At 36.7% G+C, this 144,179-nt stretch overlaps 4 protein-coding genes across 9 annotated transcripts in view; 2 read left to right on the forward strand and 2 right to left on the reverse strand.

Annotated features, from left to right (window-relative positions):
- Window positions 1-13,128: 13,128 nt before the first annotated feature.
- On the forward strand, window positions 13,129-30,164 carry RSPH4A (radial spoke head component 4A). Of its 2 annotated transcripts, XM_025383461.1 has the most exons (6): window positions 13,129-13,965; window positions 19,464-19,698; window positions 24,658-25,398; window positions 26,597-26,741; window positions 27,461-27,578; window positions 29,392-30,164. In XM_025383461.1, exons 1-6 carry the CDS (start codon window positions 13,280-13,282, stop codon window positions 29,624-29,626), a joined length of 2,160 nt encoding a protein of 719 aa, XP_025239246.1. In that variant the 5' UTR covers window positions 13,129-13,279; the 3' UTR covers window positions 29,627-30,164. The 2 variants fall into 2 exon arrangements, with proteins under 2 accessions (XP_025239246.1, XP_025239247.1); XM_025383462.1 differs by lacking the exon at window positions 26,597-26,741.
- A 2,640-nt stretch (window positions 30,165-32,804) lies between these two features.
- Window positions 32,805-59,614, reverse strand: ZUP1 (zinc finger containing ubiquitin peptidase 1). Of its 4 annotated transcripts, none has more exons than XM_025384313.1 (10): window positions 59,361-59,614; window positions 57,525-58,085; window positions 51,666-51,776; window positions 49,725-49,846; window positions 47,672-47,840; window positions 43,442-43,630; window positions 43,007-43,172; window positions 38,627-38,778; window positions 36,914-37,134; window positions 32,805-33,054 (listed from the first exon to the last, which is right to left on the reverse strand). In XM_025384313.1, exons 2-10 carry the CDS (start codon window positions 58,069-58,071, stop codon window positions 33,007-33,009), a joined length of 1,725 nt encoding a protein of 574 aa, XP_025240098.1. In that variant the 5' UTR covers window positions 58,072-58,085; window positions 59,361-59,614; the 3' UTR covers window positions 32,805-33,006. The 4 variants fall into 4 exon arrangements, with proteins under 4 accessions (XP_025240098.1, XP_025240100.1, XP_025240099.1 ...); XM_025384315.1 differs by having other exon boundaries at window positions 57,525-57,791; window positions 59,361-59,606; XM_025384314.1 differs by having other exon boundaries at window positions 58,939-59,606.
- An 11,791-nt stretch (window positions 59,615-71,405) lies between these two features.
- Window positions 71,406-124,797, forward strand: KPNA5 (karyopherin subunit alpha 5). Of its 2 annotated transcripts, XM_025382271.1 has the most exons (15): window positions 71,406-71,651; window positions 71,805-71,864; window positions 79,467-79,600; window positions 82,173-82,274; window positions 82,411-82,510; window positions 86,867-86,961; window positions 90,206-90,337; window positions 93,263-93,351; window positions 105,467-105,566; window positions 111,307-111,470; window positions 113,494-113,572; window positions 114,953-115,078; window positions 115,733-115,860; window positions 118,798-118,976; window positions 121,334-124,797. In XM_025382271.1, the coding sequence occupies exons 1-15, from the start codon at window positions 71,648-71,650 to the stop codon at window positions 121,519-121,521; spliced, it is 1,680 nt and encodes a 559-aa protein (XP_025238056.1). In that variant the 5' UTR covers window positions 71,406-71,647; the 3' UTR covers window positions 121,522-124,797. The 2 variants fall into 2 exon arrangements, with proteins under 2 accessions (XP_025238056.1, XP_025238057.1); XM_025382272.1 differs by lacking the exon at window positions 71,805-71,864 and having other exon boundaries at window positions 71,469-71,651.
- A 13,652-nt stretch (window positions 124,798-138,449) lies between these two features.
- Window positions 138,450-144,179, reverse strand: part of FAM162B (family with sequence similarity 162 member B) — a 13,893-nt gene continuing 8,163 nt past the window's right edge. The window contains exon 5 of the mRNA XM_025382378.1: window positions 138,450-138,948. Coding sequence (XP_025238163.1) covers window positions 138,850-138,948 — 99 coding nt within the window. The 3' untranslated portion in view covers window positions 138,450-138,849. The remainder of the gene's footprint in view (window positions 138,949-144,179) is intronic.

Genomic DNA, 144,179 nt, shown 5'->3' on the forward strand with positions numbered 1-144,179 from the left:
GCAAAGAAAAGTTACTTGACCGAATCAAAACTCAATTTTGATATAAAATTCTCAGCAAATTAAGATAGAAAGGTACTTTATAAACCTGATAAAGAAGATCTACAAGAAACTTACAGATAACATCACACATAATGGAGAAAGACTAAATGCTTTCCTCTCAAAGTAGGGAGCAAGGTAAGGATCATTCCTATCATTTTTATTTAACATTGGGTTTTACCCAGTGCAATAAATAAAATAAATAGAAAATAAAGGCAGCCAGTTTAGAAAGGAAGGAATAAAACTCTCTTTATTCTCAAAAACTTAATATTGTATTCTCAAGATGTTTACAAAAACAGTTCTAGAAATAATTCTTAGTAAGTTCATGAGGTACAAGAATATTATATTTCTATATAATGATAAAAACAAATTAAGATAAAATGCAATTTGCACTTAGCACCAAAAAATAAAACATATAAGAATAAACTTAACAAAACAAATGCAAAATCTTTACACAACAAAATGTAAAACATTAGTGAGAGAATTTAGAGGATCAAAATAAATAGGAAGATTCATCAAGACCAGGTGTATTAGTCTATTCTCATGATGTTGGTAAAGACATACCCAAGAAGGGGAAATTTACAAAAGAAAGAGGTTTAATGAACTTACAGTGTCATGTGGCTGGGGAAGCCTCACGATCATGGTGGAAGTCAAGGAGGAGCAAGTCACGTCTTACATGCATGGCAGCAGGCAAAGAGAGCTTGTGCAGGGAAACTCCTATTTTTAAAATCATCAGATCTCATTAGACAAATTTACTATCATGAGAACAGCATGGGAAAGTCCCACCCCCATTATTCAATTACCCCCAACCAGGTTCCTCCCACAACATATAGGAATTGTGGGAGTTACAATTCAAGATGAAGTATGGGTGGGAACACAGCCAAACCGTATCATTCTGCCCCAGCCCCTCCCAAATCTCATGCCCTCACATTTCAAACTCAATCATGCCTTCCTAACAGTCCTCCAAAGTCTTAACTCATTTCAACATTAACTCAAAAGTCTGTAGTCCAAAGTCTCACCTGAGACAAGGCAAGTCCTTTCCACCTATGAGCCTGTAAAATCAACAGGAAGTTAGTTACTTCCTACATACAACGGAGGTATAGGAATTGGGTAAATATAGCCATTCCAAATGGGAGACATTGGCCAAAACAAAGGGGCTATAGGCCCCATGCAGGTTCAAAATCCAGTGGGGCAGTCAAATCTTAAAGCTCCGAGATGATCTCTTTTGACTCCATATACAAATGGCCAACAATCATATGAAAAAAATCCTCAACATCACTAATTATCAGGGAAATGCAAATGAAAACCATAATGAGATACCACCTTACTCCCGCAAGAATGGCCATAATCAAAAAATCAAAAAATAATAGATGTTGGTGTGGATGTGTTGCAAAAAGGAAAACTTTTACACTGCTGGTGGAAATGTAAACTAGTACAACCACCATGGAAAACAATGTGGAGATTCCTTAAATAACTAAAAGTAGAACTACCATTTGATCCAGCAATCCCACTACTGAGTATCTACTCAGAGGAAAAGAAGTCATTATACGAAAAAGATACTTGCACACTCATGTTTATAGCAGCACAATTTGCAATTGCAAAATGTGGAACCAGCCCAAATGCCCATCAATCAATGAGTGGATAAAGAAACTGTTTTATATATATATATGTACACACACACACACACACACACTAGAATACTACTCAGCCATAAAAAGGAATGAATTAATGGCATTCACAGCAACCTGTATGTAATTGGAGACTATTATTCTAAGTGATGTAACTCAGGAACAGAAAACCAAACATCATATGATCTCACTCATAAGTGGGAGCTAAGCTCTGAGGATGCAAAGGCATAAGAATGATAAAATAGACTCTGGGGACTCAGGGGAAAGGGTGGGAAGGGGGTGAGGGATAAAAGACTACAAACTGGGTTCAGTGTATACTGCTTGGGTGGTAGTACTCCAAAATCTCACAAATCACCACTAAAGAACTTACTCATTAACCAATTACCACCTGTGCCCCAAAAGCCTATGAAAATAAATTTAAAAAGCAATTGGGGTAAACAGAAAAGATCATATTTAACAGCCATCTACTGGGCTAAAAAACTGCAGATTGCAGGTGTCATAGAAGTTGCACACCCGTGATACCACTGCCCTTTCTGGGGATCCCCCATGCTTGAGCCACTGTGTTACTGGAAAGCAGTCCCGATCCAGACCCCAAGAGAAGGTTCTTGAACCTTCCACAAGAAAGAATTCAGGGTGAGTCCATAGAGCAAAGTGAAAGATAGTTAATAAAGAAAATAAGAGAATAAAAGAATGGGTACTTCATAGGCAGAGCAGTGGCATGGGCTGCTCAACTGAATATATTTCTAGTTATTTCTTGATTATATGCTAAACAAGGGGTGGATTATTCATGAGTTTTCTGGGAAAGGAGCAGCGATTTTCCAGAACTGAGAGCTCCTGCTCTCTTTAGACTATATAGGGTAACTTCCAGACATTGCCATGGCATTTGTAAACCGTCATGGTGCTGGTGAGAGTGTCTTTTAGCATAATGCATTATAATTAGCGTATAATGAGCAATGAGGACAACCAGAGATCACCGGCATCGCCATCTTGGTTTTGGTGGGTTTTGACCGGTTACTATGCCACATCCTGTTTTATCAGCAAAGTCTTTGTGACCTGTACCTTGTGCTGACTTCCCATCTCATCCTGTGACTAAGAATGTCTAGTCTCCTAGAAATGCAGCCCAGTAGGTCTCAGCCTTATTTTACCCAGCCCCTATTCAAGATGGAGTCACTCCGGTTTGAAAATCTCTGACAACTGCACCACCAGATCACACACAGACAACCCCACAGTCCCCTCTGACTTCCGCAAGCACAGAGAACTGGTGGGTCCCAGGTAGTAATGGATTGCCTGGTGACTACCCCTTGGTGCTGACTGCCCCTAAGGGAATACAGAAAGCACAGCTTGCCAAAGCCCCCTTTAGGACAAAGGTAACATGAGTGTAAGTGCCAGTAGCTGAAGGAGACAGCACCAAGGCCCAGGAATGGACTTAGAGAGAGAGTCATGTCTTGTCTTCCACCACTCCTCACCAGAACACTACTTCAGATGCACTAAAATAAAAATGGGCAAATACAGTGAGTAGGAGCCTATCCCCTGGCCTTCACTGTTAAGTGCTACCAACTGAAGGCAGCCTAAATTATACCACAAAACAAAATTACATTGCTACAACAAGCAACGTCTGAGAAAGTCACTGCATGAACCTAGCTGCAAACAAGGAACCTATACAGAGCCTTGGCACCCTAAAAGCACCTAGAAATGAAGCCAGTTGATCAGACATCATACACACCACTGTTGTATCCCTAAGGGGAAAAAGATTTAAAAATAATGAAAATCCATCCAAATGATAGCAAATTAAAAAGGAGAGAAGAATCAGCTATCCCACATGAGAAAAAACGAGTGCAAGAACTCTGGACATAAAAAAGCCACAGCATTTTATCACCTCCAAAGAACCCCACTAGCTCCCAAGCAATGGATCCTAAAAAAAGAAATGTCAGAAATGACAGACATAGAATTCAGAATATGGATGGCCAAAAAACTCAACCAGATTTAAGAGAAAAATTAAATCTAACAAAAAGAACCTAGAAAAATGATCCAAGTTTTGAAAGATGATGACATACTTTTATTAAGAAAGAACTAAGCAGAATTTCTGGAATTGAAAAATTTATGACAGAAATTTCAAATTATCGTTGGAAGCCTTAACAACAGACCAGACCATGCAGAAAAAAGAATTTCTCAGTTCAGAGACCATTCCTTCAAATCAACCCAGTCAGACAAAAATAAAGAAAAAAGATTTTAAAAAATCAACAAAGCCTTTAATAAATATGGAATTACATAAAACAATCAATTTGTGATTCAGTGTCATTCATGAGAGAGAAGAGAATGTAAGCAACTTGGAAAACATATTTAAGGATATAGTCTGAAATTTCCCCAAGCTTGCTAGAGAATTCAATAACACAGACACAAAAAATTCAGAGAACTCCTGTCGATATTACACAAGATGACAATCCTGAAAGCATATAGTCATCAGATTTTCCAAAGTGAACATGAAAGAAACAATCTTAAAGGCAGCTAGAGAAAAGAGCCATATCACCTATAAAGGGATGTCCATCAGTCTAACAGCAGACTTCACAACAGAAATTGTACAAGCCACAAGAGTCTGGGGGCCTGTTTGTAGCAATCTTAAAGAAAATAAAGTCCAACTAAAAATTTCATATTCCACCAAGCTAAGTTTCATAAATGAAGCACAAATAAAGTATTTTCCAGGTAAGCAATCACTAACGAAATCTGTTACTACCAGACCGGCCATATAAGAGATGCTTAAGGGAGTTCTAAACACAGAAATGAAGGAACAATATCTGCTACCATCAAAACATATATAAGTACAATGCCCACAGGTGCAACAAAGCAACCACACAATGGAGATTACAAAGCAGCAGCTTACAACACCATAACCTCACATAAAAATATTAATCTTCAATGTAAACATTCAAAACACTCCACTTAAAAGACACAGACTAGCAAACTGTATTTAAAAAACAACATCCAGGTCAGGTGCAGTGATTCACGCCTATTATGCCAGCACTTTGGGAGGCCGAGTCGGGCGGATCATGAGGTCAGGAGTTGGAGACCAGCCTGGTCAATGTAGTGAAACCCCGTCTCTATGAAAAATGCAAAAAAAATAGCCGAGTGTGATGGCGGGCGCCTGTAGTCCCAGCTATTTGGGAGGCTGAGGCAGGAGAATTGCTTGAACGCAGGGAGGGAGGCGGAGGTTGCAGTGAACCGAGATCACGCACCACTGCACTCCAGCCTGGGCGACACAGCAAGACTCTGCCTCAAAAAAAAAAAAAAAAAAAAAAAACCACAAGATCCAACCTTCTACTGTCTTAGCAAGACCCATCTCACGTGGAATGACACTCATAGGCTCAAAGTAAAGGGATGGAGAAAATAGCACACAAATGAAAAACAAAAAAAGAGCAGGATCCCTTTTCTTTTATTTTTCCTTTCTTTTTTTTTCTTTTTTTTGAGACTGAGTCTCACTCTTTTGCCCAGGCTGGAGTGCAGTGGCGCCATCTCAGCTCACTGCAACCTCCGGCTCCCGGGTTCAAGCAATTCTCCTGCCTCGGCTCCCGAGTAGCTGAGACTACAGGCACGCACCACCATACCCAGCTAATTTTTTTGTATTTTTAGTAGGGACAGGATTTCATCATGCTGGCCAAGCTAGTCTCAAACTCCTGACCTTGTGATCTGGCCACCTCGGTCTCCCAAAGTGCTGGGATTATAGGCCTGAGCCACCGCGCCCAGCCAGGATCCCTATTCTTACATTGGATAAAACAAACTTGAAACCAGCAACAGTATAAAAGGACAAAAAAAGAAAATACGTAATGATGAAGGATTTAATGCAACAAAAAAAATTTAAATATACACAACCAGCATTGGAGCACTCAGATGTATGAAGCAATTACTCCTAGATCCAAAAAAAGACTTAGATAGCCTTTTTTGAAGTCCCTCCACACAGTAATAGTGGAGGGACTTGAACACCGTATTGCAGCATTAGACAGATCATGGAGGCAGAAAACTAATGAAGAAATTCTGGACTTAAAGTCAATATTTGATATCTACAAAATACTCCACCCAACACCCACAGAATATACATTCTTCTCATCTAGACATGGAATACATTATAAAATTGACCACATGCTCAGTCATAAAGCAAAACTCAAGAAATTAAAAAAAAATTATATCGTATCAAGTATCCTCTTGCACTACAGTAGAATAGGAATAGAAATCAATACCAAGAAGAACTCTCAGAACCACGCAAATACTTTCCAAGTAATGGAAGGTAAACAATTTCCTCCTGAATGACTTTTGGGTAAACAATGAAATAAAGGTAGAAATTTTTAAATTCTTCAAAACAAATGAACATAGTGACACAAAGTACCAAAACCTCTGGAATGCAGAAAAAGCAGTGTTGAGAGGAAAATGTATAGTGCTAAACACCTACATCAAGATGATAGAAAGATCTCAACAACCTAACGTCATACCTAAAAGAACTTGAAAATCAAAAACAAAGTAAGCCCAAACCTAGCATACAAAAATAATTAAAATCAGAGCAAAACTAAATGAAATTGAGACCTAAAACAAAATTAAATAAAACCCAACTAAACAAAAGGTTGATTCTTTTTTATTGTTGTTGTTTTTGTCTAAAGACAGGATATTGCTCTGTCACCCAGGCTGGAGTACAGTGGTGTGATCACAGCTCACAGCAACCTCTGCCTCTCAGGCTCAAGCAATCCTCCCACCTTAGCCTCCCAAGTAGCTGGGACCGTAGGCCTGAGCCACCATGCCGGGCTAATTTTTTCTACTTTTGGTGGAGATGGGGTTTCACCATGTTGCCCAGGCTGGTCTTGAAATCCTGAGCTCAAGCCATCCTCTGCCTCAGTCTCACAGTGCTGGGATTACAGGCGTGTCCCTTGAAAGGATAAAAATAATCAATAGATGGCTAGCTAGATTAACAAAGAAAAAAAGATCCAAAAAAACACAATCAGAAATGACAAAGATGGCTTTACAACAGATTCCACAGAAATACAAATGATCCTCAGAGGCTACTATGAACATTTCTAAGATAATGCTTCCCTTATAACTCAAGTCGTGGCTATTTTCTTTCTCGCTATTGGGGTTTTGCCTTCCTTTTTACTTATTGCTCCTTTCAGATTATTAGCCCACTCTCCTCCATAAAAACACTCAGTTTTGAGTTTCATGTCATCTATTCGTATCACCCATTATCTATTTACTGTTATTATTATTCCTCTTTTTCCTGAGACAAGGTCTCACTCTGTCATTCTGTTGCCCAGGCTTAAGTGCAGTGGCACTCTCAGAGCTCGCTGCAGGCTCGACCTCCCAGGCTCAAGCAATCCTTCCACTCTAGCCTCCTGAGTAGCTGGAATTACAGGCACGTGCCACCACGCTTGGCTACTTTTTTTATTTTATACAGACAGTGTCCCGTTACGTTGCCCAGGCTGGTCTCAAACTCCTAGGCTCAAGCAATCCTCCCACCCTAGCCTCCTGAGTAGCTGGAACTACAGGCATGTGCCACCATGCTTGGCTAATTTTTTTACTGTGTACAGACAGGGTACGCTTCTGTTGCCCAGGCTGGTCTCAAACTCCTAGGCTCAAGCGATCCTCCCACCTCAGTCCCACAAAGCACAGGAATTATAAGCATAAGCCACAGGACCCAGCCTTCATTATCTATTCTTACTGTAATTAATGACCAACTCCTAGGTTAATCCTCTCGTTTCTCAAAGATTTTAGCCCCTTGATCACTGAAAGATAAAGTAAGCACATACCATTCTACTCCCATTAATTACAACTAAAAACCCCAAGTAAAATAAACTATCAGAAGATTCCGAAAGGTGGAGAAAAGAAGGAAGACTGGCCAGAGATCACAGAATTTTAGGAATAACCCAGTGGTGAATTCTCTGGGATTTCCCCGCCCCCCCACCTTATATATCCAAATATGGCACTAGAGAAATCTACACGTGGAAATTCCAGCGTGCCCAGACTTTGAAAAGCCTTAGGAAGGGTCTTCTCTCCCTAGACAAAGACTAGGAATACGAAGGCCCTACAGAACCGAATCTATTTGTACTCTACCCACTCTACTACAGTCAAACTCAAAGAAGCAGCCACATTCTGCCTCCTGCACACTGGGTACTGTAGAGCCAATGTGTTTCAGCCTGTTTAACTGTCCCTACTCTACATGAGCACAGAGGTGGCATCCTATCCCCTGCCACACACACTGAGCCTTTTTAAGACTGTGAGGTAGAGTCCTGTCAGTTGTCTCCACCCTGCATTAACAGGAGCAGAGGCAGCGTCTGTTTCTCTCTTTCCCATTCTGCGTTAAGTGAACGGTTGCAAAGAGGTTGCACACACCATCCCCTCCCCATTACAGAATGAGGTAAAGAGTACACAGGGGAGTCCCAATGGGGTTGGAGGGTGAATTTTTTAAACCTGTATATAAATTACTAAGCAAACCCTAAGTGATTCATGCATAAAATAAAAAAGAATCAACACAACAAAGGGTATAAGAACTGAATGACTGGGTGAATACGGCTCATGTTTTAAATTGACCTCTGAGTAGCACATAGAGAGGCAGACCAGAATTTTATTTCATAGGTTTTGAAAACTAAATTGACTTTCAAACTATAGCTCACAAAATTGGATTGGACATATGTTGTGAGTTTAGGAAAGTTGACTGTCTACTAAAATAGAAGATTTATGTAGGAACCACAGTCTCCAAAAATATAAATATATAGGATAAAATCCAAAAGTATTTGTCATACCAAAAACCCAGGAATCCTCAACTTGAATGAAAAATGACAACAAATGCTAACACCAGGATGGCACAAATGTTGGAATTCCCTAACAAAGATTTTAAAGCAGTCATCATCAAAATACTCCAAGAAGCAATTATAAACACCTTTAAAACAAATGGAAAAATAGAAAGCCTCAGCAAATAAATTAAAGATATAAATAATCATTTAAAAAATTTCACAATGGAAAAATATAACAAATTTTTAAAAACTCACTAGATGGGCTCAAAAGCAGAATGAAAACAAAAGAAGAAATAACCAATGATCTTGAAGATAGGTCAATAGAAGTTATATAATTTAGCATCATAAGGAAAATAGATGAAACAAATGATCAGAAACTCAGGGATCTGTGGAAAGGCAACAAAAGATCTAACATTTATGTCACTGGGGCAAAAAAGCAAAAGAATGAGTGTGGAATAGAAACACATTTTTTAAAAAAAATCGTGGCTGAAACATTTTAAAATTTGGCGAAAAACATAAACATACAGATTTAAGAAGCTGTGTGAATGCCACAGAAAATAAATCCAAAATCAGAAATTTAACCTTAATATAGCATCATACAAAGTATATTCTCTGACAATAATGGAATTACATATAAATTAATCATAAAAAAAAGAAAATCTCCAAACTCTCAAAAATTAAATAACACACTTAAAAATAACTCACAGCTCAATGAGAAAGTCTAATGGAAATTTTAAATAGTGTATATTGGACTGAATTAAAAGGAAATGACATATCAAAATCTGTTGGATACAGCTGAAATAATGTTTAAAGGGCAGACACTTCTCAAAAGAAGACATTCATGCAGCCAACAAACATATGAAAAAAAGCTTAACATCACTGATCCTTAGAGAAATGCAAATCAAAAACACAATGAGATACCATTTCATGCCGGTCAGAATGGCAATTGTTAAAAAGTCAAGAAATAACAGATGCTGGTGAGGTTGCAGAGAAATAGGAATGCTTTTACACTATTCGTGGGAATGTAAATTAGCTCAACCATTGTGGAAGACAGTGTGGCAATTCCTCAAAAATCTAGAAACAGAAATACCATTTGACCCAGCAATCTCATTACTGGGTATATACCCAAAGGAATATAAGTAATTCTATTACAAAGATACATGTGTATGTTCATAACAGCACTATACACAATAACAAAGACATGGAATCAACCTAAATGCCTATCAGTGATAGACTGGATAAAGAAAATGTGGCACATATATACCATGGAATACTATGCAGCCATAAAAAGGAATGAGATCATGTCCTTTGCAGGGACATGGATGGAACTGAAAGCAATTACCCTCAGCAAACTAATGCAGTAACAGAAAACCAAACACCATATGCTCTCACCTATAAGTGGGAACTGAACAATAAGAACACACGGACACAGGGAGGGGAATGACACACACTGAGGCCTGTTAGGAGGTGGAGGGTGAGGAAGGAGAGCATTAAGAAAAATAGCTAATGCATGCTGGGCTTAATACCCTAGGTGATGTGTTGATAGGTGCAGCAAACCACCATGGCACATGTTTACCTATGTAACAAACCTGCACATCCTGCACATGTAGCCCAGAACTTAAAATAAAAATAAAAATGTAAAAATGAATGTTTAAAAGGAATATATAAAACTCTAGACCCTTAGGGCCAGGCACGGTGGCTCACAACTGTAATCCCTAGCACTTTGGGAGGCTGACGTGGGTGGATCACTGGAGGTCAGAAGTTTGAGACCAGCTTGGCCAACATGGTGAAACCCCATCTCTACTAAAAATACAAAAATTAGCTGGGTGTGATGGTGGGTACCTGTAATTCCAGCTACTCGGGAGGCTGAGGCAGGAGAACTGCTTGAACCCGGGAGATGCAGATTGCGGTGAGCTAGGATTGTGCCACTGCACTCCAGCCTGGGTGACAGAGTGAGACTGAGTCTCAAAACAACAACAACAACAACAACAACCACCAAACACTAGACACTTACATCAGAAAAAAAAAAAGAAATCTCAAATCAATAATCCAAGTTTCCACTTCAAGACATTAGCAAAACAAGAGCAAAATAAATACAGAGTAAAGAGAAGCAAACAAATAAGAACAGAAATCAATGAGATTGAAAACAAAAATAATAGAGAAAATAAATAAAACCCAACGCTAATTTTAACAGTGTCCAGTAAGATTGATAGACCTCTAATAAGACAAAGAAAAAAAAAGAGGGCAAATTATCAAAATCAAGAATGGAAGAGGAGCTATCACTATAGATCCTGGAAACATTAAAAGGATGAGAATGGAATACTGCAAAGAACTCTGCAAACGTTAAGTTCAACAACTTGGATGAAATGCATAAAATCCTTTAAAATTGCAAACTACCAATATGCATCCAAGATGAAAGAGATCATCTGAACAGTCCTATAACAACTTAAAAGTTTGAATTTGCAGTTTAAAAACCACTTAAAATAAAAGTCTCCAAACTCATACAGTTTCACTGTAAATTTTACTAAACATTTAAAGAAATGACACCAGTTCTAGATAATCTATTCCAGAAAACAGAAAACGAGGAAACACTTCTCAACCCATTTTTATGAGGTCAGCATTATATGAAGCTTAATACAAAACTGAGAACATAAGTAGGCTAAGAGCTTTAGTCTTTATCTTAAGAACAGTAAGAAGCAAATTTAGGATTTGTCAAAGTCAAATCAAAGATAAAGCTTTGTCAAGAGTCAAGAGTCAAGATAAAGCTCTGGACTGAAAATGAAGCAGGAATAATAACGGACAGTTATATTCTTCCTTTCAGTTGCTCTTCATTCCTAAACTGGAGAGATAAGCAAGCTACATCTGTTCCTTCATGCGTTCTTTCTCCTGGCCCTACTACCCTTCTCTGGCTTGTCTTTCTTTTCTTTCTTTCTCTCTCTCTTTCTTTCTTTCTCTCTCTCTCTCTCTCTCTTTCTTTCTTTTTTTGACACAGGCTTTTTTGACTCCAGTCTGTTGCCCAGGCTGGAGTCCAGGCCTGTCATCCAGGCTGGAGTGCAGTGGCACGATCTCAGCTCACTGCGACCTCTGCCTCCTGGGTTCAAGCAATTCTCCTGCCTCAGCCTCCAGAGTAGCTGGGATTACAGGCACTAGCCACAATGCCCAGCTAATTTTTGTATTTTTGTAGAGACGGGGTTTTGCCATGGTGGCCAGGCTGGTCTCAAACTCCTGACCTCAGGTGATCCACCTGCCTTGGCCTCTCAAAGTGCTGGGATTACAGGCGTGAGCCACTGCGCCTGGCCCTCTGGCTTGTCTTTCGAAGAAAAAAGACAAAAGTGCTGGGATTACCTGCATGAAAAAAGACAAAGTGCTGGGATTACAGGCATGAGCCACCACACCTGGCCCTCTGGCTTGTCTTTCAAAGAAAAAAAAAAAAAGCCTCCATTACAGCTTGCCAGCTGCAAGGGAGAAATTAAGGGGGAAAAATGCTAACTTCTTGCACCAATTACCAAAAGACCTCAGAATTTATTGTTCTAGTATATTTTAATGTTTTGTTTTTAGAAATTCGAGCATTCTAAATCCCAGACATTTGACTTTAAAGAATCTCTGTGCCAGCAGAAGTTATATTCAACATTTTGTGTGTGGGCACACAGTTTTTATCAAATTTATTTTAGTCTGTGATTCCCTCACCACACCGAATGGAGGAGTATCATGTTCTCCCATGAAGTTAGAATTTGGAGCAACATCTTGCTAAATAGAAGTTATATCAATGTAAACTGTCAAATGCCAAGTGTTTGTTGGTATATTTAAAAAGAGAAAGAAATACAAAACAAATAATTAACATTAAATACTTCAATTAATGTATAGTTTATAGTTAAGTCCAGATATGATCCAATCTTCTATACCTTCTTCATATTGGAGACTGCATACTAGAAATGAATAGTCATAATCTTGACCTTAAATCATTGCAAAATTATGAATTTGCATTTACATTATCAAATAAAAATTATATTATGCCAATATAGTTTAGTGTTAATTTGAAAACGAGTAACCCACGAATTGCCTATTTATAAGTTTTCTGTATTGCCTTATCCTCAAGTATAATATTCTGCCTAATCATCAGGAGATACCTTATAAGTAGGAAGAACAAAACTCAGGACTGCTTTGTCTATTCTCCGAGTCTTTAGAGTTGGTTGGTTGTAGCTGATGCACGCTAAATGTGAGACTTGGGCTCTCATGGTCAGCTCACTGGGGTCCCGTTGTCACCTGCATCTCCAAGATTACCAAGGTCGGTCTCTTCTGCCCTCTCTCCCCCTCTCTGTCCCTCTCTCCCTCCCGCCCTCCCTTCCTCTCTTCTTCCCTTCCTTCTCTCTCTCTCTCTCACACACACCCTCCACACACACGCTTCATGGATATACTGTCCCTCCACTAACGCACCACTCGCTCCTCACAGCACAACTTGGATCAAAGTCTCAGACCCCTGAAGATCTCTCGCATGGGGTCGCCATTCTTCCTGCTTTGTGCTCAAGGCGCAGGACCTGGAGTTCTCAGTTTCCAAGCAAGACTGGTCGAGTCTAAGTCGGATTGGCTGCGATAGAACGAGGTTATACCAAATCACAAAGCTAGGATTTTCATCTCTCTCTTAGTCTCCGCCCTCGAATCCCGGCAACAGGGCGCTGTTTTTCTGAGAGGAACCCGGCCTGGGGTTGCTATGGAGATAGGACGCAGCAACTTACAGAGCAACCAGGACCCAGAAATCGCTTAAGAGACGGCGGCAAAGTAACTGAACTGAGTTGCCTTCTTCCATATTTTCACGCCCCTTTCATCCAGAACATTTTTTCTCGAACTGCTTCCATGGAAGACTCAACCTCCCCGAAGCAAGAAAAAGAAAACCAAGAAGAACTAGGGGAAGCAAGGCGGTCATGGGAAGGAAAGACAGCAGCTTCTCCCCAATATTCTGAGCCTGAGTCGTCTGAGCCTTTGGAGGCGAAGCAGGGGCCAGAAACTGTGCGCCAGTCCCGAAGCAGCCGTCCTTGGAGCCCCCAGTCTAGAGCCAGGACGCCTCTGGGTGGCCCCGCGGGGCCAGAAACATCAGCACCTGCTCCTCTGTCTCTGCGGGAGCCCTCTTCCACTCCTTCTCCCCCGGCTCCGGCCAGACAAGACCTCGCGGCACCACCTCAGTCACACAGGACCACGAGTGTGATTCCTGAAGCTGGAACACCTTATCCTGATCCTTTGGAACAATCATCTGATAAAAGAGAATCAATTCCTCTTCACACAAGCCAGTCAGAGCGAAACACCTTTCAACAATCTCAGCAACCCAAACCCCACCTGTGTGGACCAAGGGACGTGAGCTATAACAATGCTAAACAGAAAGAGCTGAGATTTGACGTTTTTCAGGAGGCAGACTCAAACAGTGACTGTGATTTACAGCTGCCTGCGCCTGGGGGCTCTGAAGGGGCCCCCAGCATGCTTGAGACCACCATTCAGAATGCTAAGGCTTACCTGCTGAAGACTAGTAGCAAGTCGGGCTTTAATCTGTAAGTCTCAGAGGGAAAAAAGATAAAAGTTTGGCAAAGCAAGAGGGTATGTGAGTATCTCTGTGTGAGAGTGTGTTTCTGTGAGTGAATCAAAATATATTTGAAAAGATTGTATTAGTAAAAGAGAGTTAATGACATAAGTCTGGATCACATGACTCAAAACAGGTCATTAATGGAGATTCTTATGCCTTCTTTTTCTTAACCTTTTTTTTTTTTTTGCTTTTCCTGCAGCTTCTTCAAAGATCCTAGGCACACACAAAAAATAAAACTTAGGAATTATGGAGTCTCGGGCTTGAAAGATATCATAAAGACCATAAAGTCCAAGCATCTCTCCAGGATACTTGTGAAAAATAACTGTCTACCAGGGAAAGCAATCATATGTCTCTCATCTGTAGATGCTATGGCTTGCATGGCTTTTGAGTTCCCAACCCAGGCTGTGCTAGGGTGACCACCATCTCAGTTTGGCTGAGCGCTGAAAGTTCTTTATCCTAAGAAACCCCTTAGTCCTCACAAACTAGGAGAACTGGTCACTATACAAGCCACCTGGAACACATGCCATTTTATCCAAGTCTCTTAAAATGTGATGATCAATAGTCTACATATGTTGTGCCCATCCCATTATAGCTTTAATTTTAGAACTTACGACAATGTAGATTTCTATAGATTTTTGCTTCCAGAGTTACATAATGATAGGGTCAATAGTATTTTAGGGCTAGAAGGGATTTTGGAAAACATCTAATACAACTCATTTGTTTTTGTAAATGAGGAGACCAAGTCATGGAGAACCTAATTTGCTCAAGATTCCAGTGGCTGACAACACTTACAGACTCTTACCTCTGCCTCCATCACTAAGCTCCAGCCCCATGGCTGTTCCCTGGGCCCAGAAGGCTTCTTTTCTAAGTCTTTGGCTGGCTGGCTCCTCATTCTTCGGAACTCAACTTCCATGGAACACTACTAAAAAGCTTATTCTTTTCCTTCATAGCATTTAATGTCATTTATAATTGTATATACAGAGAGATAGACTTATATTTGATTATCCGACTCTCCCACTAGATTGCAGGCCCCCAGAGGGTAGGGACTCGGAATTTTGTATACCACTATATACTTAGTGGTAGCACAATGCCAGCAACTATTAATCGAGTAAGAAGAAATGAATGCTTTTTATATTCTTTCACTCTACAACAACCAACATAGAAGACTTCTTGTTGTTGCTGTTGGTTTTGTCTTTGTTTTGAGACGGAGTCTGCTTTGTCGCCCGGGCTGGAGTGTAGTGGCACCATCTCGGCTCATTGCAGCCTCTGCCTCCCGGGTTCAAGTGATTCTTCTACCTCAGCCTCCCAAGTAACTGGGATTACAGGTGTGAGCCACTGTGCCCAGCCTCAACACAGAAGACTTCTGTGACAGAATGTTTGGGGTTCTGTTTTCCTATCCACAAGCAAGCAATCACTTCTGCAGTGGGCACCAACTAGGTGTCCTCTGATTCAATTCTGACATATCCACCTGGAGATAGCGTCAGATCCCACAGGTTGAGGGCTCAATCCCACAAGACTTCCCCACACTTCCAATGCCAATCACAAGCCCCAGGCTGATTAACCTGTGCTTCTGACCAACCAGCTATAAATCAGGGATCCCACAACTCCCTCCTTGGGTTCGACTGATGTGCTAGAGTGGCTCACAGAACTCAGGGAAACACTAATATTACTGGCTTATTATAAAGGATATTACAAAGGATGCATATGAAGAGGTATTGGGTAAGGAGTGCAAAGCTTCCATGCCCTCTCTGGGAAGGCCACCCTCCAGCAACCTCCATGTGTTCAGCTGGCAGACGCTCCCCGAAACCTGTTCTCTCGGGTCTTTTATGGAGATGTTATTGGATAGGCATGATTGATGACTGTGTAGAAATGTGACTTATAGGGGTATAATCTAATGCTAAGAGACAGAGTGGGGAGACCCAGCAAGGCCTATCCAGATTCTTCTTGGCCTCTCTGTGGAGCATTCTTTCCTCCTTGATATGGAGCAGGACCTCTTTTGAAATGCAGGTCTTATGACCGTCAATCAGACAAAGTAGGTTAGAGAATTTCATTATGGCCAGACATGGAGAAAGGTTAGAGTATACTTTCAGTTTCTAAGGCCTATCTTGGGGAGAAATGAAAAGTGGTATGAGACTTACGAGTCAGAAACTATGCATGAAAACCAATGTATATAAATCATAATTCCCAAGTTTTCACCATAATCTATTGGGGTGCTTCCTGATTAATCAGTAAATATTAATTAAATGCCTACTGAGTATACATTGTGGCAAATATTTGCAGCTATTACTAGGCTTTAAGATATAGGAGATAAAATTGTAAAGTCTAATGAATAAAAACATTAATGTATGATGTGAGAAATCTCATGAAATATGAGATCAGTTTGAAATACTATTTATTAGTTAATTTTTTTTTTTTTTTTTTTGAGACAGAGTCTCGCTCTGTCCCCCAGGATGGAGTGCGGTAGCACGATCTTGGCTCACTGTAAGCTCTGCCTCCCAGGTTCACGCTATTCTCCTGCCTCAGCCTCCCGAGTAGCTGGGACTACAGGCGTCCGCCACCACACCCAGCTAATTTTTTTTTTTTTTTTTGTATTTTTAGTAGAGACGTGGTTTCACTGTGTTAGCCAGGATAGTCTCGATCTCCTGACTTCATGATCCGCCTGCCTCTGCCTCCCAAAGTGTTGGGATTACAGGCGTGAGCCACCACACCCAGCCTATTAGTTAATATTTTAAACTACAATTTAATTAAGCTGCAAGAATGTAATTTGCTACCCTGTAGTGGATTCTACTTGAATTTCTGATATAAACTTCTTGACATATTGCCCTATGTTAGATAACAAGCATGAGTTTACAAACTATTAAAATTGCAAAGGAATACATTACAAATACTTGTGAGTTCACTAACAATTTAAAACTGAATGCAAAAATATGAGAAACTTTTCTTTATTGAATTATTTTATATTTTATAATTGATATTACTTACATATCTAAATTTAATTTTATTTCCAAATGCTGTCTCTGAGGTAATAAGTGAATGTCTTCCATAATATTCACTGCTATCCTCTAAGTACTTTAGTGCCTGCAGTTCAAAATTGTTTAGTAAAAGATGACTAACTCCATCTCTTATATGCAGATCTAATTTGACAGCCATAAAAGCTATTTTTCATGGCAATTTAAACAGTCTTTGACTGAAATATGGAATCTGAAAATGGTTTTTCGTCATTGAATTAAAAGGCTATAGTAAAGAATTGCTTGCTCCTTTTCTTCCATTAAAAAAATAAATTGTTAATCCTCCCTACTAGAAAAAACTATAATTGTAAATTAAAACCTAATGCATATATTTCATAATTTGACACAAAGGCATTTTCAGGTGTGGACTTGAATAAAGCACATATATGCATTATATTGAAACCTGAAAAATAAAATGAAAATTTGGATTGAGAGTCCCTAATTTGATGCCATCCACATCTGCTATTGAAGCAGATCAAACCCTTTCATTATTAACCCAGCTATTGCCCGATAACCAACAGTGTTTTTCGTCTGGAGTCTTCTCCATGAGTTTTCTTTTTCTTTTCTTTTCGAGACGGAGTCTCGCTTTGTCACTCATGCTGGAGTGCAGTAGCATGATCTAGCTCACTGCAACCTCCGCCTCCCGGGTTCAAGTGATTCTCCTGACTCAGCCTCCCAAGTAGCTGGAATTACAGGTGCCTGCCACCACACCTGATTAATTTTTGTTTTTTTAATAGAGACGGGGTTTTACCATGTTGGTTAGGCTGGCCGTAAATTCCTGACCTCCGGTGGTTCACCCACCTCTGGCTCCCAAAGTGCTGGGATTACAGGCAGCCACTGCGCCCAGCCTTCTCCATGAGTTTCAACAGTGCATGAATATTAAGGAAGCTTGATGAAGTTTTAAAGAAACTCCTAGTCAAAACATTTCTGTTCATTTACAAGAATTATTTGAGGAAGGAATTTTATATTCTTCAAATACTGTATAATATTTTTAACTGCCCTTTACATTGATCTCCCATATAATATACATATTTTTCTTTGACATTTCTGAGGTCATTAGATAAATATAGACATTAAATGAAAAAGAAAAAGCAAAAAATATAGCTTGGGTCAATTAATAGAAAGTAGGCAATTATTGAACAACTATTTATTTTGTTTCACTATAATAAGAGAGGAGATATACAAAATCCTAATCTTGGCCGTGAAGAACCTACTGCAGTTGCTGAATAGGAAATATATAATGTAATAACATTTCAGAGCAGCATATCATTGTTCTCAGGAAGAACCCCTCTGAACCAGGGAAGGATGATTTTGGGGAATGACTTGAGTGCTAAGTCCCTAAGAATGAAAGTTTTAAATTATTTTTTGAGAGAAATTATATATATGGTTCACAGCAAGCAAAAGCTCCCAGGTAGAACTTAGCAAATATATGAAAGTAATTTTATTAGAGGGTCTAAATGAACTAATAATTAGAAACAAAGTTGGAGAGATACAATGCGTACCCACCAGAGAAGCAATTTATACAAATTTCCACATCGAACAGAGGAGTTTTTTCTCAAGAAAAGAGCACTTTGACAGGACACAGGAACACTTTGACAGACATTTTGGCCTCTTAACATTCACTTTGTAATTCTGGTATTTGAAAAAGCAAACACTAGCAGTTCTATATAAAATGTAATAAATTACTGAGAGGATAGAGGCAATTTCACTAATTCAGTTGTGAAATAAAAATCTAGGGCAGTGTTTGTAATAGAATAGAACAAAATGTTAGATTGTATCACATTTCAATAAAGGTAAGTAATATTTAATGGCACTTTTTTGTTGTGTGTAAGTGGATGTTACAATATGAAATGCAAGATGCTCTGAGAAACACTGAAGTACCAATTGGCTTAAAAAAAATGGAAAGAAAGAGAACAGATCTTAAAGACAGGGTCAACAGGATTAGAAATCAAATTGGATTGGGTGAGGGCAGGGGAAGGGGAATGGAAAAGAAGTTATAGTAAACAGTGAAAAATAATGTTAATCACTTTTAAATATATAACCAAAAGATTGTAATTTCAGAAATAAAATGTGAAAATGTACCTGATGTGGAATATGTATCATGCTCTAAAATGTTTTTCTTTAATAACTTAAACATCCTTATTATATTAGAATCATTTCCTGAGGAAAACTCTAGGATAAGTTATTTCTGGCATAGTAGAAATTACCTTAAGTGTTATCCACTGAAAATCTCTGAAGATTTTCAGTTATTGAAGTTCCCTAAAAACAAACTAACTGAGTCTGCAAATAGCTGTTCAATAATTGCCTACTTTCTATTAATTGACCTAAGCTATATTTTTTCTTTTTTTGTTTTTCATTTAACGTCTATATTTATCTAATGACCTCAGAAATGTCAAAGAAAAATGCTTCTTCAAATGCTCTTGACATGTATATTATCTGGAATTTTCTGTTTGGATAGATATGATCATCTTTCTAATATGTTGACCAAGATATTAAATGAGCGTCCTGAAAATGCTGTCGACATCTTTGAAAATATTAGCCAAGATGTGAAGATGGCACATTTTAGTAAAAAATTTGATGCACTCCACAATGAGAATGAGATGCTTCCAACATATGAAATAGCAGAAAAGCAAAAGGCTCTTTTTCTCCAGGGACATTTGGAAGGAGTTGACCAAGAATTGGAAGATGAAATAGTAAGTCACTACTATAAATTTTAATAATTAAATCTTAGGATTTTATTTGGGATGAATAGCTGTGGCTTTAAATTCATACCAACTGTATTTTATAGCTTTTTTTTTTTTTTAGACAGGTGCCCAGGCTTGGAGTACAATGGCACGATCCTGGCTCACTGCAGCCTCTACCTCTCAGGGTCAAGCGATTCTCCTCCCTCAGCCTCCTGAGTAGCTGGGACTTCAGGCACGTGCCACCATGCCCAGCTAATTTTTGTATTTTTAGTAGAGATGGGGTTTCGCCATATCGGCCAGGCTGGTCTCAAACTCCTGACCTCAAGTGATCTGCCTACCTTGGCCTCCCAGAATGTTGGGATTACAGGAGTGAGCCACTGCACCTGGCCTTTATAGCTTCTTACATAGTATTTGCATCTTATTTTTGGAAAGTATCTTCAAGCCTTCTTTAGTCAACCTCATTTCACACTACTCATTTCCTTGATTAGGGATTTCTTGTTTTATCATACTGTGTTTTAGTATTTTGCAAGCTAAAACAGATTGTTATAGGTTTGTATGCTAAGTTTCTTAATATTAGAGAAAAGGATTTCTTCACATTTTATATTCTCCAAGGTGCCTGGTGCAGATCTAGATGTACAGCTATCTTTTGCTAAAGATTTGTTGAATAATGAATAAATGTTAGATAATTAAAAATCAGGTTTTAAATCAAGTTGCATATTTATTAGAAAATTCAGAAGCACTTCTAATGTCATTTGTATTTTCTTCTAAGACAAGCTCCTTATGTTATGATTTCATATTATGTATATTACATCAATGGGATGTAATACAAGAGGAGAGGAGTAAAATACTTTTTTAAATCGTCATAGACAAAATGTTGAAAATATTTGGAGTTGGTGACAGAGATTGAAAAAAGCTATAATTAGAGAATAAAATCTTATATATCAAAGAAATTTTAATTTCAAATATTTCATAATAGCATTGGCGATTCTGTTTCCTAAATACTCATATACTTGTAATTTGTACACATCTGCTGAACTTATGTTCTGTTACCACTAGATTATTTAAGATGTGTCTATATACTTTCAAATTTGATGTCTGGAGTAAGGTATTTTCAAAATAGCACTCTGTCAGGGAAGAGAGAAGAGAGACAGTAGATGCTGTCTCTAGGCTAAGCAGCCTACGAGGAGAGAGCTAACTGACAGTAAGATCTGTAGTACTCATACAAAAGGAACAGGTGATAGGTGTCAAGGAGTTGACATTGGACAGTTTCAACAAGGTGGCAGTTGGTTCTGTAGCCATATCCAGTGATGATGAGTCTGGGAGCGAACAGCATATGGAGATGAGGCAGATAGGCAGGCATTCTCATGCAGGAGTTAATCAAAGAAACTTCAGACTTCAGGGTAAGAATGGGTGCCCTTTATAGGCACAGCATTACAAGGTAGGACTTTGCGTCCTAAAACTAGGATATGGGGTGAGAATACAAATAAGCTGTTTTGATCATGGGACCTGGGCCCTTTAACTAGATTCCATAAATCTTCCTCATAAGGGATAAGATTGGCTTTACAGCCTGGAACAGCTGAGTCATCAGGTGAAGACTAAAAGCTCCACCTCAGAAAGTAGAAAGATGCAGGAACAGATAGACAGAGAGGTCTCTCTGATGCACTGAAATATGAACTACATGACCAACCCTGTCCCTGACTTACATGTTTAGAGTGTTCATGTTTTTATTCCTGCCTTTAACCACACCAGAATTCATTTGCTTAGTCTTCAGCATTCATTTATTCATTCACCCATTTATTCATACACAATGTGACTACTGCATTCTGAGTACTGAGATACACATGGGAAAAAGACTTTTCTGACTTTAAGTTGCTTACAATTTAGAGAAAGGCAAAAAAGACTGGAAAGCCATTTGATTAGTGCAATAAAGAGCTAGCCTCATTTGATGGAGTAAACATGGGCTTTGGAGGTAGCCAGATCTGAGTTAGAATCCTAGTTCAACTAGCTTGCTAGTTGTGTGATTTTGAGCAAGAGGCTAAACTTTACAAGCCCTAAGGACAATCAAATGGCAAAAACCTGAGGGGTGGAGGTAGTATATATAAAGGATTTGGCCTATAATAGGAACTTAATAGTAGCAATTATTATTATATTGTTTTGACAACATGATAAATGACAGAATGGAACAACTAACTCTGCTATTGGTAATTGGGCAAGGCTTTTTAGTGGAGGTAATATTTCATTTGGGCCATGAAGGATAAGCAGGAGTTCACCAGGTGAAGACTCTTAGAAATTAAATTCTTAGAAAAAAGAACAATAAAATAATCAGGAAAGATTATTTGATGTTTGGAAAAGTCGAGTGTGGGTTTGAGGGAGTGATTGATGGAAATGAAGCAAACAGAGTGCTTAAAGCCAGACTGTTCTTTGTGCGTTGATAAGTAACTTCTTTCTTGTAAACAGTAAGAAGTTTTTAAATAGAGAATAGCATGGTCTGACTTTTGGTTTAGAAAGATAACTCTGATCATAATATGAAAGATAATGAAAAAAGAAAGGTAGAATGGGGCCGGGAGGAGAGCGTTAGAAGCTTTCTGCTATAGCACAAGTAGTGAGGATGGTGACTAATGCAGTATAAATGAATACAAGAGGAGGAAATAATACCAACAAATTTTTATGTGCTAGAATCAATAGGAATCTAACTACTTAAATATTGAAGGTCAAGGAAGTCAGAGGAAACAAAGATGACCAAACTTTCTGGTGTGAGAAACTGAGATGTCACTGGTGAAGAAAGAGTACATAGAAAAAAGAGAAAACTTTGAGAGAAACGTGAATTAAATATTAAACTGAGGTATTTTTAGAATACTTAAGTGAAATTTATCAGAAGTGGCTAGAAATATGTGTAGAATATGGAAGAAAATCAGAGTTAAAGAAACTTTTTTTTTTTTTTTTTTTTTTTTTTTTTTTGAGAGGGAGTCTGGCTCTGTCGCCCGGGCTGGAGTGCAGTGGCCGGATCTCAGCTCACTGCAAGCTCCGCCTCCCGGGTTCACGCCATTCTCCTGCCTCAGCCTCCCGAGTAGCTGGGACTACAGGCACCCGCCACCTCGCCCGGCTAGTTTTTTGTATTTTTTTAGTAGAGACGGGGTTTCACCATGTTAGCCAGGATGGTCTCGATCTCCTGACCTCGTGATCCACCCGTCTCGGCCTCCCAAAGTGCTGGGATTACAGGCTTGAGCCACCGCGCCCGGCCGAGTTAAAGAAACTTTAAACAGCCACTTATCACTTGAAGTGGTGTGGAGAACTCTTCCAAGCATAAAGTGTTGAGAGATGCGATAAGTGAAAAGGATATTTTAACAACATCAACATTTGCAGCTCAAGAAATAAGGGAGCAATTAAAGAGACTTAAGATGAAATAGTTCTAAAGGGCCAAATAGGATAGGTACAGCAAATGTCAAGGAAAGACTTTTGCAATCCTACATCAAGGCGATGAGGATTTTAAAAAGTCATTATACTTATTTTGACACTACAATTATAATATAAATAATAGCATATCATTTGTAAGAATAGCAGAGCTCTCAAGTTCTTCATCTTGAGGGTCAAGGTTTGTCTTGCAAGTTTTCTTGACCTATAGTTGAAGTTCTTTCCTACTTTTTCACAAATGTGTTTCTTTTTCTTTCTTTCTTTTTTCTATTTTTTTTTGAGATGGAGTCTCTCTCTGTGATCCAGGCTGGAGTGCAGTGGCGTGATCTCGGCTTACTGTGAGCTCTGCCTGTTGGGTTCACGCCACTCTCCTGTCTCAGCCTCCCAAATAGCTGGGACTACAGGTGCCCGCCACCACACCCGGCTAATTTTTTGTGTTTTTAGTAAAGATGGAGTTTCACCATGTTAGTCAGGATGGTCTTGCTTGTGATCTGCCTGACTCGGCCTCCCAAAGTGCTGGGATCACAGACGTGAGCCACCACGCCCAGCCTTCACAAATGTGTTTCTATGGTTCATTTGAGACTCTGCTTATTCATTTCTCTGTATTTCTTTTGTGGAATTTTTTTATTTCTCTCATTTTAAATTCAAAATAATTTATTATAAGTAGGAGGAGCATCTGACTACATTATGTCTTCAAGTATAGACATGAGTACTTTATTATATGTTCCTTTTATTTATTCCATACATTACATTACACAGGATACTATATTAATTTTTAGTGGTCCTATATATATAAAACCATGCACTTAATAAATGTTTATTATTTTTAAAGATATATAGTAATATAGACATATGTAAAACCATTATTTTGTTCTAAATATATGTGTACATAGTTATTCTACATCTTATTTTAGGATAGTAAGGAGTCACTTAAATATTTTTTTATAAAACAGGAATGTTGAATTTTTATTATTCATACTGATTATTAAATTTTCTCTACCTAAGATATGTACATAAACAAGGTAGCTATTATACATTAATGAATATAAGATACAAGAGAAGCTACGTTTATAAATAATGAGAGAAGAACAGAGATTCAGGAATTATCATACTTTGATCTAAGTATTTTTGTTTGTTTTTTGACATGAAGTCTCACTCTGTTGCCTAGGCTGGAATGCAGTGGTGCAATCTCAGCTCATTGCAACCTCCTCCTCCCGGGTTCAAGTGATCCTCCTGCCTCAGCCTCCCAAGTAGCTGGTACTACAGGCAGGCACCACCATGCCCAGCTAATTTTTGTATTTCTATTAGAGACGGGGGTCTCACCATGTTGGCCAGGCTGGTCTTGAACTCCTGAGCTCAGGTGATCCACCCACCTCAGCCTCCCAAAGTGCTGGGATTACAGGTGTGAACCACCGTGCCCAGCCAATTTGATCTAAATCTTGAGAGAAATGTCAAAGAAGTGGTGGAGAAAGTAGAATATCAAGATACATAAAAAAGACAAGGGAAGCAAGCATTTGTCTTATCGATAAATTTTAACCAGAGCATTTGTTTCCGCAGGCAGAAAACGCTCTTCCAAATGTAATGGAGTCAGCTTTTTATTTTGAACAAGCTGGAGTTGGTTTGGGCACAGATGAGACATACCGCATATTTCTTGCCCTCAAACAGCTTACTGACACCCACCCAATCCAAAGATGCCGCTTCTGGGGAAAGATCTTGGGTCTGGAAATGAATTATATTGTAGCTGAAGTGGAGTTTCGTGAGGGGGAAGATGAAGAGGAAGTGGAAGAGGAAGATGTGGCTGAAGAGAGGGATAATGGAGAAAGTGAAGCTGATGAAGATGAGGAAGATGAATTACCAAAATCCTTTTACAAGGCCCCACAGGCTATACCAAAAGAAGAAAGTAGAACAGGTGCCAACAAATATGTCTATTTTGTTTGCAATGAACCAGGAAGACCATGGGTGAAGTTACCACCAGTTATACCTGCACAAATTGTAATTGCAAGAAAAATCAAGAAATTTTTCACTGGGCGATTGGATGCTCCCATCATAAGCTACCCACCTTTCCCAGGAAATGAGAGTAATTATTTACGAGCGCAAATTGCCCGAATTTCAGCAGGAACCCACGTCAGTCCTCTAGGATTTTATCAGTTTGGTGAAGAGGAAGGAGAGGAAGAAGAAGAGGTAGAAGGTGGGCAAAATAGCTTTGAGGAAAACCCTGATTTCGAAGGCATCCAAGTGATTGATCTAGTAGAATCCCTATCCAATTGGGTTCATCATGTACAGCATATTCTCTCTCAGGTAGGAGCTTTGCAGTTCTCAATCTATCAGGTAATTAAGCAAATATTCATTAAATTATCACTATAATGCATGAAGATATACAAAATAAAGGCCTTTGGATTCTATTTAATAGGCAGGAAAAGAGATAATTAAAAACACAGCCAAAAATGCAGGGTAATATAAAATTCCGGTGTCTATATAATTGTCTATACAACTGAAGGTCCCAGGGATCTCCAAACAGACTTTATTTTCTATTTGAAAATAAAACACATTCTTCTGTGGAACATTTGACAAATGATGTACAGATTTAGATTTGTGTGTTCTGCAATTACGCAATTTTTTTATATGTTTAATATAGATGGGTACATTAATTTTGAAAACAGTTCTTTAATTTTATCTCTATAATACATGTAGCTTTTATGTCAAGAACAGTAAGGGATTCTAACAAAAACAAAAAACAAAGTAACAGTGCTATATAGCAGTTATGTAACACCTATTGTTCCAGATGTGCGTGTTTGTGTGTGTGTGTGTGTGTATAAGATTTAATCTTTACAACAACCCCATGAAACAGTATTATTATCCTCAATTTTCAGATGAGGACATAGAAACAGAGAGTTTAGGAAATGTGACAAAAGGAACATAGCTAATAAGGAACAGAATCAGATGTGAGACTGCACAGAATGGACCCAGTGCATCCACTTAACCCTTGTGCTATACTACCTCATCTGCAGGTAGAAAATCTTCATTATACTTTGATCTAGATAAGAGATACTCTTAGCTTTCTCTACATAAGAGTTAACTAAATGAGACATTATAAACCCTAAACCTCCATAAATAATCTTATTACCACATTTAAATGTTATTGTTAATAATCATTATCATAATAGCTTCAGCTCTCTCATAGATTATTTACCACAAACCAGTAAAATAACACTCTTACCTTTTTCACTAAGGTTCTGCCAATTTTAAAATATAAGTGATAATTTTAAAATACACATTCTGTGACTTCAAGAATTTGGCAAATTCTCAAAATAAATAGCATGGCTTTTTCCTTGAAACAACCTAGATGAAACTAGCACTTGGAAAATATACATAGAATGAATGAATGAATAATCGATTAAATTCCCAGAGTGACGCTTCATCCTGATCAATTCAAATGAATGTTCTGAAATTTTAAGGTCCCCATTAGACTACTAAAGCTTGCAACATTCATTCCTAGGGTCGCTGTAATTGGTTCAACTCCATACAAAAAAACGAGGAAGAAGAAGAGGAAGGAGAGGAAGAAGATGAAGAAAAAGAAGAGCCTGACTACATAGAACAGGAAGTGGGGCCTCCTCTTTTGACACCAATCTCTGAAGATTTAGGTTATTTTACATAACTATTATCACACACAGACACACAAACAACATAATATACTATGTGCGTTATATAGTAAATATGAGAGTTGGAAAGTTCTAAAAAGTGAACAAGAGCCAAGGTCTCATCCTCTTCCCATTCGTGTTCTGGGATGATAGGGAGTGAAGAATATAGCTGGCCACATCAATGTTGTCTGACAGAGGTTGAAGGAGTCATGTAGAGAGGAAACATAAGTTGGCTGTAGCGCTTTCTGGAAATGTTGACAATTGTCTCCTTTATTATTCTTGTCTTGCATTCTGCAGACCATAAACAAATGGCATAAACATTCTTGGTCCTGGTTTTTAAAAACTCTACTCTCATTCCTATATTATTTCTTTCCCTTCAGTTCTGGAGTATTTGTGCTTGCAACCCTTGATCTCATTTAATAATAATATACCTTTCATTAGGCCATCAAATACTACTCACTCTACCACACAAGCCTCCTTTCCCTTAATAAAACTTCTTGTCTTGGTTGCAAAAATGGAGATATATATTTCAAATTCCATTGTTCCAAAACATTCATGAAGTACCCTCCTGATTTTGTTAAGCTGCTGCTGTTTTTCCTTTCTATATCAAATATGTGTGTATCTGTGTTTGTGCATGCATGTGTGGATTTAAAAAAATAGCTTACACAGTAGATTCTTGTCTAGTCAGGAATTAAGCTTTTGCATTTCTCTTTGGGTTCCAGAGATTCAGAATATACCCCCTTGGACAACACGGTTATCCTCAAATCTCATTCCACAATATGCTATTGCAGTCCTTCAATCCAACCTTTGGCCTGGAGCATATGCCTTCTCCAATGGCAAGTAAGTATCTGACCACTTATAAAGCCATTTCTGTGATTAGTTAAGCTCTGGAAATTATAAATAACCACTACAATGTTAAGCTACTATCATTGTTTTCTTGTTGTTGTTTTGTTTTGTTTTGTTTTTTTGAGACAGAGTCTTGCTCTGTCACCCAAGCTGGAGTGCAGTGGCATGATCTCAGCCCACTGCAACCTCCGCCTCCTGGGTTCAAACTATTCTCCTGCCTCAGCCTCCCCAGTAGCTGGGATTACAGGCATGCACCACTGTGCCCAGCTAATTTTTGTATTTTTTTTTTTTTTTTAGTAGATACGAGGTTTCACCATGTTAGCCAGGCTGGCCTCAAACTCCTGATCTCATGATTCACCCCACCTCGGCCTCTCAAAGTGCTGGGATTACATGTTTGAGCCACCATGCCTGGCCGCTACTATCGTTTTAACGCATCTTTGGCATATTATGTGTGTTTGGCATAAAATTTATTAAAATAACATCTGTGATACACAATAAAACATCAAATTCAGGACATTAAGTAGTAATTCGGACTTCTACCCTTTCATCTTAATTATCAGTTTGTTGAAATAAAATATGGTTTTTCATCAATGATTATTTGGGTAATGACTTATTCATTCACTTAGAAGATTAATGGAGGTATTTCTAAGCTGTATTTAAATTAGTTTAAATCTCAGATCATTTTTGTTGGAAATCTTGATAAAAGATAATTAAAATAGGCTATCGCTTTCAAAGGAATTAAGATCAAGAGGACACTGAAAATAATTTTATCCCTTACCTAGAACATATACTTCTATTTGTCTTATGTTTCCATTTCTTTCCTAATAACCCAGTGTCAGAAGCTTAGCTTATCTGGAGAGAAAGCTGAGCAGCCAGGTGTTAGAGTAGCCATTAAAGCACAAGCTAAAAATGAGAGTTAAGCCTTCAATCATTTACTGTGATAGTATAAGCAAGAGAAAGCTTTGACATCCCCGTTCCATTTTCCCCCATGGAATGACCCTCTAGTGGAGAGTCAGGTGGATTAGCACAGATATGGCTATCATAGATGTGGAGGTGCTGGGGTCATCTCATTGATAAGGGAATCCTCAAATGGCTCCTGCAGTTTTACAGACCTGGAGACCAAGAGGAGGATGAGAGGGGTTGGAAGTGAAAAAGTGCTGAGCACAGAGAGCAGAGAAAGGAGGGGCTGGAAAGGTCTGTGCTGAAGGCCTCAGATAAAGAGACCTAGGAATGGAAGCACTTGGTCTAGGAATGCAAACATTGAAGAGCATGACTAGCCAAAGGGGCCAGCATCCTTGACTGCAACTTCCCGTAAAGACAGCAATGCATTGTACTCCAAGTCTGGTGTGCCAGGTAAACTCTTTGTGATTGCCTATGGTCATACCTAAAAAAAGTAACACATAGGTTTCTAACTACAAGCCCAACTCCTTGCCCAGGCAGGAGTCTGCAGGGTTAGCTATTTTTAAATCTTTCTAACTTTGTGGAAGGTAATAACTTTTTTTTTCCTCCCCTGAAAATAACTGAAGGAAGAAAGGCTTTTGCTTGTGGTCTAGGTATAGGGTACATTTTAACAGTGTCTAGTCCCACAGTTTTTTTTTAACCAGCTTAAGCAGTTTGAATGAAAACAATTCCCTGTGGTAGAAAAATCATTGAGGAATATTTTACTTCTAGCATTTTACATGTATTGCTTTTTAAATTATAGGACCATGATATTCTAAGTACTTTAATATTACAGAAGGGTCCATTTTTCTGAGAAATTATATAATGATCTTTTTTTCTTTCCTTTTTTTTTTTTTTTTACTTACAGAAAATTTGAAAATTTCTACATAGGTTGGGGTCATAAGTATAGTCCAGACAATTATACACCCCCAGTTCCACCACCAGTTTATCAAGAATACCCCAGTGGACCAGAAATTACAGAAATGGATGACCCCAGTGTGGAGGAGGAGCAAGCTTTCAGGGCTGCACAAGAAGCAGTTCTACTTGCAGCTGAGAATGAAGAATCTGAGGAAGATGAAGACGAGGAAGATGATTATGACTAATAAACATAAAATTAGCCTGGTTTTATGTGACACTGATACACACATACCCCTTATATGAGACTAATTTTACACTTTTCTGTGTGTGTATATACATACACATGTCAGAAATTATTCAACTGCAAAAGTCAATCTTGAAAATATCAAGCTTGAAATTTTATATGTAGAAATATTAACATTTTTATTGAAAGATACTCATGGGATTTTCCAGAGGCTAAATAATATGCAATCAAATCATTGTTCTGAGGGTTATGGATAATGGAATATGTGCTTGTACATTTTTGTTTTTAAAAGGGCTTAGGTTTCACATGGTCCAGGTGAGGTAAAACAATTAAAATAAATAAATAAATGGTCTCAGGTTTAATTTGTAATATGACAAACACTGGAAGATACAACCCACAGGAAATTCTTGGAAACATCAATACTTTTTTAAAGAGTGTCAAGGGGTATGAAAACAAAAAATATTGTTACTAAAGTAATGTATTGTTAACCTTTGTTAAGAACTGATCTCAGCATGTATTCTTAAACCTTTGTAATTACCTATGGTCGTGACTGTGATATTGTGTGCAAACACTGTATAGCATATATATTCATTTTTCCTGCTTGAGATAGTATCATAATTCCATCACCTGCTTAAAACTGTAGGGAACACTGAATTATTTTATTTTTATTTTTTTGGTGGGGAGGTGGTTGGGACAGAGTCTCTGTCGCCAGGCTAGAGTGCAGTAGTGCAATCTCGGCTCACTGCCACCTCTGCCTCCTGGGTTCAAGCGTTTCTCCTGCCTCAGCCTCCCGAGAAGCTGGGACTACCGGTGCGCGCCACTACGCCTGGCTTTATTTGTATTTTTCGTAGAGATGGGGTTTCACCATGTTAGCCAGGCTGGTAAATTTTTAACCCTTTTGTTACTTCTCAAAGTCTTCTCAGACTCCTCTTTCATCCTACAGAAATTGATTTGAACTGATTGGGGAAAAATGATTTGCTTTGCACAGATATGGTTAGCTGGATACAGCCAGAGACTTGACTTATATTTTCTAGCACTACTTCTCTAAAACATTATTTTCCCTCACTAAAAAAACATTTTTAAGTCCTATATGTACCAGATATACCTGTGGCTATGACTAAAAATTAGGCACTACTCTTGAAATCATAGAGCTTTCACTGAAGAGAGAACTATAAAAAGGTAAATAGAAATGTAAAATCAATTGCAATTTAGCAAGTGTTATGATACAAATATTACAGGTAACACAGAACAGTGCTTCTCAAATTCTATGATAAAGGAATTTTGGTAAGTTAAAATTCCAATTCATTACTGTTGTTTTTTAAAAATAAAATGACACAGCAGTTCTCAACATCTGTACTTACCTTGCCACAGACCTTCAGTTTGCAGATCACAGATCTGCACTTGGAGTAACATTGTTGTCAAACACTTAAGATGACTGACTTCAGACTTCAGCAAGTCAGGAAGCACTTCTAAGAGCCACCAGGTGGAGTGCTATGGGAGAAGGTTCTTGTTGGCATCAGCTGCATCCTGCCAAAGGACTTTTGGCTGAAAGGAATGAAATTTCAACTGCAAGAAGTGGTGAGAGATGAGCCTGCAGGGGCAAAGCAGGGCTATAGTGTGTAGGAAGTCTGGATTTTACCCATGAACAGTGAAGAGGATTACACTAGAAAGTCACACAAACATTTGTATTTGAGAACATTTTGCTACAGTGTAGATGGATGAGAGAGAATCCAGACTTGAGACAAGACCAGTTAGGAGGTTATCACATTATCAGGTAACACAGTGGCTCAACCTGTAATCCCAGCACTTTGGGAGGCCAAGGCAGGTGGATCACCTAAGGTCAGGAGTTTGAGACCAGCCTGGCCAACATGGCGAAACCTCATCTCTACTAAAAATACAAACATAATACAAACATTAGTTGGGTATCATAACATATGCCTGTAATCCCAGCTACTTGTGAGGCTGAGGCAGGAGAATCGCTTGAACCCAGGAAGTGAAGGCTGCAGTGAGCCAAGATCGCAGCATTGGCACTCCAGCCTGGGCAACAGAATGAGACTCCATCTCAAGAAAACAAACAAACAAACAAAAAAACCCAGGATAACTGCAAGGGGATATAAAGTAGAAAACTGTGCCTGGGGGACTGAGATGGGAGGATCACTTGAGCCCAGGAGGTCAAGTGAGCTATGATCGTGCCACTGCACTCCAGCCTGGGTGACAGAGCAAGACCACGTCTCAAAAAATTAAAAAAAAAAAAAAAAGAAAGAAAACTGGTTACCAGTCTGAAGGACAGAACATCAGGAAAGATGGTTTCCAAAATTAAATTGGCAATACTATTTCATTCTTGAAGTGCAACTTTCAATCTTTGTTGGCATACCTAAAATTCACAAGACTTCATTCATGTTGGTTGTTATTCATTTTCACGACATAGTAGACATGTTCTTTTTTGTTGCTTAATATCCATTTCCTTATCTACCCTGATTTCCTTTTGAGGAACTGCCTCTGTCCCATTAGATAGCCTCATGCCAATCAGATGTAGCCTCTCTGGGATCTAAATTATGGGCTCCTAACCAGATTGTTCCTTCTATAAATTAGACCATATTCTAGTTTCCAATGTTGGTTTGGTTCCAGCTAAGTTCTACCCATGGACTGTGAGCTTCTGGTAATTTTTTGATGAATTACATTGGCCAGGATTCTTGGTTGCAACCACACATGGCATATCCAACAAGAAGTGGAAAGTTTCTTTTCTACAGAACACATTAAACACAAGACTCTAAATCACAGTTGTATGGTTAAACAATAAAAGCAAATCCGTGTTTATAGAATTATGCCTGCTAAATATTATTTCTAAGCAGTGAGGAAGACATTTTATTATATATGTTCTCTAATGGAAGACAGCCAAATAGTTTAATGGTAAGAGTTTGCTTGGAAGTGATATAGCCTAGGTTCATACCCTGGATCAAGATTATTTTCTTGGGCATATTACTAACCTCTCAGGGCTTTAGGTTGCTTCTTCATGGGGTTAATAATAGTACTTGTCTCACAGAACTATTCTGAAGATTAAACTAAGTAATATATGTAACATACTAAGAGTACCTAACAGAAGTAAGGACCCAATGCATATTAGCTTACAGCTATAAAATAAAACTGGTTTCTGAAACATAGATAAGAAAAACAAAATCCACAATGCAAAAACAAGACATTTTATTGAAATACTTACCAAACAATGAAGTATGATAGGTATAACTTAATTAACACAGGCATTTTAGAAATTAAATTATGTTAAGACTTAGAGAATTCACAGATTCCTAATTGTGTTAAGGAGTTCAATATCTACATTTAGAAAACAAAGCATTGTTCTCAAGTACTGAAATGCTTGATTCTTCAAGGAATCTTCTCGGCTGTAAAGACTTGAGAATCTTGTCTCCTGGCCTTGAAAAGAAATTTTAAAAAACAATTTTAAGCTATAAGTCAATTAATTAGAATATGTGTTGTCATTCTAACATAAAAAATAAAATCTGGATTTTTTTTTCAAGACAATAATGAAAATTCCTAAAGAAACATTGTATTCTCAAACTTATAAAGTTAGGAATAAACATTTTTCCAGTCAAGACATAAACAAAGAAAATTCCTATCGAGATAAAGACAAAACAGTATGAAATAGAAAATGTCACTTTTTTATGGAATAATGAGTCAAAAGTAAAATGCTGGCTCAAAGTCAGAGAGAGATGAACAAAAACAGAGGAGGCTAGAGGAAGACAGGGCTGTGCAGAGAGAAACTTTATAAACATTATGCATATCCCTCATTATAGTCTTAAAAACGTCACTTCAAAAAAATTTTCAATGTTTGTGCTATTTTCAAAACCCGAGTTCCAAATCAAGACATGTCAAACCAAGCTAAATTAAAACTAAGTTAAATCAAGCTGAGAATACAAGAATGACACAATGGAAAATTAAGAATATAGTGGGGTAACTTTAAAACTGCATATCGGCCGGGCGCGGTGGCTTACGCCTGTAATCCCAGCACTTTGGGAGGCCGAGGCGGGCGGATCACGAGGTCAGGAGATTGAGACCATCCTGGCTAATACGGTGAAACCCCGTCTCTACTAAAAACGCAAAAAATTAGCCAGGCCTGGCGGCGGTCCCAGCTATTGGGAGGCTGAGGCAGGAGAATGGCGTGAACCCGGGAGGCGGAGCTTGCAGTGAGCCGAGATCGAGCCACTGCACTCCAGCCTGGGTGACTGAGCCAGACTCCATCTCAAAAAAATAAAAATAAAAAATAAAAATAAAAATAAAACTGCATATCATAATGTGAAAAAGAATTAAGGAACATGGCTATTGCATAAATTTGTATTTACTATTTAACTGAACTGCATTAGGTGATATAGTCTAAAATAAATCCCTTCACCTAAACAAGTGCTCCAACATCTAGAACAGGGTTTAAAATTAGTAGACACTCAAAACATATCTATGGTAGAAATGTCTTATGGTAATTATAAGACAGTGGCCAAGATAAAAAAAATTTTTTGAAAACCAATCACTCTTTTTCTATAATAGTTGAATGATTATTAAAAGATCAGAACTCATCATAAGTACAAATACGAAGAACAAAACATAAAATGCAGTTATAAATATATTTTGGGATACCATAAACTATCAAAATTGTTTTTAATCCTATAATTTAAAAAATTGTAGTTATTGCTTTGAAGAAATAGACTTTTAAAAAATTAGTTATAAAAGCTAATATGAAATAAAAGTAAAATTACTATTCTGCCCTTTAGATAAAGCTGCAGACTTCCACCTGATGATCTGCAAAACACTTGGCACATTAATATTGGCTGAATTCCTACAGTATAAAGTACTGTTAAAAAGGACAGAATCACTATAAGAAACAGATGCTAAAAAAAATAAGTTATATTAAACTAGTAAGATTAAATTTTTTTCATTTTTCAAAATGTAATATCTTTTCAAGAAGAAATGTGAAACTGTTCATACAAAAGCTCAGCAAACATGACTATGAGGTTTTGTATCCTTACAGAAAAGGCAATATAGGGCAGGGCTCCAGATGCAAACTGCCTAAATTGGAATCCTGACTCTCTATTTAGCAGTTGTGCTACCTTAGGAATACAATTTCTCTCTGCCTCAGCATCCTCTTTTATAAAATGGAGATTAATAATGGTGTCTACTTTATAGGGCTGTTGTGTGGATTAAATTAGTTAACATATGTAATGTGCTTAGGATAGCCCCTAGTACAGAATAAGCATTAGACAAGTGTTATTTCAATCTATTATAATTAAAATCTTATTATATTTATTATTGTTATTCCTTTTCTATCTGGCAGTGTTACACATTGTTAGCCAAGTTACGATTCTTACAGTTAAAGCACAGCTACTGTTCATGACTCAGAAAACTAGAACATCAAATGTACAGTGCAGAGAGCACATTTTTAGTATTCTAACACTACATAAACAGCTCCATTTCCAATACCAGAAAGATAACAGCTAACTAAAATGTTCAGCAAGACTCCATAGTAATATTTAACCATACCTATGCTCTCGAATGTGTACGCTGGTGAGCAAGTGTCTTGGTATTTTAAAATAATTGAAACAAACCTCTAACTTTATCTGGACAAATTAATGATAGGGTTAAAAAAATTAATGTGGCTGGGCATGGTGGCTCACGCCTGTAATCCCAGCATTTTGGGAGGCCGAGGCAGGTGGATCACCAGAAGTTGGGAGTTTAAGATCAGCCTGGCTAACATGGTGAAACCCCATCTCTACTAAATATACAAAATTAGCTGGGCGTGGTGGTGCATGCCTGTAATCCCAGCTACTCGGGAGCCTGAGGCAGGAGAATCACTTGAATCGGGGAGGGAGGCAGAGGCTGCAGTGGGCTGGGATCAAGCCATTGCACTCCAGCCTGGGTGATAAAGTGAGTGTTGGTCTCCAAAAAAAAAAAAAAAATTAATGTATGAAATGTTCTCAATGTGTACATTGGTGAGTAAGCATCTTGGTATTTTAAAATAATTAAAACAAAACTTTAACTTTCTCTGGACAATTTAATGATAGGGTTAAAAAAAAATGAATGCAATTTTTATACTTAAATCATTACAAAGAAATCTTTTAATGTATCATAAGTAACTTACAGAACCTCTTAAACAATCCTTGCCTTTACATCCCATGTTACGAGGCTGAAAAGATTACTCTAGCTCCATTATTTCAAAAACTTATAGTGCTTTCCCCCATGATCCCATTATTCTCCATAACTGTTTGTCTCTAGTCTTCAGTGTCTTTTCTCTTTAGAGGGAAATAAATCAATGTGAAGTATTCTGGAGCTTTTTTTCTTAATTTAGGGTTTACACATTTTCTAGACTTGATGTGCTATCATATCAAGTGGAAAATTTTCAATTCCTAGGAATTTTTCTATAATATTATGTCCCTCCCTGACAGTGTAGTGGCTAGGATTCAATTCCTAGAAATTTTTCTGTAATATTGTGCGCATCACTTAACTGCAAGGAATAAAGACAAGAGGAAATTCTAATGAAGTTAAATTCTAGAAATGTGAATATCCAATAAGCCCAAGTGCATAAAATAGAGCCTTAGGAATCACAAGAATCATATTTTAATAAACCATAATTATAAGACCAATATGAGTTAGGTCTCCCTGGATTAAGTTAGATTTTCTTATATATGTTTCTATTATTCATTGCTCACCTGACATTAAACACTTTTATGAAGCTCTAAGTATAGAAAGTCATTAAAGTACCATTTCAAATATAAATATGTTCATTCCAGAAAACTAAAAACATATAAAACCAAATGTCTTTTCAAACTTAATGAAACAGAGTAAGGTACTAAGGAATACAAAGTGGGCTAGGCTCAGTGGCTCACGCCTGTAATCCCAACACTTTGGGAGGCTGAGGTGGGCAGATCGTTTGAGCCTAGGGTTTTGAGACCAGCCTGGGGACCATGGTGAAACCTCGTCTCTACAAAAAATATAAAAATTAGCCGGGTGTGGTGGCATGTGCCTGTAGTCCCAGCTACTCGGGAGGCTGAAGCAGGAGGATCGCTTGAGCCTGGGAGGTCAAGGCTGCAGTGAGTCATGATCACATGCCACTGAACTCAGGCCTGGTCAACAGAGTGAGACCCTGTCTCCAAAAAAAAAAAAGAGGGAAAAAAAAAAGAAAAAAAAAAAAAAAAGAAAAAAGTGATAACATTGATTTTAAACTAAAAGTTTTAAACTTTTAAGTTCATCTCATTCAAACTTCACATATAAATATTTAGATACTTACAACTTTCTCCTCTGGAGAAAGAGCACCCTCTACTGCCACTATCTGGTATTGCTTATGTTTTAAATTTCCCATAGATTTTCGAAGTTGCTTGAGACTGCTAGCCTCTACGTCTTGCTTTAACAATTTCTGCATTTCTCGAGAAGGACATCCAGGATCAAATATTAGTAAGCATAATGTTCCGTTTTTTTTCTCTTCAATTCCAATAACAGTTCGACTGTGACCTATCAAAAGATTTTTTTTTGTTATACATATGTCACATCTACTTACAGTTATACAAATAGTCTCTGTATATATGCTGTGTGAGCATATGTGTGTTTAGAATATACAGTCGGACTCTCTGACACATAATGTATCTGAGTTCTCCTAAGACATAAGAGTTTAGTTCTACTTCAGTTTTTTCATTTAACTTTAGTTTTCTAAAGGCTTCATTACAAAAAAAAAACTCTGCTTTTATTCTGCCAAATATTTTACTTTTCCTTTCCCAATCCCCTTGATCCTTCTTATTCAAATTATCTCAAATGAAAGAACAAAAACTGTTCTAGAACAAAATTCTCATGATTCCAAAAGGTAAATAAAAGTAAATCTATAAATGCTAGAAATCAGTGGAGGAAGCTTAACCTCTTATAGTTTGTATCCCTAAACAATGAAATTCCTAATATTTACTTCTGTTTATTCCTGTCAATCCAAACCATCATTCATAATTTACCAAGTATCTATGTGCGGAGTACTATTCCAAGCACAAAGGTATATAACAGCAGACAAAACAGACAAATGTGCCTGCCTTCTTGGAACTTATATCCTAATAGGAAGAGATACCCTAGAAACGAGGTAAATAAATGAAGAAAATGCCAGTGGTGGGATGTTGGGATGAGTTGTACTTTTTTTTGAGACAGCGGAGTGCAGTGGCAGAATCATGGCTCACTATAGCCCCCAACTCCAGGGCTCAACTGACCTTCCCACCTCAGCCGCCTGAGTAGCTAGGACTATAGGCATGTGCTGATTTTCTTACGTTTTTGTAGAGACAGGATCTCACTATGTCAACTCAGGTTGGTCTCAAACTGCTGGGTTCAAGCAATCCTCCTGTTTCGGCCTCTGAAAGTGCTAGGATTACAGGCATGAGTCACCATGCCTGGCCTTGAGTTCTACTTTTAAGTAAGGTAAGGTAAGGTCAAGGAAGGCCTCACTTAAGTGACATGTGGGTAAAGACCCAAGAAGATAAGGGATGAACAGTGAAGGACAAGTGAACCAAAAACAGAAAACAACAAGTGCAAAAGGTCCTGAAGATGTCAGGAATATCAACCTTCATTACCCAACAAAGTACTGTAGAAATATCAATCTTAATTTCCTAAGACAGTATTGTACTGTCAAAGGAGCTCTGAAAAATTAGACAGATTAATGTCATAATACTCTCTGCTATTATCAGACCAGCCTGGCCAACATGGTGAAACCCCGTTTCTACTAAAAATACAAATATTAGCCAGGTATGATGGCAGGTGCCTGTAATCCCCGCTACTCAGGAGGCTGAGGAGAATCACTTGAACCTGGAAGGTGGAAGTTGCAGCGAGCCAAGAATGTGCCACTGCACTCCAGCCTGAGCAACAGAGCGAAACTCTCTCTAAAAAAACAAACAAACAGAAACCTTAACCTGTCCAAAAGCAACAATTTGTTATCTTACAAATAACATTGTCAAGTATGAGTTATATTAATACTAACCTTGATGCTGAAGATAGATAGGAGGTTTAGATGTACACACTACCTTTGGACTCCCTTCCCCCTCTGAAGAATAATAGTTCAATATCCATTCAAATAAGCGAGGGTGTGTACCCAAAGGACCAGTTGACTTATGAAAATCAACAATATGACACCTATTAAAAATTGACAAAATGCATATTTAAAGGGCATTTTAAAATATTTTCATTGATGGAGTTATCAAATACAACAAATTCTTAGTTTAGAACTAACTTTTTCTAGCCATTACTTCCCTGTAAAAGAAGAAAGAAAAGTAAATTCAAATTTTTATTATTTCTCTCAAAAACTCCTTTTTGTGGGGGATAACTATTTAACAATTCTCCCTGTTTAACTATTCCTCTAACTAGCTACCTATTTAAAGAACTTCATATTAAGTCTGCTGACTAACCTAAAGGTTACAAACATTTTCTGATAAATAAAATCTCCATGAATAGTAAATAATGACCATACTTGATTTTTAAAAAGTCATCTACACATAATTTTTTCACAGTATTTATTCTAGTTTCTAACCCTGATGATCAGTTAGAAGCTGATTTTTCTGATTTTAATTCATTAGCCATTTGTATATATCAAATAGACCCAAAATACTTCAAATCTCTATAACAGAAAATAATTGCAAAGATCATAAAAAATGTGTGTGTACCCACATCTATACATGTATCTCCTATTTGCCACCAGACCACTGCGGTATTCTTCCTTCAAGAGTAAGTCACCCTTGAATAAACAATTTTTTAACCAGAAACACTGGTTATACTACTCAACGACTGTTTTTGAAAGGTCAGGTACAACTAAAAGCATTTGACAGCTTTATCATCACTTTAAACTACAGCACAGATATCCTGTCCTTGTTTCTCTTGGCAATAAAATCTCTAAAACATTCAAATTGCTAACCTCAGCCTCAGCAAATTTAATGCTGGTTACTGGGTTTTAAGTGCTCAAATAAACTTCTGGATAAACTGTTTATAAGTAAAAAGAATGTTTTGGGGTTAGCAGTTTGCATATTTACATTTAGAATACTAATTAAACAGTACCCTACAGAGTATAATTCATATAGAGAGCAACAAAAAGACATGTAAATAACTATTAAACACATTCACAATATATTAATAAAAAAGCTTTCTAAATTATTTAAGGTACCAAGAAAGAATCTGGACAAAAATTACAGCTGGGTGCAGTGGCTCACGCCTGTGATCCCAGTACTTTAAGAAGCCAAGGCAGGTGGATTGCTTGAGCCTAGGAGTTCAAGACCAGCCTGGACAACATGGTGAAACCCCGTCTCTACTAAAAATAAATAAATAAATAAATAAATAAATTAGTCAGGTGTGGTGGCACATGCCTGTAATCCCAGCTACTCAGGAGGCAGAAGCACAAGAATCACTTAAGCCTGGGAGGCAGGGGTTGAAGGGAGCCAAGATCGCGCCACTGCACTCCAGTCTGGGTGACAAACTGGAGACAGACTGTCTCAAAAAAAAAAAAAAAAGAAAAAAAGAAAAAGAAAAAGAATTACTTTAAAACTCAAAACATCAAAACATGACAGAGTATATATAATCTGAAAGTGTGAACAGATTGGCAAAAAGAAAAAGGAGGAAAGCAGAAATAAATTTAGAGGGCATTAAAATAGTTCTTTAAACTTAAATAATTCAAGAAAGTTATTATATATACACACAATATTAGTTTTTCTATATAAACGAAAGAAATATTTTTACCTCTGAATCTAATCAATTAATGTGGTAAAAAGAATGTGATACACTGGTTAAATAACTTAGAAACAAACATAAAAGAAAATATAAAGCCATAAAGCTTAAGGCAAATGTTCCATTAAACATGATCACAGACATCTATCTCTATTTCCTCTTAAAAGCCCGATGACACAATACTGAAGGAGAAAATGATTTAAACATCCAAGGACAAAGAGAATGGGAATAGAGAGGAAAAAAGCTCACATCTTCAGAAAATGAAAAGCAGCACAGAGAACATATCCAAGTAAATAAAAGAAAATGGAGACTGTATGTTTCAAAATGAGAGAGAGGCTGAAAGCTTAGAAGCACAAGGTTTGAGAACAGTGAGGCTAAAAATATGAGATTAATTGAAAGTTTGCTTCGAAGGCAAATCACACCTTAACTCTCCCCTCCACTAATGCAGGAACTCTAGGGAGGAAAGTGAAAAACTCTTCTCTGGATAACTTCTGGGAAAAGATCTCTCCATATAATGATATTTGAGAGTACCCCAATCAAATAGTAACCTTCCACCTAAGGCTTTTAAATGAAATCTGCTAATCTGCAAGCTCTATGAAGTCCTTTTTAATGTTTCATTAAATCAGCTTTTTAATGTTTCATTCTTCACTCTCTGAATGGACAACTAAGGATTTCCAAAAGTTAAAAGAAAGCTTTCAAAATAGAAAAGACTAAAGTAAACAGACATGAAAATAAATTAATATGGAACAAACAAAATGCAGGCAATAGAAAGAAAACATTGGAAGAAATTTTGCAACCATAAAGAAAATGATGCTGTGAAATTACCCCTTAACATAATGGTGAAAATAAAAATTTCAATACAGTAATTGGGAGATAAATTTGAGTAAATCTAGAAAAAAAACAAAAGGCAAAGATTTTAAAGAAAAAGACATGATAAACTTAGAAGGTAAAGAAGTTCAGGCCGGGAGCGGTGGCTGAAGCCTGTAATCCTAGTACTTTGGGAGGCCGAGGCGGATGGATCACCTGAGGTCAGGAGTTCAAGACCAGTCTGGCCAACATGGTGAAACCTCGTCTCCACTAAAAATACAAAAATTAGCCAGGCATGGTGGCAGGAACCTGTAATCCCAGCTACTCAGGAGGCTGAGGCAGGAGAATCACTTGAACCCAGGAGGCAGAGGTTGCAGTGAGCCAAGATCGCGCCACTGCACTCTAGCCTGGGCAACACAGCAAAAACTCCATCTCAAATAAATTTAAAAAAAAAAAAAAAAAAAAGAGAAGTTCAGTGGCCATCTATCAACGGTTCCACAAAGAAAACGGAGGGATTATAACTATCAAACAACAATAGTTAACCTCTGAAGTCACGCTGTGTGCCAGTCACAGTTCTAAGCACTTTATTATTCCATTTAATTGTCTAACTACTATTAATACCTTCTTTTATCAATGGTATACCTAGGTACAGATGAGCTCATTCATTCAGCTATTAAGTAGGAAAGGTATGAATCAAGGTTAGGCAGTCTCACTCCAAAGTTCAAGCTCTTACCTACTATCCTAGATGGAACTAAGATCTTAGACAACTCACAATTCCAGATTCAAAGAGAAAAACAAATGCCTAACACAATGAATCAAAGCCCTACACCCCACAATGAAATTTCATAGTATCATGAAATTATGACGGGCTAAGAGAAGACTGGAAAAACTTCCATAGAAAATAAATAGGTTATACATTTTAAAAATGAGAATCTGATCACATCTTACCATCTCAATAGTAATATTCATCGCTAGACATCAGAAGAATAGAAACTTAATTTGATGTGAAAATGATTGTAGAATTAAGAATAATATAGCCATCCAAACTATCATTTAAGTAATAATGACTAGGCACCCTTTCTCAGGAAACTAATGAAGGAAGTGCTCGAGCAAAAGGAAGTAACCTAAAAAAGAGACATGAAATCCAAGACAAATCCAGGTCCTAACACACACACACACACACACACACACACACACACACAGAGTGAACAAATGCTACATGATAATAGCTGTAGATCTAGAAGGCAAAAAGTCCAGATTGGAGCAAAGAGGACAGAAGGCTCCAAGAAGGATGTGTCCAAGAATAAGGAGAGCCTCAGATTACATGACAGGTGGGGTGCAAAAACTTGAGGCCATGATGTCGTCACATATTATAGTAAAAGAGAAAAGGAAACACAATTATTAACTCAAGAAAAAATTATAAATGATTTTAGAAAACAAAATCAGCAATAAGCAATATTTATGCAATTGTGTAATAAAATCTGACTTTATAAAATGATGTAAACTCTGATTTTAATAAAAACTGAGGTTTAATCATATTAGAAGGATTGAAGGTAAACAGGTATAAGATATTAAAACAGACAATACTTAAAACTCATAAACCAAGAAACAGCTATGAAAGCATACTATTTAAAAACAATGGAAGTGACAGTTGCCTCTGAGAGACAGGACTTGAGGGTAGAGGAGAGCACAAGATAGTGAATAGGTTACTGATTTTCATTGCTACTTAATTCAGTGCTACTTAATTTTATTTTTAAACTATCTCTTTGATAAAAAATAAAATTTTAAAAAACAAAGCTCCCAGATAAGGAAATAACATTTATTTAGGTTTTAAGGTACATACTTTACCCTTAGGGAGGTCAGGAGTATATATACTTCACATGCTCCAATCCAGGCCTTTGTTCCCTGTAACCTGTTATTAAGTTGAGAGGCCCCCTGAGGATCAAAACCTTCCTTCCATGCATCTTCAATCATAGATTGAATTTTTGGAATGCAAGGAACCGACATACCTAAAATTACACAAGCAAACATATTACATGACTGTTAATAAAGTACTGAATAATATCATTTAGCAGTGCATCATGTACTAGGGGAACTTTACAGTTTTTAAGACAGTTATTCCTGACGTCTTCTATCATTTTCTCTTCTTCTAACCAGAATTCAGGTTTCTTATATAAATATCTGCTAATTGTTAAAGCTATTAATTGTGTATGCTATATCATTCTATATCATATGTATTTTATCAGATGACAAGTTCAGAGTACTAGATTTCACATACCTTTTAAGCAATCATCATAAGCATCATTTTGTAATAATGATGAAAGTAGCATTTGGAAGTTTCTGTAACCACAACCCCAACCTTTGTCACCTAAAGATGAATGAAAGTGATCCACCACTGAAGAAAGCCACACCTGCCTCACATCTGTGGCAGCATTCTGATAATACCTATGAAGTGCTTCAATAATTCCTAAAGTAGAAAAGAGATTTAGAAGCAGTCATTATCACTTTTATATGACTATGTCATACATTTTTAGTATCAACCTCTCCTTCACACTCCATATCTAAATCCTGTCAATTCCATCTTCTTCACCTTCTTATTGCTATAACCTTAGTTTGTGCCCTTGCTTGTTACTATAGTCCAAGTTTCCTCACACTAGCATATTATTTATTACAGTTCATTGAAATTTTCTGCATCTGCAGGGCCCAGCACATAAAGTACAATTGTTGAATGAATGTTCTTCTTGTCTCTCCATTTTATTGTATAGACTACAGGAGATCATTCAGTCTTAATCAATTTGCTCCCGATCAAAAAATATTAATAGCTTTCTATTACTAACAGTTTTAATTTTTTTGTAATTTAAGATTTTATTTTGCAGATTATTCTGCAATTTTTGAAGCATGAGATAACACAAATGTTTTCATTTAAAAACTCAACTTCATGAATAATAAACATATCCCATACTCCAATACACTAAATTTCAACCCTTTAGTAACTTATTCCATTTTGCTATTTGGGGAGATGAATTAATTTGTTTGAGACAACAGAAGACAACTTTTCTTCAGGCAGAACAATAGGTTTAGGAATCTTATTAACAGCCTTATAAACCTAATTAGAATAGTTCTAATCTATGTTATATGAAGTCCACAGAAAGCTATCTATCGACTTACCTTTATTTCACATTACTCTTCTTGCTTTAAATTTGGCTGTGGCCTAACTAAACACATTAAACATAATTTGGCCCATGGAATTTTAATTCAATTTAATTTTTTAAACTATAATTTTCAAATTCAGCATTTGCTAAGTACTTTTTATACACCTGGCACTATCTAAGTGCTAAGTACAAAAAGATAAATATGATAATATCCTTTAAAATGTCATGGACCCCAACTATAACAAGTGCTATAATATGGAAAAACAAGGTGTTAGGACAATGGACATTTGACTTTGTTCCTTTCCTGCTTTTAGTATACTCTCCTTATGTTTCAAAATTATAGATCCTTCACATGCTACTGTCTTCATAGACTCTTTTTCTGATTCTAACCTTGCTTTTGTGTTCCCAAGGTACTAGCCACATTCAGTCACAGAATACTATAGTTCTCTGTGTATATGTACATGCTCTACAGACTCTGTGAAGCCTATATGGGTAGGGAGATCTTATTTATATTCCCCATAACTTTCTCATAGCTTGTGGCACCAAAGACAATAACTAAATCCTTTTTGCTTGAATAGTTTCCTATAAGAAAATGGGTTTCTATCTTTAAGAAAGACAATAAAAGATCAATAAATAAAAACAATTAAATGAACCAATAGTTGTAGCTGTGCCTTGCACCATGAAAAGGAGAAATACTGATCACTATAACCACTTCCAAAGAACTTAGAAAGACTTGAATTCAAGAAAAACAACAATTAAAATACTATATAACTGAGTACTAAATGTTGTAGCATGGAATGAATGGGTACCCTAGGAATTCAGAAAAAGAAAGCTAAATGTAGATTTTAATATATAGACTTTGATTAAGAGATCAAGATTTGAGACAGCCCTTTAAGAATGAGGTGGGGTGGCAGACAGAAAAAATAGAAAGAAAAGTAATAAACATTCTAGTATATTTAAGTATATACGTTACGTATCAGATGGAGTGCCACACTGTCTTAGCAACATCATACAACTGCTTTAGGGGGAAATTTCCTTATACTTTTTATTCCTTAGCACCTAAATCTCTTTAGACATTTTCCACAGTAAACTTATCTTCAGTTATATTCTGTTGTTAAAATTATAATGAGATTGCAGTATAATAGTGAAGGCTCTTTAAATGATAGCTGCTTAATTAACACTTGCATAATTAATGAAAAATAAAAATCTCTGACAGTAAATCACTTCTATATTACAGGGCAGTGTGCTTTTCTACAGATATGTTTTCTTCCTGTACCCTAATGAATCATATCACACATCTGGAGGATGCTCTATGCCATAGTGAGAACTTTTTTACGTGGAGACCCCTGAAAAAATATAAAGGCAGCCTTTAGAAACAGACTTATGGATATATGAAAATCCATAATATACAGTATTACAAATAGGTGGAGAAAATATAGATTCAATAAATGGTAGTGAAATAAATAAGAATAATACATACTTGCTATAAGGACTGTTATAAATAAGGAGAAAATAATCAGATTCCTATCTTCTTTCTCCTCCCTCCAACATATACATACAAATAAATTCTGGGAGGATTAAAAATCAAAATGTGAAATGCAAAATAGAAATATTTGAAGAAAACATAAAAGTATATATTTGTGATCTTAAAGATGGGGGAGTTACTTAAGACACAAATAATAAATAGAAAGATTGAGAACTTTGATTATATTCAAATTCAAAACTTCTGTCTAATTAAAGGCACTATATATAACATTTAAACACAAACCATAGGCCTGAAAAAGATATTTGCATCTCATATAACTAATGAAAGAATAGTGTTCTGAATACTTAATGAACTACTATAAATCAATAAGAACAAACTACCCAATAGAGAACAGAAAAGGAAGAGAATAGGTAATTCATTCAAGAGGAAACTAACTCAGGAGTAATCCAGGAAATGCAAATTAAAACATGTATCATCTCATAACCTGTTAAATAGCAAAAATTTAAAAGTGTCACCATACAGTGTGTGAAATACACTGGTGTGAGTGTAGATTACAAGCACTTTGGAAAACAATTCTCCAATAACCTTAACAAAGTTGAAGATTTGCATGCCCTTTAACTTAGCATTCCAGTTCTGGATGCAATACTAGAGAAACTCCTGGAGGAGACATGCTAATAAATTATAAGAGTAGAAAACTGGAAACAATCTAAATGCTCATCAATATGAAAACAAGGTAAATGAGCTATAATTCATACAAGGAAATACTATACAGCAGCTAAAATGAATGAAGTAGAACTGTAAGAACCAACACACTTGAGCAAAACAATTTATAGCATACATGTTGTATCCCATTTATATATAAACACATGCAAAATATTTTATGCAAGTGTACATACACGGTAAGAGTACTAAAGCATGTATGAGACTGATAAATATCAAACTCCGGATAATAGTTCCCTTGTGGGGAGGGCAAATTAGAATCAGTAAAAGGGTACATAAAGGGCTTTGAATACCTATGAAAGGTGTTGAAGCTTTAAAAACTTTTACGTAAATATGGCAAAACACTAAGATTCAAAAAATCTGGGTGGCAGTAACAAAGTTTGTTTCCATAAAAAGTCTGTTTATATATTAATATATACAAAGAAAAAAATTTTAATACTTGTCAGAAAAAAGCCGTATTATGGGGCAAGGAAGATATGATTAGGAATAACCAGCTGTGTAACCTTGCTTTGGCAAAGTCACCGTAACTTCTCTAAGCAACAGTGACCTTATTTGGAATATATAACAGTACAGGAGAGGATGTTTGAGTTAAAGGATACAATGTATATAGAGCTGTCAGTGTCTAAAAATGTACAAACAATAAAACAGCCACCAGCCATTTGTGACTATGGAGAATTTGAAATGTGGCTGCCCAATTGAGTTGTGCTGTAAAGTAGAAAATACACAATGGATTTTGAAGAATGTACAAAGAATGTAAAATGTCTCAGTAATAGTTTTAATATTGATTACGTTTTGAAATAATAATGTAATGGATACACTGGTTTAAACTATTACAATTAACTTCACCTGTTCCTTTTCACTTTTGTTAATGTGGATCCAGGAAATTTAAAATTATATATGTGGCTCACATTATATTTTTCTTAGCACTGTCTAGAGCAGTTTTTTAAATGTCAAGTAACACAATATAAAAGTAAATTTTTAAGTGAATTATTTACTGTAAAAATAATTCAGAAGTTTTAAAATGACACATTTAAAAAAAAAATAATGTGCACAGATGGATCATGAAAATTAAGCAAAATTAAAATGATTCTCATTATTAGTTCAGTGGTGTAAGCAATATTAAAACACTGACTGATGTTTAAGTACTCACCGGAAGTTTTTGTTTTTCCATCATCAATACCAATAGCTAATGATTCCATCATATCAGCTTTTCTTCTATGAAATTCAGATGGAGGCATTCTTCCCCTATTTACTTCTATCTCCATATTTCGTAGTTGTTGTTGTTTGTATCCTCCAGAATTATCTAAACCATATTGTCTCTATTGAACATAAAAATAAATGACTTTTTACATCCCTGTAACTCTATGAGGATGGAAACTTATTATAATTTTATTTGGAAACATGTTGAAACATTCTAGTTTATAGACTTTATACAAGGTAACTTAAAGATTTTTACAAAAACTAATAACATACACACAAAAAAAGTATTGACTTAATAAGCAACCACTTCTTTATAATCAATCTCAGGGGCAAGAGATTTGCTTTTCCTGAAGTAGGGAAAGCAGAGGATCCTGTCTTTCTACCTCAGGTATTGGGAGAGGCAGAAGAGTTCTGAATGCATTACTGATTTTTTCAAGGAAACTTGTCAGTCCTTGTTATTTGGTTCCCAATCTAGTCCACAAAGGCCTACTTAATCCATAATTCATTTAGTCAGTCATGTTACACAATAAATGAACTATGTTTTGTACACTGGACTGAGAATCTCAAATAGTATGTATAAAACCATGGAAAAGTTTTCAGAGACCTAAACGACTAACTTGCAAAGTTACATAATCTCCTTAAATATTGGAAACTTTTTGTATTGATCATGTTTTAAATTACATAAGGCATAAAGGTCTTAAGAAAAGCCAATTTTCTTTCCTATTTTGCAAGTATTATGAGTCACCAGTGAGAAAAAAAATCCTACATTAGGTCTTCCAAAGCACATTCTAAGCAACAATACCCATGTGAGATGTTTGAGAAAAAAAAGAGAGGTCAAATACGTCCGGAAAAATTGTGATATGAACATGCACATTAGTATATTAAAGGTTTTGAGAAGTCCCAAAGTATACAAACCTGTTTAACTGAACACTTTCAAACCTATTCAATTGTAAACCCTTTTTATTTATGCACTATCCTATCATCGCTAAAAACAGAACATTTAAAAACTATGAGCAATAGGCCAGGTACGGTGGCTCAGGCCTGTAATCTCAGCACTTTGGGAGGTGCGGTGGATCACCTGAGGTCAGGAGTTCAAGATCAGCTTGGCCAACATGATGAAATCCCGTCTCTACTAATAATACAAAAAAAATGAGCCAGGCATGGTGGTGCACACCTATAATCCCAGCTACTTGGGAGGCTGAGGCAGGAGAATCACTTGAACCTAGAAGGCACAGGTTGCAGTGAGCTGAGACTGCACCATTGCATTCCAGTCTGGGTGACAAGAGCGAAACTCCGTCTCAAAAAAACAAACAAACAAACAACAACAAAATCTATGAGCATTATTAGCACAGATAACACTACAGTCTACAAATTAGGATTGAAAAAAGGAAAACAGACATTAAAATTTTAAATGCATTAAAAATATAGCAGATGCTGCCAGTTTAGTCCAACAGGTAAAATCACCCACCTAAGATAAATGAAGCCTCAAATATCATAAAAAAAGCATTTTCCCATAAAACAGTTCTTTCTAAATGCCTGAAATTGCGATCTGTAAAATAATTTAAGACTCAGGAGACATTAATTCTAGGTATAAATTTCACTTCCAAGTATCTATACAAACACAAATTCTGAGTCTTGGTTTCCTAATTTGTCCCATCAGCTTACACAGGTTTGAGTACAAGCTTTATCACTAATTAGCTGCCTGACACTGAGCAAGTTACTTAACCATTCTGTCTCCATTTCCTCATCTGAAAAAAAAAGGTGGGGTGGAGGAGCCTAAAATAACCATGAATTTGTTGTAAAGATTTTGAGATATTATATGTGAAGTGATTACTCCTGTGCCCGACTAGAATGAATATTTATAAATGGTGGCTGTTACAAACATGTTCAAATTTTTTTTTGAATAATAACAAGGACAAAAATAATATACTGGAGTCCTGAAAGCATATTTGAAAAATAACTTTACCAAATCAAAATATTATAATTCTTATTAATCTTTGTACCTGCAGCTTCTGAAATTCTTCTATTTCTTGTCTTGATTCTTCAGATCTCCTCTTTCTGTCTTCTTCTTGCTGAAGCTGGTGAGCCAATTGTAGGTCACCAGAACACTGGACTCTATCCATGCCTGTTAGGCATTTTTAATGTTCAGAATAAAATAACTGTTACAATCAAAGATTATTTATTATTTAATACATGTTTTTAAAATAGAGTAAATGCTATTATTTGCCATTTATTCATGACTGTGATGATTTGGAACTGAGTACAAATCTAGCAAAACTTAGAACTGCTTCAGTAAGGAATAACCTCCAACTAAATGACAACTAATAGTGACTGTTGTTTTTTTTTGTTTTTTTTTTGAGACGGAGTGTTGCTCTGACTGCCCAAGCTGGAGTACAATGGTGCGATCTCAGCTCACTGCAACCTCTGCCTGCCGGGTTCAAGTGATTCCCCTGCTTCAGCCTCCTGAGTAGCTGGGATTACAGGTGCCTTACACCATGCCCCGCTAATTTTTGTATTTGTAGTAGAGACGGGTTTCACCATGTTGGTCAGGCTGGTGTCAAACTCCTGACCTCAGGTGATCCACCAGCCTCGGCCTCCCAAAGTGCTGAGATTACAGACATGAGCTACTATGTCCAGCCTCACTGAGTGTTTAAGCTGTGACAAGCACTTTTCATTAATTATATCATTTGATCTTTATAACAATCTTATGAAGTTGATATTATTGTTTACTGAGGAAACCGGAATTTTAAAAGGTTAAGTAACATCCTTCATTGATACTCCTTAACATAACTAAGGCAGATTGATTTTTCCAAGAAACACTAGGGGAGAAAAAGAAAATAATAAAGAGCATAAAAATACACATTTACAAAGTACAGGTGTTAGATAATAATTTAATTACTGTTTGGCCCCTGAAAATGGTAAAACTTTGCAACAGTCACCCTGCATCTTCTCTACTCAGTGTCCCCCAGATCCATTTGTCAGTGGCTTCTGGCCACTATCTTGTCTCCTTAACCCCTCGACCTGATGTTTTAATTATATCACTGAATATTCTTCCTTTCCTTTCAAAGTTCTCAGCTGCTGCTACATCTTCCTATTTGGTCACCCTTCCATTCTTGGAGATATACAAGTCACATTCAATGTTTAGTGTCCCCTGAGGCTATCTACAGTGATTTACTTAGACCATATCTTTTTCTTATTACCCACTATACGTTTACAGTGTAATATATGTGCTCATACAAAGCCTATCATAAATAAGAGTAAGAATTAGCAGGCGCTCAGAAACCACCAGAGCAGAGGACTTTTCCATTTTGCTCCAATAATCTCAACTTTGGGTTAGGGTGAGTGAGCAGTAACACTGTCCATGAACACTGATACTGGTACTAAGATCATTGACGCTGGACACTAAAGACCTCTGTCTTAATAGAAGCTACCTACGTACCTTAAAAAACTGAAATAGGGTAAAATACAATTGGTTTCTCTTGGGATCTACTTTTTATTTTCGTTCAGTGGGCTTCTAAAATTCATATAGAATTTTTCCACTTCTAAGACACCATAATAATTACTTAAACAAAGCCACTATTAAAAAACGTAGGGGAGAAAGGAAAACTTTTATAGAATCACAATAAAACCAATAAGTCATTTAGAAGCCTGCTCAAGCAGCTCAAGATGCATTGAAAGATGTTTTGGTTATATAGTTCACATTCATTTGTCAAATTTTAGGTGCCATATGGCAGTTTTCTAGTTCAACAATTTTTGCTGACCAAATACAATATGCAGTTACTTCTAGCTGCTAAAGAAATGGCCTCAACTTGTAAATAAAACACTTTTAAAGGAAAAGATGTATTTTTAAATATTTTTTTCCATGTCACAAATCTAAACATTAGATATGTGTCCTAGAAAGTAGAAATTAAATGATATTTTTATCTTTAAACATATAAACATACCTTGGCAAAAGCTGTTTTCTTCCAAATGCAAGTCAACATGTTCCTGAAGAATATGGTAATTGGTACATATAAGCCCACACATAGGACAATCATAGAGTGGCTGATCACAGTCTGTATTAGAGACATAATTAAGTTGTTTTTATTTTTTAATTTCAATTCTTTTTTTTTTTAAGACAGGGTCTTGCTCTGTTGCCCAGGTTGAAGTGCAGTGGCACCATCATGGCTCACTCCAGCAATCCTCCCATCTCAGCCTCCCAAGTAGATGGGGCTAAAGGCATGTGCCACCACGCCCAGCTAATTTTTTTTTTTTTTTTTTTTTTAGAGATGGGGTCTCACTATGCTGTTCAGGCTGGTCTCAAACTCCTGGATTCAAGTGATCCTCCTGCCTCAGCTTCCCAAAGTGCTGGGATTACAGGCATGAGCCACCATGCCCAACCAAGTTGGTTTTATTTTTTTAACTTTTAGGTATTTCACCCCATGTCAAAGACTGTCTACCACTTATTAACCTTATATAAGTAAAAGCTCTTTGTAGTGGATTTAAAAGCTATTTTTCTAGTTCTAGGGTCAAGATAGAAGGCTGAGCATAGCAAAACCTCTCACACCACTCCAAAGAAAAGGAAATATTAATAATAAATATTCAGATCTGTAGTCAAAACAAGAGAAGCAGAAAGGAAAACCAAAGTGGTAAGTAGGGCCCAGTCTAGATATGGGTTTTTAGGGCTAAATTCTCAGCACCCACCAGAGTGCTAAGGTGCTGAACTTAAACATTCAGCATAAAGCTGGGAATTAGGGTAATACTGTCTATACAGGAGCAGGAGATTAAAGAGCTACATCCATCACATAGCACTGTAGGCAGACAGGTCTAGCTTGCCAAAAACAGAAGTGGTCCATCTATAAGACCAAGACCTAGCAGATAGGGGACATAGAAGAGGGACCCAGAATTGTGTGTATACGCAGAGTGAAAGCATGGATCAATCCGTATATGTAAGGCCTGGTCTGAAAGCAGAGACTGTGAACAGCCAGGGTGAAGGAACCATGAAACTGCTTCACAGGGAAGGGATCATATAAAACTCCCAGAACAGATGAACACTAAAATTTGAATTGATAAACTCATTGGGGGCTGCAATGCCAAGAAAAATAGCCCAGAAATCTATAAACTGAAAAAGTTACCTGTGAAGAAATGGAGCTACAGTCATCCTTATCAACAGTAAAATAAGTATGTCCGAAATGCTCACTGAAATAAAGGAGGGAACTGAATCTTTGAAACCAGGACAGAAAGTTACTAAGCAAAAATAGAAAGATGAAAAAAATGAAAATATTAAGATATAAACATTGGAATAAAAAATTCAATGGCAAAGCTCAAGAGAAAATGAAGTATTAATAAGTGCTCAAAAAATATTTCCAAAATCTGCACTAAGAAATAATGGTTTACAGCTTCCATAAGTAATGCTGGGGATATAAGAGAAGTCTTTCAGCCAGTTCTCTACCATAATATGACTTAGAGTCAGAGCCAGGGTCAAGGAGGCCTTTGCTTATCTCTTTGATCATCACACTACTGCAAGCCAAACCCTCCATCCCTTCTAGTTTTAAGTGATAACCAACCTTCCTCAACATTAGACCACACTACACCTCATATCCCTGTATACCTTTTTTACCACCAGAATCTAAACTAAGCCTCAGAGGTTAGCCATCATCGTCCGGTGGAGTCATCTAGGGTTGACATAACCACCAACACTGTTCTGTCAATGAATCCAATCTAATTGTTCAGTGGCAGTGTCTTAACAATCTTTAAATATCTGAAGGACATCCACTGATCTGACCCAAGCTATTACCCCTCCTATTCTCCCAATACCTACCCAATGCCTTCCAGAAATATCATCTATCATCAGTCAGCTTTTCTATACATACAATCTTTCTCTGAATATTCACTTCACCTTCTTAACTAAAATCTGGTTGGTTCATGACATCCCATTTTCTCTACAGCCCCCTAACACAGAGGCAACTTTTCTTGCACAATTCAGGGCCCTAGAACTAGAAGAGGCATCCCCTTTGCTCCCTTTCATCATTGTCAAACCTGTTTTAGGCCCCATTTTTGTAATAATTCATGTCACCATAATATGGCATCGCCTACCTTTCTTAGTGCCTAATATTTTCTGAAGTCTTAGACACTCCTTTCATTTACTAGCAGCAATTTTAACACCTGGATCAAAATCTTCTTTTCCTAGCCCCTATACTATGATCATTCTTAGCAACTTCAATATCCACAGGGATAGTTCTATGCCTTTATTTCCAATAATCTTTTCCTTTACCCTAATTTACCCACGGAATGACAAAAATTATACCCATAATTTGTTATCACTAATAAATGAACCACCTCTGAAATCTCAATTGCAAATATCACTCCCGACCACCTATCCTTCCACCTCATTTCTTTTAATTCTACCACTCTAAAAACTGTTTGACCTAACTAAAACCTCCTATATAGAATATACAAACCCTATTTTTTTGTCATTCATTACCACCCTCACATTTTTCTTTACTTTCTAGTCCAGATTCCATGCATCTTCTCTATATGATAATCATTCCCTAAAAACCACCTGCAAATTCACCTGTTCCATTTACTATAACTGAACATTGGTTAAACCTAGCTATTTTCCTATTTAACTTCTGTACTTCTAATGACAACAGGTCTTTTTTAAACTCAACTAAACATTCAGACTCATAAGACTACCATAATTCACCAGTTTACTGGTCCTGAGAAACTTACAGGAAACATTGTGTCAGCAAAGGATTTTCAGGCATTTTTAATCAATACACTTATTTTTTTCCTTGCAGCAGTCCATAAGTTTTCATTATTAGCAGATAATAAAATGATCTACTTAGAATATTCAAGGGAATTAATGTAGAATTATTAAAATTAGTAACAGGCCAGATGCAGTGGCTCACATCTGTAATCCTAACACTTTGGAAGGCTGAGGAAGGAAGACTGCTTGAGCACAGGAGTTCAAGACCAGCCTGAGTAACATAGCAGGACCTCATTTCCACTAAAAAAAAAAATTATCTGGGCGTGGTGGTGCAGGCCTGTAGTCCCAGCTCCCTGGGAGGCTGAGGCAGGAGAACCACTTGAGCCCAGGAGGTCAAGGCTGCAGTAAGCCATGATTATGCCACTTAACTCCAGCCTGGGTGACATAATGAGACCTTGTCTCAAAAAATATAAAATAAAATAAAATTAGTAATAGTTGAATAAGACTAGATACCTCAACTATCTATAAAAATTGACAGTGTTTCTATAAAACTGCAAAAGTTTCTTAGATGAGAGGGAAAAAATCTAATTTACAAAAGCAACATAAACTATAAACTATACAGAAATAAAGCTAACACAAATGTACAATGAAAAATCAACACAAAGTCGGGCGTGGTGGCTTATGCCTGTAATCCCAGCACTTTGGGAGGCCGAGGTAGGTGGATTGTCTGAGGTCAGGAGTTCCAGACCAGCCTGGCCAACATGGTGAAACCCTGTCTACTAAAAATACAAAAATTAACTGGGCATGCTGGTGGGTGCCAGTAGTCCCAGCTACTCGGAAGGCAGAGACAGGAGAATTGCCTGAACCCAGGAGGCAGAGGTTGCAGTGAGCAGAGATCGTGCCATTGCACTCCAGCCTGGGTGACAGGGCGAAACTCCATCTCAAAAAAAAAAAAACAAAAAAACACAAAATTGTATTAAAGGATACAAAAGATGACCTGAATTAACGGGGAGATGTACTTTGATCTAATTTAAAACAAAATTACAACAGTTTTCATGAAACTTGACAATATGGCTATAAAACTCAAAAGAATGAGAAAGTCTAAGTTGATAATGAAAATGAAGAACAAGGGAAAAACTGTCCTATCTGATGTTGATGACATTTTACAAAATAGTTATTAAAATGGTGGTGTAATAAGGAAACAAAAGTCACATACATAAATAAAGCAGAAGTAAGAGACCAGAAACTGGCCCACACAGATATGAAAATGTAATAAAAGACAGAAACTATATTATAAATCAGAGATAAATCTGGTTTCTGTACAGAGAAAACCTAAAAATTAGATCCCAAGTTCACGAAATACACACATGTACACACAGACACACACACACACACACAATCCAGAAAAAATTTTAAAAAGTGAAAATATAAAACATTAAAGTTTTTAGAATATATGAGAATACCTTTTTGAACTCAGAGTAAAGAATACTTTTTTAGACAATACATAGAAAACAAAAACAAAATTCAAATACTGCACAAAATTCAAGGATAAGCAACATCTTATAGAATACAGCTGTAGGATTAGTATTGAGAATATATTTTAAAAGCAACTGAAAAAAACTCAAAAAATATTTGACAATATCCAGGTGAAAAATCCATGTAACTCAAGTGTACAAAAAATGTAACATGCAGTTCATAATAGAGGAAATTAAAACAACTACATACAAGATATTGATTTCATAATCAGAGAAATGTACTAAAAAAGAATGTAGACACTGACTCCATACCTTTTACAAAAATTAATTCAAATAATTCACAGATCTAAATGTAAAATGCAAAACTATCCAACTTCCAGAAGTTGGCAAAGAGTTTTTAGACACAACACCAAAAGCATGATCCATGAAAGAAGAAATTGTCAAGTTGCACTTTGTTAAAATTAAAAACTTCTACTCCATGAAAGACACTGTTAAAAGAATGAAAAAACAAGCCACAGACTAGGAGAAAATATTTGCAAAATACACATCCAAAAAAGAACTTGTATCCAAAATACAGAACAATTTTTTTTTTTTTTGAGACAGGGTCTCACTCAGTCACCCAGAGTGGAGTACAGTGGTGTGATCACGGCTCACTGCACCCTCCACTTCCCAGGCTCAGGTGATGCTCCTATTTCAGACTCCCAAATAGCTGGGGCTACAGATGCAAGCCACTAGGCCTGGCTAGTGTTTTGTTTTTGTTTTTGTTTTTGTTTTTTTGAAGAGACGAGCTTTTGCCACGTTGCCCAGGATGGTCTCCAACTCCTGAGCTCAAGGGATCTGACCACCTTGGCCTCCCAACTTGCTGGGAATACAGGCAACAGCCATGACACCTGGCCCGACAAATTCTTAAAGTCCAACAATGAGAAAAAGACCTAAGATCCTACATGTGTACACACCAACAACAGAGCCTCAAAATACATGAAACAAAACCTGACAGAGCTGGAAGTAAAAATAGATAAATTTACAATTATAATCAGGGATTTGAAACCCCTTCTCAAAAATTGATAGAACTACTAGACAGTTCTACTATAGAAAACGAGCAAGGATATAAATAATCTGAACACAAACAACAGGATCTAGTGACATACATACAACATTCCACCCAACAAAGCAGAATACACTTTTTTTTCCCAAGTACCCATGGAACATGACCAAGACAGATCATGTCTTGAGCCATAAAACAGGCCTCAACAAATTTAAAAGAACTGATATCACAGACAGTTTGTTCTCCAATCATAACAGAATAATGGAGTCAAACTAGAACTCAATGCAAAGTCAGAGAGTCCAGGACAGTCCAGATGCTATTGGGTTAGTGACAATAAAAAGAATACCCTCCGGAAACTAGACAGAAAGTTCCAAAACTACTCTCAATGTAGCTGAAACATTTTATATCTGCATCAAAATTCTTTTCCATAATGTACTTTTATATTTCAATAATGGCAAATGAAAAATGCTATAGATGTAAAATGGATTTCAAAACACATCTGTGGTAAGCTGACTTACAAACCAACTTTTAGACCACCACATATTAAATTGAGGCTGTAAACTTATAATAATTTACATTGAAATGAAAACTTTACCTTCCAATGGAATGTCTAAAAGATTGGCATGCGTTGTTTTCACATGAGTTTCCATATCTTCACTATGCTCCTCTATTTTTCCACAGAATGGACATTCGGGAGGACCGTACGTTGTTTCATAAATAGATCCTTTTACTTCGGTTAGGCCAGACTGTTTTTCCCTACTTTTCAGGTCAGTTAAGTTCTCTGAATAAAAGGTTTCATGTTTTACAGTACTATCTTTAGTCAGGCATTGAGATGAATTTTTTGGATGATTAGATGCACAACCTGAAAGAATACTTGAATTAACTTCCATTCCACACTGTAGGGTGTTGTCTTTCTTGTTATCTGAAGTTCCAAATTGTACAGTATTTATCCTCTCAAAGTTTCTTTCAAGTGTATTCTGCTCAAAATGAGCTGTTTCAATATGAAAACACATTTCATCGTAACTCACACCTGACAACTTGCAAAACGGACATACAATTTCATTTTCCATGTGAACAATTAGGTGAGCTTTCATGTCTGGTTCTGAGGTTACTGTTTCACCACAAATATCACAGGAAAGCATGGTATGACAAGTAGCTAGAAAAGAACATAACATTATTTTAAATTTCAAAGTAAGATTTGAAGGAAAAATGTGTTTCATAAAATGATTTGAGACAATTATTTGGTCCTTAACGCTGGATTATTTTGATGAAGAAGTTTTCAATGTACTTACTGTTCCTCAAATACAAAAACTTATTTATAAATATCAACCAAAATTTCAAGTTTATGTTTTCAAAAAAAAGGCAATAATAATGAAAACAAGTAATTTTTAAAATAAAATATTTCAAAAAAATGTCTCTGGCCCAAGGCGGAGAAAAAATAACGTTTAAAAAATTGTCCAGGTAAGATAAATCAGGTAAGAAAAAATGAAGAAAAGAAACCTATTTATCAACTGATATATCTAAATACTGAACACTGAAGCTGATTATATTGAGGAGCGTAAATAAACACATCTTAACAGCAGAGTTTAACACTTAAACAGCCTTAAATGTATCACACTAATTTAAGTGCTATTATTATCGTTCTACACAAAGAAATTCTGGCTCAGATAGGTCACCACAAGCAGAAAAAGGTGGAAGCCAAAATGCCAACCCCGTCATGCTCCGCAGCCTGTATCCTCAGCCCCAAAAATAAAAGCAGAAGTGGTATAGTAGAAAAAAGCACTTATTCCAGAGTCAAGAGAACTGGGTAATAATTTCAGATTCATCATTTTGGGCAAGGTATCTCATCTCTCTGAGGTTGTCAAAGACTACTGTAAAATCCAAAGGTAGTTACTTTTCGATTTTATGGACAAATAAAGTGCTGACTACTGACATAAAAGTGTTTAAAGACTATTTAAAATCAAACAGGAAAAGTAATGGCACCATTCCCTTCATTTAAACAAATTTACCTTTAAAATACCTCCCTACATTGTCCTTATTTTTCTCATTTCTCTCCAGACAAATGGATATAGTCTCTGATTTTAGAAGGCAGTTCTCCCGGGCCCCCAGTGGGATTAAAGTCACACCCGGAGTTTATTCTCTTCCGGTGGCTGGGACACGGTCAGACACAGAATGATGCACTTGGGCATGGACTCAGATGAAGCGGGTAAGAGACAAGAGGGTACCCAGGCGCCTCAGAGGAAGCGAGTGAGAGACAAGAAGGTACCCACTGCCAGGCTAGGCACTTGGTGGGTGAAGTCAGAATGCCGCAAGGCCGAGTCTCCCAAACGTTCCGCGCCAAAGGCACAAGCCAGGGACGCGAAACTAGCAGGCACTAAGTGGGTCAAGGCTTTGGGCCTGGGGAATGAGGGAGGGGACCATCAATTCTTACCGGCCCAGAGGCCAGCAGCTGCCACACTGCGCGTCGCTAGGCTTCCCCTTCGGGCCTCGCTGGCAAAGGAGTGCGTGCGCGGCGTCCAATACCTCTCCCGGGCTGATGACTGAGGCCAGGCCTTTCCAATACGCAGAGTTTCACAGTTAACCGAGGAAAGAATTAGGAACTTCCAACACCTCGGCCCTCAGTACCTCATTCAAAAATCACTTCCTTACGCCCACGGAAAAGAAAGAATCCCAGCATGCGCCGCTCGACGCCGGTCTGTGTGCAGTGCATTCTGGGAGATGTAGTCATTTTTGCATTCCTCCCATTTCCGAGTTTTTCCTTCTTCCATCGGGTTTCCTGCTCCTGATTTGCTAGGAGAGAAAACTGGGCTCTGAGGTCATTCAGACTTAATCTGAATAAGTTCATAGGGCAGGTCCTGGGGCAAATAGTAGTCTACAAACTCCCTGTAGGGCCTGCTGCGTAGCACTCTATTTTAGTATCAATAAAGGGCTTATAATGCTGCTAAGTATCAAGCTCCCAGCTATGCACTGAAGGTGGTTCTTTCCTCAAGGTTACAAGATAACAAATATCTTGGTATGCATGTATGTATGTATGTATGTATGTATGTATGTATGTATTTTTAGAGAGGAGGACTCTTTCTGTCACCCAGGCCAGAGCACAGTGGCTATAATAGCTCACTGCAGCCTTGAACTCCTGGCCTTAAATGATCCTCCCACCTTGGCCTCCCAAAGTGTGAGCCACCATGTTAGCCCAAAATCACAAATATCATGTCATCCAGCCTTTATTTCATTCAACAAATATTTAAAGAGTGTCTATTAGGCATTTTGCTTGGAACAGGAGCTGCAGCAGTAATCAAAACACACAAAATTCAGGACTTGTGAGGCTCACATGCTGGTGAAGTAGAGGAAATAAAAAGTTAATTAACTGATCATGATAAGTGCTATGAAGAAAATAAAACTGGATTGACCAGGCGCGGTGGCTCACGCCTGTAATCCCAGCACTTTGAGAGGCCAAGGCAGGCAGATCACTTGAGGTCAGGAGTTCAAGACCAGCCTGGCCAACATGGTGAAACCCTGTCTCTACTAGAAATACAAAAATTAGCTGGACGTGGTGGCAGGTGCCTGTAATCCCAGCTACTCGGGAGCTGAGGCAGCAGAATCGCTTGAACCCGGGAGGCATAGGTTGCAGCAAGCTGAGATTGTGCCACTGCACTCCAGCCTGAGCAATAGAGCGATAGATTTTTGAGACTGAGTCTCAAAAAAAAAAAAAAAAAAAGGAAAAAAGAAAAAAAACTGGATTATAGAGATACTAAGATTTAAAAAAGGTCTCACTGAAGAGTTGAGTGTGCTGATGAACAAACCTTGCACCAACAGGGGAAAGAGCATTTCAGACACATAAAATAACAAAAACGAAGGCCTAAGGCTGGAGCAAAAAGAACACTTTTTGACGAGAGCATAATGTGGTAAGGGGGAATATGATTACAAGATGAGGTTAGAGTTGTAGACGGGCCAAATCATGTAGGACCTGGTAGAAAGCTAGTGAGGTATTTAAATAGGAGGGTGATGTTATCTGATGATAAACAGTACATTTTTAAAAATTGGCTAGGCGCGGTGGCTCACGCCTGTAATCCCAACACTTTGGGAGGCAGAGGCGGGCAGATTACATGAGCCCAGGAATTCCAGACCAGCCTGGGCAACATGGAGAAACCCATCTCGACAAAAAAAAAAAATACAAAAATTAGCTGGGCGTGGTGATGTGGCCTGTAATTCTAGCTACTCGGGAGACTGAGGTGGGAGGATCACCGGAGCCCCAGGAGGTTGAGGCTGCAGTTAGCCATAATGGCACCATCGCACTCCAGTCTGGGCAACCGAAGGAGAACCTGTTTCAAAAAAAAAAAAAAAAATCATTCTGGAAATTTGTGGACAAACATGGAAGATCAAATACGTACATTTATATTTCTCTGCCTCTCAAAAACTACTAAAATGATAGGAGGAAAATGAAAATAATACTACTAACAGCTAATGAGATTTTACAAAACTTTGAAAGCTAAAAAAAGATAAATGATTAATAACGAACTTAACTCAGAACAGATGTCAACAAAAAACAAGTCAAGCCATACTGTCTTGACTTGTACGGGTTTCTGCTTGCCCAGCACAGCACAGCCAAACACTGACACTGGGAAAGCAGCAAGAGAGAGTTGAGGCATTTATTGTAGGGCACCAAGCAAGGAGAATTGAGTAGCTCATGCTTAAGACCTGAACTCCCACATTGCTTACAGGTAAGAGGTTTTAAAGGTGAGGAGGCAGAGGTTATAGGCGACATCGTAAATCAATACATGGAAGTTATACGTTGGTTTGATTTTAAAAGGCTGGACATCTTGAAGTGGTGGGGGCACAGGTCACAGGTGGATTCAAAGATTTTCTGATGTTTGATTTGCTAAGGAGGCAAAACTTTGTCTAAAAATTTGGGATCAGCAGAAAAGAATATTAGCTCTGGCTCAGGGGTGTGATCTCCTCCAGGCCCCTTGGGAAGAAATTTAGAACAAAGAACAGACGTCAGGATTTAGTCTTCAGTTTCCCCTTATCTGTAGTCAGGGGCCAAATCATGTTGGACAGTAGATCTGTTTGGAGGGGGATCTGGGTTTCTGGAAAACAACTCAAGGTCATATGTTAATATCTTATGTTTCTATAAGGAATAAAACATCTCCTGACTTTTTTTTTGGGGCTACTGTTTTAAGCTACTATTACCTTTTTGTTTATTTAATTGCTTATTTATTTCTCAGCACTAGCTAGGTTCCTGGAATTTTCCTTGAAGGAACTCAATATTTTCCTTTATTTCTATGCTTGGGGGTTGCCCACAGGCCCCTAAGTAGGGTCCCTACTTCATCCTAATACACTCCTCCTTCCCAGAAATCTGAAAATTTCAGAAATTAAAGACAAGATACTTCTAAAAATGGTGGTGACATTTGGAACTAAATAAAGGATCATTTTGCCAAAAGTCTGAATAAGGAACAGTTAGAACTCCAACTCTAGATTTTCTCCATCACTAATGTGATGGTTAATTTTAGGTATCAACTTGACTGAATTGAGGGATGCCTAGATGGCTGGTGAAGCATTGTTTCTAGCTGTATCTGTGTGAGGGTGTTTCCAGAGGAGATTGACCTGTGAGTCAGTGGACTGAGAGAGGAAGACCTACTGTCAGTGTGGCAGGCACCATGCAGTCAGCTGAGGGCTAGGCTGGGGCAAACAGGAAAGAAAGGGAATCCTCTCCCTTTGCACTCTTCCTTCTGGAACAAGACACCTTTTTCCCTCCCGCTTTTGGACATCAGATTGCACCATATTCAGCTTTTAGACACTGGGATTTGCACCAGTGGCTTCCCAGGAACTCTTGGGCTTTTAGCCTCAGACTGGGGCCCACACCCTCTGCTTCCCTGGTTCTGAGGCTACTGGGACTGAGCCACATTATCAGCTTCTCTGGTGCTCTAGCTTGCAAGATGGCCTATTGTGGGACTTCCACCTCTGTGATCATGTGTCAATTCCCTAATAAATTGCCTCTCGTATATAGTATTGGTTATGTGTCTCTGAAGAACTGTAATACAGCTAGGTTGCCATGAGACTCCTCTTTCCTTTCCAGACAGAAGACTACAGATTTAGTTCATGAAGAAAACAAACCAAAAAAACAGCTATGAACCCTTTCCTAGGGGGTTCAAAGGCTTGACCTTATCCTTAGGGTAAAGGCACTGGACTGAAAATGGGAAATAGCGAAGGCTAAATACTAAATTATGAACCTCTTGCTCCTTTTCCTCCATCACATCGTGATATATGATTTCTGCCTCCAAGGCAGGAGGTTGGAAAATTCCTCCCCAGAGAAATCAGTTGTCCCAAGAGAAAGACCTACAGATGTCAACTTTAAGGAAGTTATCTAATGACAACAGCCAGGTCCCCATTTTACCACTCTGTGGGAAGGCTGCCAATTGGTGAATAAACAAGCCCTGCTGATGCACAGTGTATAGAAGGTTTCTTTAATGTCTTATTCTTAAATATGAATAGATACTCAAGGGTTCCAAGCATTTGAGTACAGACTATGGCAAGTAAAATGGAAAACTAAACAATAATCATAAATTAAAAAGAAAGCTCTGAAGAAACAGACAAAGAAAGAAAAATATTTCAATGGAAACCACAATTAATACCCTCAGATAGATAAGAAAATGTATTGAATCTCTAAATCCAATATAGGAAATAGGTGTTGGGATTAAAAATATTGCATACTTTGAAATACATATATTAATAGAGGCCTGGAAGATAAAGCCAAAGAAATTTCTCAGAAAAGAGAACAAAAAGAACAAGGGATAGAAAAACAGGAAAGAAAAATAATCAAATGAGAAATTGGATTCCACATCCAACTAATAAGAAATACAGAGAGGAATAACAACAAAAAACAATGGAAAATTTGTTATCAATGAAATGACATGATAATTCATGACTCAATAATAATTTCTCCTGAAACATTATTTCTTATTATTCCCCAGGAAGTTCCCACCAAAATGAGGGAAGAAGCAAAGAAAGTGGAAGGTATGGGGCTGGGCATGGTGGCTCACACCTGTAATCCTAGTACTTTGGGAGGCTGAGGCAGGCAGATTGCTTGAGCTCAGGAGTTTGAGACCAACCTGGGCAATATGGTGAAACCCCGTCACTACCAAAAATACAAAAAATTATCCGGACGTGGTGATGTGTGCCTGTGGTCCTAATTACTCAGGAGGCTGAGGTTGGAGGATCATTTGAGCCCAGAAGGCAGAGGTTGCAGTGATCCAGGATTGTGCCACTGCACTCCAGCCTGGGTGACAGATTGAGACTCCATTTCAAAAAAGAAAGTGGAACATATGGAATTCCATAAAAAAAAACTCTACCTAGATGAGAGAGAACAGACAGGAATGAAGGCAGAAAGGAAGAAAAAAAAGGGAGGGAGGCAGGGAAGAAGCAACTGACAGATCACTTCATGTTTATGACCATACTGAGAGAAATATATTCTGTTAAGCAGAATAATGTCCCTCAAACATATTTATGTCCTGGCCAGGCATGGTGGCTCACACGTGTAATCCCAGCACTTTGAAAGGCCAACGTGGGAGGATTGTTTAAGGCTAGGAGTTGGTGACTAGCCTGATCAACATAGTGAGACCCCCATCTCTAACATTAAAATTTTTTTTTAAAGATTGTATTTCCTTATTAACAGAACCTGTGAATATGTTACTTTATATGGCAAAGGGACTTTGTAGATGTGATTAAGGATCTTGACAAGAGGGGTTTATCTAGGTAGGCACAATATAATCACAAGGGTCCTCATGAGAAGGAGATAGGGAGGTCAGTCTTAGAAAAGGAGATGTGATGACAGAAACAGAGGTCAGAGAGACGTAATTGCTGAAAGGCGTCCAGAAGCCAAGGAATGTGGGTAGCTTCAAGAAACTGGAAAAGGCAAGGAAATGGATTCTCCCCTATAGGCTCTGGAAGAAACACAACTTTGCTGACACCTTGATTTTAGCCCAGTGAGACCCATTTTGGACTTCTGACCTCTAAAAGTGTAAGATAATACATTTGTGTTATTTTAAGTAAGTAAGTTTGTGGTAATTGGTTACAGCAGCAATAGGAAACTAATACACATCTCCAGCAGTGTGTTTGAAGATGAGTTAGTGATGAGTAGTTAGAAAACTAAGCAAATGATAATGACAGAAAACAGGCAATTAATTTTAGAACAATAAAAAAACATACAAGGAATATAATTATTTACATAAAAATTAAATATTGATTTAACCAAAATAATTTTGATGGAACTATATTGGAGGATGTGAGATCAGGAAGTCTGTGTAAATGTGTATGTTGGGAGGTTAGTGCAGTTATGAGTAACAAATTCTCATTTTACATCTATAACAATAGAAAATGCCTATGACTTTAAAAATCAAGAAATGGCAGTATATGATTTAAAAATATTTAATTAGAAAAGAGATACCAATAAGAACACCTAAACAGGTTGAAAATAGTAGCTTCTGGGGAGTGGCATCTGGGGATGGTCAGGTGGGAAGTGTTTATTTTCATGACAAACTTATTATTGGACCCTTTAAATGATATATTTGTATTATTTGATTACAATAAATAAACATTGTAAATTACTACACCTTCTGGACAGGGAATAGATTGTAAAGGAGTCAAGGTGGGTACAAATTGCTTAATTAGGATACTACTGCAGTTTACAAAATAAATGATGGAATGCTAGGAGAAGTGTCAGTAGAGATGGACTAGGTGAAGACGTGGACTATTTTGGAGCTAGAAGCAAAAGACAAGAGGCACTGGTAAGGGAAAGGTAAAGAATGATTCGTAAGTTTTTTTTTTTGAGACACAGTCTCACTCTGTCGCCCAGACTGGAGTGTAGTGGCAAGATCTTGGCTCACTGCAACCTCTGCCTCCCGGGTTCAGGCAATTCTCCTGCCTCAGCCTCCCAAGTAGCTGGGACTACAGGCGCCCGCCACCACGCCCAGCTAATTTTTGTATTTTTAGAAGAGACGGGGTTTCACCATATTGGCCAGGCTGGTCTTGAACTCCTGACCTTGTAATCCGCCTGGCTCGGCCTCCCAAAGTGCTAGGATTACAGGCATGAACCACCGCGCCCGGCCGATTCGTAAGTTTTTTAGCTGGAGTTTCTGGCTGCATAGTTGTATCATTACAGAGATAAAGAGGCCTGAGAAAGGAACAAAGCGGAATGGGATAGAATCAAGAAATCTGTTTTGGCTTATTAAATTTGAAATGCCCATCAGACATCCAAATGGAGGTTTGATATATGAGTTTAGACCTCCAGGAAGAGGTCAGGGATGGAGATTTGAATTTGGGAGAAAGTGGTTTATAGGTAGATGGCTTTTAAAAATACAGGAGTATGTTGTATCACCTAGAGAGCCAATGCAGCAAAGAAGCCTGGCCCCAACATTTATAGGTTGTTTAGAGGAGGAAGACCAAATAAGGAGGATGAGAAAGAGAAGGCATGAAGCTGAAAGAAGGCCATTCATTTCTTTGTCTTTGGAAAACTGAAAAAGTATGTGTGGTAGGACCTTTGGTACACTGCCCAGATCCTTGTTCAGGACTAAAGGATTTTCTTCCCTCACTGATGAGGGCTCTAGGCCAAGTTCCACTTCAAAAACTGCACTCTGGTTAAAGGGAGCTGCAGCCTCACCCAAGATTAACCCTCCTCTCTGGATTTAATTCAGTGATATCCAAAGACTTCTTGATTCATTGATAGAAACATGACCCTCTAGCCTCAACAGTGACAATTCTGGAGGGCCATCCCAGCTTCTGTACATCCTGTAAGATTGTCTGAAGATTCTGTTGCTAATAATGCAGCATCATTTATCTCTCTGTAGAATCCTGTCTCCTCACTCCTGACAGTTATTATTCCCAAAGAGCACTCTGCAATAAATATCAGGTGGCAAGTCTTGAATCTCAGTCTGTTTCCCTGTGTTCTGTGAAAGGGCTGTATATGCAAAGCAACCCCCAAATGCTGAAGAAGCCAAGAACCCAAAAATGCAGAAAAATCAAGTTTGTTGGTCTTGGGTGATTCATTAGGGTAACTTACAGAAAGAAGCGTGGTCTTGGGTGGTTGCAAGACAGGTAGATCTCCATACTACTAAACCCAGGGCTAACCCTCTAAACCCAGGGCTTATATCTTGGGGAAAATATACATACTCTGGAAGGAATGTTTAGGTGGCTACAGGTATCACAGCCTGTGATTTCTGCAACAGCATCAAGGGTTGTTTTGGAGGAAATTTACAGTGAATAGGTGTTCCTACTTAAAGAGTAATACATCGACTAGACATTTTGGGAGCATTCCTGGACTTGGGGTTAGTCAGAAGTTACATGGCAGATTAGCATTTCAAATAAAGTCACTCTTGTCCCCACACCCTGGATCAGACCTATCGACAGCAGCAAGGATACATGCTGTTGTGTGGAATGACTTGTGCTACAGAAGTGACGGAAATTTAACAATAATTTACAACTTCAACAATTGGGAGGGTCATGTGTCCCAGTTTGCTCAGGACAGTCATCTCAAAAAAGTTATTAATAGCATCCCATTCCACTATCAAAAATGTCCTGGTTCACACAAATTATATGATCCTGCTACTAATAACTTTGAGTCTTCATCTAGTTCTCATTAAGATACACTACTTAGGTATGAATCACAGCTGCTTCTTACTAGCCCTGTGACAGTGGAAAGTTTACTTACACATTCATCTGTGCCTCAGTGTCCTCTATCTCATAGGGTCATTGTAAAGTTAAGTATATCAAATTTTAACTTTGCAGTGATCAACAGGATCTCAGAAGAAGTATGTTCTTACTTTGATAACTTACCTGCTGCCTTATTCCATTTTGGCTGCCATAACAAAAATACCAAAAATCGGTTGACTTATAAACAGTGAACATTTACAGACAGTTCCCGACTTATGATGGTTTGACCTATATGACATTCCAACTTTACAATGATGCAAAAGTGATACACATTAACAATAAACCATACTTCAAATTTTGAATTTTGATTCAAAAATTCTTTATAACTTTATTCTAACATAGGCTTTGTGGTACACGACTTTGCCCAATTGTAGGCTGAGTGTCATGACCATGTTTAAAGTAGTCTAGGATAAGCTATAACGCTCAGTAGGTTAGGTGTATTAAATGCATTTTTGACTTACAATATTTTCAACTTACTGATGAGTTTATTGGGAAATAACCCCATTGTAAGTTGAGGATAATCTGTATTCCTCACAGTTTTGGAAACTAGAAGTCCAAGATCAAGGCTTAGACAGATTTAATCTCTGATGATAGCCAGTTTCCTCATAGACAGTACCTCTACCTTCACATAGTGAAGGGGGCAAGGCATTTCCTTTGACCTTGTTTTACAAGAGCACTAATCCCATCATTAGAACTCCATCCCCGTGATGTAATCACCTCCCAAAGGCCCCACTTCTCAGTACCATCACTTTGAGGGTTAGGTTTCAACACATGGATTTGAGGGGGACAAAAATATTCAGACCATAGCATCTGCCTAAGTAAAAAGAAATTGTTGAACCCATGGGCTAGAAACCTTTCTTTTCCATCATGGCCTGTGGAGGAGGTAATCTAATAGGGCAATAAGCTCTCTACTTTTGAGGCAGCAGCTTTTGGGATAAAAGGACCACTGAGAAGTGGATTTTATTTTGATAGGCAGATTGGGAAAGATGCTATAGAAGGTCAGTTCTTGGTAGGAAGTTGCTGTGATTGGCATTGCATACAACTAATGAAGTCAGCATCTTGATACCAATCCTATTCCTCCAGTTCTTTCCTGGATATGAAAAGCCAGGACCTAGACCCTTCTGAGCAGTGGTCTAAAAGACACCATTACCATCTCTTCTGCCATATCTATCCAGAGGGAAGACACGTCCAGATAGCAGGAATCTTCTTCGGGAGTATAAAAACAAGTGCAGACCATCTAAATGAGAACAAGCAAAGCCAAATTTATTTGGAGCTTACAATAGCAAGGGAGTCAGCCACCATCACTTGCATTTGTCAGAGACTCAGTGGCAGGCAGAGGAGTGGGAAAGCTTTAGAGTGGAAAAAAAGGGAAAACTTCAGGTATGCCAGTTCAAGGCTGTTGGCATGCAGAAGCTGCAGGTGGGCTAATTAAAAGCAGGGCATCCTGTGTAATTATTTAGGGATGGGTAGCTATTTGGCTTTCTCTAGCTGGCCTTGAGGTGGAATCCCAGACAAAAATTAGAGAAGCTATCAGTTATTAATCACATCCTGGTCATTTGGGGTAGATGGCTACAAGGGTTATTGCTTGGCTTCCTGGACTGGTTGCTACATTTAGTAATCTGATTTCTTGGACTGGTTACTGGACACAGCAGGTTGCCTTCCTGGACTGGTTGTTGAAGATTATAGGTTAGTGTTCTATTTGTATATATTGTCTGGCCATTGTCTCTTTGAATTCAGTCTCCCAGGATGGAGGAGTAGGGAGGAAATAAGAGAGGGATAAGGTGACCAGGTGATTAAGGCAAGTAAACTCCTATCAATACTTCAATAGTGCTGTTGTCAGAGAAGTTTGAACCAGAGTGACTCCAACTTGAACAGGTGCTGGGTAGAATGAGGCTGAGACCTACTGAGCTACATTCCCAGGAGGTTAGGCATTCTTAGTCACAGAAGATAGGCGGTCCATGCAAGATACAGGTCACAAAGACTCTGCTGATAAACAGGATGTGGTAAAGAAGACAGGCAAAACTCACCAAAACCAAGATGAAGACAAAAGTGACCTCTGGTCATCCACACTTCTCATTATACGTGAATTAGAATGCATTAGCGTTCTAAAAGACACTCCCACCAGCACCATGACAGTTTACAAATGCCACGGCAACATCCAGAAGTCATACAGTCTAAAAGAAGGTAGAACCCTAAGTTCCAAAAATTGCCTGCCCCCTTCCTTGGAAACTCATGAATAATCCACCCCTTGTTTAACATATAATTAACAAATAACTGGCCGGGCTTGGTGGCTCACGCCTGTAATCCCAGCACTGTGGGAGGCCAAGCCGGGAGGATCACAAGGTCAGGAGATCGAGATCATCCTGGCTAACAAGGTGAAACCCTGTCTCTACTAAAAATACAAAAAAATTAGCCGGGCGTGGTGGCAGGCGCCTGTAGTCCGGCTACTCGGGAGGCTGAGGCAGGAGATGGCGTGAACCCGGGAGGGGGAGATTGCAGTAAACCGAGATCACACCACTGCACACCAGCCTGGGCGACAGAGCGAGCCTCCGTCTCAAAAAAAAAAAAAAAAGAACTATAAGTATACTCAGTCCGGCAGCCCAAGCCACTGCTCTGCCTATGGAGTAGCTATTCTTTTGTTTCTTTACTTCTCTAATAAACTTGCTTTCACTTCACTACATGGACTCATGATTGGCAACGCTTTCTGGTAACAGTGCCCAGGTTTCCTCTCTCAAGCTTGCCTTTCTCAGCCCTACATACTCACAGTTAAATAATCCCTTCTCTCCTGTTTGTTTTTTAACTATTGAAAATAGCAAACATCTTAAAACAATTTGTCATCATGTTTTTCCTCTTAAAAAATTGCAAACGTCTTCTGGGCAGGATTCATGTATTATTATCTTGTTTATTCTCTTCCTAGCATTGCATCTGGAACACAGTCTGCTTTCAACACCGTTTGTTGAACTCCAGGGTAGATTACAGGGCTGTGTGTTATAATCTACACTACTTTAACTGAAGTTACTCGTTTACTGGTGACTACATTGTTGTCAAAAATCCACAGATGTGGCTGGGTGTGGTAGCTCATGCCTGTAATCCCAACACTTTGGGAGGCCGAGGTGGGCGGATCAGGAGGTCAAGAGATCAAGACCATCCTGGCCAACACAGTGAAACCCGGTCTCTACTAAAAATACAAAAATTAGCTGGACGTGGTGGTGCATGCCTGTAGTCTCAGCTACTTGGGAGGCTGAGGCAGGAGAATGGCTTGAACCTGGGAGGCGGAGGTTGCAGTGAGCCGAGATCACAAGATCATGCCACTGCACTCCAGCCTGGTGACAGAGCGAGACTCCGTCTCAAACACAAACAAACAAACAACAAAAACCCGCAGATGTTATAGAATATAAAATTATAAATGACAAATTAAAAAGCTTGAAACAAAACGAACAGAGCATATGAAAGGAAGTTAATGCTGAAGAAAACGTGAGCCTCTGTACACTCAACAAGGCTGCGATTTTTACCACCTTTTTTTGCAATGTTGTAGCCCCAATAATGAATCTAAAATGGTACTTGACACAGTTTATATCCTTAAGAATGTATGCATGCACGCACGCGTGAAGAATAAATGAATGAGGGGGTTGTCCCTTTGCACGCACGGAGGTCTAGGGGCTGCAGAGTACCCACAGCCTGGCCACCGCAAGCGCAGCTAAAATCTAGGGGTTGTCGCAGGCACAGGCTCCTCCTTCGGTGGGTGGGGCGGAGGCGCGCACTTTCTCTACGCCCCACTGCTAGGATGTGCGGCCACCACTCCTTCGCCGCCGCCGCCGCCGCCGCCGCGTCGAGTGCAAGGGCTTCTGGGAGCCGAGCCTCGGGGTCTCAGAGAAGGGGCGCAGGTGGCCGCCATCTTGGATTGCAAACTGGGTCGCTAGGCTTCACGCCAGGGGAGGAGTGGCGGCCCTTCTGTTACCCGCCACACACGTCGCCGCTGGGGACCGGGAAATCAGGGCATCGGAGAGTGCCACATTAATGGGTAAGTTGGAGTGAACACGGGCTAGGTTGGGGGAGCCTCGGGTTTCGTCCCTTTGGGAACTACTAGTTCTGGGGCCATGGTTTTTATTTACCCCTTCCTTTGCGAAGGTCTCTGGAACCTGGCGGTGCCGGGTGTTTCTCATGTTTTCCCCAGGGCGACAGCGGTCGCGGGGGCGTGGCAGCCGGACCTTTCTCTTGCGGACGCGAAGGCGTGGTGAGTTCAGATTCTTTCAGCAGGTCCTCAGAAGGAGTGGTGGGCAACCGGTCTCGTCTTCGCCTCCCCGCCTCACCGTTTCCCGGTAGTTCTTTTCAGTTAATGGAATTGCCAAATGTTGCCACTCATACCTGGTACCCAGCGGTTGTGTCCAGCAGCTTATGGAAATTCCACAGTGTCCAAAGAAGAGACAGGTTCCATCCCGGGGGCCTCCTAGCCTCGCCCTCTCACTCCGCCAGCTGCCCTCCTCCACCTGCGTGCAGGTGCCTCTAGTGCTCATTCCCGACGACAAGGCAAGCCTGGGTTCCACGCTTCTAATAGTCGGTCAGCTCCGTTCTAAGATGAAAACTTAGTTTTTCATCGATAATGCATAGGAGATGGAAGTATTTGAAAGCTGTGAAATGACAGTGATACACCTAAAGAATGTAACACTGGCGGCGGGCGCGGTGGCTCACGCCTGTAATCCCAGCACTTTGGGAGGCCGAGGCGGGCGGATCACGAGGTTAGGAGATCGAGACCATCCTGGCTAACATGGTGAAACCTCGTTCTACCAAAAATACAAAAAAAAAAAAAAAAAAAAATTTGCCTGGCGTGGTGGTGGGCGCCTGTGGTCCCAGCTACTCAGGAGGCTGAGGCCGGAGAAAGGCGTGAACCCGGGAGGCGGAGCTTACAGTGAGCTGAGATCTCGCCGTGGCACTCCAGCATGGGCGACAGAGCAAGACTCTGTCTCAAAAAACAAAAAACGAACAAAAAAAGAATATGACACTGGCATTTACTTTTGAGCTTTTTGGACACGTTTTTTAAAAAAGACAAAAACACTAATGATTTATCTCTCAATTACAACACCCAATAATGACTCATAATCTGCAGGAAAGTGGCTTTCTTGGTAGGTCAGGAACAACTGTCTCTCTGACCTAAGTATTGCTTGTTTGGTTGTAAGGGCTCTCTAGTTGGCACTTTCCCCACTTTGTGCAGTCTTTTACTTTCTCTAATGAGGCGCCCAGCCCCATACAAATGAAGGCTTTACTGGCATGAGAAATAATGTCGTTTGATATTAAAGAAAGAAAATCGTAAGTTCAGATTCTAGTTATTTGCTCAACTTAAACATGGTTTTTCTAAGAGCCGTTGAAAGCTTATGAATGAAAAAAAATTCCTCTGTTCTGTAGCTTTAAAGTGCCTGAATAACATTTCTTATATTTAAGTGTTATGAGACCTCAACCTTTGAAGTGCAGCCTTTAAATTTATTTTTCAGTGAAAGAAACAATCCCCTTGGGTGGGGCCCCTTTAGAGATAATTTCCCTTGATTTATTGTCCCCTTTAAATCAACTGCAGTGAGGATGGATGCAGGTGTTAAATCTGAAGCCGGAAGTCAGTACTATTGAAGAAAAAGGAACAAGTGATATATGAGTTGTCGGGGCTATATTTTATTTGGCTAAAATTTATGCTGAACAGGTTACAATGTGGTTGCTTGGATTAATGCTATCATAAGTAGCGCCTTTGTGTGTGTGTGTGGGAGGGCACAAGATGATCCAGTCAGATGTGGTAAGAAAATATTAGAACTTATATTTGTTTACCTTTTCAAACTTTCATTAAAAATTTCTATTTTTTGTGAATTTTATGCTAGAGTAGTATATTAGAATGGTAATGCATGTATAGAAATAAATATGTTGAGGATGAATGCACAAATACATTTTACATATGTAGGATGTGTGATTAAAAACGTTTACAGCCAGTGGCCTAGAATATGCTACATATATAGGTGATAAACATTTTAAGAATTTTATTTCCATGAGCTTTTTATTTTACTTAAATATTTTATACGTATTGTATAATTCAACAACTAATACTGTGGTCAGTTTGCTCTGTAATGAACTCTGACTGATCTCTTTCCTTTCAAGAGTCTAGCTTTTTATAGATATAAAATAGAGAATAATACCACACATTGTTATTAGTAGAGTTATGTTGAGCAGTTCCCTCCTTTTTTTTTTTTTGAGACGGAGTCTCACTGTGTCGCTCAGGCTGGAGTGCAGTGGCATGATCTCGACTCGCTAGACGTTCCGCCTGCCGGGGTTCATGCCAGTCTCCTGCCTCAGCCTCCCAAGTAGCTGGGACTACAGGTGCCCGCCACCACGCCTGGCTAATTTTTTGTATTTTTAGTAGAGACAGGGTTTCACCGTGTTAGCCAGAATGGTCTCAATCTCCTGATCTTGCGATCCGCCGGCCTTGCCTCCCAAAGTGCTGGGATTACAGGCGTGAGCTACCGCGCCTGGCCTTTTTTTTTTTTTGGAGCGATCTTGGCTCACTGCAACCTCTGCCTCCTGAGTTCAAGCGGCTCTCCTGCCTCAGCCTCCCAAGTAGCTGGGATTACAGGCTCCTGCCACCATGCCCAGCTGATTCTTGTATTTTCAGTAGAGACGGGGTTTCACTATATTGGCCAGGCTGGTCTTGAACTCCTGACCTCAAGTGATCGACTCTCCTTGGCCTCCTAAAGTGCTAGGATTATAGGCCTGAGCTACCCTGCCTGGCCATATTGAGCAGTTACTAATGATAACTATTTGTAGGTGCACATAGTATTGCTGAATCCATTAAATATTTTAAAGAAGGAATTTTGGCAGATTAATCATCATTCTCAAGGCCTCAGCCCCTTCTTTTCTACCTTGAGCTCCACCAGTAGTGAGATTTGTCTCACTATCTTTACCAGTGACATAATTACCAAATCTGATGCCTGATATGGTACTTAGATTATTACAGGCACTTTTATTTTCTGGATGAATCAATGAATGAATAAACCGAGTGGCCTGTTATCAGTGGTACTACATCTTAAATATTCCTTTATCTTTTGAACTCCTTTCCTTTGCAGGACTCTTATATTTTTCCTTATTCTTCTACTTCTCTGACCTTCTTCTTTTTGGTTTCTTTTGCTCTTGCCTTTTTCCACTAAAATATAATTGTCCCCAAGGTTTCTCCTTTGGTCATCCTTCTTCTGTAGCTCTACATGATACTGAATGATCACTCCAGATCCCTGTTCCGAGTTCTGATCCATATTTTCAGCCATCTATAGATCAGTGCCTCCTACATGTGCACCAAGTACTATACATTTAACATGTTTAAAACCGGAGTCACTATACGCCTATTAGAATGGCTATGACTAACAACAGCAACAACAAAACCCCTTGCATTATCAAGTGGAGACAGGATGCAAAGCAACTGGAACTCTCATGCATTGCTGATGGGAATGCAAGATGGAATACTCACTTTGGAAAGAAGTTTGGCAGTTTCTTATGAAGTGAAACATAAACTTGCTGTATTATCCATCAGTTCTACTCCTAGATATTTACTGAGTGAAATGAAAACTTATGTTTACACAAACACCTTTACATGAATGTATGTAGCAAATTTATTCATAACTTCCCAAAACTGGAAACCACCCAGATGTTCTTTAACTGGAAAACTGATAAACCGTGATATGTCCCTACAGTGGAATAATAGCAATAAGAAAGGAGAGTTGATAGATGCCAACAACGTGGATGACTGAAATACTGCGCTAAATGAAAGAAGCCAGATTTATTTTGTTGGTTTTGTTGTTGTTTATTTTACCTTTTAGGCTCAGGGTCACATGTGCAAATTTGTTATATAGGTAAACTCATGTCATGGGCGTTTTACAGATTATTTTGTCACCCAGGTACTAAACCTAGTACCCAATAGTTATTTTTTTCTGCTTCTCCCCCTCCTCCTACCCTCCAACTTCTGGTAGGCCCCCAGTGTCTGTTGTTCCCTTCTTTGTGTCCATGTGTTCTCATCATTTAGCTCCCACTTATGAGTAAGAACATGTGGTATTTGTTTTTCTGTTCCTGCATTAGTTTGCTAAGGATAATGTCCTCCAGCTCCATTCATGTTCCCACAGGAGACATGATCACATTTTTTTGTGTGTGTGTGGCTGCATAGTATTTCATAGTATTTATGTACCACATTTTCTTTATCCAGTCTGTTATTGATGGGCATTTAGGTTCATTGCATGTCTTTCCTATTGTGAAAAGTGCTGCACTGAACATTCGTGTGCATGTGTCTTTATGGTAGAATGATTTATATCCCTCTGGATATATACCCAGTAATGGGATTGCTGGGCCAAATGGTAGTTCTATTTTTAGCTCTTTGAGGAATTACCACACTGCTTTCCACAGTGATTGAACTAATTTACGTTTGTTTTTTGACTTTTTTTCTTTTCTTTTTTGAGGCATGGTCTCACTGTTGCCCAGGCTGGAGTGCAGTGGTGTGATCATGGTCACTGTAGCCTTGACCTTTGGGCTCAAGTGACTCTCCCACCTCAGCCTTCCGAGCAGCTGAGACTATAGTCACGTGCCAGCCTGCGTGGATAATGTTTTGATATTTTGTTGAGACTTGGTCTCACTGTGTGGCCTGGGCTGGTCTCGAACTCTTGAGCTCAAGCGATCCTCATGTCTCCACCTCCTGAAGTCCTGGGATTACAGGCATGAGCCACCATACCTGACTCTTTTTGACCTTTTAGTAATAGCCATTCTGACTGGTGTGAGATGGTTTTTCATTCTGGTTTTGATTTGCATTTCTCTGATGATCAGTGATGTTGATCATTTTTTCATATGCTCCTTGGCTGCATGTATGTCCTTTGAAAAGTGTCTGTTCATGTCTTTGCTCACTTTTTAATGGGGTTGTTTGTATTTTTCTTGTAAATTTGTTTAAGTTTCTTATAGACGTTGGATATTAGACCTTTATCAGATGCATAGTTTGCAACGATTTCTCCATTCTGTAGGTTGTCTTTTACTCTGTTGATAGATTCTTTTGCTGTGCAGGAGCTCTTAAGTTTAATCAGATCCCATTTGTCAATTTTTGCTTTTGTTGCAATAGCCCCTTCGTCATGAAATCTCTGACTATTCCTGTGTCCAGAATGGTATTGCCTAGATTATCTTCCAAGGTTTTTATAGTTTTGGGTTTTACATTTCAGTCTTTAATCCATTTTGAGTTGATTTTTGGATATGGAACGGGTCCAGTTTCAATCTTCTGCATGTAGCTAGCCAGTTATCCCAGCACCGTTTATTGAATAGGGAGTCCTTTCCCAATTGCTTGTTTTTGTCAGCTTTGTCAAAGATCAGATGGTTGTAGGTGTGTGGCCTTATTTATGGGCTATTTTGTTTCAATGGTCTATGTGTCTGTTTTTGTACCAGTACCCTGCTCTTTTGGTTACTGTAGCCCTGTAGTACAGATTGAAGTCAGGTAATATGATACCTCCAACTTTGTTCTTTTTGCTTAGGTTTGCCTTGGCTATTCAGCCTCTTTTTTGGTTCCATATGAATTTTAAAATAGTTTTTTCTAGTTTTGGGAAGAATGTCATTGGCAATTTGATAGGAATAGCATTGAATCTGTAAATTGCTTTGGCCAATATGGCCATTTTCACAATACTGATTCTTCTTATCCATGAGCATGGAATAATTTTCCATTCATTTGTGTCATCTCTGATTTCTTTTACCAGCGTTTTGTAATTCTCACTCTAGAGGTCTTTCACCTCCCTGGCTGGCTATATTATGAGGTGTTTTATACTTTTTCTGAGAAGCCAGATTTAAAAGACTACATGCTGTATGATTCCATTTTTCTGAAATTCAGGAAAAGGCAGGACTGTAGGGATGAAGAATTCAGTTTTTACCAGATGTTAAGGGTCAGGGAGGGCTAATAGGAGCAGCGTGAGGGAGTTTTTGGGGGTAACAACTGTTCTGTATCTTGATTGTGATAGTTACATGCCTATACATTTGTTAAATTCATAGAACTGTATACCAAAAGAGCGATTTTTACTAAATATAAATTTACAAATAAACTTAAAATAACGGAATTCATTATTCTTGTCTCAGAAAAAAGCCGATATGTAAACAGAACAACCACTACTCTGATCCTCCATCTGTATTCTCTGTCTTATGTTATCTTGCCATACTACTCAAATGGCTCAGTTAAAAACCATGGAGTCATCCTAAACTCCTTTTTCTTCCTATCTGTTACTTTCATATGGCCTCTAATTTTTACTGAATCACTTTCAGAAATGTTTCTGTAATCCAACCTGTCTTCTATGTTTTCATTGTAGTAACTTGTTTAGTTCATGCCTTCAGCATCTCTTCTGTCTCTCTCTCTGAACTATGTAAAATAACCTTTTCCTTAATTTCTTTAATTCTGTTCCTTAGAATCAAGTCCAAATTTCACAGCTGCATTATAGGAACCATATGGGCTCTAACCTACCTTTATAGCTTTATGTTCTCCCATGCATCCTCATTTTGGACACACTCAATCTCCTACTGTTCTTGGTTATGCAAGGCTTCTTCAAAAACTTTGCCTATGCATATATTCCTTCTGCTTGAAATGCTTGATTCTTCCCATTTCTCTTTCCTGCTTTTCCTTTAAGATAGGATACCCATGAAGCTTTCAGAAGTCCCTAAGGCACAATTAGTTGCCATATCTTCACTGCTCTCACAAGACTTAAAGCATGTATTTTAGTGTACTTTACTGCTTACAATAAAATTTGCCAATTCATTAGTCTGTCTCTTCAGTAACAGGGATGGCAGACAGATGCCAGCCTCTCCTTCTCTTCTGTTTACTTCATAAGCTAATTGGTCACAATATTATCTCTGGTTAGACATGGATATGTCCTCTGAATTTAACAGAATAACATACTGGGTACTCACTAATGTTAAACTGAAGTTGGCACCCTGCTTTAGGCTGATTTTTTTGTGTGTGTGATGTATACATCCAGAATAGGTTATAATATCAGTATTTTAATATTCCTATAAGATAATATCAAGATATCAATACTGTTACATTGTTAAAAAGTTTATAATTCACTTTCTAAAAGTAAAACTAGCACTTATATTTCAAATATGAAATATATTTGCATGTATTCTATGTATTTATAAAATATGTATAAAAATGTTAATGTTTTAAAATACATTTGCAATAAAACTACTTAAAAATAAAGTATACATGTATTTTAGTATTTCAAAAGAACTAATTATACTGGAGTACTAAAAACTGATATTGTAGTCATAATTCAAGTCCTGACCCTTGTGGCCATAGCTCTTAAGGCAGTGCCTTCAGTAAGAAGCCAGACCCCAATAAATATTTGAGATGTGCTTACTGGAGCCTAATATCATATTCCATTAAAAATAAGACACTTCAATGCTGGTTATTTCTTGATCTAGCCAGAAACTGTAATTTAGAAGACTTTTTTTTTTTTTTTTACCCAAATAATTCATGATTATTTCCTGACGGTAATTATGTTTCAGAAAGGTTAAAACACTGCGGGGGCTAGGGAGACAGGAAAGGTTGTGGCATCTTAGAATCAATGAGATAGGGTAAACTTTATCTTTGTTTATTCCAAAATTGTTTAAGATATTATTTCTCAAATATGTGGTCATTTTGCTCTAATCTTGATGTGGAATTAAGGGAAAGTATTCTTTGTACATAATTTTCAGAATGGGTTTTATTAGCCTGTTAATCAGTGACCCTGAATTTAGTTGCTAGATTAAGTGTCTCCTGTTGTTTTAAGAGAGTGAGTTATCAGTGTCTGTTTTCTTTTCTCCTTCCTTTAAGATGCCATGGCTAGTCCAGGGAAAGATAACTATAGAATGAAAAGTTACAAGAATAAAGCCCTAAATCCTCAAGAGATGCGTAGACGAAGAGAAGAAGAGGGAATACAGCTTAGAAAACAAAAAAGGGAAGAACAGGTAGGTGTTTTTAGCTATTTAATTTTGTTTTTTAAAAGTTTAATTATTTGCTAATTATTGGATAATTTAAAATGGAAATGTTTTAAGAAATTGAATATAGCTAACTCTATTATTCATTAGACTGCAGGCATCATAATTGTAAATTTGTGAAACAGAACTCTGTGCTACTTTTAGTCCTGGGAGAAATGGATTTTCTGTTTTATTGATAAACCTGCTGTGTTAATTGTATTTTTACCTCACTGCTAATACATTTTTCCCCTTGCGTCTATTTAGATCACTTCCATTTGTCATTATAAAATTTGCCCCCTAAAGAAACATTATATATTATTTGCTGCTTTGTAGTTTTCACAATTCTTGCCCATAAGTAAATTATTGTCATCTTCCCATGCTACTCATACTGTTTCCCCATTGTCTTATTAGCCAGATCTCTGCTTATACTTTGCATATGTGACATAAAGAATGTAAAATCATTTAAGAGAGTATATCTCAACATTTTTTATTCCAAGGTGTACTTAAATGTAGAAGTATTTATAAATAAGTAAAAGAATGTGGTTCTCACACATATGAGTTAAAACTGATGTGTGAAAAGGACTAGCAGTGAAGAAAGTAGAAAAGGCCTATTCTATTCTGTAAGTAGAGATGGGGTCCTGCTATGTTGCCCAGACTGGTATTGAACTCCTCGCCTCAAGCAACATTCCTGCCTGTGCCTCTCAAAGTGCTAGGATTACAGGCATGTAATAGGCAAGACCTATTTCAGAAATATGATTGTGATTTCTCATCTCCCTATCTGCAGCATCTAACACAGTCCTTCATGCATTATAGTAGGTACTAAAAAAATCGTGTTGAATAAATGATTAGAAGGAGGATTGTTTACATATTAAATAGGAACAGGCAGGGAGCGCTGACTCACCCCTGCAATCTCAGTACCTTGGGAGGCTGAGGCAGGCAGATCACGAGGTCAGGAGATGAGACCGTCCTGGCTAACATGGTGAAACCCCGTCTCTACTAAAAATACAAAAAAATTAGCCAGACATGGTGGCGGGCACCTGTAGTCCCAGCTACTCGGGAGGCTGAGGCAGGAGATTGGCGTGAATCCGGGAGGCAGAGTTTGCAGTGAGCTGAGATCGGCCACTGCATTCCAGCCTGGGTGACAGAGTGAGATTCCATCTCAAAAAAAAAAAAAAAACCCTGATATTTATTTAGCTATCAAAAATAATATAATCAGATTTTGTTTTCCTCAAATTTTGATTTAGGAAATGTAGAGTCATTCCTTGGTTCCAGGATCCTCTGCGGATATCAAAATTCACTGATGCTCAGGTCCTTTATGTAAAGTGGCATGGTATTTGCATATTACCTGCACACATCCTCTTGTATATTTTAAGTCATCTCCAGATTACTTATAATATCTAATACAGTGTAAATGCTGTGTAGTTGAGTTGTTATACTGTATTGTTTAAAAATACGTATTACTGTCGGGCTCAGTGGCTTATGCCTGTGATCCCAGCACTTTGGGAGGCCTAGGTGGGCGGGTCACCTGAGGTCAGGAGTTTGAGACCAGCTTGACCAACATGGTGAAACCCTGTCTCTACTAAAAATACAAAAATTAGCCAGGCATGGTGAGCGCACGCCTGTAATCCCAGCTACTCAGGTGGTTGAGGCAAGAGGATTGCTTGAACCCAGGAGGTGGAGGTTGCAGTGAGCTGAGATTGTGCCACTGCACTGGCAACAGAGCGAGACTCCATCTCAAAAAATAAAATAAAAATAAAGTAAAATAAAATATGTATTTTTTTTATTTTCGTATTTTTTTTGCTGTTGATTTTTAAGAGATGGGGACTTGCTGTGTTGCCCAGGTTGCCCTCCAATTCCTGGGCTTGTTCAGTCCTCCCACCTCAGCTTCTCAAGTAACTGAGACCAGACACATGTGCTGCCATGTTTGGCTTATTGTTTTTTATTCTTATTATTATTTTTGATCCGAGGTTGGTTGAATCTGGAAACGTGGAACTCACAGATATGGAGGGTCAACCGTACCTATAAATCTCCCTTAGTGAACTCACCATGTTTCTTTCTTCTTTTTTTCTGCTTCATTTTTATCTGCTCCTGAATTAATAAGCATAGGACTGTTATTCCTAAGAATTGTTTTCTATTCCTTGTTAATCAGATATACTAAATCAGTTAATGTATCAGATGTTATCTTTCCTGTGTAACAGATGTGCTTTTTAAGTTTTCTTGCAAAAATTCTTAGATACCTCATAATCCAGTGTGGAAATATGTGCTTTTTAAAGTGCTATAGAATGACTATGTGTATTCCATTTACAAGCCTACTGTTGGTAAAAGATCTGAGATTTAAGTGATGTGAAGTAGTCTGTGCAGCCGAAAGCTAGCCCGGAAATTCTGACTTCTCATAAATACCTTACTTCCTAGTATAATGATTGGGAAATACTCAAATATTCAGAATTTTAAGTTATAAAATTGATAGGGTTTTTTGGTCCACTCAAATGAAAATATGGAATTCTATGGCAATTGAATGTTTTATGGAAAGCTCAATGTGTAAACTGATTTCTCTTTATTACAGTTGTTCAAACGCAGAAATGTCTCTTTGCCCAGAAATGATGAATCTATGCTTGAAAGTCCTATACAGGATCCAGATATTAGTTCCACTGTACCCATTCCAGAGGTATATTTTACAAAAATATATTTCAAATTATATCTCAATAATTTTAGCAATAGTATATATAATAAATATTTATGCATGCAAAATTATTCATGTAAAATGTTTAAATGTTAATTATATTTTTGTGTGTGTGTTTTAGGAAGAAGTTGTTACTACAGATATGGTTCAGATGATTTTTTCTAATAATGCTGATCAACAGCTAACAGCAACACAGAAATTTAGAAAGCTGCTTTCTAAAGGCAAGAATTATTTTCAGTATGCTTATTTGATATTACAGGATTTTGTAGTAGAGGTTTATTTTATTGTTTTCTTTTTTTTAATTTTAAAATACCTTTCTTTGCTAGACACAGGTGTTATATTCTCTGTAAAATATATTGTAAAGTAACATCCATTTTTGAATATGATGTTACCAAAGTAACGTATGTTGACTCTAGAAAAACTGTAAAAATATAAAAGCAGTTAAAGAGGCAAATATAAAGAGACTAATCCTGCTGCCAAGAAATAAGGTTAGAGATATATGTTTTTTAATTCTTGTAGAAATATTTTTCAGACATGATTTTTTAAATGGTACCATAACATAGAGTATGAACATAAAATGATGTAATCAGGCATTTAAATTTTTCTCAATTTTAGATTACCATAAACATGCTACAATAATTGTTAAGCAATATAAATTTCCTTAATATTCATTCATAAAAGTGAAGTAGGGGGTCAAAGGGAATAAACTGTATTAATTTACACTCCCATCTTCAGTTTGTACCAGCATTCATTTCACTATTTTTACCAACATTCACAATTCTCTTTTTCTTTTTTTTTTGAGACAACATCTCACTCCCATCACCCAGACTGGAGTGCAGTAGTGGAATCACAGCTCACTACAGCCTCTACTTTCCAGGCTCAGGTGATTCTCCCACGTCAGCTTCCTGAGTAGCTGGGATGACAGGCATACATCACCACGCGCAGCTAATTTTTTGTATTTTTAGTAGAGTCAGGGTTTTGTCATACTGCCCAGGCTGGTCTCAATTTCCTGGGCTCAAGTTATCCTCCCACCTTGGCCTGCCAAAATTCTGTGATTACAGGTGTGAGCCACCATGCCTGGACTCACAGTTATCTTTAAGAAAAAAATGCTTATATAATAGTAATTCATTATTTGGCTTTTTTTTTTTTTTGTAATTAGGTGGAATATTTTGCCTTATTTATTGGTTCTTTATAATACATAATTGCCTTTTTATGTTATTTGACCAATTTTATATTGAGTTAATAAGAATTCATTTAAGTAAAAATTTAAATCTTTGTCTTGTGTTTCATATATGGAATTTATTGAACTAGTAGTTCTAATTTTATGGGATTTTATATATGAACTGATAAGGTTTTGAAAATGCCCTTAGTTCAACTGCCTTATCATCCTAAGAGAGACAGAGGTTAGTGACACATGAAGAATGAAAGAAATCTTGTGATCAGGTTAGCATAGATTATAAGGCTTTCACTTTTGCTTTTTTACTGTAATTGATGTTCATAAATAAATTTAACTTTCAATTTCTGTTCCTCACATACCTTAGCAATGTCAAGAAACCCTTATGCAATCAAGAATGGCTTCTCTCTTCCTCACAATACTTCACAGTTTTGGTTTTTATAATTGGGATTATTTTCTGAGTCAGATTAATATTGTTAAATTGTTTTTTAATTATATTTCGTCAAGATTTTATTTTGACATGTCATACTGTTAACATAATTTATTTAGATTTATTTAAGAGTTTTAGAGTTTGCCGCCGGTGTTTTTGTAACATTTCCTTATTATTGAATTCTTTATCTTGATTAAATTTTTATTAAAGCATTGCTTGAAGGATTTTCTACCCCTTTCTTACCCCCATTCTAGGAAAATTGCATTGGTACAATTTTTTTAAGCCTTTATATGTCTAAATACTATATTTCTGATGTCTTTGAGCAAGTTGTCTGGGTATCGAATTCCTTGATCAGAAGATTTTGTCCTCATTTACTCTAATTCCTAAAGGTATTCTGTTTCCGTTAAACTGTACTATCTTTCACAGAGACAATTGTGTTCTCTGTTTCTTCTTTGTAATGGAATTATGCTTGCCTAGTTGGACATACAGCAAGGAGTTAATAGACGTTTTCTTTCACTGATTGATGTGGGTTCCTGCCAAATCTATCAGCCCTAGAAAAATAATAGATTTACTGTATTTTTATTTGATCTGTCAAAGTAGGAAATATGAGAAAGCAAGCATCTAGAGCTCAGAACTGGAAGCAGAAACCACAGGAAACTTTGCCTCTTTTGCAAGCATTTCTTTATTATAATTAGTGTTCTTACTGTAGACACTAGGAAGATATGAATATGCCCTGGGTACTGCACAGCCTGTCTTAGCTCTAGCTTTTACTCCTCTGACTTAAGTCTGTGACGGTGACCTTTTGTTACATCGTCTACTTATTTCCTTGTCATGGCCACCCTTGTGGATGTAAATCACAAACCATCCTTTTCTTCAATCCCAGTTTTGTAGAAAGTTCTCCAAAGCTTTTTTCTTTTGCTTGACTCTTGCTTAGTTTTCAGTTCTGAAGGAGATGTTCCCCATATACTACTTATTGCCATAATGACTAAAAGTTTTCTCGGTAGCAGTTTATCACCATTATAAGATTATATAGACTATCATCCTGTCAATATAATACTAATAGTTGTTCATGATACCTGTTAGATTAGCTGACAATCCAAGTGCACTTTAATTGCTTTCTTTTAGATGAAGATAAATACAAATGTGTTGCTTTTAATTCACCAGGAAGAAACTATATTTGGGTTCTTATGTGTATGTGTGGGTATATCTCATATCTATATTTACTTTTATATATATAGCTGACAGTCTCAATGCCCACCTCGCCCTACCCGCCAACCACAAAACCCTGTGTTTTCTTCCTTCTCTCTCATCTCTTTCTTTCATAAAGAGCAAGACAAAATTTCTGTCCATTAAATTTAAAACAAAATAGGATAATATATTTATGATTTTCTTTGGAAATAAAGAAAAAACAAGAAAGTGAAGGTGGTAATTGCAATCCTATAATTTTGTTTTGATTTTTTTAAGGTGGAAGGTAAAATGATTAAGAATACTTACTGTTTTATCCTGTCGATGTTTTATAACAGTATAAGTTAGGATCTGGAATTCATTTTTCCATTTTGAAGAATTGGGGCTTTTCATTTAGAACACCCAAACAAAACTTGATGGGTGTAACTTTACTAACTTTGCAGAAATTTTCTAAATTTTGCCCAAGTTAGAAGAATAGCAAATTTGTAGAACAATGAAAAGGAAGAAGGAAGTCTGTTTCTAAGTAAGTCTTTCTTAACAATTGAGAGCAAGGTTTCTAGGATTTGAGCTGACTTAAAACTTAATGAAAATATTTTTCTATATCAAAAAGAACGATTTGTTCAGATGTTTTATATCCACCATTTGCTTATTCATCCTACTCATTAAACGCAGTATGTTAACATTAATATATGAGTTCTTTATGATCAGTAATACAGTCAAATAGAGGAAGTAAGAAGAAAAGGAAGAATCAGAAGTGGAAATGAGTATTCTCTTTTGCATGACTACATGAATACATAACTCAGTAATATGCAATTTGGCTGGTGGATGCAGGGCAAGGGAAGGAATAACCATGATGATATAATGAGTTTGATTTTGGGTATGCTGCATTTTGAAAGAAGGTGTGAAAATTCATTTTAAAAGTTGTGAAAATAAAAATACATCTTATAGTCACTTAGGAATATGGTCTGAAATCTAGGAAAGGAGAATTCAGCTAAGAACAACAAAGCTAAGGTTGTTAGGTTTGTGAATTATCACAAATAGTGATAATATCTGGTACTTGAATTAACAAAATAGGTACATTTTCTAAGATGAGAATAAACAGGAATAAGACTATCCCAAAGGGGCACCAATAGGGAAGTTACGGAAGAACCACAGAGGGTACGTTTTGCTGAAGCCAAGGTAGAAGAGAGAGTTCTTTATACTTAGATGACCAGTACCTGAAATGTCTTTGTCTGGATTTTATATAAGCTTCCTAGATATTTTATGATTCTCAAAAACTGTCTGCATTTCATGAAAATTATCAATAATTGTAGACAGTCCATTAGCATTTCTGTAAAAAATAATTCCCGGACAAAAAAGAATCTCGTTTGACAGACATTAGGTAAATTGTGGTTGATAATGAAGGAGATATGCTTAGAAATTGAGGGTAGTAGTACTGTAAAGAATTAGTGGAAACTTTATTCCTCAGTTGGTATTTTGAGTTTTGGACAGAAATAATCAGTGTTTTGAAGGTGTCCTCAATAGCCTTCAATTTATAAAATTTAAATGTTTATGTAGGAAATATTTTTAAAATTTCTTGCAGTGAATGAGAAAGCGGAATTTGCAAAATGTACAGAAAAGTTATACTCTGGAGAAAATTTGACTTCAATTACATCTAGCTAAGGGTTTTAATCTTGGGTCAGGGAAGCCTAGGAAAGAGTTATTTTATGTGCCCTGTTAATGGACACAGGGACCAGATTGTTTTCTTTTTGTGTATTTGTAATAACTTAAGTCTTTTTAAATTTTTAGAACCTAATCCACCAATAGATCAAGTTATACAGAAACCAGGAGTTGTACAGAGATTTGTGAAATTTCTTGAAAGAAATGAAAATTGCACTTTACAAGTGAGTCTAAAGTTTTCTTTCTTAATTTTTCTCTAGAAATGACATGTTAAAGTTTCTAGTGAAAGCAACTTCTGCAGTATTGACTCTATTGTAAGCATTAAGTAAATACTTGGTAATTAAAAGAAAAGGTAGTGCCACCTGTCTTGCCTTGGACATGGTTGCAGTGCTAGTTTTTTCTAGGAATTGTTATTTTATTAAGCAATTTTGGAAAAAGTATATAAAATCATTACTGTTAATAAACAATTTATAGTTGTTAACCTTTAATAACTTTTTTGTTTTAGAAAACTTCGGACTAAAATGTTGTTAAATTTATTTTGATTCTTAGCTAGCCAGGGTTCTAACTTTTACCTCTTAAAACACTTTTAGCTGATTGATTAGTTCTTTTTTTCAAAACAGAATAAATTAGTATTTAGTGTAATCTAGTAGAAATGTGATCAGAGTTAAGTTTGTCATAAAGAACATGGGTTCTCAACCATGATATAGTTACAATTTTAAGATGTCTTCCAAATAATTTGCTACTAATGGTAATTTGCTGAAGTTTGTGAATATTTTAATGTTAAAAAAAGATTGGTTTTCCCGACATTCATTACTATGTATTTTCTTAAGTCAGAGTACAGGTTGGAATTCTATCTGTGTATCAGGAATTGCACAAGACATACACCTAACTTATAAATGCTATTGTCAATAATGGAGGACTGTTACTTCAGTAACAATTATTGAATTTAAGACTTAAGAGTAGTGGTCTACCTAGCTGAATAATTTGGGAAAGATCCTCACATTTTAGGTATAAGCAAAGGAATGTATTGCATGTGTGAATGTGAAAAATTGTTGAGAATGTTTACAATAAGAGTCTCTAAGAGGCTACTTTAGTCGTGTTACAGTTTTATTGTCAATTATTTTGAACTAGAGATCATGAAATCTGGTTCCATGGCTTTATACAAGCCCTAAGTCCAGACTAAAACCCAGACCTCTTGATACCTATTATTTGGCTTTTTAATTCCAATTGAATGAAAGAAGAAATGATTGAATGTGAATAAGTAAAGTTATTGAGAACTAGTTTGAGCCACGCATCATGTAATATATTGTAGTTCCAAAATTCAGATGTCCTGTCCAGAGAAATTCCTCACTTTCTCCTGGGAAAGACAGACATAAAAAAGATCTGTGGTAACGTCATGTCCTTAGTGCTCTAACAGAGCTATAAACAAAGTACTCCAGGGATACAGAACATAGCAACTTACTCTGTTTGGGGAAGTTTAAGTTTAAGACTTCACAAAGGTAGTGTTGCAGGACTAGTCTTGAGGATGAAGGAGCCTTTGGCAGACTGAAAAGAGGAAAATTAATACTAGGTTTAGAGGATAGCATGTGTAGACAGCACAGTGTGGGAAGATTTGCTGGGCATGGTGGTTCACACCTGTAATCCCAGCACTTTGGGAAGGTGAAGAGGGAGGACCTCTTGAACCCAGGAGTTTGAGACCAGCCTGGGAAAATAGTGAGACCTCATCTCTACAAAAAAAAATAAAAGTTAGCTGAGTGTGGTGGCATGCACCTGTAGTCTCATCTACTTGGGAGACTGAAGTGAGAGTATAACTTGAGCCCAGACGTTTGAGGTTACAGTGAGCTGTGATCACACCACTGCACTCCAGCCTGGGCCCTGTCTCTAGATAAATAAACAAACACACACACACACTGAGAAGTTAAACATTTATTAATCACTGTAATTAAAAAGTATAGAAATTCAACAGTGTGGTCTTGGGACAGCTACATGTTGTGCCATGTTACCCAAGCACATGTGAAGCATGTTAGTTCATATGATTGGTCCATCTAACAGATCTCACACTGGGGGCCTACAAACAAGTTTTGTTGGCCTGCGCATGTTTTAAAACGTGAATTAGATATTAAACATTAAAAAATTGGGGGATTTCAAATGAATATCCAGGTTTTTGGCTCCTTTTGACAAATCAGAGGTGTTGCCATTGTTGTCAGATAGTTAAAATGAAAGGAGGCTGAATAGGCATTCTGTCTCTATTTTCTTTTTTTAACTGGAAAGTTTTTAAACTTTTTTTTTTTTTAAACTTTTTTTAACTGGAAAGTTTTAAACCTTTTTTTTTAAAAATTGTAGCCATACGCTCTAGGTTTTCACAGTTGTCACTTGCTTATCACTCATTTTATGTTTAATTGGTTGCTGGTAGGCTTCTGACTTTACCAGTCTCCACTAAGGCTTTCTGGGGGATACTAGGGGCAAGTTTGTAGAGTAACCTTTTAGTTGTCTACTAGTTTATTTCATTATCTATAATTGGTTAGAACTATGGTCTCCATTATTTTTAAATATAAATTCCCTTTAAAATTTGTTCTTAGTCCTAAACGTAAAAGTAACTGTACTTTTTAGTATTTCAGTAATGCCTTTGGGTACATTTTTTGTTACTTATAATGACATCTATATGTGAAAAGTTATTTATGTGAAATATTAAAAAAATTTTTTTCATGGTTAATTTTATTTGTCAAATATGTGAAATATTTTTTAAGCTATAGTCGCTGCTTAGTTTGCCTTTGGATTTGTGGGTTGCTTTCAGTAATTCACTAGTTCATTGTTTTGGAGCCATGGTTGAATTTTCTCAGTTGCTTTTATTTTAAATCCGTAATGTATATATATATTCAGATTTTAATTGAGTTGATATGAGTAACTTCTCAGAGACTCTGCAGCTTAAAAAAATACTAGAAGTCCCAGCACTGGCTCTGTTAATAATGAAAGCTTGTTGTTGGACAGATACCTAAGTCTCTCAACTTCTAATTTTTTTGTTTCTTAAATAAGTAGAAAGTTACATGATCTGTAGAGAAATAAGTACCTCTTATGATTCTAAGTGTCCTGAACATACTGTTGTTACAAGTAGTGTCTCGTATTTGTTTTTAAACTGCTTGCTTTAGAATGCTTGGCTCTGTAATATTAAAGAGGAATTTTATGAATTATAAATTCAAAGGTGTTTATATATTGTATTTTGTATATTTTCATTACATTTTTATCAGTTATTTTCCCATATTAAAGAATACTTTTCTGTAATGAGTGATCTTTGATGACAATTACTTTTTTTCCTAAGAGTTTTTAATCCTTAAATCTGACTTCACGGTGAACCTTATTAAGTCAGTCTTTCACAGTTGTCCTAGCAGGTCTTTACTCCCTCTCTTTCCTTCTTTGCCTTTCTGGCATTTCTTTGGTTCTTTCTTTTATTTTATCTTTTTTTCTTCTTAGTTTGAAGCTGCATGGGCATTAACTAATATAGCATCTGGAACTTTTCTGCATACCAAGGTAGTAATTGAAACTGGGGCTGTTCCAATTTTTATCAAACTTCTTAATTCTGAACATGAAGATGTTCAAGAGCAGGTACGTTTCTAATTTGTATTGTTATATGTACTAGAATTCAGTTTTCTCTTGAAAGTACCATTTGTAATTACAATGTATAATTCATTTTTGTTTCTAATTGCTGTATATTGCATTAAATTACAGTAGTGCTTTTGGTGTTAAGTTAGAAGGGAGGAAGAATGAACAGTTCCAGACATAATCCTGGGTTCTCTATAAATGTGATTGCAGCTAGCATAGGAATTACTATTCCTGTTTATAAAAGTGCATACTGAGGCTGGGCATGGTGGCTCATGTCTATATTCTTAGCACTTGGGAAAGCTGAGGTGATCAGATCACTTGAGGCCCGGAGTTCGAGGCCAGCCTGGCCAACATGGCAAAATCCCAGCTCTGCTAAAAATACAAAAATTAGCCAGACATGGTGCCACAGCTCCTCAGGAAGCTGAGGCACAAGAATTCCTTGAGCTTTTGGAGGCAGAGGTTGCAGAGAGCTGAGATCATGCCATTGTACTTCAGCCTGGGTGACAGAGCGAGATTTGTCTCAAAAAAAAAGTGCATACTGAGACTCAAAAGTTAGTAACTTACTTAAAGTCACAATGAATGGCAGAGCTGGGTTTTAAAGCTGGACTGGTTTGACTTCTTGTTCTCTGCGTATATGTAGATTATTTTGTTGCTTGTTTTAAGAGTATCACATTACTTTGAATAGAACCATTTTTTAATAAATTTAATAAAGTTTTGTTGTAAGAGGGAAAATTTAATTACATATAATTGTACCATCTGAATAAAATCAAGTCATTTGACATTTTTGTTTTGCATCATTTTTATGTATATGAATCTGTTGATCTCTCTACCATTTTATTCATTTCATTTTATATATATATTTTTTCAGTTAACACTAACATTGGGAGCCTTTTCTTATGGCAGTAATTATTCTTCCAAGGAAATTTTACTGATTACTCAATATCTGCTCAGACATGTACCATAATTTGTTATCTATTCCTCAATTGTACACTTGGATTATTTCTAGCTTATTGGTGTTGTTAATAATATGAATATCATTATATGTCATCACTCTTTATGTGCCTTTTGATTATTTTACTAGGAAAAATGACTACCCTGTCAAAAGAAAAATTTTCTTTTTTTTTTTTTTTTTTGAGACGAAGTCTTGCTCTTGTCCCCCAGGCTGAAGTGCAATGGCACGATCTCGGCTCACTGCAACCTCCGCTCCCCAGGTTCAAGCAATTTTCCTGCCTCAGGCCTCCCGAATAGCTGGGATTACAGGCACCTGCCACCACGCCCAGCTAATTTTTGTATTTCTAGTAGAGATGGGGTTTCTCCATGTTGGCCAGGCTGGTCTCAAACTCCTGACCTCAGGTGATCCGTCTGCTTACGCCTCCCAAAGTGCTGGGATTACAGTCGTGAGCCACTGTGCCCGGCCAAAAGATAAAATTTTTAAAGCTCTTACTATGTATTTCAAAGTCAGATTCCAAGAATGTTATACCAATTAAGATCTCCACCAACAGAATATTATCTTCCACAAGGTAGAAAATGTCTTTAGTTTAAAGGTTTTTCTTAAAAACAAACAGAAAAATCTTAGGTCTAGAGTAGATGTTAAAAATACTAACTTATATTTTAAACATTGAAATAAAACTTTCCCAATTGAAAAGTAGCATGTCTACTTTGTACTAACACGAAAAGTTTATGGTGTTAGTACAAAAGTAAATGATAAAATAATATGATAATTTGCATTTGCATAATTTCTTACCTAATTGAAATTTAGTAAATCAGTATGTGTTCTGAGAAACACATTTTCATCATTGTGCATATTCCATGGAGTCTATTTACACAGACCTAGATGGTTTATAGCATGGCCTTTTGCATCCAGTCTACAAACCTATACAGCATGTTACTGTACTAAAAATGCTGTAGGCAGTTTTTCTTTTTTTTGAGACAGAGTCTTGCCGTGTCACTCAGGCTGCAGTGCAGTGACATGATCTGCACTGCAACCACCACCTCCTGGGTTTCAAGCAGTTCTTACGCTTCAGTCTCCTGAGTAGCTGGGATTACAGGCACCTGCAATCACACCCAGCTAGTTTTTGTGTTTTTAGTAGAGACGGGGTTTCACCATGTTGGCCAGGCTGGTCGCAAACTCTTGACCTCAAGTGATCTGCCCACCTCACCTCCCAAAGTGCTGGGATTACGGGCATGAGCCACTGCACCTGGCCTACTATAGACTATAGTGGTAAGTATTTGTGTATCTAAAAATACAAAGGGTACAGTAAAGATATGGTGTTACAATATTTTGAGACTACCATCTTATATGCAATCTGTTATTGACTAAAATGTTATGCAGTGCATGATTATAATTGGAAAATGTGCTAGATAGATATATTTTCTCTTTCTGTGTAAATTCAGAGTAAACTATGCTCTTTGTTGAACAGTATAGATATTTCACTAGTACGCAAGGAAAACTGTTTTTTTGGAGACAGAGTTTCACTCTGTTGCCCAAGGTGGAGCATGGCTCATTGCAACCTCTGCCTCCTGGGCTCAAGTGATCCTCACACCTTAGCCTCCCAAGTAGCTGAGATGACAGGTGCATGCCACCACACTCAGCTAATTTTTGTCATTTTTTTGGTAGAGACAGGGTTTTACCATGTTGCCCAGGCTGGTTTTGAACTCCTGGTCTCAAGCGATCTGCCCACCTCAGTTTTCCAAAGTGCTGGAATTACACATGTGAGCCACCCTCTCAGCTGGAAAACTTTTTAAATGTCCTATCTTTCAATTTGAATAAAAATATTAAACTGCATTTTGAAAGTTTTTCTTCTCTACTTTTTTTTTTTTTAACATGTCACAAACTGTTGCTTTGTTCATTCTGTACTAAAATCTCATTCCTGAAGGAAAGCCTCTAATTTAAAATATTGTTTTGAGATAATTTTTTTTTTTCCTAAGGCTGTTTGGGCACTTGGCAATATTGCTGGTGACAATGCAGAATGCAGAGATTTTGTTTTGAATTGTGAAATACTTCCACCTCTTTTAGAGTAAGTACTTTATCACAATTAAGTATGTATCAAAAACTATATACTCCACTATATTCTACATATGTAATTAAGTTCTTCAGTCATATTTTTAAATTTGTCTTATGGTTATCAGGCCTACAGTAGATTGAAAGTAGGTAGAACCAAGAGAAATTTTCAAATTGTTATCTGTGTCTTTTATGTTCTCTTAAACCACACTTAACAGTGGTCATTGCTCACTTGATGCTTACTGATATAAATATAAAATAATTATTCTGCAAAAACAAGGATATATAGTAGTTTATAATACAATAAAATTTACATATTGCTATAGTAGGGAATCCTTAATACTTGAACAGATAGTGTATTTAGGATGTCAGTATGTTTTAAATTTTATTAAAAGAACAAAGATTTTAAGATAGAGATTTTTCTTTCAGGATTAGAATTTTACTTAAAGTGATTTATCTAATAGTTTCTCCAACTACTTTATGTATTTTTTTAAAAAAGAAATTACCCTGTAATATAAGGTCCTTTATAGAAATGACATAAAAATTTTTGAAAGACAGGTTTATACATATTGTTTATGATTAAGAGGATCTTTATGTAGGATAAATGCCAATGGCAAGTAGTGAAGAAACATACTAATCAAGGAGATGGTTAGAAGTTAATATTTTACTCTTCATTTCTGCGTGGAGGTACATTTTTCATCCTCTCCAGCTGAGGAATTGAATAGGAAGAATAAATTTCTAGACACTAGTTTTCATAAAACGTTTTACTCTAGCTTTCTGTGGACAAGTTATTTCTTGGCATGATTTCATTTAACCAATATTAATCGAAGATCTGTGTGCAAACCACTGAACCACTCACTGTAATTTCATTTATTATGGGCTTAAAGTTAATGGTCCATATTATTTTAGAATTTAGCTGAGCTATAAAAGAGAGTACTGATTTAGAGTTCAATATTAATCCTTTTGAAGTCTGTACTATTAAAAACATTTCTTAAAGTTTCAATTTGATACTTGTCTCACCTGATTTATGTGGTGTATAAATTAACTGAGCAATTTTTGTTTTTGTTGTTCTGTCTCTATTTCATTTTATTATTTGTTAATATCTCAAGTAGGTAGTGGTTTATGAAGTAGTAAACATTTCTTAGGTCTAATCTCTTTAAATGTCCTAAGGTGCTTTTTAACCATGACTGCAGAAACCAAACTAAAAAATAAAATGAAGGAAGAATAACCAGTACCCAGCTATGTAGTAATAGTTATAAAAACAATTTCAGGCTGGGCGTGGTGGCTCATGCCTGTAATCCCACCACTTTGGGAGGCCGAGGCGGGTGGATCCCCTGAGGTCAGGAGTTCAAGACCAGCCTGACCAACATGGAGAAAGACCCCGTCTCTACTGAAAATACAAAATTAGCCGGGTGTGGTGGTGCATGCCTGTAATCGAGAGGCTGAGGCAGGAGAATCGCTTGAACCCGGGAGGTGGAGGTTGCGCTGAGCTGAGATCGTGCCATTGCACTCCAGCCTTGGCAACAAGAGTGAAACTCCATTTCAGATAATAATAATAATGTAATAATAATAATTTCCAAAAAGGGTATTAGAAAGTTGGAAAGCTTCAGAGTTTCATTATAAAACTTCATCTTAGTTGCAAAGTATTAAAAAAAATAAGAAAGATAGTTAAAAGGAAGTTAAGTTAGATATTCTCACTGGAGTTGGGCAAAAGGAAAAGTTTTCAGCTTAAAAAATGATTATGCATTATTTGTTGTTCACATTGTAATTCATATTTGGTAATGTTTAAATAAATGTAAAACGAATGTGTCATTTTATCTGTTCTGTTTGAGTGATATTTTAATTTATTTTATTAGTATTGATTTGATTCTCAGTAAGTCTTTTCCTACTATAAACTATTCCGATACAACTTTGCTGTAATTTAACTCGACTTTATAATGCAGCATATTTGTACTTTCTCATAATAACTCCATTAACACAAAAAAAGAACAATAATATACAACAGGGGTTGGCCAGCTTTATCTCTTAGGCCAAATCTGGCGTGCTTCACGTTTTTGTAAATTAAGTTTTATCGGAACACAGTCACACCTATTCACTTACTTAATGTCTTTGGTTGCTTTCATGCTACATCAGCATAGGTAAGTAATAGTAACAAGAAAGAGGGCCTGCAAACCCTAAAAATGTGTCAACTCTTAGCATACAAAATCAGTATAACTATTTTATTTCCAAATCTGTTTTATTTTGGAGAAATCTCACATCTGTTTTTAGGAAAGCCTTTAGAACAGAAACTTTTTTTTTAGTGTGGTAGAATACATGTAACCAGTTTAACCATTTTAAAGTGTACAATTTGGTGGCATTAAGTAGATTTGCAACATTGTACAACTATCACTACTGTCTAGTTCCCAAATTTTTTTTACCACCTTAAACAGAAACCCAGTACCCCCATTAGCAGTCACATCCTGTTTTGCCATCACCTTGTGCCTTGGAAACTACAAATCTGTTTTCTCTCTCTATGGATTTGCGTATACTGTATATATCACATAAGTGGAATCATACACTATATTACCTTTGTGTCTGGCTTCTTTTACCTTACTGTTTTCAATGTTCATCCATATTATAGTGCATGTATCAGTACTTCGTTCTTTTTGTGGCTGAATTATATTCCGTTTTATGCATGTGCCACATTTTATTCATTCATTAATAGATGAACACTTTGGTGTGTCCACGTTTTGACTACTATAAATAGTGCTCCTATGAACATTCATATACAAGGTTTTGTTTCAGTACTGGTTTTTAATTCTTGTGGGTATATACGTAGAAATGGAGTTTGCCAGGTAATATGGTAATTCTATCTTTAATTTTTTAGAGACTACCAAACTTTTTCACAGCAGCTATACCATTTTACATTCTGCTAGCAATGTATGAGTGTTGTAATTTCTCTATATCATCACCAACACATATTATCTGTTACTCTGATTTAGATCTTCTTAGTGGGTGTAAGTTGACTTTTTCATTTCTATAAAAGGGTCATTGTCATTTTGATAGGGGCTTCATTTACTTTGTAGATCACTTTAAGCAGTATTGCCATCTTAATAATATTAAGGCTTCCAATTCATGAACTTGAGATATCTTTTGATTAATTAAGCTATTTCATTTTGACAATATTTTGTAGATTTTAGTAAACAGGTTTTATACCTCTTTGGTTAAATGTATTCCAAAGTATTTTATTCTTTTTATTCAAATGTAAATGAAATTGTTTTCTTTATTTCTTTTTTGACTTGTTCCTTGGTAGTATATAGAAATACAACTGATTTTTGTGTGTTGATTATTTATTTATGTATTTATTTTATTTATTTTGAGACAGGGTCTTGCTCTGTCACCTAGGCTGGAGTGCAGTGGCGTAATCTTGGCTCACTGCAGCCTATGCCTCCCAGATTCAAGCGATCCTCGTGCCTCAGCTTCCCAAGTAGCTGGTATTACAGTCATGTACAACCACACCTGGCTAATTTTTGTATTTTTAGTAGAGATAGAGTTTCACCATGTGGCCAGGCTGGTCTTGAACTCCTGGCCTTAAGTGATCCATCCCCCCTTGGCCTCCCAAAGCTCTGGGATTACAAGTGTGAGCCACCACACCCGGCCTGTGTATTGATCTTGTATCCTGCAACTTTGTTGAATTTATTAGCACTAATAGTTTTTTTGTGGATTGTTGTGGATTTCCATATATTAGATCATGTCATCTGTCAATAATGGTAGTTTCATTGCTGAGCATAGTGGCATGTGCCTGTAGTCCCAGATACTTGGGAGGCTGAGTAGGGAGGGTCATTTGAGGTCAGGAGCCTCCTGGGTTCAAGTGGTTCTCATGCCTCAACCCTCCCAAGTAGCTGGGAATACAGGCGTGCACCACCATACCAGGCTGATTTTTGTATTTTTAGTAGAGATGGAGTTTCACCATGTTGGCCATGCTGGTCTTGAACTCGAATTTGAGGTCAGGGTCATTTGAGGCTGTAGTGCACTATGATCATGCTTGTGAATAGTCACTGCACTCTAGCCTGTGCAACATAGCAAGACCCCATCTCTAAATTTTTTTTTTTTTTACAGATAGTTTCATTTCTTGCTTTCCAATTTGGCTGTATTAATTTTTTTTGTTGCACAATTGCTTTGGATAGAGCTTCCATTACAGTGTTATTTAGAAGTGGCAAAAATGAGTGTCTTTGTCTTCTTATCTTGGAGTAAAAACTGTAACTCTTTCACCATTCGGTGTGATGTGAGCTATGGTTTTCGATACATGCCCTTTATCCTGTTGAGGTAGTTTCCTTCTATTTCTGGATTTTTTTTTTTTTTTTTTTTTTTTTTAGACGGAGTCACGCTCTGTTGCCAAGCTGGAGTACAGTGGCACGATCTTGGCTCACTGCAACCTCTGCCTCTTGGGTTCAATTCTCCTGCCTCAACCTCCCAGGTAGCTGGGACTACAAGCGTGCACCACCACACCCAGCTAATTTTTGTATTTTTAGTAGAGACAGGGTTTCCCCATGTTGGCCAGGATGGTCGTGATTTCCTGACCTCGTGATCCACCTGCCTCGACCTCCCAAAGTGCTGGGATTACAGGTCCAACCTGTTTAGTGTTTTTATCATAAAAGGATGTTGAGCCCTTTTAAATACTTTTTGCATCCAGTTGAAATGATAACTTGTTTTTTAAATTCATTATATTAATATGGTTTATTATTTTGATTGATATTTGTATATTGAACCTTCCTTGCATTCATTGGTTAAATGCCATGTGGTCATAATATATGCTGCTAAAATCAGTTTCCTAGAATTTTGTTGAGGATTTTTGCATGTATATTCCAAAGAAATATTTTTTCTTTTGTAACTTTTGGTTTGATGTCTTTGGCTTTGGTATCAGGGTAATGCTATCCTCATAGAATTGATGAGGAAGTGTTCTCTTATTTTTTAAAGAAAAATTTTGCAGTTACATAGTAGGTGTGTGTATTTATGGGATACATGAGATGTTTTGATATAGGCATGCAATGTGAAATAAGCACATCATGAAGAATGGAGTATCTATGCCCTCAAGCTTTTATCCTTTGAGTTACAAATAATCCAGTTACATTCTTTCTATTATTTTAAGTGTTCTCTTATTTTTTGAAAGAGTTTGAGAATTATTCATTAATGTTTGGTAGAATTCACCAGTGAAGCCATCTGATGCTGGACTTTTCCTTTTTGGGAAATGTTTGATTAGAATTCTATATCTTGTTATAGTTCTATTTAGATTTTCTATTCTTAAGTCAGTTTGGTAGTTTCTGTGTTTCTAAGTGGTTTTTCATTTCCTCTAGCTTATCTTTCTTGGCTTTTGATGATAATATTCTCATATAATTCTTTCTTGTTGTTGAAATGCTGATAGTAGTGTCTCTACTTTCATTCTTAATTGTAGTAATATGGTTATATATGGAGTCTTGCTCTGTTGCGACTGGAGTGCAATGGTATGATCTCGGCTCACTGCACACTTCGCCTCCCAGGTTCAAGTGATTCTTCTGCCTCAGCCTCCCAAGTTGCTGGGATCACAGGTGCACACCACCACGCCTGGCTAATTTTTTTTATTTTTGTAGAGACATGGTTTCACCATGTTGGCCAGGCTGGTCTTGAACTCATGACCTCAGGTGATCGCTTGCCTCAGCCTCCTGAAGTGCTGAGATTACAGGTGTGAGCCACTGCACCCAGCCAAATTGTAGTAATGTGAATCATTTTCCTTTTGTCCATCTAGATAAAGGCTTGTTTTTGTTGATTTTTTTTTTTTTGGTCAAAGAACTACCTTTTTGTTTAACTGATTTTCTGTAGTGTTTTTCTATTCTGTATTTGATCTCTGGTCTTAACTTTATTTTCTTCCTCCTGCTAGCTGTAAGTTTCATGTACTCTAATTTTTCTAATTTCTGAAGGTGGAAGGTTATCTTTTTTCATATGGGTGTTAACAAATTTTTTTCTGAGTATTAATTTCACTACATCCCTTAAGTTTTGGTGTGTTTTTATTTTTATTTATCTCAAAGTATTTTCTCTGTGTGTGTGTCTGTGTGTGTGTGTTTTAATTCGCTAGTTATTTAAGAGTATGTTACTCTACTCATAGTTCTGAATTTTCTAATTTTCCCTCTTTATTTTTAGTTTCATTCCATTGTTGTCAGAGAAGGTCCTTTTTATGATTTCACTTTTCAAAAATTTATCAGGGCCAGAGCCAGACATGGTGGCTCATGCCTGTAATCCCAGCACTTTGGGAGACAAGGCAGGCGGATCACTTGAGGCAGGGATTTGAGACCAGCCTGGCCAACATGGCGAAACCTCATTTCTACTAAAAATACAAAAATTAGCTGGGCTTGGTAGTGCATGCTGGTAATCCCAGCTACTCAGGAGGCTAAGGCAGGAGAATTGCTTGAACCCAGGAAGCAGAGGTTGCAGTGAGCGGTGATCATGCCACTGCACTCCAGCCTGGGTGACAGAGTGAGACTCTGTCTCAAAAAAAAAAAAACTTATTGGAGCTGGGTGTGGTGGCTCATGCATGTAATCCTAGCACTTTGGGAGACCAAGGCAGGCGGATCACTTGAACTCAGGAGTTCAAGACCAGCTGGACAACATGGCAAAACCCCATCTCTACACAAATACAAAAATTAGCTGTGTGTGGTGGTACGTGCCTGTAGTCTCAGCTGCTCAGGAGACTGAAGTGGAAAGATAGCTTGAGCCCGGAGGCAGGCAGAGGTTGCAGTGAGCTGAGATTGCATTGCTGCACTCCAGCCTAGGCAACAGAGTAAGAACCTGTCTCAAAAAAGAAAAAAAAAAGAAAAAAGAAAAAATTATTAGATTTGCTTTGTGATCTAACATATAATGTATTCTGGATAATGTTGCATGTGCGCTTGAGAAAAAATATATATTCTGCTATTTTTGAATGGAATGTTGTCTAGATGTCTGTTATATCTAGTTGATTTATAGTGTTGAATTCCCCTATTTTCTTATTAATTACCTACCTAGAAGTTCTGTCTATTATTTGAAGCAGCATATTGCTCTCTCAAATTTTCATTGCACAACTGTCTTTTTCTCACTCCAATTCTGTCAGTTTTTGCTTTGTATATTTTGGGGCATTCTTGTTAGACCATGTAAGTTTTTTTGGTTTTGTTTTTGCTTTTTTTTTTTGAGATGGAGTGTCGCTCTGTCGCCCAGGCTGGAGTGCAGTGGCGTGATCTCAGCTCACTGGAAGCTCCACCTCCCGGGTTCAGGCCATTCTCCTGCCTCAGCCACCCTAGTGGCTGGGACTACAGGTGCCCGCCACCATGCCTGGCTAATTATTTTTGTATTTTTAGTAGAGATGGGGTTTCACCGTATTAGCCAGGATGGTCTTGATCTCCTGACCTTGTGATCCACCCACCTTGGCCTCCCAAGTGCTGGGATTGCAGGCATGAGCCACGTGCCCGGCCTAGACCATGTAAGTTTTTAAGTGATACTTCTTCTTCTTTTTTTTTTTTTTTTTTGAGACAGAATCTTGCTCTGTTGCCCAGGCTGGAGGGCAGTGGTACAGTCTCGGCTCATTGAACCTCCGCCCCCAGGTTTAAGCTATTCTCCTGCCTCAGCCTCCTGAATAGCAGGGACCACAGGCACATGCCACCAAGTCCAGCTGATTTTTGTATCTTTAGTAGAGATGGATCTCACCATGTTGGTCAGACTGGTCTTGAACTTTTGGCCTCAGGTGGTCTACCCACCTTGGCCTCCCAAAGTGCCGGGATTTCAAGCATGAGCCACTGCATCTGGCCCATGTGTTACTTCTTCCTGATAGATTGACTTTTTATCAATATATTGTGTTCTTCTTTGTCTCTGAAAACAATTTTTGACTTACAGTCTAGTTGGTCTCATATTAGTATAACTGTTCTGGCTCTGTTATTATTTGCATGGAAAATCGCTTCTCGGCCTTTTCGCTGAGATCAAGTGTATTATTTGCATGGAAGATCTTTTTCTATTTCACTTTCAACCTATTTTTGTCTTTGATTCTATGAGTCATTTGTAGACAGCATCGTAGACTTATTATGGGTTTTGTTTTGTTTAATGTATTCTGCCAGTTACTACTTTTGAGAGTTTAATTCATTTACATTTATAACTACTGATAAATGGGGACTTACTGTTGCCAGTTTATTATTATTATTATTATTTGAGCTTTTGTAGAGACAGAGTCTCATTATGTTGCCTAGGCTGGTCTTGAACTTCTGGACTCAAGCAATCCTCCTGTATTGGCCTCCCAAGGCAAGGGGATTATAAGTGTGAGCCATAGCACCTGGCCATTGTTATTTGTTTTCCAAATGTCACTTTTTTTTTTTTTTAAATAATTTACAGTATTGATTCCTTTCTTGTTTCCTTTCCTATTTTTTTAAAAGTTTTTTTTTTTTTTTTTTTTTTAATGGTTACTCTAAGGAGTATAATTAACACCTTAAACTTGTAACCACCTTGATTAAATTACTCGCAGTTTACCTTCAAAATTATACAAAGAACACTACTCCTATACATTTCTGTCTCACCCTTCTTGTTATTGCCACAAATTACAGTATTACACATTGTGTGCCCATTACCCTAGATTTATAATGATTTTTTTTGCGTTTTACTTTTGAAAAAAATTTTATTTATTTATTTATTTATTTATTTATTTATTTATTTTGAGACGGAGTCTTGCTCTGTCACCCAGGCTGGAGTGCAGTGGTGTGATCTCGGCTCACTGCAAGCTCCACCTCCCAGGTTTATGCCATTCTCCTGCCTCAGCCCTCTGAGTAGCTGGGACTACAGGCGCCCGCCACCATGCCTGGCTAATTTTTTGTATTTTTAGTAGAGATGGGGTTTCACCGTGTTAGCCAGGATGGTCTCGATCTCCTGACCTCGTGATCTGCCTGCCTCAGCCTCCCAAAGTGCTGGGATTACAGGCGTGAGCCACCGTGCCCGGCCCCTGCATTTTACTTTTAAGTCATGTAGGGAAAAAAAGAGGATTTACAAACCAAAAATTCTGTAATACTAGCTCTTAGAGTTACCTATGTAGCTATCTTTAGCAATATTCTTTATTTCTTTGTATGGTTTTGAGGTATTGTTTATTGCCCTTTCATTTCAGCATGAAGGATTCCCTTTAGCTCTTCTTGTAAAGCCAGTCTGCTAGTGATGCCTTTCCTCAGCTTTTGCTCATGTAGGAATCTCACTTTCTCCTTCTGTTTGGAAGGATTGTTTTGCCAGATATTCAAGTCTTGGTTGAGAGTTTCTTTCAGCACTTTGAATATGTCATCCCATTGCCTCTGTCCTTCATGGTTTTTGATGAGAAATCAGCTATTGATCTTTATGTGGAATCTTTGTATACTATGGGTCACTTCTCTCTTTTTGTTTTCAAGATTCTGTCTTTGTCTTTTGATTACATGTGTCTTCATGTGTATCTCTTTGAGTTTATCCTTAGAGTTTATTTTGCTTCTTGGATGTGTAGATTCATTTCTTTTATAAAGTTTGAAAAGTTTTCAATAATTATTTCTTCACATATTCTTTTCGCTCCTTTTCTTCTTGGATTTCCATTATGCATATATTGGTATACTTGATGGTATTTTGCAGCTTTCTTAGATTGTGTTCATTTCTTGTCATTCTTTTTCTTTCTGCTCCTCGGTTTGAATAATTTCAGTTAACCTATCTTAGGGTTGTGGATTCTTTCTTCTTCCTGCTCAATCTGCTGTCATACCCCTCCAGTGAATTTTTAATTTCAGTTTTATACTTACAGCTTCATAATTCCTATTTAGTTCCTTTTTATAATGTCTGTTTCCATAGTGATGATTCTGTATTTGTTGAGACATTGTTTTTATAGTTTTCTTTAGTTTTTTTGTGCATAGGTCCTTGAGCTGTTTTGAGTGTATCAGACAATGAATTTAAAATCTTTGCATAGTAAATCCAATGTCTGATTTCTCAGGGAAAATTTCTTTTAATTTATATATTTCACTGGTAATGGACTACACTTTTAAAATTTCTTTGCATGGCTTATAATTTCTTGTTGAAAAACTGGACTGATTATTGTAACTGTGGAACTATGGAAATCAGATTCTCCTCTCTTTCCAGGTTTTCCTGTTGCTCCTTGTTGTAGTTATTTATTTGGGGACTTTTAAAATTAATTTTATAAAGCCTGTATTCCTTGTCATGCGTGGTCTCTGAAATCTCTTTTCCCTTAACTCAGTGGGTAGCTAATGGTTTGACAGCAGAGAGTGCTTTAAATATCTGGAGCCAAAAATAAACAAACAAAGTCTCCAGGTTTTTAAAGGTTGGCCCTGCATTGAGCCACCTCTTCAATGCTTAGTCAGGCTGATTACAGCTGTGACTTAGCACTACTTTACTCCCTGCTGGTGCTAAGTCTAAAGAAAAACTAGAAGTGAAAGCGTAGGTCTCTTCATGTTTTTTCTGATTGTGGACTCTGCCCTGGACATGTGCATGGGCCTTCAGATTATTTTATACATGTGGGAGCTTTTCACATCCCTCATAGCCCAAGTATCTTACTCCCCACCTTTCCAGACAGGTTTTCAATGTGTCCCTTGTTTGCCTCAACTGTATCTTTTGCTCAGGTGTCACATCTCATTCATTTGCCTTTTAATGTTTTTGAGGACCATTCCTTGTTTACAAAGCTACTTTTCCACCCTGAGAGAATTCCCAGTTATGCAAAACAAAGGCAAGCCCTTTGCATCAGTTTTTCAGGGAGCCTCCAAATAGGTCAGAACAGACAAACACAATTCCTTGGAAACAAGTTCTGCTCTACTCCTTTCAGAACCAGGAACCCACAGTGAGAACTCAGGCTTCTGTCTTAAAGGTTGCTGCCAGGCTGGGGAGGGGGTTGGGTAAGAGTAGGTTAAAATGCTGGAAACCTTTCCTACCAGATTTCAGCCCTTTCCTGGTTAAAAGTTATCTTAGTTGCCGTATACTTTTGACTATCTTCAGAGTTCTAATCAACTTGATTCTGACAGTGTTTGCAAGTTTCTTGGTGTTCCCCCAGGAACAAGCACCTGTTCTGCACCATATTTGCATATGTCACTCTAAAACGGGGATTTTTTTTAACCTAGGTTCTTTGTACTTCTAGCAGGTTTGTGGAGGTCCTTAGGAGGTTAACAAAATCCTGAAATTGCATGCCAAATTTTGATGTATGTGCTTTTTTTCTGAGGTAAGGATCCATTATGGTCTCAAGGGGGTCCATAATTCTAAAAGTTTCAAGTACTACTATTTTAGGGGATCTCCTATTTAAATATAAATAACTAAAACATAAAATTATGCTTTGAAAAAAAAAACCTGTAAGTAGTAACTCCTTAGGAGCTGAGAAGAAAAATTCTCATTTTAGATACTCAGTTTCTTAGTAGATACCAAGGTTCATTGCAAACCAGGTAAAAAAGATACTAAGACATACTCTGTTAAAAACACAACAAAAGAACTTCCCTTGTCAGTAGGTAATCTTTATATAATTTGAAACTGTATTCCTTGCTTTCTGAATTCATATATTATTTTCATGATTAAAAAAATTAATCTGGCCGGGCATGGTGGTTCACGCCTGTAATCCCAGCACTTTAGGAGGCTGAGGTGAGTGGATCACGAGGTTAGGAGTTCAAGACCAGCCTGGCCAAGGTGGTGAAACCTCATCTCTACTAAAAATACAAAAATTAGCCAGGCGCGGTGGCAGGCGCCTGTAATCCCAGCTACTCAGGAGGCTGCAGCAGGAGAATTGCTTGAACCCAGGGGGCAGAGGTTGCAGTGGACTGAGATCGTGCCACTGCACTCCAGTGTGGGTGACAGAGTAAGACTCTGTCTCAAAAAAAAAAAAAAAGAAAAATTAATCTAGTATTCTTTCTTTAATATATATAGAAATAAGTAAATTTCCCATGACATCCTCTTAAGAATTCTTTTAAGAATTCAGATTGTAGATTCAAACTTTAGAAAATAGAACTGTAATATGCTTATTTTGCTTCTGAAAACATAATGAATTTTAGATTCTTTTTTCCTATTTTACTAGTTTGAATATCTTATAAAATATATTGGAGAGAAATTTTATGTTACGATAGCTGAAGAGGAAAAATGAATGTAAGGTGATAATTCCTTTTTTTCCTTTTTCTTGGCAGGTTATTAACAAATTCAAACAGACTCACAACAACAAGAAATGCTGTGTGGGCCCTCTCAAATTTATGTAGAGGCAAAAACCCTCCTCCAAACTTTAGTAAGGTATGAGTAAAATACACAAATTAAAAAATCTGTTTCCATAAACCAAAGTTTCTATATAATAGCTTTTTGATGTTTAAGGAACTCCGCTTTTTGCTTAGTAATTATTTTCTTTATTGACCATACAATGTTTGCACATATACAATATTCAAAAGCTTTACAATACAAAGGAAGTGTCCCTTGTACTTTTCCTAACACACCTTAAATTCCTGTGCCCAGAGGCAGTCACTGCAACCACATGTATGAAGGAATTGACTTTAGAAATCTTCTAGTCTAGTTCTCTCATTTATAGGAAAATAAGTCCCCCAAAAGATTAAATAATTCCTTTAGGTTCACCGTTTGTACTTTTCCATTGTAACTTTTATATCTTAGGGTATCTGTTTCCCTATCTACTGCATTTTGCCTCTAGAAATACAGATGATTAATTAATTCCCAGTTTAGTTTTATTGTTTAAGATGCTGTTAGGAAGGCAGAAAGGGGGTAAATTTTTAGAATACCGTTCTACTTCTTTTGAATTTAGTATCTAAATTTAGTATCTAGCACTAAGAGAAGTTTAAACTTTGGTAAAGATCTAGTGATGAAGTTTCTGGGGATAAAAAATAATACATTTGTAATTTACAAAGGTAAATCATGAACTAGTATGCCTTCTCATTTTACTTTTCATTTCATTTCATAAAATATTCAAAAGACATAAACTCAAGAGTTGAGATTTAATAAAAGTAGTAATTTTAATTGTCTATTCACATTAACTCTTAAATAAAACTGGCTCTTCCCCATCCACTGCCCTTTAAAGCTGGAGGTGAAGAATACAAAGATATGCAGTACATTTTGATACTACTGCTGCGATTTGTGCTGACATGCCAATAGTTTTACCTGCCAGTGTTTTTGTACCTTTAGTGCAAATGTCAACAAAATGAAAAAGACGAATGATGTCTTCGTATTATTATGAAAATAGTTTTGACATCACATATACCCCCAAAAGGGTTTTAGGAATCCCCCAGGGGTCCATGGACCACCCTTTGACAACCACTATCTTACAACAGTCTCCTTGTAGGTAACTACTTGACTGATTCCCTCATCTTTGTTTGCTTAGAAGTCACATTTTTTATGAGCTCTACTGTTACCACTATTTTTAATAATGTAATCTGTCACTGTGGTGCCAGTGGAAGGTATCCAAGTTACTGGCGGCAAATCCCTATGGGTCTGCAGCAACCTCAATTCTTGCTTCCTCAGAAGAAATAATTCAACTGAGAGCATTAGGTAGAAAAAGAGACCAAGACAAGTTTCAGAGCAGGAGTGGAAGTTTATTTAAAAGGCTTTAGAACAGGAAAGAAAGGAAAGTACTCTTGGAAGGGACCCAAGCAGGCACTGAGGTCAAGTGCCGTGTTTAAATTAACCTTGATCCTAGGACTATAGACTGGCCCCTTTCCCATGATTCTTCCCTTAAGGGTGTGCTGCCTCCATGCCCAGTGCCCTCCTTACCCTTGGGAGGTGAGCATGAGCAGTGTGTTTAGGAAGTTGTATGCATGCCCATCTGAGGCTTTCTTCCCTTTTGCAATAGTGTGCCCCCCACCCCCGGAAAGTTATACTCTGCCATTTTGTCTCTTAATGCACATGCCTGAGAAGTTGCATCTTCCTGGTGCCTGCATTCAGTTAACACTTTAGTGCAACAGGTGAGGATCATCAGGAAATGGCCTCTTCCTGGCACCGGCTGCCAAATTTATCACTTTTAAAGATGCAATGTGATAATTGCCAAACCATCACCTGACATTCCTAGTGGGTGGGGGAGCAGTCCTTTCATGCCCCGCTTAAGTCTGTGTCTACCTAGTGTAACAACTGCTGTCAGCCCATGAGTATACCTGACCTTCTTCGTTTTTACTCTGTTTTCTTCAAATCACCTTTTAACATAATATATGTGTTTTTCTGTTTATGTATTTTAATTTTATTATTTATTTATTTATTTATTTATTTTTTGAGATGGAGTCTTGCTCTGTCGTCCAGGCTGGAGTGCAGCGGCGCTATCTTGGCTCACTGTAACTTCTGCCTCCCAGGTTCAAGCTGTTCTCCTGCCTCAGCCTTGAGAGTAGCTGGGATTACAGGTGCATGCTACCTCGCCCAGCTAATTTTTGTATTTTTAGTAGAGACGGGGTTTCACCATGTTGGTCAGGCTGGTCTCGAACTCCTGACCTCAGGCAGTCTGCCTGCCCTAGCCTCCCAAGGTGCTGGCATTGTAAGTGTGAGCCACCACGCCTGGCCCTTATATATGTATTTTAATTTTTAAAAATCTTCCACTAAAATGTGAACTCCTAAGGGAAACTTTGTCTGTTGTTTACTTATGTATTCCAAACTTATGAAATAATATCACATTTTGGAGCTTAAGGCTTGTTTGTTAAGTACATTTTCTGTAATTTTATATGAGAGATTTGTTTTTTAATCATTCACTTTTTTTGAAATTTTCTTTTTTTTCTTCCTTTTTTTTTGAGATGGAGTTTCGCTTGTCACCCATGCTAGAGTGCAGTGGTGCGATCTCAGCTCACTGCAACCTCTGCCTCCCGGGTTCAAGCGATTCTCCTGCCTCAGCCTCCCAAGTAGCTGGGATTACAGACACCTGCCACCACGCCTGGCTAATTTTTATATTTTTAGTAGAGACAGAGTTTCACCATGTTGGCCAGGCTGGTCTTGAGCTCCTGACCTCAGGTGATCTGCGCATCTCAGCCTCCCAAAGTGCTGGGATTTACAGGTGTGAGCCACCACGCCAGGCTGGAAATTTTCATTTCTACAATCATATTTTATCTTTTCAATAATTAGTTTTCTTACTCTCTGGTTGCTTATCTTTAGGTAGAATTCTATTCTTTTATGGACTCAGCAAATTGTCATATCTAAGGATTTATAGTGTTTTTTGTTTGTTTGTTTTTTGGTGTCTCTGTTTCTTTGTGCTTTTTTTTGTTTTGTTTGTGGTTTGTCTTAATCACTTTAATGTTGGAGGCTATCTTCATTTATCTGGTGATCTTTGAACAAATTTCGGAAGAAACTAAAAAACTGATTGGAAGATGAGTGTATAAATGGACTTCATTGTAGGATAATTGGGCAGCAAAACCATATTTTTTTGAGGAACACTAAATTTCAGTCTCTCTTCAGAGACCATTCAGTTTTTTCAGAGACAGAGTTTCCATTCTCTTGCTGGAAGATGGGTAGATTGGGTTGAGGTATAGAGTAGGTAACATACCTGGCTACTAAATATCCGGCAGCTGGGCACTGTGTCTCATGCTGTAATCTCAGCACTTTGGGAGGCTGAGGTGAGAGGATCGTTTGAGCCCAGGGGTTCGAGGCCAGCCTGGGCAACATTTTAAGAACCTGCCTCTACAGAAAATAAAAAAAATTAGCCGAGTGTGGTAGCACATGCCTGTCCTCCCAGCTACTCAGGAGGCTGAGATGGAAGGATTGCTTGAGCCTGGGAGGTTGAGACAACAGTGAGCTGTGATCATGCCATTGTACCTCCAGCTTGGGCAACAGAGCAAGACCCTGTCTCAAAAATAAAAAATACAAATAATAAACATCTGGGAACTGAGTATTGGAAGAGAGCTAGAGGTTTTCAGTAGTCAGTATGCAGACTTACACTTATCTCCTACTTTCTAGTCTAGTGCTTCATTTCAACCTCCACTGTGCTTTATATCCCGAAGTTCAGTTTCTGTGATTCACATTTTGTTGTCCAGTTTCTCCTTCAAATAAACTTCCAGTCTTTGGTAGCATTGAGAATGCTAGTCACTTACCTTTGTAGTAGGGACCCAAAGTCTAACCTGCTGCTTATCGGATTTTTAATCTCTTCCTCTATTTTAGCACCGTTTCCCCTACTATCTGTGATACCTGATGCCTCTGATTTCTAAGCATTTGGAGGTGATGGTGGGGAGATAAATTAGCTTTCTTCTTACTGGTAGTTCCCTCTCCTGGCATTAAGGTTCCACTTTTCTCTCCTGAGTCGGTTACTGTTTCTTTATTCACTTTTGTCTTTATATATTGTGGACAGGATTATTAATGTCTACTGGCTTTTTCAGAGTTAGAATTTGTATTTCTGTTTCTTTTCTTTTTTCCTGAGAAGATACTGGGGCAGAAATGTTTTTACTTTGCTCACTTAATACTGGAAATATGTATTAGTTCATTGTTTTTTAACTCAGTGAAAAGACATATGCCAGCTATATTAATTTTTTTTAAACATACTTTATATTTGCTTTAAAAACCTGATATTTGGCTGGGCATGGTGGCTCATGCCCTGTTATCCCAGCACTTTGGGAGGTTGAGGTGGGCGGATTGTTTTGAGCACAGGAGTTCTAGACCAGCCTAGGCAACATGGTGAAACCCTGTCTGTACAAAAATTAGCTGCATATGGTGGCTCACGCCTATAATCCCAGCTACTCAGGAGGCTGAGGCTAGAGGATTGCTTGAGCCCAGGAAGTGGAGGTTGTACTCCAGCTTGGGCAACAGAGTAAGACCTTGTCTGAAAAACAAAACAAAACAAAAAAAGAAAAACAAACCCGGATTTCTCTGTTCAAGGAAGAGGAGGTTGGCAAGGGTGGAAGCTTGATCGTTGGAGAAGGATCCAGTTGTGCTGATTTTATTTGCCCACTAACAGATGGACATACCTATTTTGTAAGCTAACTGATTTGTGTACATGAGTCCTAGGGTCATCTTTAGAGGACAGGCCCAGCAGAGACGGCAACTCCTTTCAGAAGACGATAGTTTATATACTGATAATCTTGAAAATCATCTTTAGAGGACAGGCCCAGCAGAGATGGTAACTGCTTTCAGAAGAGAATGGTTTATATACTGATAATCTTTAGAACAGGGTTAAAGGGAAAAGTCATCTAAAATATTAGAACATTTAAGAAAAATGTCATCACTTTTTATTTGTGGGGTATATAACATATAACATAGTTCTTTTTTTTTTTTTTTTTTTTTTAGTAGAGATGGGGTTTGTCCATGTTGGTCAGGCTGGTCTTGAACTCCTGACCTCAGGTTATCTACCCGCCTCGGCCTCCCAAAGTGCTAAGATTACAGGCGTGAGCCACCGTGCCCAGCTTAACATAGTTCTTAACTGAGGAGAAAGACTAAGGGATATGTTAGGTTGCTTATTTTAAAAAGAACAACTTTAAGGAACATAGCATCAATAGTGATCATGGGAGTTAAAAAAAAAGCCAACATTTGAGTGCCTACTCTATGTCAGGCACTGTTCTTAGGTGCTACATGCATTCTTATCAGTGTAATAGTTTATTAATAATGACTTCCACTTGAGTACCCTTCACAAATATATTTATTTTTGTACTTTCTGTACCTTAGTTCCTCAAATGATTAGTAGATTTATTTCCAGATAAGTACATGTAATGAGTCAAGTGAGGCTTATTAAAGTTAGATTATATTCTGTGATCCTCATAGCAAACACTTAAGTAGAACTTTTGAACTTCTCAGTTTTGGTGTGCTTTTTTTGTGGGAGTGTGTATGATTTAGACACAGACAAGAGATCCCAAATATTTTACTATTTTTTAAAACAAATTTTACTACATATCTTATTCAGTATCAGATTAACAGTAGTCATAATCAGCTTCATATTCATATATCTGATTATAATTTTAAAACAATATAAATTTTTATAACATTAAATTTTTGTTTTAAAATTAATTTCTATATTTTTCTGAGGAAACTTGGTTTTAAATAGAGAAAAAATTTAAATATGCTCTTTCTTCCCTTACAGGTTTCACCTTGCTTAAATGTCCTGTCACGACTGTTGTTTAGCAGTGACCCAGATGTGTTAGCAGACGTGTGTTGGGCCCTTTCTTATCTCTCTGATGGACCCAATGATAAAATTCAAGCAGTCATTGATTCTGGAGTCTGTCGAAGATTGGTGGAACTTTTGATGTAACTATATATATAATAATTTATGCTTAATAATTGTATGATTGGGATTTAAAATTAGCAATTCAAGTAATAGCTTTGTAAATATCTCAAGAGTCACTGTCTTCAGGGAAAATTAAAAAGCTACTGATCCTACACTTAACAGAATAGACATAATCCTAGAAAGTTGACCCTAAAATTTGGAACTTATGTCCTGTAGTTCGGACTAATTATTTTGTAAATGAATTTCCTTAGTTTAATGTGATCTCTTTATGAGTTAGAGAAACTTAATTTAATAAGTGTTTATGGAATGCCTGTTATCTGCTAAGGTGTTGTGTGAGACATTGTTAATGAAGTATAGAACATAGTTTTTCCTCTCACAGAACGAATAATCTAGTTTATTTTTCATTATAATAATTAATTTGAGTAAAAGTCCATGTAGTGAAAGCCATTTAGTATTTCACCTCTATTAAAGATAACATGTTTCTCTTTGCTGGGCTGTTATAGCTATTTTCCTTAAAAAGAACAGCTTTTCTATACAAAGAAGTTAAAAACATTTAAGAAAACTTGTTTTAAAAAGATGTTGTAACTTCATAACTTCATCTTCTTACCTTCTTTAAAAAATGTATTATCTTCCTTCCTTTCTTCTTCTGTCAAGAAGCCGTTGTAGGGCCAAACAAGGTAGATGGCACAAAGCGAGGTCTGATAAGGAGTTGGGGTCCCAGCATGAGGACAGCATCAGAGGAGGGTGGGCATGCAGGTTCAGCAGGGGGGATCAGGGCCTAAACTTGATAATGACACCCACTGGGGTGAGCAGATAAGCAGACTGGAGCAGGGCTTGGAGCCAGCACATCGTGGGATACCAGTCTAGCTGAGGTAGAAGATTGGCTGGTATAGGGAGGTTAGAAAAATAGAAGCTATTTCCTGTTATCAGAGAATAGAGATAAAAATATGGAAGAGGAGAAAGCCTGAATAATTTAATGATTTTAGATTAGAACTAAAAATATCAGTGTGAACTCATGGCTCTTAACATAGCTAGGTATAGAAGTAAATATATATGTGTGTAAGTGTGTGTGTGCGTCCTCTTGAAGGGCCTGGGAGCAGTAACACTTCTACATTAATAAGCTAAGGAAACTGAAGTTCAGATTGAAATTTCTAAACACTACTCTCCATTAAAAGGAACCATGATTCTTGGAGAAATGACTGGTTTCAGGGGTGGGACTGAGAAAATGTAAGATGAATGCAGGAAGTAATGAGTGCTCAAATAATGGACAGATGTCAAAAGGACACAGAAGCTTATTTGAAGGGGTTCTCACTATCCAAACCTGGGACAATTTGTGCTTTGAAATAAATTATATTAATGTATATTTTATTGAATAAAATAGGAAACCCATAAGTCCACATTAAAGCATGTAGTTGGAATGATAGTATTAGAAATACATCAATGGTAATAATACTAATAATTACCAATACTTCAGAATAAGCATCAAGAGATGCTAAAGCCTAGTGGTAAAAGTAGGTTAAGGAGTGGAATTTTGCATTATCTCAAAGTATTTTGTTGCAAAATATTAATTATATTAATTATAAATGGGAAAACGATAATGGTAAAGTGGAAAAGTCTGGCAGACATCATCGTAATTAGTGACCAGAATTCAGTACCAATATAATGGGAAAAAAAAGACTGGGATATAATGAAAAGATTATAGCACTTATGATATCCCCCAGCCAAAGTATATAACCTGGGTCTTAATCATGAAAAACATTGGATAAACCCAATTAACAGGCTTATGATCTTCAAAAATGGCAAAATCATGAAAATCAAGGGAAGACTGAGAAACCATTCTGGAGAGACTGGAGAGACATGAAAACTGGCTGTAGTGAATGATCCTGGATTAGATCCTTTGTTATAAAGGTTATCAGAATAATTAGTAAAACTTCAATGGGATCTTTGGCTGAACACCCTGCAGGAGTTTGTAGTATTTTTGTAACTTTTGTGTAAATTTTAAATTCTTACTAGTATTTAAGTTCATGTTTTTATTATTTTTAGGCACAATGATTATAAAGTTGTATCACCTGCATTAAGGGCAGTTGGTAATATTGTGACTGGTGATGATATTCAAACACAGGTGAGTTCAAACTTGAGTATCGTAAGTTGTTAACATAAGGGACTTAAAAAAATTTATGTTTCATACAACTTGATTACATATTAATCAAGATTTTAACATCACCATAATTGTGTGTGTGTCTGTATCTGTATCTTGGAGGATGGTGAGATGTCAAAGAAGATATGCTGTCAAGATCAACTGCAGCCAGATTTGGGTTACAATCTTATTATTTATTTATTTATTTAGTCAGTTAGTTAGTTAGAGACAAGATATTGCTCTTTCCCCTAGGCTGGGGTGCAGTGGTGTGATCATGACTCACTGCAGCCTTTGCCTCCCTGGCTTAAGCAGTCCTCCCAGCTCAAGCAGTCCTCCCGCCTCAGCCTTCCAAGTAGTTGGGACCACAGGTGTGCACCACCACACCTGGCTAATTTTTTTATTTTTTTAGGGACAGGGTCTTGCTATGTTGCCCAGGTTGGTCTCAAATTCCTGAGCTCAAGCGATCCTCCTGCTTTGGCCTCTCGAAGTATGACTTACAGGCATGAGTCGCTATGCCCAGCACAATCTTTCTTGAAGATAGAGAAACTTAAATTATTTAACACGTTGGATTCTCCTTTGTTTACTGCTTTACAGTATATTTTTTATTCTAACTTACATATTTTCTTTCAGTTTTATCCTTTTAAAGGCCTATTTGGATACTAATCAAAGTTATTAAACAGTTGCTCTTTAGTAATTGACAGTTATTCATTTAATATAGCTCTTTAAATGAAAATGCCATTCTAGACATATACTGTAATTTTCCGTTGGATTTCTGGTGCACTGCTCCATACTTCTTCACCAGATGAATTTAATGTAAATCATTGGAGTATTTTGAATATAGGAACATAATTAATCTTGCAATGGAATAAAGAATGTAAAGGGACAATGCAGAATATACTTGTTTACGGAAGAAGAGTAAGATAGTAAAAATTTTTATGAAGCCAATTGATTCTACATGCTAATGTTTTTAATTATTGTAGAATTATATTTTTTTCAGACTGTATGATATATATATATTTTTCAACAATTCATTTGGCAAAACTAGAGGTTGGATCCTGACCTCAAGTCACCAAATCTTTTTTCAGTTTTATCAGTTGAACTCTTAGAACATTTGTAAATATGAAGGATACACCTCTGATTTTCATTTTATTGGTCTGAGAACAGGACACTTCCTTATAGTGGCATGAGACTGGGTTTATCAATCGCAGAAGTGTAGAAGACAGCAAATTTTCCTTTGGAAGGAATTTCTCCTTTCTTAATTTCATTTTCTAGAATGTTTTTTGTACATCTAAATAATTCATTAGTAGCTTTTCACATAGGTTATTTACTATAAAACTTTTTGTTTCCATTTCTAACTTGTTTTAGGTAATTTTGAATTGTTCTGCATTACCCTGTCTCTTACATTTATTGAGTAGCCCAAAGGAGTCAATTAGAAAAGAAGCCTGCTGGACTGTTTCTAACATCACTGCTGGAAATAGAGCTCAGATTCAGGTAACTACCCTCCAGATCTGAGAGTAGAACAGCAAGGTCTAAGAAACCAGTTTGGACAAAAGTTAACACTTTTTAAATGTTTTTTATTGAGTTACTAAAAAAGATTCCTTTTTAAAAAGATACTGAAAAAGTATTTTAAAGAACATGGCCTTTCCTCCTCTAAAATAATAACATTTACTTTTAGTATTCTAGTGAAATATAGCAAGAGTGTGTGTGTGTGTGTGTGTGTGTGTATGTATGTGTTTAGCACAGTGCCTGACACATAATGGTTTGTCTTTAGAAATATATATATTTTTTGCATTAGTTTTAAATAAGTTATGCAATAATCTTCCTCTCAAAGCTTTTAATGATTTATTAGGGTCCTGTCAAGCTTTTTGTGTCAGTGATTACTTATCCATTTTGATCAGTCACATGCCTTGTGCTTTATCATCTCTAAAATTTATATTTTGTTATTCTCCAGTCTTTAAAAAGCCAATTTCCTATGTAAAAAGAAAAATATTTGAAAGTTTGCTGATAGAATAGAAATTAAAAATTCTTGGAAAAGTATTTCCAAAAACCTTGACATTTTGAAGCCATTGAGTTTCAATATTTTTTTTTACTGGTAATATTTTAGAAACAGTGTTTGTACTGATTATATATTTTTCCCCCTCTCAGGCTGTTATAGATGCAAATATTTTTCCTGTTTTGATTGAGATTCTTCAGAAAGCAGAGTTTCGTACCAGAAAAGAAGCAGCTTGGGCTATAACTAATGCGACATCAGGAGGTACTCCAGAGCAAATAAGGTATGATATACACTTTTTAATTGTTTTTTAAATGTAAATGAGACAAAAGTTGAAATAAAACGTATTTTTATTTACTGATGCAACTAAAGTATTATTTCTAAGTCAGTTTGATAATATGAAATGACGGCATGTATTATATCAGTTACTCATTCACAATGGTTTTTTTGTTTTTTTCATTTAAAATATAACATCATTCTCTTTGATAGGCTGCTTATGAAAAATCAGAGATTAAAAATCCAAATGGGAACGGTCTGTGTTAATTTGTAGAGTACACTGTCATGGGCATTAAATATTTTTTAATCACAAAAATATAGCTTTATTATATAGAAATGGCTAACAAATTTGAATATCCTCTTTAAATAAAAAGTGAAATAGACACTGTTTATATGGTGACGTTCTGCTCCTCATTGACTGTTAGCCTTGCCTATGGATAGTATCTTACTTTTATTTTTCCATACTAGTTACCTTTTTTTAATATTAGCTTTTTGAGTCTAAGCTTTTTAAATTTATTTATTCTGCTGACAATATAAATAATAGGTGCATGGGCTTTTAAGTCAGCCTGATTTCAAATCCTGCTCCTTCAGTAAAAGTTGTGTGGTCTTGATAAAGTCATTTAACCCCTCTAATCTAGTTTCTTCATTTTAAAAAATGAGTTCCAGTAACAAATAGTAATGGTAGTATAGTCAGCCTTCCATATACTTGGGTTTTGCATCTGTGGATTCAACCACCTGCAGGTAAAAAATATTAAAAAAGAAAAAAACAGTAAAAAATGCCAATACAACAATACAAAATAATACAAATTTAAAAACACAATACAACAGTTAGTAACATAGCAATTACATTGTTTTAGGTATTATAAGTAATCTAAAGATGATTTCAAATACATGGAAAGATATGCATAGGTTGTATGCAAATACTATGCCATTTTATATAAAGGAATTGAGCATCTGTGGATTTTGGTATTGAGAGGAAGGGTGTCCTGGAACCAATCTCCGATGAAACTGAGGGACTGTATCTTGATAGTTAAGTGAAATTTATGTCTTTGAAGTGTCAGCACAGTTCCTAAACATATTATTAATAACTAATAGATAATAACTAAGAATAGCTACTATTATTATTATTTGTAATCATCATAATTTTTATTGTCAGTATTGATTCCTGAATCTCTTTTTATCATGTACTTTCACTCTTTTTTATCTGACATAGCAAAGTTTCACTTACACCTCTATTAAAAGCTTTACTTCTACAGAATCGTCTTGTTTGGAGGATCCCTCCATGAAACTAGACTTCTTAGAAAATATTTTCTAATGCATATTTGATTTATTTTTCAATTTATAAAACAAGTCAAATTACAATGCTATTTTATAAATCACATGATTTTGAAATCTACCTATTGTTAAATTGTCTTTTATTGCTTTAATTTGTAGTATTATCTTGTTCTGTCAAATTTATATTGGTGTATATTGGTAACATCTGTCTCTGCCTTTTATTTTCTATTCTCTTTGTTTTAATCAGTATTTCCACTTTGTGTCATGGATACAAGCAGTAATAAATCAAGATCCTTCCTTTGTTCTATTTTGTATTTTTTAAATGCTGATGTTATTTTTACTTTATTAGGGCTGCAAGTTTGTTCACTTGCAAATAGTTGTATTTTTTCAATTAATTTTTGTGGTTATATCTACTTTGTATATTATTCCTTTAATTTATTAGTATGGATCAAGTACCCAAATTGAGATAATTATTTTTCTAACCACTTTAATCATTTCATTAAGTCTGCATATATGGGAAAAGACCTCTTGATCTCAGATTAAGTTCTGCATCCATACCACTAGTTGAGTGCCTACTATTGCCAGTTATTGTGCTAAGTCATTTCAGTTATTGAGCACCAGCAATGTATCAGCTACTTTCATGTATTTTATCTCCTTTAATCTCTTAACTGTGAGGCAGTTATTCATTCAACAGATATTTTTGATCAATTACAGTACAGTATAGGGCAAATGAGTGCTCCAGTGAAGGTATATACATTTTTTTTTAAAGAGGGACAGAAACTTTTATTAAATGTCTATTGTGTTCCTACAACAACTCTCTGAAGTTGGTACTATTATTATTCCCATTTTTAAGATGGGGAAACTGAGACACAGAGTAATTGTTCAAGGTCACAAAACTAATAAGGAGTGGAATTGGGACTTGAAGGCACACAGCCTGGCTTCATAGTATGTTTTTAACCTTTGTACTTAATACGGATTTTTTGCCAAGTGAACAAATCAGTTACTTAATTTACATTATAGAGTACAAAAAACCAGCCAATAACTAGAAAAGGACACGCATTCAGAAATTAATGGAATTTTTTGGTTAATATTATTTATGAAAATTATTCACAAGAGAGCCTGTTTTGTTCGTAGAGGCCTTCTGCGCTTCTGAAACATAGCGTATGTTTTAGAACATTAGCTGTGATTGTTTTTATGGGAAATTTTCTCAAGTTTAATTTAGATATCTTTTCTTTCTTTCCATTTCTGTCTACCCCCTTATGACCTCTGTGTGTGTGTGTGTGTGTGTGTGTGTCTGTGTGTGTGTGGGCTTGCCTTTTAAAAAAAAAACAGAAACCTTTCGAATGTACGTTTAGTGCTCAGATGAGCACCATGAAAAACAGGCCCAAGTACCAGTTTGTGTGTATATTTTATAGTCTTTGCAAGACCATTTATTGCTAAGTATGTTAAATTAGAGAATAGTTGAGTAAAGAAAATTTTAAGTTTCCTATGTGAGAATTTAAATATGTGTAATGTTTACATTTGTATAGGAATACTTTTTCTTAATTGCTTATATAACATTTCACTATGAAAAATATTTTTGCGTTATTGTTACAAACAGTAACACTTTTGTACTTAAGTCTTTTTAAATCTTTTTTTCCCATTTCTTCTCTTTTAAATTAATCTGAAGGTATTTGGTAGCCTTAGGCTGCATTAAACCACTTTGTGATCTTTTGACTGTTATGGACTCCAAAATAGTCCAAGTGGCTTTAAATGGACTTGAAAATATTTTACGTCTTGGAGAACAAGAATCTAAGCAGAATGGAATTGGCGTTAATCCATACTGTGCTCTCATTGAAGAAGCATATGGTAAGCAATCAGTTAAAAATTTGCAATTATAGTCAGTTCTTAACTATCTGTCATAGATACTTTCCCCTTCTAGTTCCCTACATTTTTTTTGTTGTAAAAGCAGTATATATTTTTTTAAGTTTTAAAATGTCACCCATAATTTTATTACCCTAACAATTTATTTTTATTATTTACCTTTTTTACGTTGTCTTTATGCACAAATACTTTACATTGACTTAATTGTATTGTATGTATAGTTTTATGTTCTACTTTTTAACATTTGGAGAAATTTTAAATTTCTACATACTTTTTATTATAATGGCCACATAATGTTATATATATACTATATATAAATATGTAATTTTTTTTTTTTTTGAGACACAGTTTTACTGCGTCTCCCAGGCCGGAGTGCAGTGGTGTGATATTGGCTCACTGAAACCTCCGCCTCCCAGGTTCAAGCAATTCATGTGCCTCAGCCTCCTGAGTAGCTGGGATTACAGGTGCATGGCACCATGCCCGGCTGATTTTTGTATTTTTAGTAGAGATGGGGTTTCTCCATGTTGGCTAGACTGGTCTCGAGCTCCTGGCCTCAAGTGATCTGCCCACCTCAACCTCCCAAAGTGCTGGGATTACAGGTATGAGCCACCGTGTCTGGCCATAATGTTATATATTGAGTGAAGTTTTAGCCATTTGAATGGAAATTTAACCATAACCTGTTGTTGACCATTAGTTTGTTCCCAGTTTATCACTTTATGTATACCAAAATAAGCATCCTTCTGTGTATAAATTTCTTTCTTTTATGGAATTAATATCCAGGGATAAATTTTCAGGAATTCAGTTGCTGAGTCTTAGGCACTGACTTCTTTTTAAGCTTTTGATATGTCTTCTCATTTTGCTTTCCAAAGGCCTGTTGCTGACAGAGTTACTGGCATTGTATGAATCTATTCTACAACCTCATACTTTTTTTTTTTTTTTGCGGACTTAGCAGATGTAAAATAGTACACCAAGTTGCTTTTATGTACATTTTTTTGGTTTACTTACTATAGATAGTAGTATGTATTTTTCATGAGTTAGTCTATTTCCTCATCCAAATTGCATATTTATTATACTTTGGTTATCTATTTGACTTTTTTTTTGGTAAAAATTTGAATTTTATTTTATAGTAGTTTATTTTGATATGGCTTTTTCCTAGGTCTGTTTTTTTTTCAGATCGTCCATTGAGTACATTCTTTTATTTTAATAAAACATCCCATGTTCATTTATGTTTAACGTAAATAACTCAGTCTAATTTTCTATTCTTTCAAAGTTTACAAAGTCATTGCCTCCACAGAGATTTGATGAAAATTAATTTTTTTATTTGCCAAGTCTTAAAAATTAGGTTCTTAAAACTTTTAATCATATGGAATTTATTTTAGATAAGGCATGGATCTAAATTGATTTTCTTTTATTTGCATTAAATATTCACTTTTCTGTATTAAGTCCGCTTACATTGTATGGCTGATTCAGACTTTTACTTTTGATTCTTAAAGCCCATGATATCACTTTGTCTTTCTTTCAAATTATATAACATCACTGGATAAGACATTACATGAATACAAGATTTAGTCATTGATTTAAGAGTATTGTCTTACTACAGTCATTATTTTGACCCCAAGTTAGACTAGGGTTTGAGCTATTCTGTGATCGTATATAGATATGACTTCTTTGCTGCTTTTTTATTCTGTGATAATCTGATTGAAGTGGTTTGTCTGTAATTAAATGAAATATGTTTTCAGCACTACCCAGACTTATGTGTGGAGCTTTTTCTGATAAGCAGTAAAATCTATTGCTATAGATTCTCGTCATCCTTTCAAAATGAGGCCTTTCAGTTTCAATTGTAGATTGTAATTCTGTTAAATCATACAGCAGCTGTATTTTTTTATTGTATGGGTTTGCAGATTTTACACATTTATTTCATACTGATATTCTCTGGCTCAGCATGTTTTAGTTTCTTCATTTAATTTGTTTTGTTGCTTTCCCTTTTTGCGCTATGTTAGTTGCTCTAGAAAGGACCTGTGGAGTTACTTTATCTAAAACTGCCATTTTACAGTTGAGAAACAGAAGAACTGAACTTACCTGGCCAAGATCACACACCTAGCAGGGTGGTGTCTGTGATCTTACTCCCAGGCCTATGGTCCTTCTTCATATCACACTGCCACTTACTCTCATTCTTGAAGTATAAACCATAAGTGATGGCTATCAATATGTGCAACAATTAGATTAAAATAGCAGTCCCATTGCCAATGAGGTGATAGATGATGTTCATTTATTATTTTGATTTAAACATATATTGAAATTGTAGTAACAATTTGTTTTTATATATATGCTTTGTATAATAGGTCTGGATAAAATTGAGTTTTTGCAAAGCCATGAAAATCAGGAAATTTACCAGAAGGCATTTGATCTGATTGAACATTACTTTGGTGTAGAAGAAGATGACCCCAGCATTGTACCTCAGGTGGATGAAAACCAACAACAGTTTATATTTCAGCAACAGGAAGCACCAATGGATGGATTTCAACTTTAACATACTGGAGGAAGAAAAATTTATGGCTAAAAAGGGTAGCTTCAGGTAACTCCTCTTTGTTGCCAGCGTCAGTAAGAATGTTTCTTTTTTTACATAGAACAGAAAAGAGAATTTGGTGCACTTTTAGAAAGCAAAATGAAACAAAAATTTCCATTCAGATGCAATCTTTCATTGTAGTTTGTTGTTGTTTTAGTTTTGTTGTTGTTGTGCCTGTATTTATATCTTCTATTGTTTGGATTTTTGTATCTATTTGTGAATAATTGAATATGCAATTATTTAGTAATTTAAGCTTGAAAAGGAGAACTTTGGTGAAGTATTACTTAGTGATTCTGAATTTTTTCAAGCATTCTTGGAAACTGCACATTAGCAGTAAACCTATTGATAATTGCATTTTGGCAGTAAGTCTTACATACCCAATCTCTACTAAATCTACCTCTATCTTGAAGCAGAAATAAAAACAAAAAAGCTTCAGAAGCATGAAATAATGCAAATGCTAAATTAGAATGTGAAAGTATTTATTACCTTAAATTATATATATCACTGTGCTGTAGGTTATACTTTGCAAAAAATTGCAACAGAATACCTATAAAATTTATTTATAAAACAGAAGAAATATTGTACTGATAATCCATTCAAATGTGGCAATTGTGAAGAGAGAAGCTGTTCTTCATGTTGAACACATAAAAAGATTACAAAACATTTAAATATTTCTGTTTTTAACATATAAGTGCTACATATATTAGTATATTTTGTATTTCAACCAAATATGCTACCATTTTTGAAACAGTGTTTGTTTTTCACTCATTGTTTTAAAGATCATCATGAAAGAGATGTCATCATGAATCTAAAGTAGTGCTGCGTATCTAAAATAATAACTAATTATTTCTCTGATTTTTCAGAGCAGTAATTGAAGTTTCATTTTCTATATAATAGCAAGTTTAGGTACTTGAATGACAAAATTATCCTGAAGAAATAACCTTATTATGTGTTAAATTTTATTAAATATGTTTAACATTTGGATGCTAAATGATGATGATAATGAAAATTGCTAAAGATTCTTTAATATGGTTCAAATCTATGATAGACTTTTTTCTTTTAGTAATACTCAGAGGGTCATACTGCTACTTGTTATGAATCATAGATTACATTCATGTCAGATTGGTCAATATGTATGTTTTATGATTTAACAGCAAAAACCTCTTCAAACTGAAAATTTAAAAGAAAGGTTTCAATAGAAAAATTATATATATATTTATTTATACATATATATGTGTGTTCGTTACTCTCACAGTTCAACTACTGTTGAACTCAATCTTTTAATTTATAGTTATACATAGGCTATTTACATGTCCAATTATATACCTAGAACACTTACTTAAAACTTAGTTTACAACTCTTTTTAAGATGAGAACTAAGGCAATTTTGATATGATTCATGGTCTATTCTTTAAAGAAAGATTTCATTTATGATAGTATTTGTAATGTTTCTGCTGGAAATCAGAGGCACGTTCCAAGAGGAAAATGTATATAGGAGTACTTTTAAAGAATATATCACTTTGTAAATTACATATCATGAAACTAAGCTTTTGACAAGACACTTAAAACCTACAGGTGTAAAATACAGGTTTAAATGATGTTCGTAATGCTGAGTGCATCTGCCAGCCCTTTTTTATTATTAAGTAGAAGATTGTATCTGTGCCCCTTTTTTCATAGTGGAAGGTATATAGTTGAGTATAAAATGATTTCCTTTTGCATTATCTGTATTAAAAAAACAGGGTAGTTACATTAAAGCTTACCAAATTGGTGGTGAATTTATCAGATAAACATTTTTGTGGTGCAGATGGTTCTAAGTATCTGGTGACAGGGTATTCTACTCTTTCTAGTCAATTAAAATTGATAATGCAGCTTGATTCATAAACTGACCAGCTGTGCCTCCTTTTATTTTGAGGACCCTGTAGTCACTATAATAAATTTCTAAGCCAAATTTTTCAAACAAAATAGTTCTTATAGAAGGAAAAATAATATATATGTGTGTGTTCATGCATACACACAGAATGACCTATGAAAGGGAACTTAAATTTTGCCGGTAAAACAAACATATCTCTACAGACTATAATTATACTTTATAAGCATTTAAATACAGTTATATTTATTTCCTTGAATATATTACTTGGGTAATTAATTTTATATTTGATTGCAAAGAGCACTATATAGCAGTTGGGACCAGCTCTTGACTTGGCTTGACTTGGCTTATTGATGAGTTTATTGGATCAAGACTAACAAATACTTTGTTATTAAAATTCTACAAAAATATAGCTACTCTTTTCAAGTATACCATTTAAAATATTTCATCAGGCAGAGCCCTGACCAGGAAAAAAGAAAGAAAGAAAGAAAAAAAATAAAATGCTCCAAAATGTATTTTCGTTAGTCTTCACTGGCCCTTGTGGGGGGAAAAAATACTTTTTTAACTTGTTTTTCTAAGATTTGTTATGTTTATATCCAAGATAAACTATGCCAAAAAGTGTTATAAAGAGGAATGCATGTAGCATTAATGCAAATATCAAGAAAATACTTGAAAGAGTCCTTTTCATTTATTTAATTAAATTTGGTGTTTTATTTTTGTCTGAATCTGAATTTCTCCTATTTAATCTATGCAATTATGCTTGTTTTATATTTATAAGCACTTGACTGACTGGTGTGGTCTTTTTACTATGTTTTATTTCAAAACGTTGTTTTAAGTGATAGTGTTCTTAAATTTTAGTGTCATTTGTTCAACTTACTGGTAACACCAGAACAAGAAAGCAAAAAAGTAATAAATTCTGCTGGCACGGAACTGACATATCATTTGGTAACTGTAAAACCTATTTACAGTTAAAGGTTGATTTATTGGATAAAGGACTAAAAGAAGCATATATTACCTTTGCCTTTATATTTTTTTCTTCTTTTAAGACGGAGCATTATGGAAAAATAAATATAAAAAAGTCTTAGCGAATTTTTGTTGCGGTTCTCAATTCAGCAATCTACTGGCTGCTTGTGAAACTGTGAAATCAAACTGTTCTTAACCTTTATTCATTACATGGTTTTATGAAATGTGACATTTTAGGAGCCAATATAATAGAGCTCTAAAAGGATAGTATATCTTTAAATTCTGACTGGGGAGTAAGAAGAGAAGATATTCTTACCCTACTAAATAAACCAACTTTTGAGCAGTATGCAATATTATGAAATGTTACAACACTATATTAACAAATAATAAAATATTTTAAAATTGCATTTATATAAATGTGTCCATTTCATTTTTTCTTAAGATTGTTGTTTCCTAACAGAACAAAGACAGATGCTATTATTGGTTAAAAATCCATTTACTTTCTAAAACCAACAAAGGAGAAAAAATAGAATTATAAAAAATAGCTCATCCAAAACTAGACAGAAAAAGAGAAAAAGCAAATGAAGATGGAACAAATAGCAAGATAGATCAAACCCAGTTATATCAGTAATCACAGTAATTACTAATGATTTAAACATGCCAATTAAAGTGCAGAGGTTATCAGTTTTAATAAAAAAGTAAGGCCGTATTTTACCTCTAAGAAAACATTTTCAAGAAGCAAATTGGTGAAAAGTGAAAGGATGGAAAAAAGATATACCATGCTATCACAAATCAAAAGCAAGTTGGAGTGGCCATATTAATATCAAAGTACATTTCAGAGCAAGGAATATTTATTGCTGGAGATAAAGAGTGTCATTTGATAAAGGGATCAATTCATGGTAGTCAAAATGTAGAAACAAATGTTCATCAGCCAATGGATAAGTAAAATGTTATATTCATAAAATGGGATATTACTCAGTAGTAAAATGAAATACGGATATATAGTACAACATGGGTGAACATTGAAAACATTAGGCTAAGTGAAAGAAACCAGATTCCATTTATATGAAATGTTCAGAATAGACAAATCTATAGAAACAGACATAAATTAGTATCTGGGACTGGGGAAAGTTGGAAATGGGAGGTGACTGGGTACAAAGTTTCTTCTTTGGGCAATAACAATATGATTTTCTAATAAATTCATAGAGATATGCTGCCATCACCATAAGCAAAAGTTCACCTTTTCACTGGCACTAGCCATATTTCAAGTGCTCAGTAGGGAGTGCAAGGCTACAGTATGTTTTTTAAATTACATGCCAGTAACACAAAGTTTTAAACGTGTATTTTACACCCCAAAGCAACCAATTCTTGTTCTTGGAGTTAGCTGAGCTTCCTAGGATCCATGGATTTATGGTTTTTATCAAATTTGGAAACACAGCAATTATTTAAACATTTTTTCAATTCCAATTCTACTTAGTCTGCCTGAAATACCCACACAGCTTATTAATGCTTTGCTTATTTTTGGTTATTTTTCATTTTGTGTAGTTTTCATTGCTTCGTCTTCAAGTTCACTAGTCTTCTGTTGTGTCTGGTCTCTTAATTCCATTAGTGTATTTTTTATATCAGACATTGTGTATTTTATCTTTAAAATTCAATTTGGATCTGTTTTATATCTTCCAGTTTTTATCATAGTCAAGCTTTCCTCTGCTGGCTTGAGCACAGCAAGTATAACAATAATAGCTATTTGAATGGCCTTGCTACTAATTCAGTCATTTCTTGGTCTGTTTCTGTTTATTGATTTTTTTATTATGGGTAGTATTTTTCATTTGCATGCACTTACATGTTTGGATATTGAATTTCCCATATTTGTTCTTCTTAACACAAGTTACTAGGGGAAAAAATGTGAACATTCAAAGGATTGCTTTTAAACTTTGTAAGGCAGGCACAGAACAACATTTATTTTACTGCTGAGTCAGTACCATTCCAAGTACTCTGTTACCCTATGAATTACAAGGGATTTTCACTTTGGCTAGTGGAACTTAAACTGTTCCTGATCATTGTGGGCTCCAAACATTTTTTCCCCTTGTGCTTTCAGGTGGTTCTTTAGAAGGCCTTGGGTAGCAGTCACATGTGGTCAACAATACTCAGCTGAAGACTCAAGGGGAATCCTCTGCAGATAATCTGGACCAATCTGTAGTTTTGTCACATTTGGTACTCTACCTTGTGAACTCTAGTTTTGTCCTCCGTGGCTTCCTAACTCTTTCTCCCCAACTTGGAGACTTTGTAGCTATACCTGGATTTCCCTTCCTTGCCTGGCAATTGTGAAACTCTAGGCAGTAAGAGACAGAGCAGTCATAGGGCTCAGCTAATTTGCTTCCTCTGTTTCGCAGATCATGGTTCCTCATTATCTGATGTCTAATGTCTGGAAACTATTGTTTCTTGTTTTTGTCCTGGTCCCTATTACTCTAGTTTGGCTTAAAGCAGAAGTTAGCATACTAATCCATGTTCTTTTTTAAAATCTCTGTTTAATGTGCGCTTTTATCATTTTTCATATTGTTTTCTTTGTGCCTTTTTGTCTCAATAACTCTTGCTGAATTCAGTTATAGTGATTATAGTCTTTACTTATTTCCTTAGTTTTTGCTCTTAATTTTACAATTTCCAATCTTTTATTCTCTTTGGATTTATTCTTAAGTCTTTCCCTAATTTCTTAAAGTTGTTAAATGTTTAATTTGAGAAGGCTAAAAATTTACCTTGAAGTACCATTTCAGCTGCATTCCACAAATTATTCAGCTCTAAGTATTTTAAAGTTTATGATTTATTCATGACCTATGAATCATTTAGAAATGTGCTTTTAAATTTCAGACCTTAAAAATATTATGCCACTAACTTCTAAGTTGTGATGTGACTACATGAGTTTGAAATTCATTGATATTTGCTTTATGATCTGGTATGGGTTGGTTTTAGTGAAATGGCCCATGTATGTAAGAAAAGAATGTGTTTTGTTAATTGATTCATGTCTTTTACATACCAGTCTGTTTAATTCATCAGTTTTTAATTCGCCAGTTTGTAAGAGAAGTGTGTTAAAATCTCCCAAGATGATTGGTCAATTTTGAATTTTCCGTATAGTTGTGATAATTTTTTATGTTTTATATATTTTTTACATTATTTTGTGCATAGAAATTAAGAATTATGTCTTTTTTTTAAGGTTCAGATGAGAATTTGTACATTTATGTGCTAAAAGAACAGAACAATAGTTGACATTTTCAGAGTACTTGACAAGTGAATTTTAACAAAATAGTTGAAACTTAATTGAAAATGTTTTCCCTTTGGTCTTTGTGGTGGAAATGACAGACTTTTTCATTGAAGGATGAGGACACAGCAGCCATATTATGCCAAGATGAAAAATATCATGATCATATTGAAAGGGAAGCATGGGCTTCCCTGGTGAAGTCTTCTGAGCCAATGCACCAGAGAATGCCTACCATCCAAAAAAGCAGTCAGTCGATGGAAAAGAAGATTATTAAACCTTTGTTCTGGGATTTACTGTTAAAAAACAAACAAAAAACAACAAAAAAGATGAGATAGGAAACAGTGAAGGAAATGATTTAACTGAAGGGAAACAAGATTTTTGTTTTTAAAGCATTGTTCTTAATCCCCATGACTGTCCTTCAGTCACAATTCCAGAATAAAAGAATCTACTTTGTGTATTAATGTTTTATGCTTTTTATGAAACAGTCAAGTCTTTTATTTTCCCCCTTCTTGAACCACAGGAGTAACTGTCTCTTCACCTAATACAAGTGCTGGTCATAAATACACAAAAAACTTGTGTTTATCATGCAAACCACTAGCACCAATAAATTTTATTTGTTGCAATTTAATGTCAAATAACATTACTGGGTAAATAATTTTTTATATACACATACTAAAACACAAATGCAGATTCATGGATCAAATGACAGTTATTCTTTTTCCTGTGCATATGGTAATTCATTAACATTGCCTCAGAAAGATAATAGAGTACACGTGTGTATAGAATATACATTCATACATACGTAAACACATGTGATATATATAGTTTTTAACAAATACACTGGCCATTACCCATTCCACTTGAAAAGATATGTGTGAACTACCTCATGAAATGTAGACAGGAGTATCAAGAACCACAAGTTTCTATCAATAATAGACATCTAAAACGTCTATGGAGAAAGTTTTTTTTAAATAAACATATTTAACCCAAAGTACAAGTCATTTTTGGAAATCCCTCTACCACATAACACAATTCTCCTTCATTTGATACTGATTTCTGTTGTACTAACCGCAGGATATTTTTTATATAACTCCTAACAGAATAAGACACACAAAAATAGACAAATATTGGTGTGTTTTAAAACTATCACATCTTTGAAAGCACTACTTGAACTTACCTACTTTATTTTATGTCTCACTGTGCCCTAAGAATTTTGATGTATCACATGAAGAGAAGACACCAATTTAAAAAGTTCAACAAATAGGAAAATCCTCTCAGTATAAAAATTTAAAATATTGACTTTCTAGCTCAGTAATTTGTCACAGCTTACTGTATTTAAGTGAATATCTATTCCTGCTTGCATCTTAGAGTGGGATTTAAAAATTTTCAAAGGATAATCCTTCAATATTGTATTTTGAAGCATATATATTAAGGAAAATTTACAGCTATCACAACACTTTTTCTGTGTGAAAGTTGAGGACAATTTATATAAATAATATTCTGTTACGTAAGAAGGGATATTCCAGTTGTACCCATAAAACTGTCAAATCTATCCTAGTGCTGGGGATTTGCCACTAAGTTTTTTGTTGGAATTGGGAATTATACTGGTTACTTTAAAAGGGGAAAAATCCTTTTTTTAAAAAATGAACAAACACCCCTTTTTATTATTCTCCCTAGAGTCTATGTTTTGAAAGATGTCAAACTCTACTAATTGATATTAATTCCAATTTTAAATAATCAGCTGTACAAATGAGTTTTTAAAGTATAATCAACATTTCAAAAATTAAAAAGATTTTAATCTTACTTAATCACGATGATATTGTAGTTAGCTCAGTGACTATAGATTCAGAAATACTAGTTTAATGTTAACATGGTATTTAAAATTTTTTTTTTGCTTTTCCATTTGTTTAGACATTTTTTTTCTTTCATGAATGTATTTTTTATTTTAAATTGAGAAATAATGGTATATATGGGGTATATTGTGTTTTTTAAATATATTTGCATCATGAAATGATAAAAATCAAGCTAATTAACATATCTATCACCTTACATACCCTTTTTTATGATGAGAACATTTAAAATCTACTCTCTTTTTTCCCTCTCAAAACAGAGTCTCACTCCATCACCCAGGCTGGAGTGCAGTGGCGTGATCTCGGCTCACTGCAACTTCTATCTCACAGATTCAAGTGATTCTCATGCCTCAGCCTCCCAAGTAGCTGGGATGACAGGCGTGCACCACCATGTCCAGCTAGTTTTTTGTATTTTTAGTAGAGACGGGGTTTCACCATATTGCCCAGGCTGGTCTAGAACTCCTGGCCTCCAGCAATCTGCCCACTCCACCTCAGTCTCCCAAAGTGCTGGGATTACAGGCTGAGCCACTGCATCTGGCTAAAATCTACTCTTAGCAATTTTGAAATATACGATACATGGTTACTAACTATAGTCAGCATGCTGTGCAATGGATCTTTAAAACCTATTCTATATGTTTTACTGACAACTTTGTACCCTTTGACTGTCTCCCAATTCCTCATCCCCTCCATATCCCCAATCTGGTAACCATCATTCTACTCTCTACTTCTATGAGTTTGAGTTGTTTAGATTCTACATGTAAGTGAGATCACACAGTTTTGTCTTTTTGTTCCTGGCTTATTTCCCCCAGCATAATGTCCTCCAGATTCATTCATGTTGTAAATGGCAGAATTTTCTCGTTTTGTCCAGATGGATAGTATTCCATTTTGTATATGTACCACATTTTCTTTGTTCATTCCTCCTTGATGGGCAGTTAGGTTGCTTTCATATCATGGCCATTGTGAATAATGCTGCAATGAACATGTGGGTGCAGATATCTCTTTGCAATACTGATTTCAAGTCCTTAGGATATATATTCAAAAGTGGGATTGCTGGATTATATGGTAATTCTATTTGAAATTTTTTGACAAACATCTGTACGTTTTTTCTATAATAGCTATATTTGCATTCTACCAACAGTGTACAAAAGGTGCCTTTTCTCCACATCCTCACCAATACTTATCTTTCATCTTTTTGATAATAGCCATTCTGACAGATGTGGGGTGATATATCATTATAATTTTAATTTGTATTTCCCTGTGATTAGTGATTTTAAGCATTTTTTTCATATATCTTGGCCATTTGAATGTCTTCTTTGGATAAGTGTCTACTCAGGTCCTTTGTCCATTTTTTAATTGGGTAATTTATTTTCCTGCTATTGAGTTGAGTTTCTAATATATTTTGGATAGAAGCTCTTTATCACATACATAGTTTTCACATATTTTCTCCTAATCCATGGGTTTTCTCTTCACTCAATTGTTTTCTTTGCTATATATATATATATATATATATATATATTTTTTTTTTTTTTTTTTTTTTTTTAGATGGAAGTTAAATGGCCTCATTGCCTGGGGTGGCATCGGAAGTTCTTGGTCTCATGGCCGAGTAAATCAAGGATGCACACACACCAAGGGTGAGGTCACAGCAGAAGTAGACATTTAATAGGCAAAAGAAAGAGAACAACTGTTTGTTGCAGAGAGGGGTCCCAAAAGGGTGCCATTCAGCAGTGAAATGCAAGGGTTTTATAAGTCAGTTAGTGGGGAGACAGTATCTTATCTCATAGGGCATGAAAAACTGGTTAAGACCAGGTATGCTATCTGCATAGAATGTGAATCTCTGGCATCCCCCACCCCAACCTTTTATTATGCTGTGGGTCCTTTGCCTGAGTGACTCCACATTGCTTTCCTACTGTGCATGTGCTTAAAAAAAGAGGGGAGGTGGAGCCCCCATGGTGGACATGCCTGGTCCCAGGTACCCCTTTCTATTGGTGCAGTTGCAGATATCCTCCCCATGCAAGCTTCAAGTTTCCTTTGCAGCCTGACCTTCCAGGCTGCTCTTTGTTAGGAAAAAAAAAGTGATTTCTTTGACTGCTTTTTGTTAGAAAGGAAGTTCTGCCAAGAACTTTTTGCCTTAACTATTTGCCTAGCTAGTATCTTTCTATCTCCTCTCTCAGAAGTAATCATTTATCTTTTTTCTTTTGTTGCTTGTGCTTCGGAGTTCTTATCCAAAAAATCATTGCCCATACCAATGTCACAGAGCTTTTCTCTGTTTTATTCCACTAGTTTTACAGTTTCAGGTTTTATGTTTAAGTTTTTAATCTATTTCAAGTTGATTTTTCTACATAGTGTGAGATGAGAGTCTTATTTCATTATTTTGCATGTGGATGTCCAGTTTTTCCAACACCATTTACTGAAAGACTCTCTCCATTGGGTGTTCTTGGCACCTTTGTCACAAATCAGTTGACCATATAGATATGTGGGTTTATTTCTGAGCTCTCTATTCTTTTCTACTGCTTGATATGTCTGTTTTGATGCCAGTACCATGTTATTTTGATTGCTATAGCTTTGTAATATATTTTGAAATCAGATACTGTGATTCCTCCAGCATTGTTCTTTTTAATCAGTATTGCTTTCACTATCTGGAGTCTTCTGTGGTTCCATATCAATTTTAGAATTTGTTTTTCTATTTCTGTGGAAAATGTCATTAGACTTTTGTTAGGGATTGCATTGAGTCTGTAGATTGTTTTGGATAGTTGTGGACATTTTAACAATATTCTTCCAATCCATGAACACAGGATATCTTTCTATTTATGTCTTCTTCAGTTTCATTTCTCAATGTTTTATTTATAGTTTTTGGCATGTAGATATTTTACCTCTCTGGTTGATTTAAGTATTTTTTGGTGCTATTGTACATGGACTTGTTTCTTAATTTCTTCTTTGAATAATTTGTAGTTAGTTTATAGAAATGCTGCTGGTTTTGTATCCTGCAACTTTACTGAATTCCTTTATCAGTTATAACAGTTTTTTTGGAAGAGACTTTAGGGCTTTCTATGTATAACATCACGTCATCAGCAACAGAGACAATTTCACTTCTTCCTTTAACTGTTTTCAAAATAATGTGATTCCCTGGCCTTCTCCAACAGTGACTTGGTTTCTTGTTTTTGTTTTATTATTTTGAACTCACAGATTTAAATCTGTTTGAAGAGGTTCAACCTTTTCCAGTTACTATTCTTGCTGATGTTCCTGTTTTTGGCTGGTGGAACTGTTGTCAGGTTAGTTCTAGACATAGAACCCAAAGCTTTATTAGCTTCCTTATTTTCTGTATGGCCAGATGTTCCAGGACCATCTTCTGTATTTCGTGTACCAGACCTGGAATAAGCCAACTCAGGAGGGAGCCCTGGGTTTCTTCTAATATGAAATAGTATTTAGAAACCAAGATCTGGGTGCTAGAACTGCATATTACTACTGCGTTGTCCATTGCTATCAATGGACAGAACTAGGAAAAATGTGGTGGTGGTGGTGTTGTCGTTGTTTTTTGAGATGGAATTTCGCTTTTGTTGCCCAGGCTGGAGTGCAATGGCCCGACCTCGGCTCACTGCAACCTCCACCTCCCAGGTTCAAGCAATTCTCCTACCTCACCCTCCCGAGTAGCTGGGATTACAGGCATGCACCACCATGCCCGGCTAATTTTGTATTTTTAGTAGAGATGGGGTTTCTCCATGTTGGTCAGGCTGGTCTCAAACTCCCAACCTCAGGTAATCCACCCGCCTTGGCCTCCCAAAGTGCTGGGAGTACAGGCGTGAGCCGTCACATGTGGCTTTTTTTTTTTTTTTTTCTTTTGAGACAGAGTATCGCTCTTGTTGCCCAGGCTGGAGTGCAGTGGCACAATCTTGGCTCACTGCATCCTCTGCTTCCTGGGTTCAAGCGATTCTCCTGCCTCAGCCTCCTGAGTAGCTGGCATTACAGGCATGTGCCACCATGCCCGGCTAATATTTTGTATTTTTAGTAGAGACAAGGTTTCACCATGTTGGCCAGGCTGGTCTCGAACTCCTGACCTCAGGTGATCAGCCCACCTCAGCCCCCCAAAGTGCTAGGATTACAGGCGTGAGTCACTGTGCCTGGCCCAAAAAGTGTGTGTGTGTTACTTGCTGTATCATATTATATTACATATATATATATATTTGTATGGTTGTCATATTAACAATACCAATATTATCATTAATAGTATGTGTATTAGGATTATCCAGAGAGAACTAATAACAATAGATAGACACATGAGAAGGGATTTATTAGGGGAATTGGCTTATGCAATTATGGAAGCTGAGAAGTCTCATAATAGGCCATCTCCAAGCTGGAGAACCAGGAAGGTGGGTAGTCTGGCCTGGTCCAAGTCTGAAGGCCTCAGAACCAGGAAAGCTGATGGTATAACTCTCAGTGCAAGGGTGAAAGCCCTAGAATCCAGGGGGCTTCTGCAAGTCTTAGAGTCCAAAGCTAGAGAACCTGGAGGTCTGATGACCAATGAATGACAGGAGAAGACGGGTGTGCCAGCTCCATAAGAGAGAATGAATTCATCTTTCCTTTACCTTTTTATTCTAAGTCCTCAGCTGGTTGGATGGTTCCTGTCTACACAGAGGGTGCATTTTCTTTAAAAGCCCAAAATTCAAATGTCAGTCTCTTCCAGAAACACCCTCACAGATACACCCAGAAATAATGTTATACCAGCTATCTGCATATTCCTTAATCTAGTCAAGTAGACACCTAAAATTAATCATCACAATTTGCTTACTGAAAATGTTTTCTGGGAGATGGGGAGGGGATATCTTTTTAAAATATCGCTATATGTGTATATCTGGTATATATCACTAGAAATATTTTTAAAACATTTGAAATATTTACTCTCCATCTGGTCATCCTAGCAATTTAATACACAGGTTCATTTGTTCAATTTTGGTTTTGATTTTTTAAAAAAGCTGACCACTTTTTTAAACAATTTAATATATAAGACCTTTACATTGTTCAAAAGGATAAAACAAGTTATATTCAGAAAAGTTTCACTTTTATCACTCCCTCCTCCACCTATTTCTTCCTTTCTTCCATATATAACATTAAAAACTTTTTCTTGGTTTATACTTCCATTTTTAAAAATATAATAATAAATACATTCATAGCTCCCCTCCCTTTACTGAATACTACATATGCTTTCCTCCAATGTGCTTTTCTCACTTAACTCTATTCTGTAGTTCATTCCATAGCAGGATGCAGAGCTCTTCATTTCTTACCACATCTGCACAGTATTCCATTGTGTGAACCTAGCATTATTTATTGAATCAATCCTCTGCTGATGGACAATTAAATTGTTTTCAGTCTTTGCTATTGCAAATAGTATGACAGTGAAAATCACTGTAAACTGTTAGGTCCATAAACATGTACAGTTTTGCTAGAAACTGTTCAATTTCCCTCCACAAGGATCATACTATCTTCTATTCAGAACAGCAACATAGAATACTTACCATGTCCCAGCCTTGGAAACATAGTATGTTGTTCAGGTTACTTTTAAAAGCAGTTTTATTTTCATATAATTTCTATATACCACTGTAATTTTTGTATACCATAAAATTCACCCATTTTATGTGTACATTTTTCTTTGTAAATTTACCCACTTGTGCAGTTGTCCATTACAACAAGCCAGTTTTAGAACACTTCCATTAAGTCCTCAGTAAATTCTGCTGTGAGCACTTTTAACCAAATACTTGGCGTAGACTTATGTAGGGGGGGTGGTTAACACAGATGGCATAAAATCTGGTCTCAAAAAACATGTAATGACAAATATGGTTAAGTGTTCTTAAAGATTTTTTCCTCTATTTTTTCTTTTTTGTTTAGATATTAACATGATAGGTTTCTCTCTCTCTCGTTTACTCTGTCTCTCTTACTGTTCATTTAGATCTCAAGATGATAAGTAAATTTCTCCTCTCTTGCTCTCTCTCTCTCTCTCTGGAGCACTGGGATGGCTGGTTTTATGTGTAAATTTGGCTAGGTTACCATACCCAGTTTCCAACTAAATACTAATCTAAATGTTGCTGTGAAAGTATTCTGTAGTTGGGTAAGCATCTATAGTCAGATAACTCAAATTAAAGGAGGTAACTTTGATAATCTGGGTAGGTGTTATCCAATCAGTTGAAAGGCCTTAGTAATAAAACTGAGGTTTCCCTGAGGAAGAAAAAAAAAAAAATGTTGCCTTTGGACTGTAGCTTCAGCTTCTGCCAGAGAATTCTCAGCCTACTGGCTTGCCCTACAGATTTCGGAATTACCAGCCGCCACAATCAGATAAGCTAATTCCTATAGTCTGTCTGTCTGTCTATCTATCTATCTATCTATCTATCTATCTATCTATCTATCTATCTAATCTATCATCTATCATCTTTTACATATACATACATACATGTAAGTATAACACACACACATTCAATTCTCTTAAAAATATGCTACTCCTTAAAAGTCTTTTTATACCTTCAAGACTCAAGAAATTTCTAAATATTATTGAACAGCTCAAAGAGAATATTTATAAGGATGAATATGATACACATTCTACCAGAGAAATAGGACATTATATCTCCTATTGTTCCATTTATCTGGTAGAACTCTGATATGTGCACCCCACCACTACCAAACTTCAGTTCAACCATATGGGTAAGTATAACCTTTCTGGAATTCTGCCTTTGTGTGGATGTTCTCGCAGCCTTTACAGGTTCATGTTTTTGACTATTCTCTCCAGCATATAACCACTTAGGATAACTGGATATGCCCATGGCAAACAGCAGCATCAGATATGCTTATTAACACTCTAGATTTTTACTTTATTATCTGTGACTATCTATGACAAGGATCTTCCTTCTTTTCCCAACAGTTTAACCAAGTACTTTAAAAGATGTTTAAAAAAATACTTTCTCCAGATTATTTAGTCCGATACTGGAAGACTTTCTCTAGACATCTCATCTTCCATGTAACCAGAAATGGAAATCATCATATTCATTCTTATTCTCTGAGTATCTCAATAATATTTAGAATATTCCAGGAGTCGTCAAGGTATAAAAAGACTTTTAAAGCATAGTATATTTTTAAGGAAATTGATTTTCAGATATTTTAACTCCATATGGACTCCCTCCTACAATGTATATGCCCAAGAATGTGGTCTGATGGTTCTCCTTTCTCACCTCTCATCATAACCAACCTTACACTATTGTTCAAAAAGAGAGCATTTCACTCTCATTCTGAATCTTACTCATGCTTTGCTCTGTGATACAAAAACCTGGATGACAAAGGATAATTTAAGAATTAATAGCTCCAGAGTAAGAGTTACATGAGAGCAAAACAAAAGGAGTTACTGTGCAAAATGTGAAAGCAGCCAGTGCCACAGTGGATCTCATGAAGACAGAGAGTAGACAGGTGGTTACCAGAGGCCAGAGAGAGTGGTGGGGAGAGGGAAATGAAGACAAGTTGACTAACAGGTACAAACATATGGTTTGGTAGAAGAAATAAGATCTAGTGTTAGATAGATCAGTAGGGTGACTATAGTTTACAATGATCTATTGTGTATTTCAAAATAACTGGAAGAGAATCATTCAAATGGTTCTAGCATAAAGACAAATATTTAAGGTGACAGATATCCCAAGTACACTGATTTTATCTTTACACATTATAAGAATATATCAAGTTATCCCATGTACCCTGAATTTATGTACATCTATTGTGTACAAATTTACAAATCAAAAAGAAATAAAGAAGCAGTGCCTTGGTTCATCCAAGACACAGACTCATAACAATGCTTCATGCCTTCTCTAAGAGTTAGGATTCAAAAATGAGATTATTGTCACAGGAATATATATTAACATTTTCATTTTCAAATCAAAGTAAGCCTTTTTCTAACAAAGTATAGTTATGTGCCACATAATTACATTTTGGTATAAGATGAATGAGCCACATATACAACAGTGGTTCCCAAGATTATAGGGAGCATACATAGAAGCCTGATATATGGCACTTGGTATTGGCACTGCAGATCAAGTAGGGGACATGACTGATATTCAGTAATGGTGCTGGGACATTTGGTTTTCCATATGAAAAGCACATATAAATAAAAATATAAACACTATCTATGTTTGTGTAAGTACACTCTCATGTTCATACAATGATAAAATCACCTAACAATGCATTTCTCAGAACGTATCCCCATCATTAAATGATGCATGACTGTGTAAGTTTGATTTTGCTCATTAGTTTGACAATAAGAACTGACTTTGTACCTCAAAATGGACAGGCAGACATCCTCCACAAACTGATTGAGCTAATTATGTAGCTTCAAGGTTATGATGGAAAATACACTTAAAGCACGTGAACTATACAATATGCCAGAAGTTATATCTTTTATAATACTTACATATATGGTTTTAAAAAATAACAAATGTGAAGTTAAAAATGTGCAGGGATGAGATATGTAATTTTAAAAAGTTATTTTAGGGCCTAAACAAGTTTGAGGATCATTAATGTATACCATTTTCTTTCTCTAACATTTTTGTCGTTTTTAAAATTGCTATTACTGTTTTAGTACTTTACCATTTTAGGAATAGGTTTTAGAATTAATAATTCAACCTATTTCACCTAGTTACAAACTATGAAAAGAATAATCAGAGGTACTACCCAGTTGCTAAATACAGTGAAATTTTAGTTGAAAATTAGTTTTGATTTTAATGAGCCCTTAAAGATTAGTTCAACCTAATTTTAATGACATACACAGTGTGCTCATTTTAGCATTATATGTAGTGGCCAGAAACTGTGCTAAATATCAAAATAAATTGTGGTATGTTTATCAACAGAATACAGCAGTAACAATGGATGAACTAATGGTGCACACAATTTGTGGGTTAACCTTATAACTAATGTCAAGTAAAGAATCCACACAAACAAGTGCATAATGTACAAATCCATTTATATAAAGTTCAAAAACAGGCAAAATGAATCAAAGGTGATGAAAGTCAGAAAAACTGCTATGTTTGGGAGGTAATGGCTGAGAAAAGGCAGGAATGAAGCTCTCAGGTGTTGCCGATATTCTACATCTTCACCTTGAAAGTTGTTACACAGGTGTTCACGACATAAATATCTATCAGACTGTATACACTTTTGTCCACTTTTTGAATGCATCGTATACTTCAGTAAAAGTTTACTAAAAAGTAAAAATAAAAAAGACGTTGTGCTTCTTGTTACCAAAATAAAACCATGGCAGATATTTTGGTAAATATTCTATTTTTCCCATCTTCTACTGTTGCTGATGACAGGGATGGTATTCAGGTGAACACTTTGTTACTTATAATATCATTTAGCTTTAGCCTGTGCAGCCAGTGCAGCTTCTTCACGCCACTTAGCTTTCTTTGCCAAGTTCCAACTTGTTAAGGATTCATGTCGTTCTACAGCCTGTGGGGGAGGGGGGAAGAAATATATATATATATAGTTATATATATAATACATAAAACTATATATATATTTATATAATATAAATATATGTAAATATATAAAAATATACTATATTAATATATAAATATATATATAGTTTTATATATTATATATATAACTGTTACTCTCTGGAAACTGGAAAAATTTGTATTTCAGATAGAAATACACAGGAGAGAATAGAATTAGAAGTTCTAACATATGTTAATAATGGGAAGAGAGAATAGACTGAATGGGTAAAGAGGCCATATTCAAAGTTATGACAGCATAGACTTTTTCAGAAGTGAGGAAAGCTGTAAGTCCTCAAACTGAAAGGCATACAAAGTCCTTAGGGAAATAAATAAAAATTTAATATATATTGATGGATACCTAGTGTGCATCTCACACTTAATATAGCCAAAATAGAGAGTTGACATATTTTGTTCCCCCTGCCTACCAGTCTTTCCCTAGCCATACACATCTCAATAAATGGCAGTATCATCCACCTACTTCCTCGAGTCAAAAAACCCAGGCCTTTTCACTTCTTTATTCCATTTTCTTTTCTGCTTCCACAATGAATTCACCACAAAGTTCCATTCTTTTTACTTCTCCAAATTTATCTGAACTTGCTAACCTTTTCTCCATCTCCATCTGCCACAATTTCTTTAAGGTATATGCATTGTTATTAAAAATGAAAAATGAATTGGGGACGGGAAGTGGGACAGTGGTGGGACCATTTAGAAGATACTACAATCAACCAGGCAATAGATGTATATTGGTATGTCAGGAGAGATACTGAGGAGTGCTCCAATTTGGCTATATTTTGAAAGTGGAGCCAATGGGGTTGCTGATGACTTATCCATGAGCAGCTAGAAAGATAGAGTGGATATCAACTGAGAGGAGGAAGACAGTACAGAAAGCAGTGGCTTAGGGTTGTATGGGGGAAGATCTAGAGTTCAACTGTTGACACACTAAGTTTGAGATGTCCATTAGACATCCAAAGGGAAATGTTAAGTAAGCAACTGACTATACGAATTTGAAGTGCAGAAGGAAGATATTAGCTGAAATATAAATTTGAGAGTCCTTGGAATGTAGAAGGTATTTAAATCCAGAAGACTTGGTAAGATCATCAAGGGAGTGGGTATAGATAGAGAATGGAAAGACTAAAGACTGATCCATGGGGAGATTCCACTATTATGAAGTCCAGGAGAATAGGAGAAACTGGCAGAGTAAACTTGGAAGACGTGGCCAAGAGACAACCTACGTGAGGGTGGTACCACGGAAACCAAGTGAAGAAAATGTTTCATAAAAGATAAACAATTTTCATTCCCAATGCTCTCACTTCAGAGCTTCTGAGGATTTTTATGGAAGGACAATGGCTAGTATGCATTCTCCAACAAAGGGTAAGTGAAAGATGCCACATTGGCCTATTCCAGTGTTTTTCATATATCCATTTATAACCAGCTATTTCCCTATGTGCCAAAAATATTCTTTTTTTGGTTGAAGAATGGGGAGACTGGCTACTGTGTGCCAGAATTCCTGTAGAGGGGTGACTTTGAGGTGTAGGTAGACCAAATTCCTTTATAATCCTGATATTCTCAACCTAGACATATTTCAGCAGCTCCAGTAGATTGAACTCAGATTGAGCAGAATCCAAGGGAGGGAAGACACTGATTCGGCAGAAGAAAATATTTGCTAATCAGCATAATTGTCAACTGCCTCTCCAAAATGTAATGAGATTTATCAGTACCCAAGCATCCAAACGTAGTGTCATATTGAGTCTAAATAAACAGTCTTCAAAGTAGGATAAGAACTACAATGTCCACTGAGGTCAAGAAAGCAATAGCAACACATTTCATCTTTTCTTAAAAAGAAAAACTGCTAACATTTAATAGAATAGTTGAGGAATAGAGAATTCCTATGTCAGAAGTTAGAGATATCTTGAAGAACCTGTGACCATTCTATAATACAGAAGAATATAAAAGCACATCTCACTTTGTTGTGCTTTGCTTTATTGTGCCTTTCTTTCTTTCTTTCTTCTTTTTATTTAAATTGAAGGTTTGTGGCAACCTTGCATGGAACAAGTCTATAGGCTCCATGTTTCCAACAGCAGGTGCTCACTTCATGTCTCTCACATTTTGCTAAGTTTTGCAATATTTCAAACTTTTTCATTTTCATGACATCTGTTATGGTCATGTGTAATCAGTGATTGCTGTTGGTACTACTGTACTTGTTTTAGGGTGCCACAAGTTGTGCCCATATAAAAGAGCAAACTTAATTGATAAACATTGTATGTATTCTCATCACCCACTAGCCAGTCTCCCATTTCTCTCCCTCTGCTTGGGCCTCCCTATTCCTTGAGATGCAACAATATTGAAATTAGGCCAATTAATAGCCCTATAATGGCCTCTACATGTTCAAGTAAAAGAAAGAGTTGTACATCTCTCACTTTAAAAAACTAGAAATGATTAAGCTTAGTGAAAAAAGGCATGTTGAAAACCAAGATAAGTCAAAAGCTTGGCGTCTTGTGCCAAACAGTTGACCACGTTGTGAATGCAAAGGAAAAGTTATTGAAGAAAATTAAAAGTGCTACTCCAGTGAACATCTAAATAAATCAAAACAGCCTTATTACTGATATAAAAACTGTTTTAGTGGTCTGGAAAGAAGATCAAACCAGCCACAGCATTCCTTTAAGCCAAAGCCTAATACAGAGCAAAGCCCTAACTGTCTTCAGTTCTGTGAAGGCTGAGAGAGGTGAGAAAGCAGCAGAAGACAAGTTGGAAGCTAGCAGAGGTTGGTTCATGAGGCTGAAGGAAAGAAGCTCTCTCCATAACATAAAAGTGCAGGGTGAAGCAGCAAGTGCTGATAGAGAAGCTACAGCAAGTCATCTAGAAGATCTATTATAGCTAACATCGTTGATGAAGGCTATGCTAAAAAACAGTTTTTCAATGAAGACAACATAGCCTCATATTGGAAGAAAATGCCATCTAGAACTTTCAGAGATAGAGAGAAGTCAATGCGTGGCTTTAAAGCTTCAAAGACAGGCTGACTTTCTTGTTAGGAGCTATTGGCAGCTGACGACTTTAAGTGGAAGCCAATACTCATTACCATTCTGAAAATCCTAGGACTCTTAAGAATTATAGTAAATCTACTTTGCCTGTGCCATGAATGGAACAATGAAGCCTGGGTGACAGCATATCTGCTTACATAGCTTTCTGAATACTTTAAGCTCACTGTTGAGACTTACTTCTCAGGAACAAAAAAGGTTCCTTTCAAAATATTACTTCTCAGTGACAATGCACCTGGTCACTCAAAAATTCTTATGGATATTTACAAGGAGGTTAATGTTTTCGTGACTGCTAATACAACATCCATTCTTCAGCCATGGAAAAAGGTGTCATTTCAACTTTCAAGTCTTGTTATTTAAGAAATACATTTTGTAAGGCTATAGTTACCATAGATAGTGATTCCTCTGATGGATCTGAGCAAAGTAAATTGAAAACCTTCTGGAAAGGAGTCACCATTCTAGATGCCATTATGAATATTTGTGAATCATAGGAGGAGGTCAGCATTAATAGGAGTTCAGACAAAGCTGATTCCAATCCTCATAGATAACTTTGAGGGGTTCAAGGCTTCAGTGGAGGAAGTATGAGGAAGTAACTGCATATGTGATGGAAATAGCAATAGAACTAGAATTAATAGTGGAGCCTGAAGACAAAATTGAAGTGCTATAATCTCATGATAAAACTGTCACAAGATGAGTTACTTCTTACAAATGAGCAAAGAAAGTGGTTTCTTGAGATGGAAACTACTGCTGGGGAAGGTGTTGTGAGCATTGGTGAAATTAGAGCAAAGGATTTAGAATATCACATAAACTTAGTTAATAAAGTAGTGGCAGGGTTTGAGAGAACTGACTCCAAATCTGAAAGAAGTTCTACTGTGAGGAAAATGCTGTTAAACAGCATTGCATGCTACATGGAAATCTTTCATGAAAGAAAGAGTCAACTGATATGGCAAACTTCATTGTCATCTTATTTTAAGAAATTGCCACAGTCACCCCAACCTTCAGCAACCACCATCCTGATCTGTCAGCAGCCATCAACATCAAAGCAAGACCTTCCACCAGCAAGAAGATTACAACTCATTGTGTACTGTAAACATAACTTTTATATGCATTGGGAAATCAAAAAATTGGCCTGTCTCACTTTACTGTAATATTCACTTTATTGTGGTTGTCTGGAACTGAACCCACAATATCTCTGAGGTATGCCTGTTTTCATTCATTTCAATACTGTTAGAATAGATATTAATAAATAAGAATGGTTTCTTGTTTGGCCAGAAAATGACATGGCATCTTTAAATACTTATATGGATAATCTTGTAAGCTTAAACAAAGTCTCTAAACAATTTATGGGGTTTTGAATCCATTTGGTACAAAATTCAAAACTACTATATCTTCCAATTATTTTGCAAGAATGAAATAGCTGAAGAACATCAGGGAGGGTAAGAAATTACTGGGCACATTTCAACAAAAGCTTTGGCATAGTTGGTGGATAAAATTAAGTATTAGCACCACCATTTAGTAATCACAGCTAAAGAGATATTTCTTTTACTAGATCTATGTACCAACAACATGTGGCATATTTTCAATTACAATATTATAACGAATATAAAATTGCAAAATTATAGACAATAATAAAGCATTTCAATTATATTGTTATTACATGAAAATATTATGTTAATATATAATATGGTATATTATGTGTCATACATATTAATACAATTTTAGGGAAAGTGTTTTTGTGTCATTCACAAACAAAGTGCAATTGATTGGATGCATGCAGTGGCTCATGCCTGTAATCCCAGGACTTTGAGAGGCCAAGGCAGGAGGATCACTTTGAGCTTAGGAGTTTGAGGCCAACCTAGGTAACATGGCAAAAAGTAATTTCTACAAAAAATACAAAAAATTAGCCAGGCATGCTCATTCATACCTGTGGTCCCAGCTACTTAGGAGGCTGAGCCTGCAGAATCCCTTGAGCCTGGCAGGCAGAGGATGCAGGGAGCCAAGATCGTGCCACTGCACTCCAGCCTGGGTGAGAGTGAGACCCTGTCCTCCTCCACATCCCCCCAACCCGCCGACAAAAAAGAAAAAAAGAAAAGAAAAAACAACACAAGCAAAACACAATTTATGTAAATTAAAGAAAAAAGAGGTGGAC

This window comes from Theropithecus gelada, chromosome 4 (assembly GCF_003255815.1).
Source record: "Theropithecus gelada isolate Dixy chromosome 4, Tgel_1.0, whole genome shotgun sequence".
Classification (NCBI taxonomy): Eukaryota; Metazoa; Chordata; class Mammalia; order Primates; family Cercopithecidae; genus Theropithecus; species Theropithecus gelada.

Excerpts from the sequence above, each read along its gene's own strand:
- ZUP1 (XM_025384313.1), bottom strand. The coding sequence starts at position 58,071 with ATGCTTTCCTGTGATATTTGTGGTGAAACAGTAACCTCAGAACCAGAC. Across the intron at positions 47,841-49,724 it reads AAGAATTTCAGAAGCTGCAG|AGACAATATGGTTTAGATAA; the intron begins GTACAAAGATTA and ends TATGTTCAATAG. Across the intron at positions 38,779-43,006 it reads CTGACCTCCCTAAGGGTAAA|GTGTCATATTGTTGATTTTC; the intron begins GTATGTACCTTA and ends AATTTTTAATAG.
- KPNA5 (XM_025382271.1), top strand. Across the intron at positions 79,601-82,172 it reads AACAAAAAAGGGAAGAACAG|TTGTTCAAACGCAGAAATGT; the intron begins GTAGGTGTTTTT and ends TCTTTATTACAG. Across the intron at positions 82,511-86,866 it reads TAGAAAGCTGCTTTCTAAAG|AACCTAATCCACCAATAGAT; the intron begins GCAAGAATTATT and ends TTAAATTTTTAG.
- RSPH4A (XM_025383461.1), top strand. The coding sequence starts at position 13,280 with ATGGAAGACTCAACCTCCCCGAAGCAAGAAAAAGAAAACCAAGAAGAA. Across the intron at positions 13,966-19,463 it reads AGCAAGTCGGGCTTTAATCT|ATATGATCATCTTTCTAATA; the intron begins GTAAGTCTCAGA and ends CTGTTTGGATAG. Across the intron at positions 26,742-27,460 it reads ACCAATCTCTGAAGATTTAG|AGATTCAGAATATACCCCCT; the intron begins GTTATTTTACAT and ends TTTGGGTTCCAG.